The sequence below is a fragment of the Cyprinus carpio genome, chromosome A18 (genome assembly GCF_018340385.1).
Source record: "Cyprinus carpio isolate SPL01 chromosome A18, ASM1834038v1, whole genome shotgun sequence".
In the NCBI taxonomy this organism is placed as follows: domain Eukaryota; kingdom Metazoa; phylum Chordata; class Actinopteri; order Cypriniformes; family Cyprinidae; genus Cyprinus; species Cyprinus carpio.
This window is the reverse complement of record NC_056589.1, coordinates 20,860,581-21,004,759: the sequence shown is the minus strand read 5'-3', so window position 1 is coordinate 21,004,759 and position 144,179 is coordinate 20,860,581. Positions and strand designations below refer to the sequence as shown.

Sequence of the window (144,179 nt, the reverse complement as noted above, 5' to 3'; positions counted from 1 at the left end):
AAATAATACAAAGTGCTGGGCACTGCTGCCATTTATCTGTGTATACCAGGAGCTGATGTTATATCATGATGGCTCAGTGCTAGAGTCTGATGTTATGACCGTCGTAATATGCTCTGGTTGTTTTCATGTGTGACAATCGAGAGGTCAATCTGGCAGCATCTCTCCCCTCCCTGTATAATGTTTATAGTGAGCTTACACTGTGAGCTAACACTCATTAATGTGGAGGCTTCTATGACTTTAAACATAATGTATGCATTTAAAAAAATCTAGTTTGAAAGTAATATGGCATTATGCAAAAATGCTAAATTGCCTGTCACGTTAACCTCCAAAAAAAAAAAAACAAAAAAAAAAACCTCACTTGCTTTCTGAAGATAACTCTCTCCAGCAGTCATGTAAATGCATCGTACTTGTGAGTGGTTGTCATGCCTTGTACGGGGATCATCAGCTCTGTGGTGGGGCCAGTCTCTTGCTGCTTTATACTGATCTTTAATTGCCCTGTAATTAAATTAGGCCCTGTTAAAGAGTCGGCCCAGATTATCTGGGTCATGTGCAATTTTCCCCATCTCTTTTGTGCCGTGTGCAATCGGCTCCTCAAAGCACTCGAGCGTGGATAAATATGATGACAGCTCCTTCCACGTGACCCGAATGTCCTGCATCTACAACACCTGCTTCTTTATGGACTCGACCTGCTTGGGTTAAAGTGGGACAATGAATGAAATAATATAAGGGACATGGATGGAAGGAAACTTTCACAGGTAAGAATGTGTTGGTTTTGTATTAAAAATATGAATTTACTCAATATTACAGGTTTTTAAAAATATAGTACCTTTTAAATGTTGTATCTGCAAAGTGCTTCATCTTGTATAGTGCTAATTTAGTAAATCATCTTCTAAAGTCTGTTGAAGATATAGATATTCATACATTGCATATAACTAGAGTTGCAGACATACAGGGAACTTGCTCTTGTGTGTTCATTCCAGACCTTCTTTGACCATTTCCAATATGGCTTACGTATAGTGGCCCACAGAAAAACAGCTCCTATACAAACCTATGTTGGCAACCACCCAGAATACACTAGAAAATAGCAATGTCCTATTCCAACTCCAAGTGGAGTTCTATTGCTGAAGTGAACATGTGATGTAAGGAAATATGGTAGTGAGTGGTAGGGGACACTTTCATGATAAAGTATCACCAGGTAAAATGAATAGAAGAACAAAAGGAAACATAAGTAGAAGTTTGTAAATAACTAAAAAGCACAACTCATGGTGACAGTGCGGGCATGTGTTTTTTAAGCAGTGTTAAGCAATATGTAGCTAATGACAAACATTTTTGTTGATTTCTTGAACAAAATGCTTTTAATCAGAGGTTGTTTGAAGTTAGAATCCACTGACTGCTTGGAACGCCAGAGGTATTGTCAAATGTGCTGAGTTTTGCAAGCACGAGATTCATCTTATTATAACAAAGTGTAGACATGGAAGTAAATAAGAGATTCAATAAGCAGTATAGACAAGCCTCAAATGATTATAACAGAACTTTGTTGAGATTGCGATGAACTATGAGTGACAGCTTTTTAGTGATTTTAAAGAGAGTGCTCCTTGCATGCTTCCTAGGATATAGTTTAATCCATTGAGAATTTGGCATAAAACTTTTGTTTTTTCACATACATGCTGCAAAAAATTTCGGGAATGACTACGATTTCTCGAAAATAGGAACGATTGATGTAGTGATAACCATAGCAATGGACTGAACAAATACATGTCAAAATAGCCACTGGGTAATAGTAAACCACTATCTTTTTTTAGGACTACACATAGTGCATCATTTTTTGAGGCATCAAAACTGTAAAGACAGAGTTCATGTTAGTTCACGACTGCACTCCTGAGGTTTTCTGAAAAAGCTTTTTGTTGTTCTTGTTGCATCTGTGCTCCTGCCAAGGGAACAGAAATGGCTGTTAAAGTGACCTTTGCCATCAGATTTCTGTTCCAGAAGGGTCACTCTCATCAACCTTTAGAGCAGGACTGACCTCTGACCTCTGTTAATAACCCACAACAACACAAACATTCCCTCTTCTCATGAGACTGTGCCTTCAGAAATCTTGTGTTATGTTTGTATTGCACTGTTGAATTTGTTCATAATGACTTAATGCTTTCCGATCTGTGTGAAATGACAATTGATTTATCTACATTTATGTCCATGCAATATCTTCCATAGTAGTATGATAAAACACTATTCAGAGTTTAAAATTGTGTGTGCCACACTACTACTCTCAAACAAACAGCTCAGACAAGAAAACAGCAATAAGAGCAATAAAAACCGGCCAGTTTTCTGAGTGCTCTATTTTGTGAATTGGACTTCAATTTATGTTCCCTCGCTCTCCACAGAAGATGACTCTCTCGCTCTGTTTTTTCCTTTTTTTGCATCCCATCACTCCCCTTGGCTCCATCAAATGGGTAGGAGAGATGCATGAAAAAAACAAATTCCCAGCATTTGAAAGAATAGAGAGGACATTGATTTGGGATTGAGGCTGCTGTCGTTTTGAAAAGTGGAGAGACAAAGCGTGTGCATTGAACATCTTTTCAGTGGCTGAAAAAGATGGGAGGGAGATCGAGGGGAGATCGAGACAGAGACAGCATGCGATCGATGGATAAGGAGAAAGTGAGAAAAAGAGAGGGAGAGAAAGTGCCTATGATTCGGGGGAGAACAGCAGGTAGAAGGGGTGCCATTCTTTAGTTAGCTGAGAGTCAGGGTCACGGTGGCTTTGGATTATAACTGCACAAACAAGCACATACTGTAGCCCAGAATAGTGAGGTGAAAGAGGTAATATAAACCAAATCATTACTGAAAAATAAGACTCGCTGAGACCTCCAACTCAAAGAACTGTTCACCTTCCATCTTAGAAAAGATACACAAAAATGATCGGCCTATATTACTACTATGACAGAAAACATAGCTGTTAGCACTTGAGAACATGTCTCAATTTCAAAAATGAATGACATGTCTGCCAAAGTTTTGGGATTTATGAACAATTTAAAAAAAAAAAAAACATTGTGATGGAAAGTCACTGAGAAATGTTTAATATTATGCATTTTTAGGTCACTAATCAAATAGCAATTTGAAACAAATGATATTCTAGCCTCAGCCAACGCACAAGATGCACAGATCATTCACGGTTCATGCTGGAGAGCTCGATAATCAGGTTTTTACATGAATTTTCAAGTTCTCTAAAGAGAGAAAAGGTGGAAAAATGTAACTATTTAAAAGTTTGGGGTTGGCAAGATTTTTTGGTTTTTTTATAAAAAAAAGTATTGTATGCTCACCAAGGGTACATTTATTTGAAGGAAATGCAGTAAAACAAAATATTGTAAAACATTACAATTTTAGCTGGTTTTCTATTTTATACATTATAAAATGTAATTTATTACTGTGATAGCACAGATGAATTTTTCAGCAGTCATTACTCCAGTTTTGAGGGTCACATGATCCTTCAGAAATGTGCTGCTTAACATTTTTTCATGATCCTTTGATTAATACAAAGTAAAAAAAAAAAAAAAAAAAAAAAACAGTATTTATTTGTAATTTTTTAAAAACTTTTTTGTGTGTCTTTATTGTCTTTTGATCAGTTTAATGCATTATTGCTGAATAAAAGTATTTATTTCTTTCACAAAAAAAAACATAATGACACTAAACTTTGAAATAGTACTGAATATTAAGACATTCTGAAAGATATATTATATTTTAACACTCTTTTAACGCTTCAATTGTTATGCTGATATTATCATTTGTAATGGAATATAGTGTATTAAATTATAAAAATGCAAACTCTAACCATTTTCACTTGTGCTTTCATAATTTTTGGACCACATATCATGTATGTTACTTTTGCTAATGTAACTGATGATCGTGTTGCAAAAATGTGGTTCTCATTATTAATTTAGTATAATGACAAAAAACAGACCTTTCACATGTTTCTATTATGGAAATAAAGGGATGCGGAAATAAAAAGAAAATGAAGAGGTGTGACTTCCTGTCTATAATGAGAAACAATGTCTGTAGTTTGGGTGGAGTGAGATAAACTGATTATGTTGTGATTGGCAGGGACTTTATATGTTCCTCCCTTGCCATTTCTTGACCATTTGTCAGTCCCCCTCTCCACCAGCAGATTAACAATATTTATATACAACTATAGGAAATGTTTTTTGATATGACTGACTCCAAAAAGAAAAGAAAACTAAGTGAAGGAAAAAAAAAATATAGAAGGTCATGTTTGTATGAAAAGACAGGAATGCGTTGGATTTACCAGTGCAACGACATAGCAGATGTCCACAACACAGAGAAAAAAAGGTCTCATGTTGCAACTAAAAAGGCAATGTTTGCTTTTCATTGCTGTGCTCCCCCAAATTTGAAATACACTATAAAGTTATTTTAAATATTATTAAAATTTGGAAGAACTCTTTTCTGTTTTTTTTTTTCTATTTTTAAAATGCAATTTATTCTTGTAAAGCTGAATTTTCAGCAGCCATTATTCCAGTCTTCAGTGTCCACATGATCCTTCAGAAATCATTGTGGTATGCTGATTTTGTGCTCAAAAAAAAAAACATTTCTTATTATCATCAATAATGAAAACAGTTTAGGATAAATACAAATTTTGTGGAAACTGTGATTTTTTTTTTTTCAGGATATTTTGATAAATACAAATGTCAAAGGAACAGCATTGTAGCTTTTATAACATTGCAAATGTCTTTACTGTCACTTTTGATCAATTCATTGAATCGTAGCTGAATAAGATTAATTTCTTTCTGACTCCAAATTTTTGAATGGTAATTTTGTGAATAAAGCATTACAGTGTTTTAAATCTGCTGTGTTCCCCTTTAGCCTCAGCTAAATCTATATGGGGCTTAAGTAAAGTTTTTAGTTAAACATTTTTGGAAAATTATGAAGAAAATAATTAAAAACCTAAAGGGACAACATTATCCATGCAGATATAAATATTTTTCTGACAGAATAACGGGTCCAAGACTCCCAAAGGATCAGAAGTCAAAGTTAGTGTTTTTGTATTGCAGACCGAAATTGGCTCTATTAACACTTATACACTTAACAAATGTGCCAATGGACCACAAAACCAGTCGTAAGGGTCAGTTTTCTGAAAATCTGGAATCTGAGGGTGCAAAAAAAATCTAAATATTGAGAAAATTGCCTTTATAAGTTTTGGAAAAAAGAAGTTCTTAGCCATGCATATTACTAATCATAAATGTTTTAATATATGTACAGTAGGAAATTTACTAAATATCTTCATGGAACATGATCTTTACTTAATATCCTAATGATTTTTGGCATAAAAGAAAAATCTATAATTTTGACCAATACTATGTATTTTTGGCTATTGCTACAAATACACCCCCAGCGACTTAAGACTGGTTTGTGGTTCAGGGTCACAAATGAAACCAGGGGGTTGTCAAGCTCCCAATAATGGCAAAAAAAAAAAAAAAACATAAGAAAGAGAAAAAGCCCCTGCCCACCATTCACTTTTATCTCTATGCAAAACCTTACATCCAGAAACATCCAGAATTTGACCAAAATTTGAGGCAACATGAAAATAAGTGCTGGAATTTTAATTTTTACTTGCAATATCAATTTAAATGAACATCCATCACCTATCCCTAAGAAAAAAAGTTGCAAATTCATGTTTTATGTGGCTCCACATCATGGACATAACTAGCTGTGACCCCTTTAAAATTTCAAAGCATAAATCCACTCATATACTTTGGAATGACAAAAGGTTGTGTAAATGATGATAGAATTCGCATTTTTGGGTGAACTATTCCTTCAAGCCTTCTATCAGCAAAAAAACACATACATCTGACTGCTTGTCTGAGGATGACAAGATCGGAGAGCCTTTGGTCCCTTTATTCTCATATGCACACTTTTAGACTGACAGTCAGAAAAAAAAGACACTTACAAATGCCTGACTACTTGTATAACAAATAAACTTATAGTGACCTTTAGAGTTATTGTGAGCCGAGGTAGTGGAGTGTGACAAACAAAATGACCAGTCGGCAGCTGCCTGAAGGGCCATGGAGCCATTACCACACACTGAGTCATTGGGAGAATAGTGGATGGTAAACCTAGAGGGGTTGAATATAATAACAAAATCCAGATGACAAATAAACACACAGATCAAGAATACAAAAAAGTCGCAAAGCGGTAGGATGCAAAGGCCCGCTGATAGACAAGCAGGTCCTTTGAGAGACAAGTCATTCTAATAAAAGGAAGTATACACAAATTACACAGACTTCATGTAGTCGAAATTATTTTTTATCAAGAGAAATCAGGAGAATGTTGCAGAGAATCTTTGAGCCTTTGAGGAGCGGGCTTCCGTAATTACAAGCCAGATAATAACCTGTGTGATATTCTCAAATCGTCTTTAATAATGTCTTGTGAGGGAGTGTTGATGGACTGCAAATGGGCAGAAAACTGATGGAGAAATTCCAGAGATGCAAACAGGGATGAAACGAAGCGACTATCAGTGAACTTTTCACACGAGGCCGTTCCCAGATTGCATGTCACTCTGTGCCTAATGAAAATGAGTTTTTATCTGTAAGAGCCTGGTCGTCAAGGCCTCTTTTTTCTCATCTCCTTTATGTTGTTAATTAGATATTCCACCAACAGACTGCGGAGATGTCATTCCTAACGCCCCCGCGTAACATGCTGGCGAGATATTGGTCATGATTGTGACTCAATATATCGCAACTGTAAGGCTGCAGAATTAGACAGAAAAAAAAAAAACATTAATTATGATATGAGTCTTTCAGAGAAAATCACAGCCACTGATAAAATGTATTATCTAAGACCAACCTCCTGAGCTGTCAGTGAGTTTTTAGTAATTTTTTTACATTTTTAAAATAAAGTAATGTGATTAAAAAACCATATTATTTTGCAGAATATATTATGTATTTTTTTGTTACATTATACATAATATTATACCATAATTTAGTTAATGTTAATATGTTAATGTTTTAGAAAGAAGTCTCTTATGCACACACAATGGTACATTTATATGATGAAAAAATAGAGTAAAAAACAATACTTTTGTGAAATATTATTACAATTTAAAAATGACTGTTTTCTATCTGAACATATCTTAAAATGTAGTTTATTCCTGTGATGGCATTAATCATCAGCAGTCATTAATTACTCCAGTCTTCAGTGTCATATGATTTCTCATTATTATCAATGATGAAAACTTTAAGATTTAATAGTAAGATAAAAAAAGAATACTAATTTATTACTAATATTATTATCAATGATGAAAACTTTAAGATTTCAAAAGTAATATTTAAAAAAAAGAAGAAGAAAAAAATACAAATTCAATACTAATATTAAAGGGATAATCCACCCCAAAATGAAAATTTTGTCATTAATCATTTACACCCCCATTTCATTCCAAACCTGTAAAAGCTCCATTCATATTCAGAACACAATTTAAGATATTTTGGATGAAAACCGGGAGGCCTGTGACTGTCCCCATAGACTGCCAAGTAAATAACAGTGTCAAGGTCTATAAAAGGTATGAAAGTCGTCGTCTGAATACTCCATCTCTGCCATCAGATGTGCAATCTGGGTTATATGATTTTTTAATCGGTCACTTTATTTTAAGGTCCAATTCTCACTATAAACAAACCATTTACTACAGTGCCGGCGCTGTCCTTGCCCACCCTAGCGCCCATCCACCCCACAGTGCCGGCGCTGTGGTGGGGCATTCGAGGGCCGTGCCCCCCCTAGCGGTCATTGATGCCCCTCCTCCAACAGGCCATGGCGTGGCCCAAAAAAAAAAAATCCCTTTTAGTTATTATTTTAATATTAATGTTCAAACTGTAACTTAAAGTAAATAAAATAAAAAAGAATGGGGGGGGGGGAAAATGCATAATTTTTGGTTTTTGCTCATGGCACGTTACTAGGCTTCGTCATGGTGAATGCTTATTGGTCGCCGAGTAAACTTGTTACATTTGATTTGCAGCGCGCGCGCAAAATCCATTTCAAGTTGAAGAACAGTTTGTCCGTCTATATTATAGACAGTTGTTAGCAGCTAATTATAAAAAAAAAAAAAACACACAGGTGAATGTTGATGAATGTTTGTGGGTTCTAACTGCATTTGTGTTTTATACTTGGCTGTCTGTAAAAGATATACGGCCTTATGTCATTTCTGCTTGGTGCGTGCATAAACTGTTGGGAGGTGTGTAACCCAGGTTAAAACCAAGTATTAGCATAAAAGTAATAGCAGAAAATACATTTATTTTTGTCCTTTATTTATTTTGTTTAGAAAATGAGTCCTTTAGAGTATTTAAAGTCATTGAAACCCTTAAAAAAAACGGTGTTTAAAGAAAATTATTTTATTTGTTGAAGCACACTTTGTATTTTCTGTATTTTATTTTTTCCCATTTCCTGTATTTTCTTTTCTTTTATCTATTTCTCAAGTTCTACAGAATTTGCATTCTACGCAAATCAAAAACTACAAAATCAGTTAAACCTTATACCCTGTGTGAGTGGCTCATTATTGTTGTGACATCCTTATTCTCTGCAGGCGAATTTTAGTCTTGCTGTTGGTCCATACGCAGACATTTGTGTGATGATGTCCAACTCGTTTTATTAAGAAAAAAAGCCTTAAGTTTTCAGAAACATCTTATACGAAAACACTTTGTCTGATGGGGACATTTTTTTTGCCGGTTTTTCAAAGCTTCAAACTGATTCAGTGTTTTATTTTTGTCGTCGTAATTTTGTAAATTATTTAAGTATAAAAAATATATAGCTATTCATTGTAGGCCAATTTTATGTTTTTTATTTAGCCTATATTATATTTATATTATTATTTTCTGTCCTGTTCTGTTTTTTAGGCTATCTGTTCTGGGCCGGGTTTCCCTCGATGTAGCCTAGCCTATCTTAGCTCTTAAAAGCGCTCTCTACGTGCAAGGTTATAAACGTTAGCCGCAATTCCTCGCGCGTTTCCCAAAAATGTACATTTTCCCCAAAAATGTAACGCGAGAGATGAGTCGCTGTCCATTCGCTGACGTGCTGAACTAGGCTATACTAACCTTATATTGAATCGTATTCTGAACGTTTAAACCTAACAATCGTCCTCTGTTGTGTATTAGGAATCAAGACAGGTATAAAAAAAAAAAAAAAAAAATTATATAATGACATTCTATATAGATAGATCATTGGAGCTAACATTATAGGGTAGAATGTCATTCTATATAGATCATTGGAACCGTATCCGGTCGGCAAAACAACAAATTTCAGCGCTGTCTTCTGTTCCCTCTTTTAGATAAAAACCCAAAGTCTAAAGGCCCGTTCACACCAAGGACGATAACTATAAAGATAACGATAAAGATATAGTTCTAAAAATCGTTTTCAGTATTAAAGAACAGCAGCGTCCACACCACAACTATAACGATAAAGACAAAGAAAAACGATATCGTTGGAATCACTTTCAAAACGATTTTTTCCAGCTGATGAACGATAAAAAAATTGACAGCCAATCAGAATCCATCCTGTTGTAACGCGCTCGAGAATTTAAAGCGCCAGACGAGCGTGCGCTTAGAATAAACAGAAGATATCGTTCGCTGGTGTGGACGCTAATATCGTTATCTTTATAGTCATCGTTCTTTGTGTGAACGGGCCTTAAATCTTTCATTGTCATTCTATATAGATCTTTCAGATTTAGGTCTGGATTTCCATGCTACTATGATGTTGCCAATGCGTCAAAAAAATATTTATCAAAACGACAGTGCCCCCCCCGCCGATGATCCAATGCCCCTCCAGTAGATCTACACTTACGCCGAACCTGTCTCTGTATGCTGCGTATGCTCTTCTGTATCATCCGCGCCACAACCTTTGACACTGTAATTTACTTGGCAGTCTTGGCAGAACAAATAATAATTGATAAAATTCAACTTTACAAGAAAAAATCACATTTTAACATTAAGAAATCATAACTTTTGACCGGTAGCATATATAAATATACTATTCATTTATAAGTAAAGAAGAAAATAGCTAGCAAAGACAGCTTGGTTCGTTTCTGCTTTTATTCAACAGTTCAATAAACAGTAAGTTAATACTAAGTAACTAACATATACTGCTAAACAAAGCCACAGCAGAACCACTGCAACACCAAACAACACTCAATAGTGGTGTTTCATTCCTTAAAGGATTAGTGTTTTGAAGCAATCAGGTTGAATAATTGATTCAAGGACTCACTCATAAAGTCACTTGTTGCCACTAGAGCAACAATCTAATGCACAGTCCGGATTCAGGTTGGAGGACTGGAACTAGCTGCTGTGTAATAAAACTGTATAACTGTATAATAAGAAATAGTGACTGTATACAGTATTAAGCAGGATGGTTGCAGAATTACATTGATTCGCCATGACTGCATTATAGTAATCTTGTTACTGTGTATCTTGTATCCCTGATCTTCTGCATAGCTACCACAACTGATTTGTTCTCTGTCATACAAAAAGAGCCAAAAACGAACCGCATGGTGAAATCATGCCTGCTAGCATACAGCTGTATGTGACCTCAGGTCTCTTAACAAATATAACTTGGAGGGGGCGAGAGAGAGAGAGAGAAAGAGAGAGAGAGAGAGAAAGAGAGAGAGAGAAAGAGAGGACCAGAAAATGGAGGATGCAGGTTGCATCTGTCACATTTTCAGCCAAGAATTTCTTTTTTATTCAAAACTGAGTTCTCAGGATTCCTGTTGAATTTCTCACTCGCCCAGAAGTGACAGCGCATAGTTTAAGAGTGTCATCATCCTTGAAGGCCAAAGCAGTTTACCATCAGCTAAATCTACACTCGAGGTACTGATGATTCTCAGCTTTGTGGTTCATGGCTGACTCATCTCCCCTCAATCAATCTTCACACATCTACTCTCATCCCACTTTCTCTTTAAACCAATTCCAGACTGTAAGGGCTCTTATTGTACAATTTAGTAGTGATTTATGTCAAATTCACATAGCATTCAGCATTTTTCAACTGGTGCACATAATTTAGATCCAGAATAAAGCGGGCAAAATTGAGTCAGCAAGTGGTTGAGAGTTTTATGGTGTGTCGAAGCCCACAAAGAGCAATGGCCATTTAACAATTAAAAAAAAAAAACTCGTTTATAGGTAGCCTCCTTTATGCCTGAACATAAAAACATAAGTAGACAGACTAAAAATAATTTCACCTAAAACAAAGTTCAGTGATTTAATATGTTGGATTTGCTTGGTATTGTAATGTCAACAGCGTAAAAAAAAAAACCCAATTGCATAATTTAGATTTGTGAATTGTTATATCTATCGCCATACACAGCGTTAAAAAACAGGTTAAAAACAGGTAAAACTCTCAGGTACTGAGTAACTGATTACAGCTACTATGCAACATGTGAAAGCACAAATGAGCTTAGTGACAAGATACACCTTGGTGTGCCTCACTGCCATGGCAACCGCAGAGGAGCGAGAACAGATTTGATGGCTGGTTCTGCATTTTTCTATAGGAGAAAAGGGCAACTTACTGACATTAGCGCTGATGATTTCATCAATTTCAGCACTGATGGGATTAAAACAGGTACTGGTTAATGAAAGCAGACAAACCAGGTAATAATTGCAGGTGCCCTGTGTAGGAGTGAGGGTACCACTGTACAAACAATAATGAGACATGCCATGACTATGAGTCACAGCTGTCTGAGAACGTACCATGAGAGCTGGATTCACGTTGAGATTAATCAATCTCTTATAAAACTCTAGTAATACGTCTAAAGCACTTTTTGAAAGTTCTTACAGTAAATGTGTGTTTTTTAGAAAAGCTGGCATGTTTACCTTATAATGCTTCACATTTTTAACACTTACATGTTTTCATTTATAGCTGTCACTTTTATCTATACATGTTTATTCTTATTATACAGGAATATTTTTATGATATTACAAGAGAATCCTGAAAAAAGGACCAAATTTCCCCAAAAAATCAAGCAACACAACTGTTAACACTGATAATAATAAAAAGGTTTTTTTTTTTTTTTTTTTTTCGTCCATGCTCGTCTACCAAATCAGCATATTGGAATGATTTAATCTGCAGTAATGACTGGTGAAAAGTCAGCTTTGCATTACATTTTAAAATATATTTAAATATTCATTACAACAAAGGTTACTTTAAATTATAGTAACATGTCACAAAATATCTGTTTTTATTGTGTTTTGTATCAAATAAATGCAGCCTTGGGTGAGATAGATATGCATATAAAGAGACAAATCATTCTTATTCATTATATAAGTGTCTTAATACTTTTTGAGGCCATTGTAAAAATTTTTAAATGCAGTAATTTTAATTTGGAAAGTGAGGTGAGCAGTATTTAAGAGTGGTACAGATATATGATATAGTGAGGATCAAAATACAGCATTAAAATATGCATTTATAAGTGAAGACTGAAAAAAGAATTCAAAGACTGTAATCATAATCATCCTTTTAACTAATCTATTACTGAATAAAGCGTCACCAAATATAATATCAAGCAAGAATATAAGATAAAAAAAAGAGTTAATTGCATTGTTCATGTTAACTGTATCATTCATTTTTAATCACAACCAGAAGTATTTAAGTGCTAGAGTCTCCCCAGCCTGTGAGTTCACATCTGACCCTGACTACTCGCTCTGAAGAGATTTCCTCGCTAGAAGACGCTCTCATGTAATGTGTAGACCCCGGGGTTTTCAGAGCCCAGGGAGCTCAGCAGGCCTTGCTTAAGGCTGATAATTTTCCAATCAAGCAGTTCAAAGTAAAGCATCTACTGTAGCTCACAACTCGATTTGGCTCAGGCTATAACAATAGTTCAGAGGTTTTTTTCTATCGCCCCCTCATTTTCCCACGTTTCTATGAAGGCATTTAACAACCAACAGTATGTGATTGCTTTAAACATGTCTTCCTTCCTTCTACAACATTATAAACTAGACACATTTTGTTTAACAATATCTTTTAGAGAATACAGTGAAAGCCTTCATATGCATCTGTCAATGACAGTCACTCTACTAGCTCTCACTGGAGCGGCTGGCATTACATCATTTATGTGCAATTATAAGTCACTAATGATAATCATGAAGAAAAAGAATAAGAAGTGTGCATAATTAGTTAACCTTTCAAAATCATCCAGCCATCCATCCTAGGTTTTGGAAGGAACAGGCAAATCTGCATACATTAGACAGCAAATTAGCAGTGCAGAACCCTGCATCATTTACCCCAAAAGCCTTTCTGATCATAATCATAATTCATAATCATAATTATTTATTTACTTTTTTCCTACTACATTTGATCATTCTTAAAGGGACAGTTCACCTTCAGTTGCTGGTCCCCATTGACTTCCATTATATGGGGGGAAAAAAGTAAATGGGGACCAGCAACTGAAGGTGAACTGTGCTTTTAAGAATGATCAAACATAGCAGGGAAAAGTAAATAAATAATTATAAAATATAGATATATAATTAATAATATATAAATATACAGTGTATATATATATATATATATATATATATATATATATATATATATATATATATATATATACACACATATATATATCAAGTAACGAAGTACAAATACTTCGTTACCTTACTTAAGTAGAAATTTTGAGTATCTATACTTTACTGGAGTAATTATTTTTCAGCCGACTTTTTACTTCTACTCCTTACATTTTCACGCAATTATCTGTACTTTCTACTCCTTACATTTTAAAAATAGCCTCGTTACTCCTATTTCATTTCGCTTTGTTTTCATTCAAAAAAAATAAATAAATAAAAAATAAAAACCTATCCAGATAAATCGCGCCATCCGGATGAAGTGAATTTGATTGTGGTTGGATGAGAAGCATACCATTCCGACACCTTATTGGTTTGTACGTGATCCATCGCACCTGCACATGACACAAATCACATCACACTCCAGCAAGGACATAGCCAGTGTTGGGTTCGTTTATCAAAAAATATATTTCTTAAAAGATATTATTTCTTACTACTGGCTGATTTATCAAATGGGTGCTTTCTCTTCTTCCTCCGATAATTAAGCTACTGTAGGTAGTTCGGTAGCGAGACGTTTGAATAAATTGGCGTTTGCAATTGACAACGCAATTGACAATGTTGTGATAAGTAGGCTATACCAACTTTGTAACTCGTTATCCCCTCATTCAACTTTTTAAAAACATATCTCGAGAATTTATGGTGGGTTTTTCCCCCATTCCACTGCCTCTCATGTTTTTAAATGAAAAATGTAATTTGTGTGATTGGCTTTCCACTCTTTGTATTAAAGTATGTATGCATACATGATGCTGTTTTGTTTATAGTTGTTTAAGCAACTTAATCATAATTGGTTTATAAACATTATTTTAAATATTATTCACTTAACAGTCATGTATTCTAATGCTTGATTAAACGTACATTAGTAATATTTTGCTCGATGGCCCTCTTGTGACCTCAGGAGAAAAGCCAAAAGCTTCTCTTCACCCTAACTGAAATTATGCATTTTAAATTTGAATATAATTCGAATTTTGATAATACATAAGTAAAAAACTCGAATTTAGTTTTTCAGCCATTTTGACATCCCTATAGCAGACGTATGTAGCGAATACAGGAAGGTATCAATTAAGAAGGTATCAGGATTATGAGTTATTTTTCATTTTTATTTTTTGATTAATCACTTGGATTAATCATTCATTTTGACAGCACTAATGTTTATTTTATATATACAACCATACAAGGGTAATTGTTTTACTAAGCCTGCCCTGGGTACACCAATTTTTTCTTGTCCATTGCCCTCGCAGATTCCTGCAGCTAAGCTTGGATGTACATTTACATTCCATTAAAGTTTATGGATGACATGCCTCTGAAGTTTGACTTTTTGCACCATTACAATACTTATAGGCAACTAGTCATCATATCTCTAGTTCTTTAATGTATTTGCATTGTACTAAAGTGCGTTCATTTTCAATGGGCATATATGCGGCTGAAAACAGGTAGCCTAGTGCATCCCAAATTTTTAGAAAAATGTTTTTTTGGGGAGGTGGGGTAGTGGCGCGACCTAAGCTTTTGTTATTTATGGCATTTCCCCTTCCCTTACATTACTTTTACTTTTATACTTTAAGTAGTTTTGAAACCAGTACTTTTACACTTTTACTTGAGTAAAAAGCTTGAGTTGATACTTCAACTTCTACAAAAGTCTTTTTAAACCCCTAGTATCTATACTTTTACTTGAGTAATTAATGTGAATACTTTTGACACCTTTGCACATATATATACACACACACACACACACACACACACCACACACACACACACATATATGTATATATATATATATATATATATATATATATACACACACACACACTATAAATATATATATACATATAAAATTAAAATAATTATTTTAAAGTATAAATTGGGTTTTTATACAACTGCCTTTTATATTTGAGGAAGGTTATCATCAAATTTGGGGGTCTGTGGCATAAAAAAAGTTTGAAAACCACTGGAATATATTATATGATAGATAAACATAAAATGTGACTGATAAAATTTGAGAAGCATTGAGCAAAATAGCAAATGATATACAATTTTCAAGGACGCTGAGGTCATTTATGAGGTAATAGTTTGTGTTTTTCCTAATTTCTATGTAAGCATCCACCAAATGAATACATGTAAAAATCTCACAGTTTGAAAGAGTTGTGCATTTTAAGCAGAAAAGGGCAGCACTGTCAAAGCCTCACACCTATTCACATGCTTATTGGCTGTAGGACCATTCAACCCAAATTTAACTTATTAAATTATAAACTTATTCTGTTTATCTTATTAGTTGGTATTACTTTGGACTCTGATGGTAAATGATCTGATCTGACAAATATAGCAACTCTGTTCCTCTAATTACTCCATCATTTGAGATTGTATAAAATTCTTGACTAACAAGGTTTTTTCTTCAGTGGCAGAAAGGCAGATTTTGTCTAGTGGGTTGTCCGATCCAGGTTAATGCATCAAGCACAAGAACACATAATGTCAAAGCACATTACTCTAGTAAACAAGGCACAGCACCAAGCACTCACCCTACTATTTTTGTACCTTTTGTAGCTAAACATCACCACTCATGATCAGTTAATGTCCACTTAAGTGCAATATAGAGTGCACGCAACATAGCATCTCCAGTCACTGGGGTCTGGCTGGTCTAATTTAGCATAATTTTTGTCAAGTGTTTTCATCCTTATAAACCTTTTCTTTTCATTAACCAATTAGGATAATACCTTTGATACTCTGTAAAATTCTACATTAGCAGCATGAAATAGGAAGTCTAGCATAAAGCATATAAAAATGATCAGAAAACCAGCTGAAGTCAATTGCCTCCCGGGCTTAGCAGATTTTGAGCAGATTTAGGCCTTTCATAAAATAAACTTCCTCTTAAGGTCTATAGACCCTGCTGAAATCAACAGCCAAATACAGTTTGCTGGTCTTTGCTGGATAAAGCTGGTTCAGCCAGTCTGTTTTAAGGAGTTCTGGGCAGAATAAAACCGCTAAAACAAACTAAGCCAGATGGGAACCAGTTTAAACCAGAAAAAACAAGCAAACTGTATTTGGCTTTTTTTAGCATTAAAGGAATAATATCAAAAAGTAAATAACTATTTTCACTTACTAATTCTAAAATCAGCCAAACGGAGTTTGACATAACATTTCTGTTTCAAAACATATTTTGTGGAAACCCTTTTACTAATAATTTGAGGTGGAATGTTGCAGGGTTTGAAAGTCACAGGATAAATGCCCGATGACGTCCTTAATATCATTGCACCACTCTTGTGCCACATTCTTGTGCTTTATGCCAAGAAACAATATCTTTTCTGCAAAAAAAATTTAAAAATTAAAAATTAAAAAATTATCACTGATTTTCCCCATAACCGAAAAGTACTGAGAAAAGACCATATGGTCAAAAACAGTTGAACAATTATATCACTCCTTAAAAATATGATTTTAAAAATGTCCTGGGAAGACACATTATTTTTTAATGGAGGAAATATCACAGCATAAAGGGTTGAACAGAAAGTGAGAGCAAGACAAAACAAGTGTTTAAAGCATCACATGGTCTTGGACAAGAATGGGGGGGGGGGGCAATCATTATTTCCAACTGTGAAAAATCTTTTTTTTTCCTTTTTTTTTTCTTCAGTTTGGCATTCTATGATTGCTCTGTGACAAATACCTTGACCTTGCCAGTATCTATTTGATCACAAATTGCACCTAATTTTACCTCTTCTTTCACACTTTGTCAGTTACTTTGAGACTAAGGGGACAAGGTTTGGCCTTTCAAATCATGTACTTCTAGGGGGTCTATATACACTACTGGTTCTACCCTCCTTTTCAGGTAGATGACTCATCTGATCAGGGCGGTGACTCCTGTAGAGCCCATCATTAAAACCAGCAATTTAAGATGAATGAAAGAAAGCACTACTCACCTCTCCTGCAGGCTGTGTTGTCAGTTTTACTGTTTTAATAGTTTTTTCATACCTCTGCATCACTGACTTTTATGTCTGCCTACAGAGAATACATCTAGAACAAAAGAAAGATAAAAAGGAAGAAAGATGAGCAGTCCTAGCATGATGCTCAGTTCATTAGTTTATCAATGTCGAGGGGTAAGACACCTTAGAAGCTGATAGCATCTTTGTAGTATAACATTTTCATCTATAATGCTTGGTATAACAGGTCTTTGAATGCTGCTTGAAATTATTCATGAGAAAGGTTATTGAGTTATGTACCTCTGATAGAGAGCAGCTCATTAGGATTGTTGACGATTGGTTGTTAGGGAGTCTAGTGTTGTGTCTTTAATACCATTAGTCTGTACATCAAGACAAAGCGATTTCATGATTACTCTCTCTCTTGATACCAAATAATCATTTTATCAGCAATGAGAAGCTTTTCAGAGTTCTATAGCGCAATGTAACTCAATGATTCATTGTTACAAATACACCAAAGATCATTGAAAGGGACTTTGTTTTCACTCAATATCATCAACATTAGAAAACACCATAATTTTAGGAGCATTAAATTAAATATTATAATCTTTTGTCAGATACCGTGGAGGCATTACTTTTTTAAATCGCTTCATTCAAATGAATTGTCCTTACAAACTGATTCACTAAAATGAATCGGACTGTCCAGCGCTAAACAAGCGTAGATATTTTAGTACAAACTGTTTAGTTATTACTTCAGTTCGTTCGACAAAGCAGCATGTACAAATTACAGTGTCAACATCATTATACAGTTGCAACTCGCTGGAAAGTACCCTGATAGCACACTTACGTCTGCAAGATGTCTGGTAAAGATCACTTCATCTGGAAAGCATCTGCTGTGTACAAACATCTGACAGACGTCTTTAAGATGCCAGTTTTACATACATTCTAAATCATAAACATCTTAAAGATATTTTCTAAACATCTATTTGACATCTGATTGGAATCCTCCTATAGATGCATTGCAGATGAGCAAACACTAAATATACGTCCTGCAGATGTCAAATAGACATCTCTGTGATGTACGTCTGCTATCAGGGTAGCTTGTTGCTGGAATCGCTAAGCTACTGTGTTTTAAGTACAGCTGACCCCCCGGAAGGGTTAGAGAATAACCATGCTGTAACAAAAGTTGAAGAGCATTTCCATGGGCAAGTATATGTCTGTTCATCTCTACTATTGATGTCAGCCCTAGAATCATTACAAAAATGAAAAACACACTGATGGGGCCAAAGCATATTCACATATAAGCTCAGCAAAAGCCAGGGGAGGTTGCAGAAGATCTGATACTTGATGTGTATTGAGGATGCCAAAGTGGGCAGCTATCTGCTTTGGGTACTTCAGAATAATAGACCACCTGACTTGGATCGCTCTTACCAAGGCCACTCAAAACACCACCTCCATTTTAATGTCTTTTTTTTTTTTTAAAGGTTCAACCCATACAGACAGACAGGCACAGCAACATCATGACACATGATTGAAAAGCCATTCAGAAAATTTGAAACCTGCTCGAGAATATACAGCATCTGAAATTGCATTCATTGACTTTATCTGCATTGCCAGCAGTCACGCTAAAGGCTGTGCCATTTTACAGCATTCAGATGACTAAAAGGAAAAAGCCCAAATAAGCGCCGCCAGATACTAAAAGCATGAATTATCTGACCTTCATGAACATACACTTGATTACATGTGCCACTTGATTATAATCATCACTGTCTGTTACATGCTGTGCTAAATTGCATTCTTGCACTACAGGTGAGGTTTTTTTTTATTTGATTGGTTTTCTTTATTGATTGGTGTATTTTGCACAGACTCTATTTGTAGACTCTTTGTCTCTGTTCCAAGGGAGATCTATATGGGTCAAAACTACGATAAATGGGGAATATGTTAACTCAATCTTAAATTAGCTTTTAAAACTGGTTCAAGGAAAAACATGTCAGGTTGTTGTAATTGTCCCTAAAGAGCAGACCTCTGGGTCAGGATTCTCTAACCCCTTTTATTCCATTTTATAGACATGCTTGAATGAATCAAGTTCAGTATGTTTTGAGTCGGTAAATGCAGTTGAAAATGGTTGAATTAATAATTTCAGAGTGCAATGTACATTTCAAACACGTACACTCTTTAAAAAAAAAAAAAAAAAGAGGCATCTGTGGTTCCATGATGAGCTTTTAACATCCATGGAACCTTTCCATTACACAAAAGATTCTTTATAGTGGAAAATGGTTCCTTTAATTTTTAAGATGTTCTTCACGGTAAAGAAAAAAATTGTTCTTTTATGAACTGTTTACTAAAAGTTTCTCTAAGAACCCAAAAATGGTTCCTCTATGGCATTGCTGCAAAACCCCTTTTGGAACCTATATGTATTTTTAGGAAGTGTACATGCATCACTTTATGGACTGACATTAGCAAACAAGGGCTACCCTTGACTTCTGGTAGACTGGTGGGAATAAAACATTTTAACCCTTGAGAATGAGTGTTTATAGACTTGATTGTATTCTACATTTGGATTATCAACAATAAAGCTTCCTTGTACAAAGCCAAGGAGAAAGGTTTTACCATGAATGAAGAGTAGTCAAGGACGGCTCCTCTTTGAACCCTATTGTTAGCTCCATTAATGCTGCAGCATGGTAGAGCTTTTGTCTTATGACTTCTCTACCTCTGCAGAAATAAAAAATTAAACAATCTACCTCTACAATATGTGATGTATTATGCCCATTAGAACCCGTAATGGATTTTAAATACTATTCAACAAAACCTTTTCATTAAATATAATTCATTCTGACCATTAAAACTGAACGGTAAAATTGCCCTCGGCAGCCTTAGGACACAAGTTATTTATTATTCAAATCTTAAAAAAGAAATGATTTATTTCCTAAAGCTCATTTTGTGAAACATCATGCCGGTCTTTCTTTCTCCACACAGTTTCACCAACAACTTCATATCATAAAAATACCTCAGAGAGCTTTCCCTAGGCTCAGCTGATAACATACTGTAATAAAAGCACAGCACCTTGAATTAATATGAGATGTCAGCTGGAGATTTAAAAGTTATTCTCAGTTTCTTTGGCTAAAGAGTGGGTAACGAAGTCACAATGACGAATAATCCACAGACACAGGCATCCAACATTCTTTTCAAACAGCGGGGCGTAATAGCCTTGATACTTAAGTCAAGAAAGCTTTGCTTTATCCAGATAATTGCAGCTCGGGTATGCCAAGTATTACTAAACAAGTTACTAAATGGCCCAATTTTCATTTTTTTTGTGTGAACGATCCCTTTGAATATTGTTCTCATATACATAAAAGCAAAATACACCACCAAAACAAACATTGTGTGTCAAATGGTTGAGTCAAAGAGAAAAAATAAACAAATCACATCATAAAAAAACAATGGTATGCAAAGTTCCCAGAACGCAGAATGTGTGTCGCATCACAGTCTACAAACTACTTAAGAGAGAAGACTACGACAAGTTCTCTTGCACTTTGAATGTCCTTCTGGACTCTTTATTTCCCATGCATAGTTTGGACAAGTGTGTAGTGGAACTTTTTGTAGCTGAAAAAAAAAAGAAGAAAAAAAAAAAAACAAGGAAAAGGTTGACATTCATTATTTTTCCATCAACATTTTTAATTATTCACATTTAAATTATCTTTCATTTGTTTTAGAATGTTCTAAATTCACGAATAAGTCCTTCGGGGATAGGTTTGGACAAGGAAAAGTGCTGTAAAAACATAAATACATACAAAAAAGCTTCTAAAACTAAAACATTCAGCATGTTTGTACAACACAGTGCAATAGAAAAAGGGTCGGGAAAGGTCAGGTTTTCAGCACTGGTCTTTTGGACTTGCGACACTCGCTTAATGATAAAACCATGGAATTGTAAACGCCTCCGTGTGAGTTCATGATGGGTGCAGCACCGTTTCAAACCCACAACAGCATAGAGAAATTGAAACTGTTCTCGTTTGCACGTGGTTCTGCGTGTTCCTGTTCTTACCGCAGAGACAACTGAGGTTGCTTTTTTTGTAACACAGGAAATGGAAAACACCACTGGTAACATACACAAAGTCCACTTAGTGGGGGAGAGTGACGAGCTTTGTGACCCGTTGTTTCAGTCATATTGACGAGAGTCTTTGTTAAGGCTTTGCCAAGGTAGCCTGCACAGGAGAATAGATTGCATGACGCTGTTCTTTTTCAACATTCACGCACATGTAAAGGAGCATAAAACATCACTGAGTCATCATTGAGAATGCAAAATTGAAAGGGAGTGAGAAACTGAGCGAACGAGAGAAGGACAAGAGCGACACTGGGTTGGCCAGTTTAAGAAAGAAGCAATACGAGCAATGAGTTCAAATTTCAAATTCTCTTGCTTTCAGTGGCCTTCATCATCATTCAACTGTGTGCAAGACAGTGATATGATTCTATTCTATGCTATACTTCATTTCAAGGTTAAAAAGAAAAAGAAGAAAAAAAAAACAAGACCAAACACAATCATGCCTTTCTCTGGATGTCCAAGATTGTTTCAGCAGGTCAAAAGGGTTATGGATTTGAATCAGTGAAAGTTTTGTGTTCGGGAAGAGACAAGGTGAGCTGGTGACTAGACACAACAAACATTTTACACTGTTAGAAATCCATACCCTAAAACCCCAAGACAGTCCTTAGATCCGTAACACACATCCATCTGATGGAAAATGTCTGTCTGGGAGCCATGAGCCATGTGTGCCATCTTCTCCCTTACTAGACCAGCACTTACAGAATTTCCTCTCAAGTCCCAATGATCAATGCAAAAATTCAAATATGACACATTTTCATATGCAAGAACCGAGAAAAACACCACACGGAAGATTAAAATGGTTCCTTTTGACAGTATGAAAACCAAAACAAAGTATTTCTTTCAAAAGAAACAAGGTACTATATTTAACTCGCATGAAATGCATGAGGATGACAGATGATAAAGTTTCTTCACATTTTTTTTTTTTTTATCATTCAAAAACTTTCATCTTGAACTGGTAACCAGGTGACACAAATTTTGGGTTACTCAGTTTGTACTCCATTTTTTTTTCTCTTCTCTCCTATCCAGTCAATTTACAAAAAAAAACATAAACAAAATAAATACACCAACTATCAGAAATAACCAAAAACAAACAATCAAAAAAAAAACAAAAAAAAACAAAAATGGCTCAGTCAAACAATCTTTTACAAATATACAATGCCATCATTGATTCAAATAAACATAAAAACATAGGAGTGATTAAAACAGCATTTTCAAAGCAAATTATAGGGCAAGATGTCACTTTCCATCAGCAGATTTATAAACTCACAGATGAAAGAAGTCTGCATGGATGAGGGAATAGGTCAGTGGGGCACAATCTGTGTGCAGGTAGTCTCATCTCTTAGTGTAATACAAACTTGACCCATAACGTGTAATAAGTTACCATAGTAACAACACCAGATAACATGGTCGGTATGGAGACGTCCATATCTGGCTAGTAACAGTCCCACTATCATGCTCTGTCCGGATCAGGTCGGCAGTGCCATGATTGGCACTTCTATGCATAAGAGGAATGGCAGAATTGACTAGGTAGAGGGCTCACTTGACATGTTCGGCACTGTGAGAGGAACAGTAGTATTTTTTGTGTGCAATGAATGTGGAGAGGCTGCTGAATTTGATGTTGCACAGCCGGCAGTAGCGGGTGTTCCCGTTCTGCAGAGGAGAGGCGAGGGGTGTTTTAGGCGTGGACAGAGTTGTGTGGACATGGCTTACAGCAAGGCCTGCCTTTTCAGGGAGGAGTGTAGGTAATGGGGTGTGGCCTAGCTGCCTCACCTCTCTTAACATTTCAGGCACAGGTGACACAGTTACTCCTGTAGGGGAGTGGGCAGGGGGTGTGGTTTTTGGAGAACCAGACCCCACGGACTGGGTTTCTAGCGGACTTCCATTAAGCACAGGTGAGGAAGGAGATGTTGCTTCCACCTTGATGCTCCGGCCATTCACACTGTCCTTACGGTGCAGAGGGCTTGGTTTTTTAGGTGGGGTGAGAGGAGCTCCTTCCCGTGGGCTAAGGCTGGGACTAGGACTGACTCCAGAGGACTGCATCTCCGAATGTTGTTGTAGTGTGAGCACCAGACCATGAGTCATTTTAAAATGCTCCATCAGATTACAGGTCAGCGGTCTGTTGGGAGGGCAGTAAGGACACACTACTGGGGAAGTGCTGGGTGTCTTTGGTCCCTGCACATGTGGAGGAGTGGATTCAGAGCCAGGTAGGGCGGATGAATGCAGAACCGCTGCGGTTTTACCTGTCTGAAGCCCTTTGGCATCAGGGGGCAAGTCGACAGCACGGTTCTTTGGTGAGGTGGAAGCAGGTCTCTTCAACCGGTTAAGCTGTTCCATAGTGTGCGGTTGCTGGGTAGTTGCAGGGCAGTAGTAGGTCTTGTGGGCTAGGTAGTTCTCGATGCTATTGAAGCTAATGCTGCAGGCGGTGCACTTGTGGTAGTCAGTAAGGGGCAGAGCGGGAACACTGCCCCCTCTCTGGCTTTCTCTTAGTCTGGGTCTTTTACTCAAGTCGATGGGTCCGTCAACTTCAGGACTTGAGCTGCGTGTTGGAGTGGATACTTGGGGCAATGGAGGAAGGGAAGAGCCCTCTTGTTTCACCGCCAGACTTGTTGCTGACGGCAAAGCAGTGGCATTGGCCAAAGCCTCAGTTTGAGCCATGTGGATCTCGTACATCTTCTTGCGCTTGCGTGTGCGGATAGGTTGGGGAAGGAAGGCGGTCTTACCAGAATTGGGCCTCTGGATGGAGGGATCATGTCTCGAGGCGCAGTAGAATCGCTTGTGGACAGTGTAGTTCTCGTGGCGGCTGAATCGGATGTTGCAGGCCTGGCAGAAGGTGCGAGTGGGATCATCGTCTGGGTCTTCAGTGGAGCCACTAGGACTTTGACTACCCTCACTGGCCTGCCCTCCTCCAGGTCCCTCTCCCTCTGAGGATGACGAGCAGGTGGCCTCTTTCTGCCCTGGATCCTCAGTTTTCACCTCCACTAACTTGGGCTCTAAGGCTGTGCCTCTTGGGGCAGGGTCAGGGTAGCTAGGAGAGGCCGAAGCTGCGCGGCTGACTGGTCTGGCCTGGGGTGAAGCAGCGTGAATGGCAGCCGGAGCAGCTGCTGTGACCGCCCCTTCCTTCATCGGGCCTGCTGCCTCACCTTGCTGATGCCTGCCGGAGCAGTAAAGCCTCTTGTGGACATAGAAGTTGTTGATGTTGTTGAAGGTGATGTCACATTCAAAGCACGTGGCTCCTTTGTGAACGCTAGCAGGAGAGCCTGGTGGGTAGAAGCTCTGCTGTCCAGCTGCCAGTCCCTGTCCCTGTTTAAGCCTACTGTGTACCATCTCAGACATCTTAGCCAGGATCTCAGATGCTTGTGGCATTATGGCAGCCTCGGAATTGAACATGTACTGTGGTAGAAACATTGCACCTCCAGGGAGAACAGAACCGCCCATTCCAGGGTGTACGGGACTGGAACCTGGAGTTGGACTGGCTGGCTCCGTCTTAACCGCCACCACCGTGGGGCTCTTAGGTGAAGTAGACTGAGATGAGCTTGCCTCCACAGCATTTCCTTCAGGACTACCCGCCTGTTCTTCTTCCTTTGAGTCATTTTCATAGTCTGAACGTGGCTCCTCTTTGATATTGAGCTGGTTGAGGGGACTGCAGCCTTGAGAGGCTGAGCTCCCATTGGCTCCTGGGCTGGAGGAGTCTGGTCGCGGCACGCAGGCAGCAGGCTCCGTCTCTTGCAGCTCTGGAAGCTCAGAGGAAGGAGGACTGCTCTTGCGAGGTGCAGGGCTCCTCTCTGCCGGAACCCTCACTTCCAGGTGTGTGTGTACATGCTGTTGTAGTAGGGCAGGTGTGTCGGCGGAGTAGCCGCACACTTGACATTTCAGAACAATGCCAGAGTCTCCTGGACTCAAGCCTGTCACAAAGAAATAAATGACAGACACTCAAATACAGGACGACTTCTTTAAATCTCGTGATTAATAATACTTATGTCTATAATGTTATTTAAAAGGTCAACAGACCTGATGAATAGTTCGGACATAGTTTTAGAGACAGGATGTAGCCTTGAAGTAATGTCTAAACATGTTTTTGAGTTATTGACATGATTTAAACAAACTGTTGTATTAATAAAATATATTCACTTATTTTGAAATATATCTTTCTAAATCCATTTTTCTAAACTAACATGCTTGAGAAATTTCATTAAAAAAAATTAATTTAAAGAATTGCTAAAAAGTATGAGGAACTAATATGCAGCATCGAGACTAAGTATGTACTGGATTTGTTTGTGATCTGATATTAGAGCTGTTACCTGCAGCCAGAGGCAGTTTGGGTGAGTACACCTCACTGTGAGAACCAGGCTGGCAAACCATGTGACTGGTGACCAGGTGGCTATACAGTATGTCTCGTGTTGTGGAGATGAAACCACAGCCGTGACACACACCATTCAGCGAGTCTGTGTGAACCTTCAAGTGCCGCTCACAGTTCGCCTTAGTGGTGAAAGATGACAGGCAAATCAAACACACAAACGGACGCTCTACTGGAGACACATTAAGAGACAAAGACATACTTACAAATCTGACAAAACAGATAATTCACTATAACACAGTTATTAATGCAAGTGTGCCCATTTCAAAAAAAAAAAAAAAAAAAAAGAAACGGTGAGAAAAGTGTCTCACCACTGTGTGTTCTCATGTGGATCTCCAAAGAGCTTGCACTGGGGCAGCTTTTGTTACACTGTGGGAATGGACACAGCCTCTCGTTAGGGTATGAATCCTTAGGCTTGTCCTGTGGAGGAGAGGCCGAGGTCTGCTGCTTCTGTCGGCTTGCGCAGTAGTACATAAGATGGGCCTGGAGATTTCTCTCACTTCTGTACCATATCCCACAGTCTTTGCAAGGGAAAATGTCTTCTGCACACACAAACACACAAAATACAACAAGTTAAAATAATGCTAAAAAACTATTTATATCTTGAAAGGATAATGAGTTATCACAGGGGATGTTTAGAGAAGGATATCCACTCATTACATGGTGTTGCATATTTTTGTGCTTGGTGTGTACTGGCAATTCATGGATTATACAAATCCAAAAAAAACTTTAATTAGTTAGAGAACTATTACTTAACAGACAATAATAAAAGTTTTTTTCTGATATTATTTATTCCATTGTAACTGATACACTTTTAATTATATGTGGGATGTTCAATGTTTAGTAATGCACCCACTGTATATATAACCACACACAAACATAATACACACACAATAATAAATCAGAAGGCCATCAGAATTGTTCCATCATCTCCACGGCAACAGGCACAGCAAGTTTGTGAAGTGTGTTAATTGTGTGTGCACACAATCAGGGTACATGCTGAACAGGCTATATTTGACACCGACCGTCATATCTCAATTATCTGTCTACTTGCAGCCCAGCTAATGCAGTGTGAAGCACAAAGTTGGGCTGATCATGTCTTACGCTTTAGCCTTATTTACAGTGATTATTCATGTCTTCATCATGGCATGTCCGTGTCCACTCCCACTCTTCATGCAGTTTAGCAGATATAGTGGAGAGGGCTGTACCAGTCAATTAACTCTACAGCAGTTGGAACTGACACAACACTGCCACCTACTGACGATGGCCATGAATGACAAGCAACTTAAAGGTTAAAGGTGTCTCCATGTTAAAATACTATGGAATTGCAAACTTGAAAAAAATCTTTTGTTTGTTGGCTGAAATAAGGTCTTTTTCATTCTAAATGCTTTTTGCAACATCTAGCAACTTTAAAAAATGCAAACAAATATGTATCCTACACGCATGTTCAAATTTTGTCTTTCAAAGAATTAAAAGTTCTTTTAATTAACATTTAAGCAACATACAAAACTATATTAGTCAATGATTATGTAAGAATGTATAACATGTAGGCTGCATTAAAAATACAGTAAAAATATAATTACAATTTAAAATAACTGCTGTTATAATATATATATATATATATAACAAAAAACTTTAAACCAGTTATGCTGCTTGATACTTTTGTGGACAATCATTATTTGATGAATAGAAAATTCAAAATGATTAGCATTTAAAATGGTAAAGCCTTTTTACAATTACATACTTTTACAAAAGATTTGTCACTTCTGAACAATTTAATGCATCCTTGCTGAATAAAAGTATTAACTTCTAACTTACAAAGAAGAAAATAATCTAACTGACACCCAAACTTATAAATAACAAGGTATTTTACATATGTACACATTGCTACTGAAAGATTACTATATTCATACTCCATGGTATATAAATGGTTCCATATGTTATGATCATGGGGAACATCTCCATTATAACAGTATTAAAAAAATATTGGCATGTTCGAGTGTCTAAAAAATTTTGTAATCATGGTACGTTTTGTGGACGCAGAACTGTGATAAGAACTTTTTGTCACAACATTCTTTCGGGAGTTTTTTTTTTAACTATTAAGTATTATGCGTCATGATTTATGCCCATATGCACAAACAAGGCCCAACATCAATAATCACAGATGTAAACCCACTCAAAAAATCCATGAAACTGTGTAGACATGATGCGTTTATCAGTAAGCAGTGACTCACTATTTACGACAGCAGTTGCTAAGATGGCAGCCATGCCAGCCTGCTGAGGGAGGAGCTGGATCTCAGAGTGCAGAGCAGCGGGGTACGCAGGCTCCTCCTTCACCCGCACACTCTGGGTCTGAGTCACCGCTGACTGATCTGTGGTGGAGCAGGACAGCGTTGCCAGAAGTGCATCACCACTGGACAGCTCCTGCGTCAGCTTGCAGAATAACACTCCTCCTGTAAAACAAACAGTCACTGTTAGACTCTCCATCTGACACTGAAGTGAATGTGAGAGGTACAGTACATGTGGGAGTGTTTTGGTGTTGTACCCTGACTGTAGATGATGCAGTTTGACTCGGTGGGGCTTGAGGTCACAGGAATCCTTTTGAGCCAGCAGTCTGCCTCCTCACACTCCACAGACAATACAGGCCTCTAAAAACACACAAGTGGAAAGAGAAACAAAGGTCAGCCGTGCAATTTAAAAAAAACACATCCAGCAGATCTAACACAGAGGTTATACAAAAGACACTATTATATTAAAAGTTTTGTTATAAAATGCAATTTCACATTCACAGAATGTGGTAAAGAAACAAAAACTTTCAAAATAAAAACCACAAAAAAAAATGTAATCTAAAATATCTTCTGTAATAATTTTTTTTGTTATAAAATTTTCACTTTGAGATGAAAACTTAAAGCCTTTAAAGCAGATATTAGTAACACTTTAACCACTTGAAAACCCTTATTGGTTGACCACTACTAATCTTTCGGCTTGAGGTCCTCTGTTCCCATTCAATTTATGCTGTCTATTCACTACAAAACTGCTTTTGAATTGCACTTTCCGAGAGACAAACCCCTGTTTATCTGTGAGAGACACTGTGAAATTTTTTTCCAGCTTAAATGGCTTTATGTTATGTTCAAAGAAACACAAAAAGCACATTCACATTTAATCCCTTCTTCCTGATACTGTGCCATTAAAATTCAGCATCCACCATGCCTCTTTTAACTTTCAATATCATATAACCAGAACTAGACTTCCTGACCAACGTTCTTAATAATTTCGCTTCTAACCACAGACATTAAAAGGGTAAAGATAAAGACAAAGACATCCTACTATAGGGGACTGGGCAGAAGGATGCAAGGAGTAAGAAAAGATTAAAAAGAGAAAAAAAAACCCCCCAAAAAAACAGGAAAACCCCCAAGAAAACCTGAAGGTTGGAAAGGGGATATCACACGGTACAGCAAAGTATGCAAAGGTGGAAGTGTGTATTGCAAGCTGGCAAATATCTGAATAAACACACCTGGACTTTTCCACACAATCGTTTCAATGTTTAGCTGAAGCATACGTTAACAGGTTTAATGGGAAACGCACCCGTTTCAACGTCAGATTTAACAGAAATTCTCACAATGAACTGCAGAATGACTGACAATAAAATCATAATAAAGGCATTGTATGGTTCTGATAACAGGCTATATATATATAAACTGAAAGGTTGATTTTCAGGCTGAAATTCACAAAATTGAGTGACTGATCCATTCCACTAGGTGGCAGCATTTCAAAAATAACCCTCATATTTAAGAAAAGCTTCCCCACTCTCCTTCATTCACTCAGCTATACTAAGTTAAAGACTTGCCCTTGGGGAGACTAGTCCTTCTATCCCTGACATGCTACCAAATCAACTTTAAAGACAGGAGAAAATGAAAAGACATTAGTTCAACTGTGTAAAAGAGGATAAAAAGCCACCAGTCGAGAGGGACGAGGGGAAGTGATGGGGCCGCAGAGGAGGACAGCTGAAGGGTTTCTTTCTAATTCTGTCTGTTCTTGCCTGAAGATACAGCCGTATTGTATTTCATGGGGAACTAGTGCTGATAAGGAGATAGTGCTCCTTTTGTTTTAATTTGAAACCCAATGCTGGAGCCGTCTGTGGCATAAGTGCTGCGTGCTTCTGCTAATTTGTTTCAGACTCATTTAACACGACTCGACTTTAAGCTTCACAAAAGGAGAGGGCAGCCTGGTCAGCCCTCGCCTTTGACAAAACACTTCCAGACAAACGCGCTCTCTAATTAAACACACACACATATTGACACACAGACAGATCCGCATGTGCAGATGCGCACGAGGTGTAAGTGAAGATGTAGATGGTCAATAGCGAACAAGAACCGGTTCAAAACAATCAAGACAATCAGAGCGGGGTAATTATTTTTTTATGTATAAATAAAAGACAGGTGACTAGATGCATCACTTGTGCAAAAAAGAACCACAAGATCTAGCAGAAAAAGACCAATATTTCATGAGGCCCAAAGTTTTGGTCATATCACAGCACAGGATTTTCTTCCAAATCATTGTTTTTTTCCAATGATAATTTTTGTAGGAATTGCAAGAATGATCATCTGAATTAAGTGGCATGAGTGATTCCAGACTACAAAAGGTAACTTCAGTTGTGACTTGAATATCTTCAAACTTCCCTTACATTGGGGGAAATTTCATCATCAGTGTTTATCTTGGAAAGCAAACATTTTTCCTTGTGTGGTGACAGATGTGGAAAATTGCACGTTCCTTGTGTACAATCCAGACCCGTTCAGTCTTGTGCAATATCATGAAGTCGTTCTTTAGTGTTAGTGATTGGTGGTTTGTGTTTATTTCATGATTTTTTTTGACAATATGAAGTACTTTTTATTGAATAACAACAAAGAAAACAACATAAATGTATCATCCAAAATGAACTTTTACCTCTGCACTTCAAAAAAAATCTATTCATAGCAAGTATTTTAGTTTAATTTAACAGTTAAATCATCTAAAACAAGGAGAAACAATGAATAAAATATTAAGACTTACTTTTTAAGATTTTATTTTTATGAAACAATTCTGTTGAAAAAAATCTAGTATAGCTAGACAATAGACTTACATCTAACACATTTAAAAAAAAAAAGTGTTGCGTTAAGTAAATTGATCTTGTTTCATGCATTTTAAGACATTGATCTGCAACACAGATTAATTAAAAACTTAATAAGACACCATTTTTGCATTGCACCGGGCAAAGGCAAGTAAATTGAGAAAATCTCAAGCTATCTAACAACATTTTTCAGTATTTTAAAAAAAAAAAAAAAAAAAAAGAAAGAAAAAAGTTAATTGTGTATCTTAATGCAAAAAAAAAAAAAAAGGCATTTTCTGGAGGAAAAAAAAAAACCTTTGGTATCCAATATTTTTTTACATTTCCAATGAGGAAAACCCATTACAACAATTTGGCACTTTTTGTCAATTTTGCATCCTGCTTAAATGTATCTGAACATCATATAACAATGCTATTTGTAAATCATACCTGAATTGAAACCAAGTGTTAAAGATGCTAAATGACTGACAGTTTGAAAACAAGATGCATTCTTATTGTAACAAGCCTGAAAATGCAGGCAACATGTAGTCATGCCACCTCTGTGTGGATAGCTGAAAGACAGCGTGAAGAATAGAAAGAAGACTATCATAAAGGAAGAACGCCACATGTTTTAGAGTGTAACCCTGGTGCTGGTGAATATACCCCCCACCCCCTGATGCACAAGGAACTAGGTTACTTTGAGAGTGGTGCTTTAAGCCCCACCGAGTATGGAGCTTTGAGGAACAGTCTAAGCCCCCTCGTCCGAGCCCTGCTCCCTCATGAATATTAATGACGACGACCGTGCTTTAATCTGCCTGATACCCGCACTGCTGCCGCCGCCCTGATAGCGAATCTAATTATTTGGTCTGATATTAACCAGCTCCTTCCCTCCCTCCCTCCCTCCTCCTTACAAACACACGCCATCAGGAAAAGAGGTAGATGCACCTTTCCATGCACACAAACACGCACTTGTGCACCACCATCATACCACAACACCTTAAACCACACCCCCACAGTCAAGCCTGGTGTGTGCAAGCTCACAGTGTTATCATTCTTAAAAACACTCTCCTCTCGTTCTGATAAAAGTTGAATTTGCAATGATTCTTGGACTATTTTCGTTTCTCATTTTGCACATCTCCTTTCTGCATGGAGAAAAAAAATCTTTCGCCGTCTCCTTTAAAGAGAGAAACAGGACCGTATCTCTCAGTGACCCAACAGTATGACCCCTCGAGTCAAATCCATCCAGGTTTACAGAGCCAATTAAAACCTATCAAATTGACTGAACTCATCTGCCGGCAGTCAGAGGACGGGCCGGTCTTTCTGACACTCTTAGAAATCATTTATACATCTCTGGAATGCACACTTCATATGCTTCACATGTTAATGTTTAACGAATTAAACTGTACAAATACACTAAAGCTGATGCTCATTATGATAGCATGGAACAAGGTTTTAAAAGGTGTTTGCTCAAGATATGACAGTATGTGTCTTACAATGTGTAATCCTGTGATGCAACACTTGCAAGAAGTGAAAAAAAAGTTTTGTGATGCTTATTATTTTTGTCCAGAGACATAGTTTTAGGATACTTTGGTGAACAGAAAGTTCATAAGATCTTTTTATCAGTCACAGCCCTGATCGACCTAACATGTTATTTTTGTGGATTAAAATTACACACCACTTCAATCGGAGTACAATGGACTAAAACGGACACAAAACAATTAAATATTGACTACATTTAACACGTTTGTCATAAGAAGAACTATGACTAAAACGAAAACTAACACTGCGCTCACTGTACATTACGTTTCTTCAGAACCTGTGTACTCTCTCCCTTTCTTTCTCATTTTTCTGTTTTTTACTCCAGCGTTATCTTCCTCCGTTCCTGTTTCTCCACTATCTCCACCTTTATCCCTCTCCTCATCTGTCCATATCCCTCTTTTCATGCTCCGCCACGCTCTTTGTCTCCATCTCCTTCTTGCTATCTATTCCTCTCCATATCTCTCCACACATCCCTTTTTCACTTTTCCATCCCCTCTACTTTCTCCTTCTCCCAATCCTATCCCTCTGTCTACCCCTCTCTCTATCTCCTTTCCACAGGAAATGGTTTCTTTCCCAAAAGGGGGGTAGAAAAGGGGTTCATACTGTCCCAAACAAAGAGGTCAGTGTGTGAATCTCCAAAAATACAGAGAAGAAAAAGGAAGGGCGATAACAATCAGAAACCTTCTCTCATCCCGCCTCTCTCACACACATATCCTTTTTTCCCATCTTTCTCTTTTTTCAGGCCTCCGTTTGCACAACATCCAACCAATCGCACTTACGCAACATGTACTCCTACATATGAACCCAAACCAAATAGCAGCACACATCTCCACATACACATCCCTCCAAGAAAAACAGCATCCAGGTGTTTATGAGCAGCATGCAAATGACATGTAAAAATAGGAAACTGTGATACTTTAAAAAGGTGCGATAAGAGATTTGAAAATGAGGGGCACTCTTGGAAAGCGGGCTCCTGATCTGCCAGTGATCAGGCTCTCGGAGATAGAGGAAGGTTTCCTCTCTCCACTCCCCACCCATCATATCTCTCTCTGTCGTTTTTTTCCACCGTAAAGCATGCAAATCCAAGTACATCACAATCAAACGTTAACCATACGTTCTTTTAAACATATCTCAAGGGATGTGTACTGTTGCTTCCCAATAAATAAAAAATAAATAAAATAAAATTATTAATCAGTACTTTACAGTATATAAATAAATACTTTTATTTAGCAAGGGGCACTTTTTTTTCCATTCATCAAAAAATCCTGGTAAAAATATTACCACAAAACATTAAGCAGCACAACTGTTTTCAACATTTGATAATATAAGAAATGCTTCTTGAGAACTATTTCTGCATATTACAATGATCATGAAGGATCATGTGACACTGAAGACTGAAGTAACAACTACTAAAATTCCCCTTTACCATCACAGTAAGAAATTAATTTAAAAAAATTTAAAACAGAAAACTGTTATTTTAAATTGTAAAAATATTTTACCAGTATTACCGTTTTTAACTGGTATTTTTGAGCAAATAAATTCAGTCTGCATAATGAGACTTCTTTCAAAAACATTTAAAAATCTTACCAACCCCAAACAAGAAAGAAGAAAAAATTACTTAAGTTAACATCTTGTTCTAAGAGAATATATTTGGAATTAATCTAACAAAATAAAATGAGGTATGTGCTTAAAATAAGGGGAAGAAAAAAAACTTTTTTGCCATTGAGGTAAGAAAAAAATTAATTAATTTCAATTTAATCTAACTTTTAATTTGTTAATTTATTCTAAAAAAATGTATCTTACAAAATATTCTTTGATTAATTGTTATTTAAAATTATTAATCAAATAATGAATCTTTTGACATTTTAACTGAAAACAAGAAAACCACCCTATTTGTCTCTTTACACTTCCTCCCTGTTTTGTTTAATTCTTATTTTCTGCACAATTTTTATGTCAGTCTTTTTACATTAGCCATAGCCTTTGATGTTCCAACCTAGTTCGCAACATTTCTGAACTTCTACGAGTGGAGAGCAGGGAAAAGGTCCCTCAGAAAGATCCACAGGTGCCAATGTGTGGATGCTCTCGATTGGACTCCCAAATGAAGCCTGACTTGCTTCCCAGATAATTGAGAGGGGCAATAATTAAGGGTATTGAAGCATTCCTTTCAGGGAAAAGCATGTGTAGCGAGGGGTGACTCTCTGAGATCACTCTACTGACAGATGTAGTAGATAAACCAGAGATTGGGATGAGGGGTAAACAAACCCCGTTGGTGTGAAAAAGAAGAGTGAGTGAGAGAGGAAAAAAGAGAGAAGATGAAGAGCGCTCACCTTCACGTGTCCTTTGTGGGGTGGCAGAGAGGAGGGGAGCAGGGCTCTCCCAAAAAAGTGGGCTGGAGAGCAGTGGGTGGCGGGGCTTATCGGAGCAGTTCTCCTGGAGAGATTATTGGGGGATTTTAGTTGGGACGCTTGTTTCTAAAACATGATAAAAAGTCGCTCGGTGCATGATAACGCTTGAACTCCCCACCCGCTACCATCGTGTCTTCGGCCGACGTTCCACAAAAATAACAGGAGATGCGAAGTGGAAAGAACAATGGCATCGTGGAAGTGAGAGTCATTCTGCACTCACTTAGAAACTGAATGTTTTTTGTTTTTTTTTTTTAAGTCAAAAAGTCTGACTTCACAGTTCTGCTTGTGTCAACAGGAAAACTAGGCTAATCACAGCATTAGTGGCATGTACAGTTAATGTAAATTGTAATAATATTTTATAATATTACTGTTTTTACTTTATTTCTACATTTACAAAAAATATTTACCAGATTTAAGATTACCAACCCCAAACAGGTAGTGTCTTTTATAACACTATATAATAAGCATAATAATCATTAACCTAATTATATTTAGTTAAGATATTTAAAAATTTTAGACTCTTCAGTCACACTTAAAAAGGTCTAATTCTCATTGCATAAGGAAACAAGAATAACAAATCATGTGGCATCTGCAAACAGCTAGAGGTAAATTCACTTTTCCTGATCATTCTTGCAATTACATGGTTTTGAGGTGATTTTAATGGATGTTAGAAATGGATATAAGTATACATATTTCCCTCAAATTCACACAGCCTCTTGGTTTGTTCTATAATCCAAAGAATTTCATATATTTTTAAACGCGTCTTATTTGTCCCAATACGCTTTGTGCACACTGTAGTTCATGTACTGTAAGTCATTTAGAAGTCTAATAAAAAAAAATTGAAAAAAGGGTGTGTGCATAATTATTTCACAACGTCTTTAAACATGGCTCATTCAATCAGATTTTGGAGCTAAAACCTTTGTAAAAGTTGATTAATTGATCTGTTTTAGAAAAAATCTTTCATCCAAAAAAAAAAAAATTCTGGAAACAGCGATATGACTGTTCATATAACCTTCTCAGTCTTTCGGTTATCAAAGACACATTCAAATAGATAAAAGATGGTATGGTGGTTTCAGTAAATATGCAAATAATAAGATTTACATAAAACAGCCAGGTGAAAGTGATAATCAATACAAAAGGATCTGTTAGAACAGTACAGTTTCATGTGGATGACATATTCAGTTTCTCTTCCCAAATTCCCAAAAACTCCTCCACACACAGTGTGATCAAAACAAACGCGTTTCATTTCTCACAGTGTCTCAGATTAAACTCAAAGAAAGTGAGACTGAGAAATAAACAAGCACAGCCATGACAGGACGGACCCGGACGCCTAGTGACCCCAGCAGCTCCAGACTCAGGAGGATGTGGAGGGACGGCGAGAGATGCCGTAGGAATGTGAGATTCGACACACTATCTCTGCCAGATATACACTCCTTCAACGAAGAGATAGCGGGCGCGAGAGCAAATGCGATAGAATGCGAATGTGAAAGTTCTGAGCCGAAAATCATCAACAAAGCCCTGCCTCGATAGCAAGATTTAAAAAAAAAATAAAAAAGAAACAGGGGGAGAAAGAGGAAGGGAGAGAGAGATTAGGAGGAGGTGAAGGAAAGGTGCAGGGAGGGGAGGGAGAGCTGGGTGCACGGCCTTAGAAATTCTCATAATAAATGAAATCTTAGAAATGAGAGCCTATCAAGTAGAAATCAATCACTGGGGTTTGTTGTCCGAGAGGATGGCGCCACGCTGAGATAAAAGAGAAGCGTCCGTCTGGTGGATGGGGGTGGGGGTCTAGCCAATCTCGTGCAGGAACGGCCGAAAGCAGTACAGGGGGAAAAAGATGACACTCGCTCAAGACATGCATTGCCATTTGCATACACCCATACTCCCATGGATTACACCTCACTTTGAATCAGTGGAACGCAGACGTCCGCCCATTCATCCTCAATTTGATGGGTTGCCGTTTTTCTTAACACTATCCACGATCCTTGCATTTCACTGCCTAAAGTTACTTGAATCAAACAAGTTTGGAAAACGTGCATCATTTTGTAACGAATACATCTTATCTGGAAATCAGCCAAGCAAGGAACTTCACCGTGTGTGTAAGAGTGTGTACAGGTCTGTGTTATCTCTGAAAAATGTTTGAGAACATGGTCTGAGCCAGGAGAACCCTCTCCTTAAGTTGACATCACATGATCAGATGGGACCTACAAACACATGAATGATTCTCTAATACAACACAAAGCTACGGTATATGGTAACGTGTCCAGAAATACCCATCCCAATATGGTAATATCATGTTAATTAACCAGGGATATTATTAACTGTAATGTTATGACACAACAGAGCTGAGATAGGAATCTTAAACCAAATATCCAAATTGATCGCTGATCCCTTCACATCCACCTACCTCATTGGCAGGTCCATCTGTGGTCTCGCCTGATTGGATGCTGCCAGAAAACGGGCCCCACACGGTGTCATCTGACAGGTCCCTGAGGGCCAGGACCTTGAAGTCATCAGCACTGCCACTTAGCATAAGATCATCTGTATACACACAGAGCACAAAAGAGTGTAAATACATCAGAACAACAATTAAAAACAGGTAGAACAAGAGTGTTAGTTTTGTTTTAAGTGGAGTTTGCTAAGGTGACAGCTATTGCTCATACTTAAGTAGGGAACCACCAATATTACAATTCTAGCCGATACGCCAATAAGTTGACAATTATTAATGTTATGGGCCGATAAACACGATAAATGTACACTATTAATAATTATATACAATTTTGTCTAAATAAATAAAATAAAACAGCACAAACCAATCATTTTCAATGTTAGAGGTGAAATTAGGCAATCACAACAGTGATGTGTTCTGTGATGCGTAATTTCATTTCTAACATATTTTCTAACATATTACAATATTATTACTGATAATGGTAAATGAAACATTTTAAATAATTTAAAATAAAAAAGTAATTCTTGATGAATTGCTTGTGTTCTTAAATTTGAACGTAAATATAATTTAAACAAAAAAAATTAAATGGGGAATAAGATAATGCCAAAAGATAATCAAATATAAGAAATGAAAAAAAAAAATAATAATATATATTTTTTTCCAATATGATAAAAAATATATATATATATATATTATATATATATATATATATATATATATATATATTAGACTGATTAAATAGTTAAAAGAAATAATACATAAATTAATAAAATATAAAATAATGAAATAAATATATGAAAAAAAAAAAAAATAGTACACAGGGCTCAACAATAAGGACTGCCCGATGAGCGAAAGACACTATGGACAGTTGATGGATTTGTCACTGGCCCGATTGGGCCACTACTGCGTCATCATGAAAGTTAATCATTTGCATGTGTTTTTTTAAGTCTTGTGATTTTGCAGCAGGCAAGACGTGTGAAAGACAACTCCATTTAGTACTCACACGTATACTGTACGCACTCTGAGATGCACGTGTCTCTAATAAAAGCTCTAAGTTTTTTCAGAGTCTTCTTGTGCTTGAACAGACAACCACATTTTTGATGGGTATGCCAAAAATACCTATCTCGACAAGTAATTTTTTGTAGCTTAAACAATAATTATTAATGAATAATATATATATATATATATATATATATATATATTTTTTTTTTTTTACTATCAGTTGAAGTTCTTGGCTTGCACACAAAACTGCACAGCAATAATTTTCCAAACTGTCATATATGTGGAAATATTACGAAGTGTGTAAACAGTTGAGACGCGCTGAAGATGGATGGAGAAAATACTGTTGCAGGCAGAGCAAGATCACGGTTTACGATGCGTGAAATATTTTGGAAGAAAATCCTAAAAATATTGAACTGGGGGTTCATAATGAAACCCCCTGTATCTCTGAGGTTTTTTTGTCTGTTTTCAGAAGAGTTTACATGTTTCTTTTCCTCTTAAAATGCCAATTAAAAGTAGTGTGTTAGCGCAGCACTGCTATGTGTACAGTGGTAAACAAGGAAACGCTGTGCTGATGTTTCATAAGTGCCACCTGCTGTCAGAGACAGTGAATCTGCATCTCATTCAGCCTGTCTGCTTTTTCCTAAAAATCATTTAGCCTAATTTATGACTATTCTATTTATTTATTGTGCTATTGCTTGTAATTTGTTCATTTGTTCTTATTAACTGACTGTTCACTTGTCTTTAATAAGTTTGAACTTTACATTTATTAGGCTATAGGAGTTTGTATTGTATGTGTAAAATTTAATTGGTATCTAAAATTTGTCATTTAAGCTTATTTATTGGAAGATAACGAGTCAAAAACAATGATAACAGCAACTATTTTATTATATTATTATTATTATTATTATTATTATTATTATTATTATTTTTGGTTGGGCCAGTAAGCAACAACCTATTGTAGCAAGTAGCAACCACACAGGAATGTGCTAAAACCACTCAAAACACCATAGCAAACCATATCTATTTCAGTCTTTAGCATTAATGAGCATCAATTCTATAGTCAAACTACTAAGTCTAGTACCCACTAGGGGGAGTTTGGCACTCACCCGAGCAGTGACACTGGACCAAAACAGAAAGAACTTATGTACTTTTCCTATGAGAGATAACTGCAGTGTGATGGGAGTCAAGGCTTTGGTGAGTCACAAGAGCAGGCCTGACACAGGAACAAACACAGGCTCCACAAATAGTGATATGGACAGCTGACACAAAAAGTCTGCTGCTCTCTCAACCTAGTATTTTACATATTCATGCTTTAGATATGTTTATTAAAAAGGTTCCTCTATTAATTAGGTCCCCCCTACAGTTGGTATCTTCTTCAGAGGGAGCTTCGCTGAGGAGGTCGACCAGTGCTCCAGTCCATTCCAGCATTCTTTGTCCCAGTGCAGCTCTGTTTAAACTGCCTAACCCCCTTTAGCCCCCCCACCAGTCTCGCTTTTGGGGGTCGGGCTAAAGTGCTGGGTCCGATAAGAGTGTTTGTCTAACACTCTCCATGTCAAAACAACTCATCTATCTTCTCTGTATCTATCCCCACCAGAGAACAACAGACAGACGCTGATAAAATGGCTTTCCCACAGCCAAGAGACGTGGAGTGGGGGAGGACGTGAGGAAGAGAGAGAGGGCAATGGGAGCAAGAGAGAAGGATACATAGGTGGAATGGGACAGATGCTGGACAGAAACATGACACAGAGCGAGACTTACCAGAATTGTCTAAAAGGTAGTATTAAATGATTAGTTATAAATCAGTCAGTGGTGGGTTGGGTTCGAGTGTTATTAATGAGAGGCGAGGCTGGGCCTCTATCAGCAGTCTAAAGTCCAGTGTCCTACATCCACAGCCCAGAGCTCCTATCTACTGTATGGCTTCTAATCTAAGCCCAACATCAGTACCCACCCTGACATCTCACATGACCCAATCTTATCACTACAGTAGCCATTATTACCAATAGACTACTCTAAAATAGCGCTGGGATAATTCCTACTTAAGTAATTCCTACGCCATCTGTTTTTATTATAGCTCAGCAGATGGTGACTGCAAACAGGTAAAAGTAAGAGTAAAATCTCAGTTGTTTTTTAAAAACAAAGTCTGAATAGGAGAATCCAATGAAAAAAAAAGTCAAAGTTAACAAAAAAAAACCCACCTTTTTGCATTTTAATGACAATTTAGCACATATTACCCAAAATGCTCATTATAAGATGTTACTTTCCTTTGATTTTTGCAATTAATTTTTCCCTCAAAGGTGATCAAAATTACATTACACAAAAATACAAAGTTTTATAAAATTACATTTAGAAAAATGTAAAAATTAAGCAAGGTATCTATTAAAATAAATTTATTTATTAATAGTAAATAATAAAACTAGAATATTTAATTATTATTATTAACTGTACATTAATAAGTTTTAAGACTAATAATAAATAAAAATAATGACTATATATTACATTACATGTTTTAGAAACATACATTACAGTTTATATATAATATATCTATATTATATATATATATATATATATATATATTGTATTATTATATGTATATTATACGATATATATGCATTTAATATAGAAAGGGAGAGAGAGAGCCTATAATAGCTCATCTTTATCTTCACATTACAGTCTAAAAAATTAATCAATTTTGTACAAAATAAATATACAAATAATTAATATTAATATTAAATACATTTAAAGTGTTAAAAAAAAAATGAATAAAAAATAATCGTTTTTTTTTTTTAAATACTGACACGGAAGAGAAGTAATTTTTGAATAAAGTCATTATTTTGGTTTTCTTTGCGCACAAAAAGTATTCTCATAGCGTTATAAAATTATGGTTAAACCACTGATGTCACATGGACTATTTTAACGATGTCCTTGCTACGTTTCTGGGCCTGGGAATTTTCAGTTCCCTTGCTGTCTATGGAGGGTCAGAAAGCTCTCGGATTTCACCAAAAAAAATCTTAATTTGTGTTCTAAAGATGAACGATGGTCTTACAGGTTAGGAACAACATGAGGTTGAGTAATTAATGACAGAATTTTCTTTTTTGGATGAACTATCATTTTAAATACAACACAAACATGTTCTCGACAGGTTTCACGAAATTCACCCAAATGTGGACATTCTTAACCATCAGGGAAGTGTTTAAAATACACAGTATTGACACATCTTTCCATCAAGCTAAAATGTTTTCAGGGCTTCTGCTGGACAATTCACCATCATAACCCTCGTGAACAACCTCAAACGAATCCTCTCTAAAGACCAAGAAGTCTTATCTTTAAATCCCTACCATTTTGCCACACAACAGACTAACACACTCGTGACGCTGCCCTTGTGTTGGGCCATAGCAACTCCCCTACAATAACCCCATCAACCTTATAGATAGTTTTTGCGTGAACGGTTCCCAAAAATGTATGCCACCCTTATCGATAGCGATGAGTCCACACAGCTCTTATCAATAGCTCTACACACTGGCAGTGTCCACACAAGCCTTATCAATACGCCTGCTGCCGTAGACACCGAAGCAGCCAGTGTGCTATATAAAAAAAGAAAATCACCCCATCATTAATGCAACACCATCGTACAAAAGACAGAAAGAAATAAAGAAAGAAAGCTGAATTCAGCTATAATAAAATCAATTTATCAATAACACTAGAGGGAAACGGTCTACGAAAGAGTGTAGTAAACACCCCGAAGACAACACAAATCACTCCACAGTGGGCGTTGTGCTACCAGTCATACCACCGTATATCACAGCACCACCCCACAATCCTTTGAAGAAGGATTTCCCTTAACTCAGTTAACTCAGCCAACTGCCCCCCCTCAAAAAAAAAAAAAATCAGTGGGACCAAAATTTTCCCTTCGCCCACTCCATGACTCATTTACTGTTTCTGTAGTCTCAAGTGGTTTAGAGCATTGTGTTAACAAGCGCAAGGTGGGGGGTCGATCCCCGGAAACACATGATAGGTAAAAATTGATAGTCTGAAAGCACTGTAAGTTGCTTGTGGATATTTAAAACGCTTCCCTGCTAAATGCATAAATTTAATTTAATTTAATTTAATTTAATGACCATTAATATATTGGTGCTTCATTATATGTGTAGTACTTGTATGCATGACAGGGTTGTTGTTATGGTGAGTCAGCCTGTTGGCCATAAAAGCCAACGCTCCACAATAAACCTGCCAAAACTGAAAACAGTAATTATTCATGTATAATAATAATTATACATGATGAAAGGATGGCCTGTGGCCTTAAAGCTTTTCTCTGGAAATAGACACATAGAGAGGAATTCAGTAAACATTTGCAGAATTGCATCACGCAAACAAGATTTGCAATTATGCCTGTGTAATGATCTGTTGTTATCATTACTTGTAGTGAATGGAGACTAAAACCGATACATTGGTACCATCTCAGTATTTTTGGTCATTATTCAATAAGAGTTATTATGGGCTGGTATTTGGCCAGAGAGCACGGTTTAAAAAGTTTTAAAAACCCTAATAATGGATCATTAGTTTCTAAAAAGCACAGCTTTTTACTTTGCTTAGATGTTACTTAACAATGGACTGGAGTGTGGAAGTTCTTGTGGAATGTGGGATCGTTGTGATGTTTTTATCAGCTCTTTGGTCTCTAATTCTGAGCACCCATTCACTGCTTAGGATCCATTGCTGAGCAAGTAATGCTACAGTACATTTCTCCAAATCTGTTCTGATGAAAATTAGAAAATGTGTTAATTTTCAGCAAATTTTCATTTTTGGGTGAACTATTCCTTTAAAGTTAATCTTAAATAAACACTAATAATTTTAATAATGGTCATTTTTAAATGTATGTTTAGTAAAGCTCAATGAATATCCATTTTTCAAACTGTACATTATAATGTTGTGACACCTAAATTCATAGGCTTGTAGCATTTAAACTGATTGATTTTAATTGAATTATTTTAATTTTAATACAGTGCTTTAGATAATATATATTCAAAGGCGCTTCACAAAAAATGTATGTTTTAATGGTTACAATCAGGAAGTAAAACCATATCTGTTAACGTCAGTATATCAGAAATTCATATTCATAAAAATAACTACTGGCTATACTTAACGTTTTACAGTCAGAATTTGCATATCAACGAAAACGCATATACAACAATGCGTGTCAGTTAATTCAAGAATTTCACTCATACGTCAGTTCTCACTCTCAATGATATTTTTTATATTTCCACAGTTAACGGCCTTTATACCTAATGCCCTTTTAAGCTTTAAACCTTTTCAGAGATGTTCCTTAATAACAACTCTTATATCAGTCCAAACACAAAAACAAAGATTCTCATATTCTCATAACAACAACATTGAGTGAGTACATCTTTTTAAAGGCTCCAGTGACTCCTGTTTATTGGCTAAAAAGAGCATGTAGTTGTCCACGTTAGTCCCTCCCATTCAGGTTTCTGTGGCTCCTTGGGCTTCTCTATCAAGGACTAATTGATTTTTAAAAGACTATTGTTGATATCAAATGAGGCAGATCGCTCCGCGGCCATTGATTTTTTGACAAAGTTGTACAACAGAAATCTTTATGTGGAGACACACTCCGACCCTACGCTAATAGGTGGGGTTTAACCTCCACATGAATGACAAAATCCCACACTTTCCTTAACCCATACAGAGTGGAAATAGAGTGTGCAAGTGTGTTCGCTAGAAAGTATGTTTCTAACACCAGTAAAAGAGAGTTATTCTGTAGTTTAACAGGAGTGATCAACAAACCCCCCCACCCCCACCCACTCAAACAAAAAGTCCCTGATAACTCACCCAAGCGTCCGTGGGTCAAAGAGTTCAGTTAAGAAGATACAAATATCTAGGATAGGTATCATATATTCAGCACAACATCATTTCCATTTTACTCTTCTTTTGCTGGGTGGAGATAAGACACCTGCACTGCCACTCTCATCAGATGAGCTTCAACAGAACTTTATCATTGACATTTACTACTGCTTACACAACTAATTTTCTCTTAACTGTACTTCTGAACTTTTATCTGACCAACACAGATGCCAAACAAAATATGCAAAGGGGTAGGGAAGATGAACTATGCTCACACAGAAACCCTCCTCTCCCCCTGTGTTTCACACTGCTTTGCAAAGGATGTGGCTGTTGACGACACATGCCTGGAGAAACAAATAAAGACTTTGAGGCTTATATGCTAAATTCCACCATGGGTGGAAAACAAATTGAACTGCTCAAGCGAGTTTATAGCAGAAAATTATAGCAGAAAAGTGCAGGTCTGATAAGCACAATGATACCCCTTTTTGCCCGCATGTACCAGGGGCTAGTCCAGTGCCCATGCTATTGCCAGTTTGGAGTTGGTTCTACTGTCGAGCCTTCTAAGAACCAATTTGCCTTTCCACTGGCTAGAGAGCCACCACATAACCAGGTCTTACATCATTAGAATAAGTCTCATTTCCCCTAGCAACAGTGGCGCCACAGCACGGCAGCGCCAAACACAATGGGCTTGTTCAGGATGCATCGGCGCCAGGCAGACTGATCGGCACACGACACCGAAGCACCCAACAATGTTTTGGTGCTACTTACGAACCACTTTTCCTGGTTCGGAGCTGGTGCTTTGGGTGTCGAAAGACAAAGAAAAGAAGAACGATTTGAAAGTAGGCTTCGTAGCTTTGAACCAGCACCCAAAACTGCATTGGTGGAAAAGGGGTAGTGAGTGTGATATATCACAATTTAAAACATAAATAATGCTTGACCAGGATAATAGAACAAGAAGCAAGGAACCAAGAAGATAACTACTGTAAGAAACAGCAAAACAAAAACGTTGCATAATGAAATCATAATAGATACTTTAACTTTAGCCTTCTCTAAAGTGTCAAAACTCACCAAAAACCAACCAGGGGGCGACAAGTAAGAAAGGTGCAAATCTAGTCTTAACACAGGGTGACCTCAAACAAACGAAAAGCAACAACATTATGTTTTATTATTTTAGGGGGCAGTAGGCTTTTAGCTAAATCACGGCCATAAACTATGTTCTGCTACGGGGGACATTAGCTTGCAGACAGCGTTTGACTGAACAAAAAAAACTGGGTAATGCCAGGATGAGTCATATTAAAATGAGAAACAATGTACATTTTAAAATCCAAATATATATGCTAAAAGATTTTTGACTACACAAGTATACAGATTAGATTTAAAGCAACGCGCACCTGAACTAAATGCCACAAAAATTCTGATTTCATGGGGTTTTAATATTGATTTTTAACAGGTAATATATTTGCTTTTGGATAATAATGTTGGGTTTAATTCTCACCCTTAATGCTGTGATTTTAATTAATTTGAATGTCTTCTGGTTAGGGGACCATATAGAGTTGCTCTATAATGCTTCTGTATGACTGCAGGCCTGATTTTATGTGTGTGTGCGCCCGTTTTTTCCCCTTGTCTTCCACCACCGTTACCCTTCACAAATGAAAGTAAGGACCTTCCAGAAACTCGTCCTGATAATCCCACATAAATTAATTAGAAAAGTGTTTCTTGACATTCTCGCTGCATAGACAGGGGAAAAGACTCGGGGAAAGCCAGCAAACTTAATTGTACGGTATGTGGACTTTGATAATTAATTCAATAATTATTTCATGTCTACTTTAGCAACCTCCTTCTGGCTAGAAAAAAAAAAAAAGAATATTTTGATGATAGCAGTGTTAAGGATTTTAGGTTTTCTGAAAAGAAAATATGGGAATTACACTGAAATACAGTCAGTGAGAAAATTTCAGTGGTGAGCAAAACACACATTTGAATATTTAAAATGTGAACTATCAATGCAGTAAATAAACAAAATATAAGTGAAATTTGCAAACAAATAATTCTAGACCTTTTCTCTAACCATTTTACCAAATTGCTTTAAAACCAACACAGTCCCAGATGTGATAAAAAGTCATGCGTTTAAAAAAAAACAATAAATACCTTTTTCCAATAAATTGCTATTTGGTTTTGTACTCTATTACCATCACAAAGAAAGTCACAAATTTTAAAGTGTGGTTAAACTGTCCAAATATATTTTAAGGCCACTGCACATATTAAAAAATGTGTTTGTTGTACTCTATAAAACAAAACTGAAATAGGACAAGCGGTCTATGACTAAAAGTTTCTGAATGGCAAACAAACTTTTAAACTAAACAAATATTTCAGTTAATTGGATTTAATCCAACCATTAATATAATATCAATGGCAAACAAACCAGGCAGATTTGGCAAAAAAAACGCCCTTATTCGCTGACCCGTTTGTCATACATCCTATTTCTACAATTATAAATGTCTCCAGATAACTTCTCACATTTTAAACATGTTCAACTGTTTTCTAGCTACAAATGACAGATGTAAGTGGCACACAGAGAATGCCAGGGCCATGGCGGAGGAGAAGATATCGGGCATGAGGGAGGAGTAAGACTAACTGAATCTGGGGGCACAGAGAGAGAGGACAGAAAACGGCAGGCAAGAGCACAGGCATCTGATAGGGCCGGCTAATCGCGTGGCAGTGTCCCGGCTGCAGCCGCCAGTTCGTGAGAGCCACCATGGAGCAGCTGGGAGATAGAAGCGGGGTTTCGGCAGTGAGAAATGTTCCTTACAGATATTAAGCCCACCACCTCTCATCATCAGCAGGGAAGAGAGGTGACAGACAGAGGGAAGGACTATGTTCTTAATTACAGATAAATGCCCCATTCCTTCACAGTCAATCAATCATTGTGGCGAGCAGTATGCTACAGTGGAAGGTACACTGTATTCACACACAAACTTCTAAATATAAATTGTTCCAGCCAGAAAGTTTTCGTGTGTGAAGTTTATTAGATTGCCGTTGAGCTCGCGTTTAAACCACAAGGGTGGGGACGATTGTCCCGCAGCCATGTGCACAATTAAGTTCCAGCATTTGCAGGTGTCGTAGGAAGCATGCCAAGAGCAAATTTAAAAAACAAAAAAAAATTAGATTTAAAGACACTCTCATCAGCGAAAAAAATACAGCCCATGAAAACACGTTTTTTTACTGTTAATTATTATACCAGCCTTAACTGAACAGAGAATAACCCATCAGATAATTTGATTCTTGGAAAACCAACAGAGTTAAAACTTGTTTTTTTTTTTCTTTTTTGTTCATTTTATGTTAAAAAAATAAACAAAAGCACGCACCAGTGGCTATGCTGCTGGCCCACCATAACCAAAGTGGGGAAAGAAATACTTCTTAATGGTTAGTTTAGTGGTAGGGATGCTAATATTACATTTGAAAAAAAAAAATGTAAAAACAATTTTCACTCAGGCTAGCGCGGTAGTAAATTTCACTATTGATGACAAAGAAACAGCAAGTAACGTACTGACTTAAAAAGTGAAATTTTAAAGTAGAAAAACTAAAATGTTATTTTTCTGTAAATATAGTCCAATAATCTTTCATTTATTCACAACTTAAAAAAAAAACTTTTTTTACAGCATACCAATAGGCAGTTAATTATTTTCATGTTATAGCTATTAACTGATAAATTGCAAATATTAAAAGTTTCTATACTATTGTCCAAAAAATACATCCACCAAATTCACTTTACATTTCAAATGGATTGACTTTACTTTTTAGTGTTGTGACAACATTATAATGTTGTTATTTGCTAAGATTAGATTTAGAATGTTTTTTTAATTATTAGTGTTGTTAAAGATAAACTTTAAGTGAGCGTAAGATGGCAGCAAAGCTTATCTATGAAGTAAAAACAAAAAAATATCCAATATATAACGATCCAAACAGATACAGATAAATTACAATTCCCACAATGTCAGGTCAGGAATCTGGAGAACGACGCTGTGCTGGAATAAGAGGGGTAACGTGGGGAAAGTGGAGAGCGACTGAGCAATGGAGGTTAAACGGTCTGACGCTGGTCCCGCTCTGCTCAGCCTCAGATAACAAGCTTCGCCCGAGTCCCTCATAGTGCAGCACAACCACAGCCAGATCTCAGGAAGAAAATAATTGAAAGATTGCAGAAGAAGGCAAGATAATCAGAATAAACTGAAAACCATTGAGCTTCACAGGGCTGTCATTCTGACATATCTGTGCTGCCAAAACATTCTCGCCGACACAGGAATGAAAAAAAAAAAAACACATTAAGTTTAGTAGCCTGGTAAAATACCAGGTGCTATTATACAGTGTAATGGCACTTTATGTAGTTCTCTGTAAATATCACGCTCTGTTTTTCCATGAACCTGTTACAGCATTAAAACTTTCCACAGTTCTCTCTCTAAATGTATTTTCTAAACAACCACAAAAAAGCTCCTACAGCAGATTGTAGAAGATTAATGGTCAGTACACAATTACGATCTGGGTGTATCTGATATCACAATCTTGCTTTAAGTTTACTGCTGTCTTTTTTTATGGTGTAGTATTTATTTTAATATTGTTATGTGTAACCCAAATCAGCTAAACCACACTACCCACATAAAAATTGATGGACTGACAGAATGTCAAGATTATTGCATGTTAGAGTTGAATTTGTCCGAACGATACCAACATAGTGGTATCAGGTCTCACTAAATTACGCCCCAAAAGACATACAAGAAAAACAAAAATTATGAGAAAAAAAAGGAACCAAAAAGAAAGAAATCAGCTTTGTTCAGCAGGATATAGATCATCAAAGGTCTAGCAAAGCATCAGTGCCACCAATGCCGTTCCATTGAGAGTGACAGCAGATCAAAATAAACTTGTGAAGTGAATCTTTTGAATTAACTTTGAAAATGTGGAGCACAAATTGGATATTATATCCATACACGTCTGGCACTCTGTGATCTAAGCTTCCTCATTCAGCAGCGAAACAATGGGTACAAGGGATGAGATTGAATGACTCGCCAGTGAATTTTCACTCCTGCAGTCGGGTGTTGTAGGTACACGTCTGATAAAACCTCAGACTGCAGGCGCTTTTGTCTCCCTGAGAACAATATAAATATGTTTAACAAGGACTACCACTTGCTACTCTGTTTAATAATTAAATTCAACTCCGTAATATTCAGGATTTAAAATTCACACTATATAAAAAACAGATGTGTTTTTTAAAAGAAAAAAGAAAAAACAGTGTCACACCAAAAAACACATACACTCTTTATATTAAATTTTCCTTCAAAACTTGTTCCCCTGCGCCTGGTCCAAACTAGAGTTCACAATTCCAGTCCTCGCGACCCCCTGCTCTGCACAGTTTGGTATGTCTCTCTTATCGCTTCAGACGTTTGTTCTATTCGAACGTGAGTGCCCTGCAAAGTGGACATCACAGGATATTCCGTCATGATTCCAGTTCGAAGCGAAACGTATATGTTCCATTCAAAAGTGCATTGAGAGAGTGTGCAAGACGTGAATTTAAATTGTATTTATTTACCGAGGTGGATAGATGTCACACTGTCCATGTGTGAAGACGTTGTGCACAAAAATCCATGAATGAATGTTCCGAAGTGAGGTAAACTTCAACAGATTTCCCCCTGCTCAGGGAGTAGGGAGCAATGAAGACTGTGTAGAGACCATGTCAATCGGAAACACAGTTCATGACACGGAGCTCACTTCTAACGAGCTGATTATCCGAATCAGGTGTGTTAACAAAGAGAGACATACAAAATGTGCAGAGCTGGGGGTCGTGAGGACTGGAATTGAAAACCGCTGCTCTAAAGACATTAATAGTGGTTCACTTCCACGATTTTGTTACGACTGCGTTCACATCAGCAGCAAACCGTACCGGACTTCACATGAACCATAGGCCTACTCCAGACCACCCTTTTTAAGTGGACTCGGGTACGGTTTGCGGGTGTGCACCCGAGTTCAGATCATCCAAACAAACCTCAGACCCGAGTTCACATCATCCATCCAAACAAACCGAACCCTGACATCAATCGAACCCGGATGTGCACCAAAAGGTAGTGTAAAAGCACCACCCTAAGAATCGCAACCAACCAGCCTGACACAGAGACACTGACTTGGGACAGGGCTTCTTTGTACAACCAGTGGAAAGTAAGGGAGAAGTGTTCGGGAAACCTGTTTAATAACAATCACTATTTTGCTATTTTATGCAAGAATTTAAAAACATACTTCATCTTTAAAATGCCATAAAATTATCATACAATATTTACAAAAAAAATACAAAGAAAAAAAAACTCAAATTCTTAAATAAGAAAAAAACATTCAAAGTTGACATCTAAAATCTATTTAGACAACTTCACTAAAAAACATATTAATGAAAATATTAGTAAGTTATAATAATCTTAATAATAAATAAAAGTAATACATCATTGGTTAAATTAAAGCATTTTAAAATGTTTTTATTTATTCTTAAATTAAAATAAGAAATATATAATATAAAATAATATGTAAAATATAATACATAATAAAATATGAAATATAATAATTTATATATTTATATTTTAATATTCATTTTTATTAATTTAAATAAATATTTGCAGCAACATACCAATAGGCGTAAGCATGCATTTGCAAAAACATTTCATGACATTGGACTGACATCCGCAAATACATTTCTTTTTAAATTTAGTTCCCCTCTCCCCCTCTTTCTGAGCTATGCTGATATGTTTTTAATTTTCCAGCGCTCAGGACTCTTCAGGAGGTCTATGCAGATTTTCCTGCTTCTCTGCTGATGCTGTAAAACCTGGCCAACACCTCCGCACCTATCAGCGTCCCTGCAGCCCTCTCATCAATGCCAGTTCCAGCACCCGCAAATAATTTATCAGCATTAAATGCCACTGATGATATGCACACGCAGCTCCCTCCGATTCTTATAATTAAATATGATAAAATCCCACCACGCCGGGTAAATAACAATAATCATTATTATCATTGCCATTATAATGTTTTATTGGAGTAATTTGAATAACTTATGTAGATAAGGAATGCTGGTGGGGAGGGAATGCTGGGCAAGCAGGAACATTATATGCAGAGCTAGTTTAGTCAAGGTCTAATTCCATCCTGTAAAACTCTAAATGTTAGAGAAAGTGAGGATGGAGAGAGAGAGAGAAAAGAAAGGGAGAGAAGGAGGAAAGGAAAAAAGGAGCAACGGTCCGCCAGCTAGAAGGGGATTAAAAAAAACTGTGACGGCCATTTGCATATCAAGAATTTTAAGCAGAGAGGAAAATATCAAAACCCTCCAGCCAGCAAGGTCATTTTTGAAGATAATTTTTTTTATTCATAATTTATTTTGCAGATCATGCAGCAGGACACGTTTATAGATTAAAAAGCTGCTTTGCCATATCAACCCATTCCTGACACTTCTGCCTCACCACTGCCTATCAATTCATTCAACAGGACCACACCCTGAAAAATATTCTATAAAGATACAAAAGCAATTAATAAACAACAAGCATGAATTTTCCAGGGATGCTACGTATGGATGCTTTAAAGCAAGGATAGACCGCCCGTGCAAATTAAATTGCATAAGGTGTCGAATTGTGATTCCGGCTATCCTTTGATAATATAGTGAATAAAAAAAAAATTGAATTTAAAAAAATAATAATACCCATATTTTTGTGTGACTCTTTGAAATGGTTGTATAATACGCTAAAAGACTCAAACACATTTCAAAGTCTGTTCCTTTTTACACAGAATTCAAACTAAATTTTACCGCAGGCCATACTGGCATTTCTTAAAGATGTGCATTTTACAACTTCAAAAACTGATAAGGAACATATAAATAAGCCATACTTGTTTATTTATGGGCCTACGTTCTGTCTCTATCTCTTTTATCTATGTGTTTGTGTATGCGTATACAATAAAGCTTTATACAAACTGATAAGAACGACACTGGATGAGAACCTTCCAGCTGAGAACTTTAAGGAAACATAAGGCCAAGATACGAAAGGTTAAACAGAAATAGGAAAACAATTTCAGAGACATATTCAGTACAGAATGACAAAATCACTGCATAAAGACAGCAAAATATGCAGAAATTATGGGTAGTTTCGCTACCACTACACCTTAAAGAAAGAGGTAAAACAGGATGTGACATCATCAAACAAGGCCCAGTCCTCCCTGAATGAAGTCAATATGTTCGTTAACACCAGAACTCTGCTGATTACAGTAAAAAATGAGAGGAATGCAAACAGCCCCCAATGAAATGGTTTTTGTTCAGTTCCGAGAGGATTATATATATAATATATATATATATATATAATATATATATATATATATATATATATATATATATATATAGTATATATATATATATATATATATAAATAAAAGAGGTGACATACACCAAACGAATGCAAGAACATACACTGCGACCCAAAACAACAAGAAACAAAGAAGAAGTGCATGTGTGCATTCATCAGGGGGTGTTAGTGGTGATGGAGAAACCAGTGGTGGGATGTGGGGCAGTGTTGGGGGGAGGGGGGGGTTCAGACTGGTCAAAGTTTCCCTTTTGCCAATCGTGCTCGTGATAAAAGCAGCGTCTGCTCCAGTACTGATAGAAAGCCTATCTCTCTCCTGCTCCCCCTCTTTCTTTCTTTCACTCTCTCTCCCTCTCTCTCTCTCCCCTTCTTCCTCATTCTCCTGGCAGTTAGTGTACGAGGGGGGGGAGCCTATCGTGCTCACATCGCCAGTGCTGTCATCAAGCGGCAACCGCACAGCAATTAATATCACTCCAATTACTGTTAAAAGGACAGGCTGGAACAGGGCGATAATAAAAACACATCCTTCACGTGAAAATTAAAACCACACACATACACACACACACAATATTTAGACGATTTCAAAAATATTCGAGATAAAGAAAATGCCTTGCATATTGAATCATGTCATACTCTACTAGATCCCCACTATCGCTATAAGCTGTTTACTGCTCAGCCGCATGGTCTGAGAGAAAAAGATGGAGACAAATGATGTAGAAAAAGCGTTTTACGTTATCCAGGCTGATATTAAAGATTCGAAGTACAGTAAAGTCTTAAAGTTCTAAGTGTATCTTAAAATTTTATACAACGGTTTGAGGGCAAGAATACAACACACAAAACAACCTAGAGGTTATTGCATACTTGTTATCATATTTTTGCAATTTTAACAGGGTGATTGGCGTCGAGGAACAACTAGAAACATTGTTGTGAAGAATGAGGCCCCCTAAGGTCCTCAGTTTGTGTTGAAAACCTGTTTAAACTAGCCTAAGCCATTCTGTGCTCAATTAAGTTGCTCTAATCTAAACTGGTCTCAGCGGTTTACTGGTTTGCCTGACTAAAGTGGCCAAAACACATCTAAAACCAGCAACAGATCAGGTAAGACTAGCAGGTCACCTTAGGCTGGTCTAAGATGTTTGTTTTTTTTCCAGTAGGAATGGCCATGGTTATAATTATATTATATTATATTAAAGGAGACATATTATGCCCCTTTTTACAATACGTAATATAATAGCCTCTGGTGTCCCCGGATGTGTTTCAGCTCAAAATACTCCACAGAGCATTTATTATATCATTTTGAAAATGCCTATTTTTGAGGGGAAGCAGAAACACCCTGTTTTTTGGGCCTTTGTCTTTAAATGCAAATGAGCTGCTGCTCCACCGCCCCCTTTTCCAGAATAGAGCTGGCTGGCTGACTGAGAGAGAAAACAACTCTAACAGAGACTATTACTACATTTCTGAGACTTTGTGTGGTCAATAAACAATGGAGTTTTTTTTTTCTACGCTAACATGTGAAGTATTTAGATGATAACTTTGTGATCTAACCCTGCAGTTAAACCATTGTTCAATGAGGCTTCACTGGATACATATTGAAAGTTTATCTGAACTGGTTGAATTCTCAGATGTGCCAAGAGTGTGATGTCACAGGATTGTGGTAAACCATTGCATCACCGAGAAAAACTCACTAAAGGGCCCGATATACTCACAGAAAAGTTCTTTTTCTTTCTTCATTTAGGGGTAAAACCAAGTTCGAAATATGTAAGCAGTGATATACTGTTAGCGAACATCCCGACGCCGCCCACACTGCTGAAAGCATTGTTTAGATTAATATGTAAATATGTGCTGCACGCTTTCCTCTCGGTAACAAAACAGCATGCATTTTTTAAAATAAAAAGCATAAGAAAAAAGCATCTGATCATAACAAACGTGGGTATGTTAGTACGAGCACTGCAAAGTATCACTCCAGTAAAGTCATGTCTGTTTATTTATGCCATTTATTCAATAGATTGCTTAAAACTAAGGAGTATCTCAGTTACAGTGTCTCATTTCATCAGAAGCACAACTTCTTTCCAGTGTATTTCGTGTTTTCACCCATGGAGATCTTAACTCGAACTGACTCAACAGATGAAACGAGCCAGAAAAGAGTTCCACATGAAAGAAGGCGGGGCCTCAGCGCACACCTCCTATTACGTTATCATAGACCAATTGTAGTATGAAGGTGTTTTGCAGCTGGAGCGAACTTTGGCAAGCCATTTTGAACTCCTAAAACAAACTTCATTTTGGGCATGATTTTGTTTGAAATGTCACATGAGTTTGTTCTTCGATTTCATTTGAAGTAGTTCACAAAAGAGATAGGAGAATGACAGTACTTACTCCGACATTTACAGGCAGTTCAGACCGAATAATTTCTGTTTTGAATGTGAAGCTTGATAAAGTCATGGCCTATATTGTTTTATGGCCGCCAAGCTGACAGTATGAGTACGGCTGGCCCTTTCTGAGGGACAGATAGAGACTGACCTGGGCCGTTCCACTGGGGTTCCCCTTCCCCATCTGCCATTTCCTCCTCCTCATCTTCTGCACAGTGTTTTGGTCCTTTCTCATCCTCCCCACCCTCATCCGGCACCGAACTGGACTCGTGCATTCTTGGCTCTGTGGAAAGCCAATGAAAATAATACATCAAAAATCACACGTTTCTAAGTCCTTTTCTGAAATGTTTATGTTTGTGCAATTTAATTCTGCGCTATATTATCTGGAGAACTTGTTCTTATCTGTTAATCACAGCTTTCTGCAGACAAAAGTTTTTGTAAAAAGACCACTAAAATAAAATATTTAGTTATTTGGCAAGTCGACATGAAATAAATGGAATAATTAATCATTGCAAATTAACCTACTTCAGAGTGATCAGAGTGATTATATTTGTTATAATCATTATGTTATTATATACCATTATCACATAATACCACAACACTGTTCAAAATTAATCCAGTCTTCATTATTCCTCAAGAAACTTTTCTTATTATTATCAATGTTAAAATATAGTTTGATCAATGCATCCTTGCTTCGAATTTATTTCAATAATTTAAGTATTAATTTCTTCCACAACAAAACTGTTATTTTCTCAAAACTTTTGAACGGTAGTGTACATTTTTATGTCATATAATATCAAATAGTATTTTAAACATCAATATTTAATTTGTTATTTCTAAAATTAACTTCAGCACATTAAGCGCTTAAAGATGAATCATTTTTGGATCCTGAGTGTGATCTTTCATGTTTTATGTTGTACAGTTCTCTAAATACTCAACAAATGAGTGTGGTGGTCTTGCTCTGATGATCAAAGGTGGCTGAAAGAGAGGCTCATTCACCAATACACCCGAGCCCTTTTGATTTACCAAGCGAAAATTGGAACCCACTGCCAACAGACGGCCAGCGAATTCCTTTTATTAAGGCCAATCTTTTTCATCAGTGTGAAAGACAGTTCAGATCTCCCACACACTGATGCCAATGATCAGTTATTCTCTTTGATCAAAGCGATCACCTTGCTGATAGCAGTCTCTCTCTCTTTCATTTGGTTGAGTGCCACTGTTGCATGTATACGAGTAAACTGACATGACTTCTTGTCCTCTTCTCTCCCACACTTTTTTCCTTCTCCCCTTCACCCCACCTCGATTACAGCTCATCTGTGGTGCACAAAGGGCATGTTTACCCTTGCATTCCCGTGGCGATAAACAGTGATAGCTGCCGATCGATACCAGCCATAAATGTCCGTCTGTGTGACACAGGTCAGAGCTGCTGTTATTAATGCAACAGGTTGAAGATTAGATCTTCATCATCAAATACATCTCACATGTGCACGCCCTTCTCGTCAACCCCGACAATTCCACCCAGGCCCGACCGCCATTCTCAGCCCGTCCCAGTTCATGCCGGCCCGTGACGCGCCTCCCTCCCTGCCTAAGAAGCCCTATTATTTTCAGCTATAAATCACATTGAATGGCACATTGATTTTATCCTGCAGCGCTCAGCGTGGGGAGAGGAGATGGAGCCACAGTTATTGCATTTAATATTATCAATATAATCTCCCATATCATCTGAGCAGAGACGGCAGGTATCAGGAAAAGAGGGTGGGGTGGATGGGTGCTGCCACCATCCTGGCTCCTCGACAGTCTCTTTAGTCTACCAGCACATGCAAACACACACACACACACACCACATCCCCAACCCAACAACCTCCGTTCATCTGATAACAGCGACTTCTCTTGTCACACCTGGAGGGCAAAGTCACACAACTTGCTCCATTCTTTCTAGCTGGCCTCATTTTTTAGAGTCAATTTTCTGTAAGTTCTTTCTCCCAAACAGATCATCGTGGCAGGGTCAAGTTCTTTTCTTGTACGTTACGAAGGGCTCAATTGTATCATCTCTGAGTCCAACATGGCGTCCAAAGTGGTGCTAGCTAAGATGTTTCCATCCAGTTAACTATTTCAGCCTCTGCAAAGCCGGATCAGGCCAGCGATCAAACCTCCTCACTGGGTTTGAGATAACAAAAGGTGTTCTGGAACACAGAGCCATCTTTACTTAAGGTTTATCAGCTTCTCTGCTGATTTGGACGAGAAGGAGTTCATCAGATCTTTATTTGGATCGCTTCAGACTGACCCTTTCACATGGAAACCAGCAGCCGCTCTGCCATTAATGATTATTAAAAGGTGGTATTTTCGTTTATATTTATGTTTTACAGGTGGTTATCGGCACTGTGTGTCCTGTGACTGGTTGAGTGTTTTTCTGAAGCAGTTATCAGTTGGTTATCGCCTGTCTCTTTCTCTCCCAGATGGTGGATAAGGGAGCTTGCCTTTATTAGCCACTGCTGGCCTGATAAAGACCTGGTATTGATCGCAGGTTGAAAGAGCAGGTTCGTCAAACACGGCTGATTTACAGAGGCTGATAATAGCAGCACCAGGCAACAGTGGAGCCCTGAGGGGTGGGGGCGAGAGATTGATAGAGGGGAAAAAAAAAGAGCTAAAGAAACACGTTAACATAGACCCTCTTTTCACACCGGAAAATAGGAGGATGACAAACAGCAACTCGAATGCGAACTTGCAAATACCACATACTTGTATGTCTAAATGCACACACACATGCGCACAAAACAAAACAGAGCAATCTCGAAACTAGTCACGATTAGCACCTGACAGAATTCCCATGCATTTATCAAAAGCAGCCAACGAACTTATCTCCTCAGTCCCCAGTTTCACAAGAACAGGAAAAAAAAAAAAAAAAAGAAAAAAAAAAAAAACAGAAAAAACAGAATCTTAACTAAAAATGTGACTTAAATATCTTACAACTGGAAAAACAGACAGAAAATGCAACAAGGCAACCATATACATTAATGTCTGAAAAACTTAATTTTACTTCATTACCTAATTTTTTTATGACTTCCTAAACCAGGTATTAAAGCAAATCTAATTTTAAGTTATGATGGACTCTCTTGAGAGGAGAGCTTTCTGCCTCATCCAGTGAGTGTTTCCTTTTCATCAACAGTAATTTCATAAAGGATTAGTTCTGTCATTATTTACACTCTTCTCTCAGTCCAAAACATTTCCATAAAACATAAAAAATATATATATTTTAGAAGAATCTTCAGGCTGCTTTTTCAAACAATGACAATTCATAGTGACCACATCAAGCTCCAAAAAGGACTTAAAAAAACTATAGTGTAAAACTATAAAAACTTTTTCTTTTTTTCCCCACTTTTTAGAGCTTGATGTATAGAAAAAAGGAGCATGGAGATGCTGAAAAAAATTCCTTTTGTGTTCCACCCAAAAATAAAAATAAAAACACAAGGCAAATAAGTTTAGAACAATATGAGAGTGAGTACATTTTTAACTGTATCCTTTAAACATCCCTTTAAGTCACTTGACAAAACTTTTTACGGAACATCAGACATGAGCGAGATGTATGATACTGTTATCAATAGACATCAGTGATAAAACTGTTTCTTCACAAAACAGTACAGGTTATGTCAGACCATAAACACACTGTTGGGAACATTTGGGCTTCTGATGCTTTTCATACAACAGCCGGTTTAGCATGCGCCATTTTACCTTCGTTATAAAGTGGTGTAAATGAAGGTGGACTTGAACCGTCACACTCTGCAGAGTCCTCTTGGTCTGAAGCTCCGCCTTCCTCTCCTGACATGCTTACATCATCAGATGGATCCTCACCTCCATTAAGATCCCCAATAGAGCCTGCAGAGAAAAACAGTGAGAGACAGAGGGGTCATAAAGAGAAGAGCGATTTAAATAAAAATTGTCTGACATTAAAACGCCTTTTAAAAGATCCCATATCATGCCAAAGGCTCAAATGAAAGGCTTCAGATAATACGAATATATCCTGTTAATGTCTTACAGGAAGTAGGGTGATCTGTAAATAAAAAGTAATAAAGTACATGATTAAGATAGAAAATTGTGATTCATTTCAAACCTTCTTGCTACAACCCTTTTACAGCTTTAATTGGTTGGAAATCCCAGAGCTTCAGATCACAAGGAAGTAAATGAACACTGTGTGTGTGTGTGTGTGTGTTGTATCACTGGACAGGATGATTAACTCATTTGTATAACTCAATACATTCCCAGTTGGCAGCAGTTGAACAAAACCTTACATTTTCCAACCATGATGAGATAACCAACCGCTGGTGTTTAAAAACACCTATTTAATTAGCTGATCTTAAAAAAAAAATAAACCTCTCCAGGAGGTTAAGTTTGGTGATAAAACGACTTGTGTAAAACATTTTTTTTAACATAAAATCTGTTTTAAATTAATTTAGTTTAGAGAGAATAAGCTATACAATGAAAAGAGCACTCTAAGAATATTATAATGCAATATGTAGACAAGGGTGGGCACCACAGTGCTTTCCATGCTAATTCAACCGTCGCCGGCCATATTGTTATTCTAATAAGGTTTAAGATGAGCAAAATTACCGTGTTGAGAAGACGCACATAAATTCAACAAAAAGCGCATTCTCAGTGCGCTTAATTCAACCAGGACACCCACTATTTTACACATCTGCATCTAAAGCAAAATTACCAGGGGTTGGAAAATCTGATTTTACCACAGTTTTGGGTAAATTAATTTTCATTAAGTTGTGATGAACAGAGAGGGGATTGTTCAAAGTTAAAGCTGTGACTGGAGGCGTATATATTTACACTTCCTAGAACAAAGAGGCCTATAATCTATACAAAGCACACAACAATACCCGTGAATAAAGAGCCTTGTAGAAAAAGGCAAAGGCAATTTTTCTAATTCTGTTAATTTCACTTCCAAAGCAATTAAAACGAGGCGGAGATAATGCTTAGAAACAATCGCTCCCTGACAAAGTGTTTCTGTCTTTGTAAATGAAACATCTTTAGGCTAATTTAGACTTCCACGCCTGCATGGTTCACTGTAATTTCAGATAAAATTAACACACTTAGATTTGGACCTCAGTAATAAAAGACGTGAGAGAGAAAAATAAAAAAGATCGATCCCATACGCAATATTTTTAGAATGTAGTGCAGGCCTTGCTAGATGTAATTTTCTATATCTGTGGCGACATTTTCATACAATTAATTTTCCTTTAATCATAATTGTACAAAGGGGCTCCTCTGTTTAAAATTCCAATTACATTTCATGTTTAAATCTAAGTCTGAATTATGATTTTCTTTCCTATTTCTGCTCTGGTTTAATGAATAAATCGCCGCATCACTGCTTTCTGACATCAAATGGCGCGGAAAAAGTTTCTGCTCACCCTCTTCATCTTACACGACGAATAATATGTATCTTTCACAGAACTGAACACAGAAAAAGAATCGTCTACATTGACAAAACGTCAGCAGACAAGTTTATTTGCCATAAATTTAATGAAAAAAAAAAAAAAGAGGAAAAAAATCTGGCACTCAAGAACATTTAGAACTGGGAGTGCTTTTTGATATATACAGCAGGTTAAATATCTGAGATCGCACTGAAATATAATTTAAACATGTAAAAATGATAATTAAATGTAATGATGTTAACACAAATTATAAAACTGTTTAATTAAAAAAAATGCTAACTTTTGTCCATTTTTAAGGACTAAACCTTAAATTGTAAAAGCCCCTATTTTGTCTATTATGATGAACTGAAAGAAATACACTTTTGAGTACTAACTGGCACTCGAACAGACAGAACAAAGTGAGAAAGCTGATGAAGGCGGAGGAGATAGGGCTTTATTAAGCGGCCCCGTCCACATCAAACCAGTGTGCTTAGCGGAAGTGATTAAACTAGGAGACAACACATCAAACCTGAGCCCTGATTAAACGAACAAACTTCCTCACCCTCACGTTAATCACCACATTACCAAACAGCCCAAACACAGTGAAAAAAAAGAACACCACTTGTATCGGGAATCAGGGACTTGTGAAGAAAGATACTCATAGCAAAACCTGCAACCTTAGATTATATTCTTTTTTTTTGTGTGTGTGTGTGTGTTTTTTCCTGACTGTGAGTGTGTGTGTGTGTGTGTGTGTGTGTGTGTGTGTGTGTTCAGGACAGTATTGCGGTACCTGACTTAGAATTTCAAGCACAAGTGGCTACACACATTGATCAGAGCCAAGGGCATTAAAACACTCTTAGTAATATTAATTGGATCCAGGGTTTAGACCAGATAAATTGGATAATTCAAAAGGAGACTTCACAAATGCATCATTTCAAACTGATCTCAGAAGTGAAACAGCTGATGAGAAGACCGATCAGTTTATATACAGACAGGGGAAAAGGAGCTATTGATCTGCCAGCTGAAAATGTGCTGAAATGACTGATGAGCCAGTCGAGTGCTGAGACAGAGACCTGGCTGGATGGGACTCGTGTCACCAGCATCACTGGAGCCGTAGATAAGCTGGGAGCCTCAGGGCTTGCGCAGCACTGGCGGGACCTCTGCGGACACGCTGACGTACAGGAGTGGACTTTCACTTGCTTTGCCAAGATTCGCGCCATCTGTTTCTGCCAACACAGCATGCGGTGTGAAATGTAATGAATAGCACTCTTGTGTTCTTTCAGTAAAACTTCAGACACAGGGCATAAGTGTCTCGTCATCACTGACAAGACACCATTTACAATTAGAAGCAGGCACTTAGACAACAGATTCAAGTGAGGCAGCAATGCAATATTATTAATCATTGTACTAAATTAACAGCTTCCACTGCGGAGTCTCTAGGACCCACAGTATCAGCTGTTAGATTAACTAATTTTAAAGGAATATTTGTGCTTTTATACATGTTGTGTTGTTATTTACACATTCATACATTTACAGTTGAAGGCTACACAGCAAGCTTTTTTGTACATGGGTGGTATCGATTAAATATTAAAAAATGTCCAGTAGTGTGACATGCTAGGTTCCATTTAAAATACATTTTGTTGATTTGTTATACATGCAAGTTTTTTCTCTTTATTAATCATACATGGAATATTTGTTGTCACAATGCAGGACAATAAAAAAAAGGATAAAAGACAGAGTCACAGTTCTTATTCTGTGCAATCCAAAAAGGAGACATTTGGATGAACGTTCATGCTGCTCTTATCCATATAATGAAAGTGGATAAAAGCATCATAAAAGAATTTCAACGCCCTATCTGCTATATTCTACGTTTTTTGAGATTTAAGTCATACCCAAAAAAATTGTCTAACAGTACTGTACACTATTCACTTTTGTGAGGCTTGGATATTCTTCTGTAAATAACTCCCTTAACAATAAACGGATGAAAGTCATGAAAGACATGAAGGTAAGTAAACAATATCTGTAACATTTTTTTTTTTAAATCTGAACTTAAATTTTAAAAGAGAGAGAGAGACATAAAAATAAAACACTGCCAGAACCACAGTATATTTACACAATATCTTTTGTATTTGCCAAAGCATGAACATAAAGAGTAAGAACAAAGAAAAATAATTAATCAAAAACTCTTAAGAAAGAGCACGAACGCAGAACAAATAATATAGTTATACTTGATGAGGCCCGTTAATAACGAAATAAAAAGAGTAAACAGCGCAGGAAGATACTGTTCTCATTTCCATCAGTCAAATCACACGAATGAGTGATTATAATACTTATGATAATGACTGATTATTGTAAGGTGATAATGTGTGGGGATGATATTCATGTGCGCTGGGCACCGGAGCACTTCAAACAGGCCTGACTGATCCTCGCCGTGGATTTGTCAGCAGGTTGTCAAACATCAAACAGCCGTGGGCCCAGGACACTGCAAAGAGGCAGGTTTTAAAGACATCCCTCGATTTCCTTATCATCTTCTCTCACTCGACACTTCCTTCTCTGCTTTTTACATCCCTCCATCATGTTACTGTCTCTACCTTTTCTCTGCCTCTCTCTCGCCTGTGCAAGCTCTTTCCTTTCCCCATTGCTCTCTCCTTTCTTTCACTCTTCATCTCTCTCTCTCTCTCTCTCTCTGACTGGGAGCGTCACTCTGTGTGGATAGCTGCGAGCCGTTCCCGGTTATCGCCTCCTGCAGACTCTACCGGTCTGATCTGTCTCCTCTTCATTAAGCAAATATGCCGACGTGGAAATGAAAACATAATAGCTATTTGATTTCCAGCGAGATATTTTGCATATTGGTTCAGAGCTGATAGTGGAATTTCATCAAGTCGTTTTTTTTTTTTCTCCATGCTTTAAAAACTGAATTACTGAGCTGGGCGGCTTCGGCAGGATTTCTTTACATTGCTGGGAAGAGGGAAGAAAAAAAAAAACTGAAACGGCAGCAGCAGCTCCCTAGGAAGACTACTTAAACGATTAAATATCCCCCCATTCCCCTTTTTCTCTTTTTGATAACAGTGAGGGAAAATGTAAAGAATTCGCAGTGCTTTAGGTTCAACTATACTAATCAGAGATAGAGGGAAGAAAATTAACTCCTTAATGAGCAGGAGCTGTCTGCTAGATAATGGTCAATGAGAGGTGATAGGGCTGGAGACTGAAAGAGAGAGGAGAGAAAGAATGGAGGAATAAAAACAGAGAGATGGATTCACTGAACAAGGGAGAAATCAGATTTTACCCCTCCTCTGGAAATTGTTCTTTGTGTCCACAGAGGGCAGGTGCGATTGTCGGCAACGATATCTCTAAGGTTACAAGCCAGTCGGGTCGCCATAGAGATGAATGGTGCATCTGAGGGTATTTCTCATGCCTCTTTGAGAGAAAAACTACCCCTGCAAGTACAGATCAACAAACCTGCTCTCACAAATTTTTCAGAGCCTTCCTGTAGAGGAAAAAAAGCCCAGGCAAAATACTACTGACATCTATTTTCATTTGCGCTGATACAGTCTTACTATTTCTATCATAACACATTTAAACTTTATTTTCGGGGAAAAAGAACATTTCAAGTTATTACATAAGATTGTGGTTCTCACATTCAAAATTTCACAATTACATAGATGAAAGGAGTTAAAAGTCAATTTGCATGATTTAAATCCTTTAATAGAGATTTTGCTCACAAAGAGGAATTTTCACCAAATTTTAGAGCGGAGTATGAATATATTCACTATAGAAATTAACATGACTTCATATGATTGTATTAAATTTATATGGCCTGTTGGGTTTTCTTAACTATGTGAACCTGGTATGACAAAAAAAGTCTGTGTTTTTTTTTTTTTTACACTTTCATTCATATGCAGAAATTTGGAATTCGGAATCAGGAAAAACCTCTATTGTTGGCATGAAGACCAAAGATCAATTTGTCAGAACATGACACACAATACCACTGAAAGGCCTGGGGTCAGCGAGAATTTGATTTTTTTGTATTTTTTTTTTATTTTTTTTTGGAATAAATTGTTTTTTTTCAGCAAGAATGCATTAAATTGGTTAAAGAATATCTTACCAACCCCCAAACCTTTGAACAGAAATGTATGCTTACTATATAATTGCAGATAATCTAGAAATATGACAAGAAACAACCACAACACTCGCTGAGGAATATACATACAGTAAGTGCTTATTGGTCCCATTTCCTGGAAGAGGTGAGAAGGCACATGTTCCCTCTTTAGAGATGACGCTAAACACTCAATGCAGGGCTCCAAACAAAAAAATTGAGTAAGGAGCCATTGGCTCCTATAAGAAAAAAACTTAGGAGCCAAATAATTTTTTTAGGTGCCACAGAATAAACGTGTTTTATTTATTTTACGATTATTATTTATTTATTTATTTACATTTTAACATTTCAATCATACGGTCATGTGTTTATGTCTCATCTTTTCTTGACTTTATCAGCATTTTAATCCATCTTGTAGATGACCTGGGAACTAAGGTTCACTTAAAGTGGGAACTAAATGTCTTTTCCAGCTTGAAATCTACAGTCACAAAGAATTGTTCATTACACAGAATCTGTACCAGTATCATGGAGCATAAGCATCACTTGGCCACTGAGTGTAGCTTGCGGGCTCCTCCTACATGAGACATTTCAGTAAGTTGTACTGTAGGCTCTCTTATAAAATAGCCTACCTTTTGATGTTAATTCATGTTCATTATGTACTATATTAGTAAAGAGAAAGATTAAATGGGTTCACTTGCCCTTGAACTGAGGCACTAAAGCGACCGCGCCTGCCCCATTAAGGAAAGCCAAAACTGTATTGTTTGAATTTCATTATGAATCCGGAATAATTTTAAAGCTGGTACTTTTTATTAAAAAGTGACATAGCACACAGCTTTTTGCGATTACTCGACGGCAGTTGCACTTCAAATAATGAAGTTCACACATTAAAAGAACACAGACCAAGATCTTGTTTAGAAGCCATATTAGTAATTATTATAAACGAGAATTTTTAACTATATTGCCAATATTCACACAGCTGACAGCTTTACCTGTTCTAGTTTGTTCAAGTTGTGCACGAAATAGACGCTGTATTTTCTGCGCTTTCCCTTCTTACGTCTCCGTCATTTCTCTCTCGCTGCACAGCGGAGCTGCGTTTATCAGACTGTGTGCGGCAGCTCTGATGTGCGGCAGAGATGAGGACTGTCTGAAACTCTCTTTTTCCACTAAAACTTTAATGCGCATCGTCTCAGTTTAATACGTGAACATAACAAAAGATTTGATCGCAAAACAATTAGGAAAAAAGGCATTACATTCAAATTTTTAAGTTATAACATGTAAATATATACCCAGATAGCAATAACACTTGGGCTGATTCTGGCTGAAATGTGTCTCTGTCGGTTCAGTCTGGCATCGGTGAGAAGATAATGGGCCAGAGCCACGCCGACTCTACAAAACACTTCTGGCTGACAGACGGCTTTTTCTCTACGGGCCGATCTCGGCTGAAAGCTGTTGTACACACGGCAGGTCAACACTCGGTGTAGTTGTGTATATTAACCTTTGGCCCGAGTTCGTTTTATCACAGACGGGGTGCTGCTAGAATGAAGCAAATCATCCGCCTGAGAAAAGTTTTTTAGCGGTTAAATCCTGAGGAGCTTTCGGCGGGTAGTCGCCAGTGGCGACCTCAGCAAAAACGTCACTCGCAAATTAATATTTATGGTCGCAAATGCGACTGTTTTAGTCGCAGTTTGGAGCCCTGCAATGATGGGCACTTCACCACACACACACACGTCTTGCACCAAGCCACATCTATACTTTACTCCTCCAACAGCAGAAATAGACTAAACAGATCATACGTGCAAGTAAACAAACTCATATCTGAGCATGTGTGCCTGTGTTTGTTTGCCGACTGAGAAAGATAGGAAAAAGAGTGCTTATGTGAGAGAATGACTGAAAAAGAATAGCTAGAAGTGAGTGAGAGAAACAGACGAGTGAAAGGAAAAGCATGTGATGGAGAAGAACCTTTTCTGCTGCAGAGGAAACTTTTCTTCTGAAGGTCAGAATAGATGTTGAAAGGCTGGAAAAGAATTTGTGTGCATTATGTGAAATGCCCATTGCTAAGATTGAATGTGTGTGTGCCTTCTCAATAGCCTTGCAAGTTGTTCATGGGGAAAGACAGATACGGATGGATGAAATAAGTAGTTGAATCAGCCGCCCCTCCTCCCTGTGAATCTTGGATGGTGGGAAAGTTGAAATCTGCTGCTATTTTCTATCTTTTATCAGGCAGCTTATCTCCTGGCTCTTGTCTGCGTGCCTGGCTTCGATAGTCCAGGGTCTCCACTCTGGCTGCCTGGCAACTTCACTCCCCCCAGTTCAATCTCTCCTCCTCTCTCCTTGCACCACGCTCACCCCACCTTACTCAAGTGCAGGAGGAGCGAAGCAGAAAATTTCTGTTTATGATTAAAAGCGGAAATGTTCTTAAAAATTGAAGAACAGACAAAGATTTTACAAAGGCTAGATAGCTGACTGCCAAAACTGGAGGTTTGTGTACTTTTGCGTCCATTCATTTTTTTGTTTTTTAACCCAGAAATTAAATAAATAAAGTGTTATCACTTATTAATTAAATAAATAAAGTGTTATCACTTATTCGCTCAATAACATGCTAACAACAGTTAACAGTAGGCAGCTCACTAGGTTTAGAACAGAGCTAGAGAGATGAAGAGTGTGAAACGGTGATATCAGCATAAAGGAATCTGACAAGAATATGGACACCACATTATCATGCTTATTTATCTGACATACATTTTAACAGTTCTTTTGTATGAAGTACCCCTTCTTCTCTGCCTCCCTACCACCCAAATGGATGTTCAGATCAATACAAAAACGTACGTCTGTATGTTTAGCTAAAGAGTCCCTAAGCTGCATCAAGCGCTCTGTCTATTCAAGAGGTCAGGGCAAAAGCTGCCAGGACGCGTTTAATGGAATAATGAGCATCAGTGCAAACGGAGCTGTGGGGTTACTCAGGGGTCACAACCTGTTAACACACATACAAGCGTAATACAGGCAGGCACACATACTGCCCTGTGTATGTTTGCTTATGTTCATGTTTTAGTTGAAGACTGTTTCCAAATTCTGCAATAAACACAATCTTTATCTTGACTTGTCCGTCAGCCAAAAAAAAAAAAAGGTGCACTTATGCACTTACAATAGAAGTCTACAAGTCAATATAAACATTAAATAAAAATAAATTAAATTAAACTGTCCTATAGACTTTTATTCTTAAGTGCACTTCTTCCAACACATGGAAAATTAAATTCACCTGAAAAAAAAAAGTTTTAGCATCGTATACTAATCCAGATGTGCAATTTACAGTGTATTTTTCAGTATGTTTTTATTATTAATAGTATTATAATTATATTATTTTAGATTAATTGGGGTTGGATTGGTGGAATGTTCTGATTATATATTATTTGCTAAGATACACACATACATACATACACAATTTAAGGGTGTGTGGATGTTCACACACGTGACCATTTTAATTTTGGGTGAACTATCCTTTTTAAGGAGGTCTAAAGACAAAAGATACTGATGTTAATGACATTGACATCATCAAATACAGAACAAGGTAAAAAAGATTCTCGTAGTACTGGCGAACAGCCTCTCAAAGACATTGTTGCATATGTTATCAAACCCTAACTTGATTGATATGAGCTGTCCTTGGATAAGCCTGAGGCAATATTCAGACACATTCTTTTCCCATGAAAACTTCTTTAATTCAAGCAGCATTGCCAATAAAAGAAACAAGCTCAGATTAAACTAATATCAAAAGTATACATTAATATCAGGCGCTATACTCCAAGACACTTTGCATGTTTGCACATACTCAACTCTTGTGTGTGTGTGTGTGTTTTATACTAAGTGTGAATGCTGAAAGAGTAGAGAGAGGATGAAAGCGATCCCTCTTAAGTCTCATCTTCACCCAGAACGCTTCTGAGACTCTTCAGAGGAAAAGGGAGAGGCAGCCATCGCGACGGTATGTGTGGGAGACACCACTCATCCTCCTCTCCCTCCCTCTTTTCACCATTCCATCATGCCTTTCACTTTCTGCTCTGACAGAACACAGCAGATCCATCGCCATCCCCCTACTAGAGATGATTCTCACTCTCCACACAGATTCACACACTCAGACATGCACACGGCCTTCACCGTTTATCCAGACTCTGACCCTGAGATCTGAGCTTCAAGAAGACAAAGGGTTGTGCAGATCTTCCAGCTCCCCCGTACAGACACATCCCAAGCTGTTCCAGTCCAGATTAAAGACTAAACATGGTAGATCACAAAAACACTCTGTGGATGTGCCGACTGAGGCACAAGACAACAAGATGCCCCAAGGAAGAGCAGCAGAGGGTGGTGACTAAGGCAGCAAGAAAGAAAGTATGCTACAGAGTTTAAGTGTTGTCAATACAAAAGGAAAGGTGTTTCACCTTTACTCAATTTTGATCAAATATTTGAAGATTTGGGACAGTGTGCACAGAATAAGAATGTGAATGTGAAGAATATGAATAAGAAATACTCATTAAGAAAGTCAACAGAATTTTCTGTTATAATATAATATAATACACAGCCATTTTTGGTGGGCACAGCAGTTAGGGGCCTATTATTGGAAAAGAGGGAACAGAAAAATGCATTGCGAAAATATTCACATTAAAAAAAATACACTACCATTCAAAAGTTTGTTGTCAGTAAAATTATTTTTAAATAAGTTAATACTTTTATTTGGCAAGGATGCATTAAATTGATCAAAGGTGACAGTAAAAACCTTTATAATGTATAATGCCACAAAAGTATGCTGTTCATCAAAAAAATTATCATCAAAGAACCTGGATATTATGCAGCACAACTGTTTTCAACACTGATAATAATAAGAAATGTTTCTTTAAGAGCAAATCAGCATATTAGAATGATTTCTGAAGGATCATGTGACACTGAAGACTGGAGTAATGATGCTGAACATTAGCTATTCACATAATCACATTTTAAAATATATTAAAACAGTTATTTTAAATTGTAATAATATTTTACTTTTTTATTATAGTTTGGGAGCATGAGAGATGTCTTTCAAAAACTTTTTTTTTTAATCTTACATCCAAACTTTTGAATGGAAGTGCACATTTAAACTTATGTTATGTGTTCTCTATAGGAATATTTTGGTAGTGTGAGTGGGTGTGTGTACATTTCTTTTGTACTCCTGGTTAGGAGGCAGAGAAAAGCCCTTTATGGCTCTTATATGATTGTTACGACTTAATCACCATAAAAGCACATAAAAACAGACAACACCGTGAGCTACTGAGTGAGCTGATGCAGACGGACAGAGGTTATACACACACATACTAAAACACTTCACGGGCCAGAACTGCTTCTAAACCATTCGGTCCTCTCACTTGCGTCATAAAATCCATTAATAATTATTTGCTGGTTTAAACATTTTCTTAATATGAGATGTACATGAGGGACATCAAATGAAATGGTACCACCATTGCAAGCTCGCAGAAAAAAATATATACATTCTGAGAAAAGTTTTTTTTTTTTTTTTTTTGGTGTTTGGTTACCAACAGCCAACACAGAGTAAATTATAAAATAATTTTAATAAATTATTAAATAATATTCAATTTTACGTGAATGATCCTTTTAAAATAAAGCACCACCTACGTCCATTCAAACCCACCAAACCCATTGCAAAGGAACCTCATCTGAAGGTATTCACAAGCCAGACAAAAGACATCAGTTCACATGCATTCGCATTATTCAGCTGTGGTCAGATGTACATGTACCTATGTGCCACATCTGAGGTACAAGCTTACCAAAACGTATCTGCAGGATAGTGGAGAGGGAAAGAGGCAGGATTTGCTGTTGAAATGTTATCTTTCACCATTGTCGCACAGGCACAAAATTTAAAGAAATAAATAAAAATACAACGATGTGTGAGGGTGCCAGAGATAAGTATGGAGAACGTAGGGTGGGGGTAGATGAAGTAGGTATGTTAAATATAAACCAGCTCACAGCTGGCAGCAGGATTGAAAGGGGGTATTTTCAAGAGGAAGGGCATCACTACAGCCCCTCAGTGCCTCTGATAACATCCATGTTGAGAGAGAGAGAGCAGTACAGAAGAGGGAAGAAGAGATGGGGGGAGACGAGGGAACGCAGCCCGGGAAAGATACGTACAGAGATGCCGTTTGCGAAAGGAAGTATCACCACCCCTCGAACGCAAAAGTCACAATGGGATTTCTGATGGGAAAAATGTGTTCTTTTCAGATGAGAGGAAGATAGTGAGAGCACAGCCAAATGTCAAAGATGATAAATGAAGGAGTGCACGGAAACACCAGCATACTCTGATGTCTAAGTCGCGAACAAACAGAACATGTCTGTTTGCTCTCTTCAACAAAACCATTCAACGATAGAAGTTATACAAAAAGAACAGCAAAGAGATTCACAGATTTAAAGGGAAAGTCTGCCCAAAAATGAACTTGTTGTCATGATTTCTAACACAGAAATAAGTTGTTAAGGATCTAAATGAATTTACTTGAGATTAAAAAAAGCACAAAAACTTTCCAAGCAATTATAATTATATATATATAAAATTGCCTGGAAAGTTTCTGTGCTTTTTTTAATCTCAAGGAAATATATATATGGGAACTAGAGCTTTCAAGATTCCAAGAGGACACAAAATCATTTAAATATTAAATAAAAGTAGTTCATACCATTATATATCAAGTATTTTGAAGTCTATAAAAGTCTGTGAAAAGCTCCTGACGTCTATTGAAAGCTGCATGACAGGTTTGCATGACAAACAGACAATTCTAAAGTCTGTCAAGTCTATATTCACAAATCAATGACAACTGTTTCACTGAGGCAGTGATTTGTGGACAAATGGGCTTAAATGTACTTGTGGACTAAAACAAACAATTAATTCACCAATCATTGTAATTAACTAATGAGATTTAATTTTTTAACTAAAAATAACTAATTTACTTCCTGTTTAGTAAAAAGAGTGCTCACAATGTTTCATAAACCACTTTTACTAACAAAAAAAAAAAAAAATACAACACTTCCTAACAAAAAAAACAACCAAACAACAACAACAAAACAACATACAAATCATGACAATCACAATAACAATCTCAGGCACTGATTATGTGTTTTATTCAAATGTTAAAAGTGTCTAATGTAAGCTTAAAATGTATTTTTGTGACATTTTTAGCCATACTGAAAGCAACAATAGATAGTTTACCTGAGATCTTGAAAATAAATTAAAGCAAACAAGTATGTTAAGACTGTGAACTCATGCGAACCAACAAGGGTATTCCATAACAAAGATGGTATCAGTCACTCAGTATTTACTTTTAATAATGTTAAAAAGGTTCAATATTAGATGATTAGATGATAAACTTGTTCATTTCATTGGGAGTGCAGTGCGCTTCTACGTTTCTGAATGGCTGTGATATTTGAGTGATTCTGTCGTGTCGTGTCTAGTGTGGACAGCCAAATTGCTTGTCGCTGTAACCTAATCGCATTGCGTCTTCTTAGGATGTGGTGATACAGTTTTGACACGTTGAGTACGTAAAGAGAGAACCTTCTCCTCTAGTGAGCTGTTAACAGTTACAACTGGACTGAATCAAAGATTCATGAACAAATCATTCAGAATAGTTTTGTGATCTGGATCAATAGATTCATCAAAAAGATCTGACAAAAACAACCAACTTATTAACCAATCAGCCCTAATGTACTTTTCATTATATTAAAATGAACGTCCACAGTGTTCACTTTAAGTACTCATTGGAAAAAAAAGACACAAGCAAAGAGTAAATAATGACAGAATCCTCATTTTTTGGGTGAACTACTGCTAAAACATTATGTTTGCGGATGCACGTACACAAACACCTACCATTAATTAGCGTCGTTATCTCCACAGCCTCACTAAATCTAATTATAACTGGTTTGTCATTAACCGCAAATGATGGTAAGGAAACATTAATGAGAGTGACTCGCTTCAGAAGAACACTGGTGAACCAACTAAATGAAACAGCCACTTTAGCTGGGGTCAGTAGTTCAGTGGTTACAAAACCAGTTCAGTGGCTCTCAGCAGGGGAACAGAACGTCTTGTCACCAGCAAACAGGATTCTGTTGTCAGGATGTTAGGTATTGGTTTCATGACAATAATACTAATACAGCAAATATTTGATGATGACTTACTCAAACTGATAAAGGTTGCATCATTAGTGTGAAACATTAATGGTATCTACACTAGGTCTTGTCATAAATCAAAGCTAGCGTGTACAGCTCTCAACAACTGTCTAGCTAGCACAGCTGCTATTTATTAGTAGTATTAAGCACAATTTGTGAATTAGTTGGGTTAACGGACATTTCAGAAAGCCCAGGGCCGTCTCATCCGATGTGTGCCAGGATGAGGTGTGTCTGCATGTGTATGTGGATGACTGTAGATAATTTTAATATCAGACTGGTGTGGATTGCTGATAGTGTTTTAAGGCAGGGCCCTGTGGACTGAGCACTGGTAGTACCTATCTGTAATTAGTAACCATTCTCTATCGCTGATAAGATAAACTCACCCTGACCTTTTCCATTTGGTCGCCATGGTAACAGGCCCTATACCCCCCTCTTGATATTATTTTAGTGATTAAACAGCAAATAGCAGAGAGATGGAAGTAACCGATAGCGATGATTAATAATGGTGTTTGGTTGAAGTGAACGTATGCGAGCGTGTGCGTGAGGGGGGGCGCCGGTGTCAGAGAGGAGTGTGAATAGACTTGGCTTGGCTTTTTTGTGGTGAATAATGGAAATTTAAGATGAGGCAATAGGAAATAAAAGCATGGGGTGAGAGCGATAGATGTCTCATTTCTTCCTTTTCCCTTTTTTCTCGACGAAACACTTTCACAGGGAAGAGAATATTAATGCATCTGTCTCTTTCCTCCCTACCCAGCCAAGCCCTTTACCCACAATCCCCTCATTCAATTCTTAAGACTTATCGCTCTTCTGATTAATAAGAACTCCTGCACTTCAGTACCACACTGACTGTATAAGTATGTAAGAACATGCCACAATCCACAACAGTGTTTCAGTACATGTACATAATTCGTTCAACATGATAACTAGGTTTTGGAAACATTTGCATGACGACAGTAGGATGAGGGCATTGAATTCCTTTCCAAAGACTTCAAAAACATTAAATATAAATGCGAAGGATGCAACAAGATAAACATTCTGGCCGATACTGATAAGCCAGTAGTTATTTTCTTGTTATGACCTATAACCGATAAATAGCTATTAAAATGCAATTAGAATAAATTTATATAATTTTTTTTAAATCAACTATTATATATATATATATATTCTATTTTTTAGACTTTAACATAAGGTCTCCTTAATTAAAGCATTTATAAAAATATATATAAAAAATAATTTAGTTTGTTTTGTGGTATAGGATTATGCAAATAATAAAAGACAAATATCAGATTGAATTGTCATTTATTTTCTGGTCAGTTAAAAGATACTGATCAACAATGAACTTTATGAAACGAAAAAAAAAAAAAGATTTGCTTAAATATCATCAAATCAAAAATCCAAATATATAGGCCTAATTTATATTTGTGTTTCTAAATAGAACAAACATATTACTTCATTTTTTGTCCACACTGAAACCAATATATACACTTCAGTTTCCAGGCAGGGCCGAGGCTTCTCTCAGCAACCTCTGACAGTGTATTTGCATAAAAAGGAAAGAGCAACCGTGCATGCAAACCGGGGCCAGTTGACTGAAAGGTCACAGGGTGAACAAGAGCAGGGCTTGACAGCTTGTATCAGGCTGATCTCTGTTCTGATAGGCACTAAGGGACACCTTCCCAAACTACAGCCAGGGGAAAGCTCATAGACCTCACACGAACTCTGACGACACTGCCGTAGATTCATACAATAACATACATTCTGTCGGACACAAGCCTGTGAGACTACACTGACATCTCTTCAACCACTGACCTGAGCAGCTCTCTGGAATGTGGCTGTCATCAAGGATTCAAGGGCAATCTGATGAAGGTTTGCCATTTCCGAGATATTTCAGAGATAGACTTCCCACCATATCTGCAGAAAGGAATGCCTGGCCTCTCCGAACGGATAATGGATCCCATACTTTTTCAAGAGATTTGAGGTCTGACAGAAGAACTGAAGAACATCCATGTTCAAATGAAGATCCCCAATAAATCCAACACTTTACAAAAATGACAGAAACAGACACCTGTACTGAACACTTTTAAATTCGGATTTCTTACTGCAGTGCTAGAGTAAGCGTTCTTAAAACAGGGCCACAGGACACACACACACACATCTGCACTGTACGTCTGCTCTATTGCTTGAGTAAGCGAATTAGCCTCAGCGACAGAAAAAAAGGGAGAATCTTTTATCTCACATCCCTCCCCACTGATTTTTATAGTCCATATCGCTTCCCTGACAGTTGATGTTCCACTTTTCTTTTTCACTATTTATCTATTTTTGCTTTGTGTGAATTCAGCTAAAATACTTCTAAAGCCCTTAATGGTGCTATCGGGAGCCGGGATCTGCTGCCATGCGCTGCTTTTCATTGGAGATATTTGCCAGGCCGACCCTAAAGAAACGGGACATTATCAAATGTCTAACGAGACTGACACGGCCAATTATTGACAAATTATTCCTTCAGAGAGCGCCTGACTCCCTTGATGAGCAAAGACTTCCTTGATGAGCGCGTAGTCCCCCCTCTGTCCTCTGGGCCCTGGGACTGACGCCTATCAGATTCTATTAAACGCTCTGCACTTCTGCGAACAAAGATTCCCGTGCCCTGCGTCACATTAGCTTCCATTATACGCTCATGAACTTAGTCATGATCACAATGGTATACCCGTCTTTTAAGACTAAGAACTACGTTCTATTTATCGGGAGACTCAAAGATGACTTCTCACGAGGAGGGAATGAGAGGCGTGCTCTTAAGAAGGTCCGTTATGGTCCAATTCAGACGAGAGTGAGAGAATTGACCAAGAATTAATTGTATCCACTTTAGTGGATGCATTGTTTATTCGCATCCCTTTTTGATATTTTTAATGCATGATACACTAAAGAGATTAGGATGCAAACACAGTCCCAAAAAAATAAGATAAATAAAATCTCCACTGCAATCCAGGCCCCTAGTTTTTATAAAAATGAGGCCTATTTGCAATAAAAACAATGTTGATTAATTCATTTAAATACCAATTTTGTAACTAGGGATGCACTAATACTAAAACCGTGACCAAACGTAAATTATTTTTGTTATGGCAGATAATAACCAAAAATGTCCAATATTAAAATTCAAAATAAATCTAAAGAAAAATACAACACTAAAAACTAAAACCAATTTTAGTGGATATAGGCAGATATAACAACATTATAATGTACAGTATGAAAATAGATAATCACCTACATCAATTACATTTAAGTGTTTTTACATTTTTAAGGATTAAATTTAAGTAAGCATTAGATTACAGCAAAGGTCATCTAAATGTGAAAACCGGGGAAATGCATATGGACATTTAAATAATAGTTATCGTTTTAAAAAAAAGAAAATCCAATGTAGGCCAACAATCAATACATTTTGTACCTATATATTTTTAAAGATTAACTAAAAAAAAAAATCTACTAAAATGTAAAAACAGGGGAAATGAGCATAACATTTGCAATATCGATAAATAAATAACAAAACCATTATGCAACTATTATCACCTAGTTAAACTTGAAAGATTGAAGGTGATTGGTGAATTACACGAAGGTTTTCGCATTGACGAAACATCTCACATCTCTACCAAGACTGAGCTGAGCTATTATTGTTACACCACAACAAATCTTGAGTTAAGACTCAGAAAAGCTATTAGCCTGAAATTTTAACTCTAAGCACTTAATATCTGTCAGGAAAATAATGCTTTATCGGCTATTTGCACTGTGCACTTCTAAGTACTGCGCGCTTATCAAATGCATCGTCATCAGGGGACTTTGAGGCATGACACGGACTGAGAGATGGGAGCAGCTGATGTGCTGGCTTTAGGCAGAGAGGTCACTGGAATGATGGGCCAGAAGACAGTGCTGGAGCAGGACACACTGTGTGCTTGGTCTGGGTCCAGTTTTGCAGTTGTTCGTGGGATTGGGGTCTGGATACGAGAAGCTGGTTCTTCACAAGCACAAAATAATTAGTTAGTTAATGACAGAGGACAACAAAGCAGTCACTCCAGATGACATCCAGCTGTCCTCTGTAAACTTTCTCATGAGGGAAGCGACTGTACTAGTTTATCAGAGGCAGAGATAAGCACTTTCAATCTCCAGCAAGACAGACATGCTAAGACAGCAACTTTATCATCAAGATATAGTGATATATGTGGAATCAAAATTAGGGCTGGATGATATAGCTAAAACAATTCATTCAATATTTTTTTCAGCCTTCATCTGACATTGAAAAAAAAATTCTCTCTATATATTTTTATCTATGCTCTAAAAAAATAATTTTAAAAATGCTTTTTATAATCAATCAAATTAACCATCATTTCAAATAAATCACTATTTTTCCAAAGTTGAATAAGATTACAACATTCATAAAGTAAACATATTTATTTACCTATATATATTTTTACATTTTCTCGCACATACAATAAGTGCATTAAATATGGCAAAACCGTATGATCACATATTTCAACTTCAATAAAAAAAATAAAAGTAAGGTAGGAATCGCACATACAATAAGTGCATTAAATATGGCAAAACCGTATGATCACATATTTGAGCTTCTATGTTTATTCATTATTATTAAAGAATGTAAAATAAAATACATTTTTAACAGCATACAATATTTACACTTTTTAAATGTATTTAGTCAGGGACAGAGTGCAGGCATGTGTGTCTAACATAATTCTGTATTTTTACATAAGCAGAATCACAAATATTTCTATCCTGCTTAAATGAACACATTTTTGTTAACTGTTCATCATATGTCCATTTTAACTCTGTTTTGGCTTAGTTTAAAGTATTGTGAGAGTTTCAGTGTATTGTTACACCCCAGATTTTTTAAACAAAGGATCTAAAAAGATGGAGGAGAAGAAATAAAGACAAAAGCATGTCTGTGCAATAACAGGGTCTTGACCTCTAACCTGCCGACTGGTCCAGGGTGCCAACATTTTCCTTTCTCTCCCTCCTTTCATGTGCGGCCCCCTTCATGGTCCTTGCCAAGTCCACATCCTCTCTAACGAGGGTGTAGTTTCTTAACATTCATCATCGCTGAACTCTGAAACTTTATCAGCTCCGGAGCACGGCGCCATGGCCCCGGCCCGGCTCGCTCCAGCTCTCAGATAGGGCCGATAACACCCTGATAGATTACAGCAGATTGTTTTACTTCAGGGGACACTGCTGCCTCTAATACTAATACTTAGACAAGACTCACTGCTTACGGAGGGAGAACAGAGAGAGGGAGGGATAGACATCACAAAGAGGAGAGGGCAAAGGAGCCAAGTGTGCGTGTGTGTGTGCGTGCAAGTAAGGGATATTCACGAGGAGATTGTGATCAAAATGGGCTCTAACAGTAGCACAGGTTTAAAATGACAGTTTTCGTAGAGATTATACATTCCTTTCACTCCACAATCTGATTTAATAATGCTCAGTATCACAGAAACTCAAATGCTGCATATTGCCTTTGTGTGACTTCTCAACATTAAAAAGTGCTGATATATGTTTCAGACTTAGAAGCGTAATATAGAATGTACATACAATAAGTAAGGCATCAAGCAAAGACGTTGACTGAAATTATACAGTTGGACACAGTTTAATGTCTTCAGCTAAGCATCATGATGAATATGAGAAATAAACCTATGAACAAGTCTTAATTGTGTACAGGCCAGCCATAGTGCATCTGACATGTATCACACTTAGAAATGTCTGAAATGGCCAGATACAATCGAATCTTGGATGACAAAATTTTTGAAAGTAGAGGCACATTTTTCACCAATGTTTCCACCATCGTCTGAAACACCATTATTTGAATGTGTTTGTCCCTACATTGTTTTCCTCATTTGTAAAACCAAAACTGTGATTGGTCACTTAACACGTCATTTAGAAGGTCTCTTACTGTTAAAGTGGGCGGTTCTCAGAACCAACTAAAAAAGTAAAAAAACAAAACAAAAAAAACAGACTTGTTTAAGAGCCAACGAAAATGCACATTTGTGGGGAAAAAAGTACATATCAAACGTCCTCACATTTTATCATATATGTACATGCATAAACACAAAGACTATATACTCTTGAATCTTCTCACACACATGCAGCCCTCCCAAACAACAGCCTGAGGCACAAAGACAAGAGGAAATCTGAAGCGTCCGGGCGGGCGCAGGACTGGAGTACCACCTGACCTTCAGCTAAAAAAAACAGGGTCAAGTGTAAATCACAAGGACTCCACAGAAAGACTCCTGACTGGACCATACTCAGATGTGAGAGAACATTACTGAACCCAAAGCATAAATGTAGAAGTTAATAAATAAATAAATTGAAGGTTTTGAATATCAATTGAATATGACAGCAAACAGGCAAATAGAATAACAGAAATAACCCATAACAGGGACAGTTCACCCAAAAAGTTTAGTTCTGTCCTTTACCACCCTTCATTTCAAACACACACCCACCGTTCAAAAGTTTGGGGTCAAAAAAATTCAGCTTTGCCATCACAGGAATAAATCTTTAAAATACATTAAAATAGAAAACAGTTATTTTGAATTGTAAAATATTGCCAACCATAAACTTTTGAGACAAACATGAAGAAAAAAAAACTATGGTTGTCAAAAGACCCCAATCTTTTTGATGATAGTGCATGCAGTTATTTATGTGAAACACAATGCTAGAACTATTTCTTTAGGCAACAACATTTTTTTTTTTTTTTTTTTGAGCTTCTTTAAAACCTTCTGTTCTTTATGATGCTATAGCTGTATGGCAGGGGCTGCATAACAATTAGTCTAGTCTATCATTTTTTCCGTTTCATTTTTGGATTAACTATCGCTTTAAGACACACACGTTTAGTCATAATACAACTGTCAAAGTGATTTTTTTTTTTACTATGATAATTAGCCGTTGAACTGAGCCTGCCAAAATAGTTTTATAAAGGTCAATTACATGTAACATCCCCTTCCTTCTCTTTTTGCTGAAAGTGAACTGCGCCCAAATGATTATCCACTCAGCTGTCCTCAACAACAACAGATGCCTGTCGCCCACTGCTACATGCCTGTGCACTGTGTTTGGCCTCTTTATTTGGGTCAGACTGAGGATAGCCTTATCAGAGACCAGCAGCTCTAAAAACGCTGAGGTGTGTGTGTGAAAGTGAAAGTGACGTGACATACAGCCAAGTATGGTGACCCATACTCAGAATTCGTGAATTCAGAATTTAACACATCCAAAGTGCACACACACACAGAAGTCAACACACACACACCGTGAACACACACCCGGAGCAGTGGGCAGCCATTTATGCTGCGGCGCCCGGGGAGCAGTTGGGGGGGGTCGGTGCCTTGCTCAAGGGCACCTCAGTCATGGTATTGCCAGCCCGAGACTCGAACTCACAACCTTAGGGTTAGGAGTCAAACTCTCTAACCATTAGGCCACGACTTCCCACCATTAGGCCATGACTTCACTTGTGTGTGTGTGTGTGAGCGCACACATGTATGTGTTAGAAGGAATGCATGTCTGCTGAGAAACAGCCCAGAAAGGGTTAACCAGGCCCAATCACTCACTCTTTGGCAGATATTAGGGCTGCACGATTATGACAAAAATCATAATTGTTGATTATTCCCTTGAAATTGTAATTGCGATTATTAATTACGATTATCACAATTTACACTGAACAATGTTTTTATCATTGTTTGATGCAACTGCATGCCGTATTTTTATATGAAAATAAACAAGATGAAAACACTCTAACTGAAAAACTTTGAGTGCTTTTATATAGTACTAAGCCTCAAATGTCAAATATACATCGGACTGGTTTCTTTTTTAAATTATAAAAAATATGAATGGTATTACAGTGTTATACTAAAACTAAAATTAAAACAATGGAAAAACCCTTAAGATAACATATAGAAAGAAAAAATAGCATCTTAAGCACACAGAATAACATAAGTTTTTAAGACCTTGAACAATTAATTGCCACTTTGAACGATTACGTAATCGTGGCTTCCATAATTGTAAACGCAATTAGAAATTTGATTAATTGTGCAGCCCTAGCAGATATAGAGAGAAACAGTCACACAAACTGATGTTTTTTATGCTTCCCTCTTTAAAAAAAATAATCCTGCAAAACAACTGCCATCAGAAAAAGCCTAATAACCCCGTATATTCTTAATTTTTGCATCAGCCGCTTTATCAGCAGGCCCCATGAATAATCCATGCGGTAATTTCTTTTCTTTCTCCCTTTTTGTTCCTGGCATTTTGGTAGAGAGAGATAAGGCATAAAAAACAACAGAAGGGCTAAGAGAGTGAAAAAGACAGATAGATAACATTGATATCAACTCCTACACAACACAGTCATTCCCTTATCAGGGCTTTTTATCATGCTTTCTTTATTTTTTTTCTTCTTCGTCTCCACTCCCTGTTCTTTGTAGCCAGACTGAAAAAAGGTCTACTGCCCTTAACAATGTACGCAAGGTTTGGTATCAAATTAACCCTATGCAGGCTTTTTACAGGCTTGCTAATGTGAAGAATTCAGCACACAGGTACACACAGATTGTGCAAGCGCAGCCGTATCAGAGCGAGCGTCAAGATTTTCGGAGCAAATGCAAACTCTCAAATATTTCTTTTTAATTCCCGTTTAAATAAAACTCTGATTTCTAGACCGAATGCTGGGAAAAAAAAACAGACACATTCAGACGTTTACTAATAATTTCAAAAGCTCATACTCCCACAGAAAGTAAAAAGCCTTTCTAATCTATCAAGGTCAGTTACAGTGCCCTGAACAAATACTGCGTTGTTTAAGAGAGCTCTCTATGTAAGTAGAGAACGGACGCTTAGACAGAAAGACAGGAAGATAGAAGGACAGATAGTCAGTTAGACGGTACAACAGACAGAGTTTCAACGCCAATCGGTCCAAATTTCCGGTATTAAGTGATTGAAAAGCGACTGTAAATCACCAAAAACAACATCACTCATCTCCATCAAGAAAAATATTACATCTGTTATATTACACATTCATGACAATACCACTTATGGACAGAGCAGAAGGACCCCCTAGATATGAGTTATGCCACTACTAGATTGCATCATTAATGGTACATGAGTCCCTCTGACATCAGCAATGTGATCCAGGAAGTGTGAGAGGAAAATCCACAGTTGGATGAGTGGAAAACACAGGTGAGAGGCAAGAAGGGAGAGACAGTGCGGATATGGTTAACTGTACACAAAAGGATGTAATCGGTTATATCAGCATGGTATCTCGAAGCAATCGGTGATAAAGAAAAAAAAAGCACCCTGGAAGAGCGTGTTATTGCAGATGGGAGGTCATCAGCAGTGATAGGGTTGCCCACGCGCTGCCAGGCTACTTCCTCCGGCCGCTGTGGGAAATCAACGGTCAGCCAGCTACAAGCTGCTTCCAGCATCGCCAAACCTGTGTGATTATTCAAAGTGGTCCGTTGACCCAGTGTTTCCGAGCGAGAAAGAGGAGCGCGAGCATTTAGGCAGCACTTGTTTATGCAGATGGCGATGTGATTGCGCGTCGTAGAGTGTCAGTCGACAAGATTCTAAATGTAATAGTCCCCAAGAGGCACTTGAATGGAGTCATTCCCCCATCACACTCCCCCGCCCTCCAAAACTTTTTTATTAACCACACCATCACGCCATTTCTCCCACATACCCCTCCTTTCCCCCATTCCTCCTCATTCCTTCTCAAATAAACCTACAAAGAAAGAGAAATTAACAGAGGAGACGTTTTTCTCCCTGCTGCCCCTCTCCTTTCTAGATAGCGTGGGAAGGAGTGAGAGAAACAGAAGGAGAGGGGGAGAGAGAAAGCGATAGACAGAGGAAAGGAGCAAAAGAGAAAGAGGGAGAGAAAAAAAAACATAATTTATCTGTGTATTATCAAGAAAGGCAGACACTTTAATCAGTCAGCTATGAAGTCAGTATTTCCATTCTTATCTGTTGCAGGAGTGGAAATGGAGAGCAGATAGTGCGCTGGGAGCCCATCGGTGGGCAGGAATGATAATGGGAGAGAGAGGGCTGGCTATTGGACCGCTGTGTCAGCTCTATCTGCACCCATTATCAAGGGCTTTATCGGCGCTGCCATCAGCCAAGCTGTAATGGGGCCAGTTCAACTTTCCACATTATCATACCGCTAAGACCTGGTTCAGTGAGGCTAGGGGTCTGACTGGAGACAGGAGGAGAAGGGGGGGCTACAGAGAGACAGTTGGGGGGTGGGGTCGGGGGAGAAAGAGTGATATAGCGGTAGATATTGGGGATGAGAGAGAGCTGGAGTAATGGAAAGAGGGCCAGAAATGAAGGGAGAGAGATGAAGGAGGGGCTTACGTGAAAGGGTTGGGAAGTCAGGACTTTGACTGACAGAATGAAACTCTGGGTAAAAAGAAAGGTGAGGTCAGGAAGGCCTAGACTAAAGTCCACGCTGATTGATGATTCAAAGGGATAGTCCACCCAAAAAAGAAAATTCTGTTATATGCTGGAAACCAAACAATTTTGGTTCCCAATGTCTTCATTAAATGGACAAAAAAAAAAGAAAATCAATGTAAATCAATGGGAGCCAAAACTGTTGGGTCACCAACATTCCTCAGAATATCTTTCAATGTGTTGAACAGAAAAAAAACAAAGACATTTATAATTTTCATTTCTGGGTGGACTATTGCGTTAATACCACCAGTCTTATCATATAATCATCTCTGTATCATATCATTGTGATCGTCTACAGTGGTAACACGCTGAGGGGGAGGAGCGTATATGCTGGATAAGACTTTGATTGACAGGCCAAGAACTACATATAACTTTTAGAGTACATTCTTCTGGATACTTAACAGAACAAGTGATGTCCAAAATCATGAAATCATGATGATCCCTGCCTGCAATTTACCACCAAGTCTTATCATTTAATCATCATGATAATGATAATATTTTCTTTGTGATTGTCTAAAAAGATAAGACCCTGTGGATGATGACCTTTGACAAGTAAGATTTCATTTTAGATAATGTTAAGGTACTGTTCATTGGAATTAGAGCAGGATTATACAATAAATGATTTCAAGTCACAGACTAAACAATAAAACAATACATTCCTAAATGGCACAGTGGAGTATTAACTGACCCTGCAGGTTTATAAAACACAATCCTCCTAACATTCATGTTACTATGCCAATGCTCACCTACTTATTGGAAGCAATGCTATTTGTAAATAGCCAATATTAAAATTGTATATGAATTTAAAATAAAATATAAAATCTTAATTTTAGATTAGATTAATTTTGTTTGAATGTTCAATAATTGCAAAGATTATCTCAATTTAAAAACTGATCAAATGAGCATCAACTGATACGATAAATAATAATAATAAAAAAAACTCTAATATCTATAAATAACCATACAATATCGTACAAATATATTGTGCATCCCTAGCTACTTGACTGCCTCCAACTCACACTGGCGAGTAAAATCTAAGAATTTCTTAGCCAATGGCTAATCTTAAACATAATTTAGTCACCCAGGCTGAAGATTTATTTTAATATGCAAGTGATTTACTCGCATTTTAAAGGGTTGTCTTCCATGACACTGTTTTAGGCTAGATTTGCCAATTAAAAAGGACACAAAAGGCAAAAACACACAGTATAAATGATCAAAATTCCTGTTTACTGTTGGGAGCTGGGCTATGAAATTGTTGTGCCTGAAATGTATGAATGTTGGAAACTCTACAACATTTCATGTGGCTTTACACACAAACTGATCAGATTCACCCCTCACATTCACATGTACCTCTCAAACAGAAGCTGGAAGAGGTTTGAGGCTGATCTCTGGTGGTCTTCCTTCTCTTTCTAGAGCTGGCCAAGTGGAGTGTGTGAGAGCGGAAAGAGAAGCCACCCTGGTCTAGACCACCTCTGTTCAGGGGTGGCTCCCTGGAGGCGGTCTAAGCTCTCCTCTTTCTAAGGCCTTTGTCCCAGCTGCCCTTCTGTGCTTATCTCTTCTCTTTCCACCTCTCCTTATGAAACTTGCCCGGTGTTCCTTTCCCACAAGAGCCTCCTGCCTGGCACATAACACCCAAGCCTGAGCTCTCCACACCGTGAGCAATAGGGATACTCAAGAAAGCATTATCTTTCACACTGTACAACAGGCCAGTGGTAGTTTATATTAGAGATGTGCAAACTACATGTTTTCAAAACCGACCACTCAATCAATTGTTGACCATAATCAATATAATCGACCATTCTGTCTTAAGAAAGAGACAAGTAAATGATTAGATGTGTTTCAGGGATGAATATATATATATACATATATATATATATATATATATATATATATATATATATATATATATATATATATACACACATACACACACACACTTTTCATTCTATATTATTTTATATTTAATATTACATTTTAATATTTAATTCATTTATTCAAAGGAATAAATTATATTTTTTAAATATTAAACATAATAAAATAGAAAACAATTACAATAAAATTATAAATTACAATATACAATAATGACCCTCGTAAAAACACACATACAAAAACACACAGACACACAAAAAAAAAAACACACAAATAAAGACTACATTTTATACAATTATTATAATAACATTTTTACATAATAAGATATACAATATAATTTTTGTCTGTATTTACATTTTATTTATATTTGTATAACTCACAAAAAGACTATCGGCAAGCTAAACTCTTCTTGGAGAAGTTGCCCACTTAATTTCCTTAAATTGATTAAGAGCTATGGCATCAACAAAATTATGCTAAAAATAAGAAAAAAATAAGAACTTGAGGTGTGTAAAACTACATTATCTATTCAGTATGTTGCGGAACAACAGATTTTTGGTTCACTTGATCTCAACAGACAAGTTTCTTAGAGGGCATTCACACAGAACGCATTATAGTGTTCAAAAAGCTAGATAAAAATAAAAAAGAAATGACTGGAAGAAAATCTAAAACCAGCAGTTTCCCACAGAATTACACTCTATGTGTGGCAACACTTTCCCTCGGGGTTAATATATATGTAACGGTTTACATTTACAACTCTGCTGTTAAACTGCTCTGCTTATTCGCTGCGTAAAAACATTAGTCGATTTCCGTGTTGGTCTGAATGAAAACAGCAGACGGGCTGATTGAAAGTGCAAATTCATTCTCTGCCAGCAGGAGGCGCTATTGGAGGTGCAGAAATAGCAGTTTCATAACTTTATCAGGCATTATAGAAAGGATGAAATGAAAATCACATCAAAACTTTTCTGTAGAAAGTAGTTTCCTTTCAAAGATATCAAATCTTAGTTTCTATCAAAACTATCCCAGAGCGTTATATTTTACACTCCGGGACAGAAACTCACCTGAATGCCACTGGGATGTGGCCCACAGATTTAATCTACGGCCTTATGGTTCAGACAAATAGACCCAGCTGAACTGTTTGCATAAAGCCCCCCTTGAGATATCTGTACTGATCCTTTTAAATGAGGAAACAGAATATGGTGTCACTCTTGAACTTTACATCCTTAGTACTACATCAAATTAATGTCCCACACCCCTAACCATGCCAATTAAGCACATCAAATAAAGAACATGACATCAAACCTCAGCGTGGAAATCAGCCAATCTAATCAACCCTGTTAGCCGTGATCCACATCAAATATGGCTCCTCCACATCGGGCAAATTATCATATCTCCATTCTCCTTAAGACGCAAATTATTAACTCCAACCAAAAAGCACAGAAAACTCTATTAAACCAGCTTTCTGAAAAAAAGAAAAAAAAATCTCCCTCCTACGATGGCAAATCTCACCTCCACCGTTCTTATCATAACTTCACATAAAAATAAGTCCTCTCCATAAGATGCTATGTGATAACAGTACATTAAAAGATTACTGCCCTATTCCCATCTTGTTTTTAATTGCATTGGGGCCAGAGGCTACGGGATCCTTAATCACACACTAATATTTTATTCTCATCCACCGCTCCACAATCACATGCAACTGCAGCTATGATAAAGCTTTATGCTATGTCTGCATTTGGTGGGGTGTCTCAACTTTTATGGCACTTGTCTGAGTTACTGTATGCTGCAGAGAAAGATCTCCCACAGCACTGTATAAGCTGACATCATCTAGTGTAATTTACATACATTTACATAAAATATCCTAAACAAACACAATAAAAATATTAGACTGAAAAAATACAAAAAAAAGATAAAATCTGTTTATAACAGTTTAAATACACTTAGTTTAGCTAGTTTTTAGCTCAAGCTTTTTACGAGTCTACATAACAGAGGAAGAAGTGAGGATTTAGGAGTGCTTATAGGTCAGTGAGGGTTTAGTTATCATAACTCACTCGACTTCCCCTTGTGTAAACATTAGGAAAGAGCAATAATTCATCAAAACACCTAAAAGCTTTTCCTTTCACCGTAGCAACCAACAGACACTTCCTTTAAACAGTAAATTCTAATCCACAGTTACTGTTTTTTTACATTATTTTCAGTCCACACAGTTTAAACCAATCACTACATCACCAGCTGTACTGACCAATTAACACATTACACAAAATTCTAATAAATAAGTAGTAAAATTATAGCTATATTGGTTATTTGGAACAAATAAACCATTTTAGAAAAAATGTTATAGTTAAAGATTTGGGTTTTAGATAAAAAAAAAAAAAGTTGAAGATTAAGTGACAGAGATTTGTCAGCAGAAAGCAACAAAGAGATACATAAAAATCCTTACATCAATATATTATGAGATGTTTTTGGCTCACTAGAAACATTTGTAAACCTGTAATAGACAAGTAATATTCATCATTGATGCTGTTATTTTAATTCAAATAATCCTCAAATGGCATGTTTTTATAAAAAAAAACATTAAAAAGCAGCACAACTGTTTTCAACATTGATAATAATAAGAAATGTTTCATGAGCACCAAATCAGCATATTAGAATGATTTCTAAGGGATAAAGTGACACTGAATGACTGGTGACAAATCAGCTTTACTATAACAGGAATACATAATTACTGGTTTCAGTGTAGGTTTAGTGAGCATAAAAGACGTCTTTCGAAAACATTAAAAATCTTACAGAACCCAAAGTTTTGAATGGTAGTGTAAATATAAAGAATTTGTTTTGTCTTCATTTTACCATAATATTAGTATCTATAAGCACAGTTCAAAAGCGAGATGCATTATTAAGTAATAATCATTAAAAGCAGGACTTTGTAGACCTTGACAACCTTCTTTAAAAATTAACAGATACCAGAAATCATTGATGATCATGTTTTATCAAAATCATGAAACCGTCCTTGGTTTTGCAACACATTATAAAGACTTTATAACTTTCTCACAGTGTTCATTGCACCCACTATCACTCAGTATCTAATATCTCACTGCAAATCAACATTTCAGCCATACTGCTGACGCCACATTCTTGTTTCCTTTTGCAAGGCGCACAGCTGAATACTTTTTTTTTTGCTGTTTTTCACCAAAATGCACACTGCAGATTAACATCGATGAACAAAAAAAAAACCATGCATCTCAATGCTATCTAACACAAGATCTACAGTGAGTAATATGTGGAATTAGTTTTAATTAAATTAATCAACCACAACGGTTGTTAGGAGAAAAACACAAGGGTGGGAACTGAGAGGGTGGGGGAGTAACTAAGGGCGGGGGGGAATGCATTCACACCTATCATCTAATTATACAACAACATTAATCACATTAGGGCTGGAACTGATTGCCAGGGTCCAGGGCCCTGCTGTTCTTACGTGGAGCTTTGTTATTGCAGCAAAGCCTCAGCTCCTGCCTGCTCTGCGCTGATAACAACTCTTATCGCACTTGGCGATCTTTATCTATACCGGTGATCAGGCCCCAAGCTTTATCAAAAGTTCACATCGAGCTAAAAGCAGAACAAAGAAGGAAAACACACGAGCAAAACCAACAGGACGCAACAGCTTGTGTGGGTATGTGTGAAAATATGTGTGCGAAAGCCTGTGATCTCTCATTCTTTTCAGTATTTTTGGCGGAATATCAATTGACGCTGAACCTGACAGCAGCGAAAGCTCTGAGAATGCTTTCAACAAAAACAGGAAGAGATCCCATCAGTTGTCCACTCTTTCAAAAGTGCAAGCCCAAGGTACAGGAGGTGGTAACTCAAACAAGTGCATTGTCTGGCCCGGGCTTCTCAAACATCCTCCAGCTGCTGACGCCAAATTCTGGGAGCTCATGAATAATTCATGCCGACCTCTGAACCGTTTGAATGATGTCACTCGGCTGTTATCTGTGAGAATCTCCTCTCTGTTATCTCCCAATCATCTCAACGGCTCGCTTATCAGCCTCTGTGATCTCACTGAGGCAGCTGCTTTTAAAACGCAGCATACATCCATCTACCATTTCTGTATTCCTGCCTCTCTCCCCCAGCCCTTATCAGCCCTGCCATCCTACTCTACCCTTATCTGCTTTTCTCTCTCTCTCTTTTTTAACTTATCTAGAGATACACCCAGCCAGTCCCAAACAACAACAACACAAACATGACAAAGATGAGAATGCTTCAGCCAAATGTAATTATAATCCCAATGTCCCCACCCCCCTCAACGTTGGGCTATCTCCACAGAGATCACCGCCTCACCTATCTTGTCTCCCATCTCAACCGCCAAAATATAAGCCCTGGGATGTGGCCCCACTAAGGCCGTGAGCTAATCTCGCCATCAGGGAGGGATGGATAATCTATCAGCACAATCTTCACCAATGGGAGAGTGACGCACAAAAAGACACACAAAAATATTTCCTCTCAACACAGTCTTCCATGATACCGGATACCTCTTTTGGAGGGGCCAGGATTGTAATCCTTCCAGCAAGAGTGTAACAAACAATGCAATCGCACACTTATTATACAGTGTCGCCTTTACGTTTACATATGCAAAAAGGTAAGATAAGAGGAGCAATGTGACATCCATATGAGTTCCTATGTTTGGTAATGGGAGCGACTCACCTTTGGGGTGATATAGGGCCAGATACTTTTCCTTTCCATTACTCCTAATGGGATGTCATTGGGGGACTCGTGGAGCTTGCGATGTGTACTTCAAAAGCCAACAGATATGAAATCTTCACGGGTTCAACATTTCAGGAAAGATAAGGAATGTTTATTCGGAATTGTTCAAAACATCAGCTATGACTGGCCTGAAGTAGTAACGCTGGTTCTACTGTTTGCAGCTGCCTCTAGGTAAGAAAAAGAGTTCTGCAGAAACCAACCAGAGATAGCTTTATATCAAATAAGACATCTAAATTAAGAGAACGGCTTCATGGGTCAGCAGGTCATTAGCATTACTGGCCAACGTGCTCATATAACTCTCCAGTCACTTAAATAAACCTTGATACCGTCCATTTACACTCAGCGGCATATGCTAATGCTGCCTTATCAGACCATTTTTCTTTCCTATTCAAGAGTCGCTTTCTGCCTTTGAATTGCATTAATATTTTTATTTTTTTAGCAGCCCTTTCAAACTCAACCTCCAAGATATTGCTACTGTGCTTATCGCCCGAAAGCATCTCTTCTGGATGAAGAACTGAAACAGCGCCTGGCACCAGAGCAAAACGACTTTTCAGCACTGCTGGTTCTTTTCACAGAAAGAGAGGGACAGGCAAGGGTCAATGAATTTGATTTTTACTTTATGAATTTATCTACAAAATGTATGTTTTAGATTAGATTAGATTAGATTCAACTTTATTGTCACTGCACATGTAAGGTACAAGGCAACGAAATGCAGTTAGCATCTAACCAGAAGTGCAATAAGCAGTAAGTACAGAATATACAAGGTCTACAATATGTACAATAACTATACAGATAAGTATTATGGACAAAATTTACAGATTTAAAAATACAATCAGCATGATATACAGATAGGTGTACTATGAACATATTATACAGATTAAATATGTGAAGTGTATGTACACTATAGGCAGAACTATGAACATATGAACAATTTACACTATTGCACTGGAAAAGTAAAGTGCATAGAAAATATTTAAGTGTGCAAATGGGTTATTCAGTGTTCCTGGATGAACAGACAGTAGTGCAAGTAATAGCAGGTTTGCTGTTTTTGCTTGTTGTAAATAAATAAATAAATAAATCAGTCAGATGTAGTGATGAAGTGGGGGAGGAGTCTGTGTGTATGGTGTGGGGGGTGTCAGAGGGCAGAGTTCAGCAAGGAGACAGCTGTAGGGAAAAAGCTGTTCCTGAATCTACTGGTCCTTGTCCGGAGGCTCCTGAAGCGTCTCCCGGAGGGCAGGAGGTTAAACAGTCCATGGTCAGGGTGAGAGGAGTCCTTAAGAATGCTGCGAGCTCGACGTACACAGCGTTTCCTCTGGATGTTAAGGGCTACTTCAATCAAAAATGAATTTCTGTCACCCTCATGTTGTTCCAAACCTGTATGACATTCTTTCATCAGCGGAAGTCAAAAGACGGTTACTTTTTTCCAAACACAATTAACGATGAACGAAGATGTCAAGTCTCAAAAAGGATGGTATGATCATCTCAAAAGTATAATTAAAGTGATTGATAACTTAAGACTAGAGCACTATAGCCTTATGATTGCTTTGTGAGAGAAACAGAGTTGTTTTTCACTAACAATCTTACACTCCAGTGAGCTGTTAACGGTTGCGACCAGTTCATGGAGTCATGAACCAAGAACCAAATCAGTCCAAAAACTGATTGGTTTTCTGAATTGTGTCAACTATTTACAAACAAATAAGGATAGTGTCGCTTATTGCTTGAAATAGTGCACGAGTCTCATAGACCACTTTTATATTTTGTGTTGTTTTAAGGGCTTTACATCTTCAGTCCCCATTCATTGTCATTAAATGGAAACGAGCAACCATCATATTCTTCAAAATTTCTCCTTTTGCGTGCCACAGAAGTAGAAGTCATACAGATTTGCAGCAATAAGATGGTGTGAAAATAATGACTGAGCTTCATATCTTGCATGCAAGCATTAAAATATCATTTTAAGACCAACTAATGGTGCGTGAACATTATAGGGTTAAAATGGATGGATGGAAAAAAAAGATCCAATTGTAATCCACTATCATGTGGAGAGATCAGCTGGGCGTGCTATCTGACGTCTGATCTCTGGAAAGAGAACTGAAAAGCCGGAGGAAAATGCAACAGCAGCCTCGGTGCAGCCACAGACAGAAAACAAATAAAAGATCCAATTTTAATCCTTATCTCGACTCAGATCGGATCGCTGTTTATCTGAGCTTATATCGTCTTTTTCAGAGAACAGTGACGTTTCCACAACAGTATTAAACAGGAAGCCAGGGTTACACTTCGGTTGGAGCACACGAAAACACTTCTACGAAATTAAAAACTAAAATACTATTACGGGTTTATTTCACACAATTATCGCCGCTGGATTTGAAAAATAAAGCGCGAGTTTCAGCAGTGTTGACATGTGCTGCGCGCTTCTACCAAACGAGCCGCGCGTGCTAAAAGATGTTGGTTACTATGGCAATTGTAAGTAAATATAGCCATTTCTAATTTTTCTACTGTCTTAAAACCATTACAACACAAGGACTGTTTGAAGAGACCGCTCGCACATCTAACGTTAGAGCGTGCCTCGTGTTAATAGAAAGATCTTGTCAGTTTCCACGAAATTGTTTAAAAGCGTGACAACGGTGCGCTCAAAAACCAACGACATCCAGTCATGAATAATGTCACACTTTATCAAACTGAGAGACACTCTTCAAAACAACAGCACCGGTAACGTTACTAGTGAAACTTTAGACGCTTACGTTTGATTTGCCGGGGTTTGCTCTGCTTTCTTCGGGACATGCTTAATTCCGTCGTTCCTGCTCAGCTTGCGGCAAAAGCGATCAGTCCACCGGAGTCACTAGCAGTAACAGCAGCACTGGATCACAGCTCTCTGTCCGTCCGAAGACACCCGCATGACCTGTACTTTGATATTCAGAGCCGAAACAGCTACCTGTGGCCGAGTGAGTGAGGCTTAGTTACTTTTCGACGTCTTCCCAGAAGAGCGATCTATCCTCTCTGTTAGCCACAGAAAAATCTGCCGATGTAGCCCTGACAGCGCGTATGCTACTGCAGAAAACTAAACCTTTAGCTTTTAATCACTTGTTTATGTCTACTCCGGTGAAGCACAGAGAGAGCGCAGTTCTCAACAGAGCTCGATCGACACATGAAACAGTAGCGCTGATATGTTATGACACGCCTCCGCCACGCCCCTTGCGTATGATGCCATGCCGCACGCCGCACGCCGCTCCCTGCGCCCGCGCTCCCAGCAAGCTCTCGATCCCACAAACATCACATTTCCATCCAAGCAAGGCATGCAATTTGTGCCTCGTTTGCATGCTAAACAGTTTTCTTAAGGATGAGCGTATACGGAAAATCTGGAAGGGGCTATTAAAAAATAATAAAGTTATTTACCTCTGCTCGTTTTATAATTATATTATAAGTATTATAATTTTGTATCGCATAAATTATATATAAACTATTATATATACACATAACAATAATACTTTATTATAATATATTTATAATTATTAATAATTATTATTATTATAAAATGTAAAATTCTAATCAATTAAATAATATTTAATTATTATTGAACTAATATAGACAGACAGACAGACAAATAGATAAATAGATAGATAATTAATATTATTAAATAAAATAATAATTGTATTATTATACATAATTATAATAAAAATAAATAATTTAAAAAGTTAAAAATATATATGTAAATATATTTAAATAATACAAACAACACAATTCTATATAATATCAATAACAGATCTAATTGATATTAAATATTATTATTAATCTGTCATCGTTGTACTTTTTATGTAAAAATAATTTATATGCTAAATATTTAGTGTTAAAAAAATCTTTTACTTTGGTTTGTATTATTTTTCCTTGTCTATTTTATATAATTCTGCATTCTAATTCTGCATTTTTATTGTTCTACTCTGCTTTGCTGCTGCAACATTGCGGTTCCCCTCACAGAGGAATCAGTAAATATTATTCCATTCTATTTATCTACTGTAAATGGGGTCATGATGACCAATATCTCCAAGTAAATGTTGGGTGGTGATTACTGAAATACAACATTTTTATAATTGTAGATGTCAATCATGGTATAATTACCAAAAAAGCAAGAATGCTGGTACCATTTTCTTAGCACAGATGCTGGCACTGTGACTTACTCAAAAACTCACTGCTTCCATCTAGTGACCAGCGAAAAAGCTTATCTCATGCCCCACAGAAGAGGCCACCGTGGTTGCAATGAGCTTCCTTAGTAAATACATTCCTCTCAGGCCACAACATTTGAATATGTGTCAAATACATCAACCATGTCATGTTAACAACCCGGAACTTGTGATGCAACCACAAATAATAGCAACTCTGTTTTAGTTCTGTTTTGTGTCATGATTTTTTAGAAGGTTCAGAGCAAACTATTTGGGCAGACTATTTAATACTATTTACAAGATCAATGTCTAACCTGGTTAATCTTGATGTTGGAGGAACATTGTTCATCATGTCTTTCATGATTAAACATGATGAAATCAGCATTTAAAATAAAAAGGATTATGCATTTATAATGACAATAAATGATGACATAATACAAAAAAACTAAAGTAGGATGCACGGAAAATAAACTATAGTCTATATTTTGAACACCCCATTTCAAATGCATTTATCACAAACTTGTTTACAGTGTGGAAAGCACTCTGCCTTTTTAGAAGTTTAGCCAATGTTTAAAAAAAAAGTTAGTAATAAAATTGTCTTTTGGATGCTGGTCATAGTCCAATCTATCCATACCCTAAATTATATTTATTAGGTGTGTAAAAACTTTTTACACACACACAAGCCTACATAGTGCAAAAACTATAAACAATTTAAAGAATGTAAAAAAGATATTTAGAATATCAAAATAAAAGCAATTAAAATAAAAAATAAAAAATAATTTGACCAAATGAGCAGTGCGCATAGATTTGAAGAAACATGAGTCTAAGCTTTTAATTATAAATACTATAAAATAATAAAAAATAATAAAAGTTATAAATTACTATTTTACAAGTTTATGGTTTATGTACAGTATGATAAGGTACTTTACATAATCTAGAATGTGTCATATGAAAAAATTAACTAATCTCAACTAAAGTAGAAAGGTATTTTTATTCAATGGAAATTAAGGGGAATTTCAAGGACAAACACAGCAGCCACATTTTGTTCTTTGTTATTTTGAAATCACTTTTCAGTACCTCCCCTATTTCTAGACCAATGCTTCTCGAGGTTGAGGGTTGATGACCGTTATGCCACCAGTTATTCAAACAACTGCTTATTTAAAAAAATAAAAATAAAAAACGAGGCAATCGAGTGAGTGTCAATGGATACAGCGTTTTAACTTCTCACTCAGCTTCATAAGACATGAATTATTAATCTACCTTTGAAGAATCTGAGCCTCTGTGACACTCTTTTACCATCTGCATTAGCACTCACTTTATCACTGGGTACAGCATCAACCATTTGACTGAAGAATTTACTGTGTTGGCAAATAAAATGATTCATATGAGAATGGCTGAGAATACAAAATGTATGACTTTTTTTTCGAATTTTGATTTATGTGTTTGGTTCACTTCACCAATAAATGTAACAACTCTAATCTAACAAACATGTCGGTACAGAACACAGAGATGCAGACATGTTTGTTAGATTAGAGTTCTAAAATACTCAATACAGGAATCTGTACACATGTATCAGGTGATTTTTTTTTTTTTTTTTTTTTTTATAGGATCAGGTTAAAGGCCAGTATTTTGTAACAGAGCCTGTGTGAGTGATTGATTTTGTAAGCTCTTCATTACATGAGAGGTTGTGTCCATCTTTAAGAACAGCTATGATAAAAGAAGTTTTGCTCTGCCTGTGCTTGACCCTGGCACCTGTTTGGACAGCCTCTGTACAGACAGGTAAGAATTGGATTATATTATATTGCTTTTTAAATAATATTGAACATTATACAGTGAAATAAAATTTGACTTAATTATCTATTTTATGAATTTTTGAAAGAGTATTGTTACTGGACAGGAATATATAATATAATATGATTAATCATTTGTATAAAAGAATGGGTGTTAATGTCAGATTTGTTTGTTTTTGTACAGACTCTGGGCCGGTGGTTGTTCTAAAGCATGGCAGTATCCGTGGCCAATATATGAAAGTTAAAGGCTCTGAAAAAGTGGTGGAGCAGTATTTGGGCATTCCTTTTGCCCAGCCACCTGTTGGCCCTCTCCGCCTGTCTGCACCTAGTCCTGTACAGGGATGGGAAGGCATAAGAAACTCCACCCAGCACCCATTCCTGTGAGCAAGGCTATATTCATTAAATTAACTGTTACATATGTAATACATGTACTAAATTCCTTATTCACCACTATATAACTATATATCTACTTGACATACAATATACATACATCGTAAAAAATAGACCTGTGAAATTTATGGTCAAAACTATTTTATACAAAATAAATACGGTAGCAGAATTTGAGGTTATATGAGACTGAACTGAGCTGTTATTTATTAACAAATAAAATAATAATAATACAACAAAAAAAATAAAAAAATCTGTTTTGTACCAGTATAATGTACTAATAACCACCATAACAATACAGGTGGTAAAAGAGACAAAATTAGCCTTTCCATTAGCTGAGGTACTAATATAGAAGGTGCACACAGTGTCATGCACAAATACAGGGTAACATGAAAAAAACTACACATTAAAACACACATACACAAAAAAAAACAAAAAAACCTACACAAAAAAAATAAAAAATAAAAAAATGAAGCCCAAATGTACATAACTGATAACAAAATGAGATGCCAAGCGCCAAGTGTGTCAAAAGTGTGATGCAAATGTGGGAACAGTTTACGTTTTTTCACTGTAAATTACATAACTTTTCATATTTACTTCCAAAATCTGTACATTTAACAGCATTTTAATTGTTTACTGTAATGTCCCGCTAGATCTATTACAGTTTTTCACTGTTCATGATAAAGGAACTTGCCATAGCTGTAGCAGAGTCTAAAAGAGTCTTTTACCATTAAAATGACAAACATTTCTTACAGTGTACCTTCTCTTGCTGTATTCTAGATGCGTTCAAAACTTAGATTGGCTGTCTATGATGTTAAAATCAATGATGTTGGATTTCACACCACCAGAAGTCTCAGAAGACTGTTTGTATCTGAACGTTTACACTCCTTCTCAAAGATCAGAATCAGATAAACTTCCAGTGAGTACTGAATATTGGCTTCTCTCATCTAAACTAGAGGACAGCGCTTTAACTTACAAATTATTCTATTATGCTTTATTGATAATTTCCCCAGCCCTTCTAACAAAAGCAATTTATGCAAACCAACAGGTAATGGTCTGGATTCATGGGGGAAGTCTGCTCATGAGTGGTGCTTGCGCATTTGACGGATCCCCATTAGTGGCCTATGAGAACATAGTTGTTGTTGTTATTCAGTACAGACTTGGAATATTAGGATACTTCAGGTATTCCTTTATGATGGAGAAAGTGGGCACTACTTGTGCAGGCTGTCCCTTAAGAAAGACATCAGTCTTCTTATTTCATACTGAAGCTGTTTCTGCAGTGGGTTATAATAACACATGCTTCTGGTTTTAGCACTGGAGATAGGAATGCTCAAGGAAACTGGGGTTTCCTAGACCAGATTGCTGCGTTACAGTGGGTGCAGCAAAACATTGAGAGTTTTGGAGGAGACCCCCAGTCTGTCACCATAGCTGGGGAGTCTGCAGGAGGAATCAGTGCATCTTTTCTGGTCAGCAAATGTTTTTAAAAGCAGCATTATCTTCATTATCTTTCTCTATTGTTGCATATTAATTATTAATGTGCCTGGTATAATCAATAATAATTAATCTTATGATTTTTGACGAGTCTTTACAAAACAAGATAAGTTCCAAGTAGGTTTATTATGGTCTCATTGGGCTTCCCCTGGAAATATGATAATAAGAGAATAGCTGAAAGACAAGTTGTTAAAACAACATAAGATCTTATCCATTAATAGATTTTCTGTACAGTTCAGTGCAAGGATCAAGTGCATTCTAAAGATGTATTCTTATGTTCTTCTAGACATTGTCACCAATGACCATGGGTCTGTTTCAGCGGGCCATCTTTCAGAGTGGGGTAGCAAATACACCCAGCCACTCCATCAAAGACCCTCTGATGTTTGCCAAGGTATTTAGTCCAAATGCAACAATAAATGTGTACTGCTCAGTGGTTCCTTATAGGGAATCTGTAGAATTATGTCAGATGTCAAGGATTTTAGAGCCTCGTTAAGTTTAGCTCAGTTCGCTTCATTTTGTCTTTATTTCTTTTCACGAAGGCATTATGGTTTCAGCATTTAGACATATAAACAATACATTAAAAAAGTACAAAAACATCCTTCCCAAAAGTTAAATCAATACAAAAAAGCTTCAGCTCAGCCTCATTTGAAAATGCACATTGAAAATACCTACTGTAAGATAATTATTGCAATGTTTAGAAAAAAGCTGATTATGTTTGATGTGTTTGACCAGATGGTAGCAAATGTTACTGAATGTGACTTCAGCTCTAATGAAGTGCTGACCAAATGCATAAAAGAACTGACTGAGGAACAACTCATCAATGCAACTAAAAAGGTAGGAGCAGAGAATTTGAAAGGAGATGCTTTCCAATAGTTAATGAAAAGTTAAGTTAATGAAAAGCTAAGATCTACTGGTGATATTCTCAGCAAATATTCAGCTTGAAAAGGGAATAAAATAATTTTTTAGACCAAATTACTTTCTTAGCAACACTTTCTCCCTGGAGCAACACTGGATGGGGAATTTATTAAAGCTCAGCCAGAAGATTTACTAAAGAGCAAAGCTTTTCGGAAAGTTCCAGTTCTTGTCGGAACAACAAACCATGAATTTGGATGGATCCTCCCTCAGGCAAGTATCGGACATTTTTGTATGGAATGGAAAAATGAAACAAAAGGTCTATGAACCTTTATGACTATTTTTAAATAGTAATGCACATGCTCTTTTTTTTCAGGCTTTATTTTCAAAAGACTGGGTAAAGGGGATGGACAAAAAAGTAGTGAAACAAATGTTGGACATTTTTAACAAAGATGGAGTAAAACCCAACTTCTTTTCTTCTTTCTTTCCAGATCATTTGTAGTGATTAAGAAACTAAAATGCAAATGAGTTTACTTGGTTTAATTCTTTGTTAGTGTTTGTCTCCCTCTAGTGAACAAAGTACAAAATATCATTTAGGAGACTAGGTGGAATACGTGTAATCAATCCTTCATTCTGTCTCCGTAGACGTCAGGAGTCAATGAAATCATAGCAGAAGAATACCTAAAAACTGCTAAAACTCCAGAGGACGTTCGCAACGCATTTACTGAGATGCTGGGGGATTTATTTATGGTGATTCCCTCCATTAGGGCTGCATCTTACTACAGAGGTTAGCTTTCACTGGTAATATTTCACAATCAGTGATGTTTTACTGTTGGTTTGCTTTATTTTCCCCATCCTTCTACGTTCTAACTTCACAGATGCTGGACTCCCTGTGTATATGTATGAGTTCCAGCACCGGCCAAGTATATACAAAGATCTCAGACCCAGCTTTGTGAAAGCTGACCATGGTGATGAGCTTGTATTTGTGTTTGGGGCCTGCTTTTGGGATGGCCATATCAAAGTGGGTATGCAGATCTAAGAACTTATTCATCCAGGCAAATTATAAATATACTGCACATTTGTACTGGACAATTTGCTATGCCAGGGGTTTGAAGCGGCAAATGATTGAAACAAAAGTGAAAATGCTAATGACGAAGTGGTTATGGATATCAACTCTTAATCATCTACAGAAATGTTCACTGAGGAAGAAAACCAGCTATGCAGAACTATCATGGGATACTGGGCTAACTTTATTCGTACTGGGTAAGTGGTACATCAGTTGCAGGACAAAGCATTAGTTAATGATTATCTTTTATTCCGTAAATAATTATTTCAATTCTACAGCTCACCAAATGGTCCCAATCTGGTGAACTGGCCTGTGTACGACAAGTCTAATAAATACATGAACCTGGGATTGCAGCAAACTGAGGGACAGGGTCTGAAGATGGACAAGCTGCGCTTTTTCACTGAAGAATGACCTGAAAAGCTTTCAGCAATCCGCAAAGCCTAATTAGTTATTTCACCAATAAGCACAATGCTTCTACTATAAACAAAAGCATATTTATACATCTGTGCGTAAATAATTCTTTGTCTCAGTGAAACTGTTCCCAGAGAAACCTTTTGCGGCTTGATTTGCAACAAGATTTCTGCACACTTTTCTATATTACATAAATCCAAATAAATAAATATTTTATCTTGACTATATAATAAAATAAAATAACGTTAAATATAAAATAAATAATACATATTTGTTTGTAAATAAATAATAAATCTTGCCAATCAAATTATTTTGTATTTCAGTATTTCTAATATACTTATACTAGGCTATATTATTTACAATTTATTAATTCTTTATTGTTAATGTAAATATTTATAAATATAAATACATACAAGACATAAAGAAAATTAATACACACACACATATTGAAATAAACAAATATATATATTGAAATATGAAAACATTTAGTATATAATATAGGCAGCTATATATATATATATATATATATATATATATATATATATATATATATATATATATATATATAGATATATATATATATATATAAACCAATGAAATTTGTTTATTCATTATGGCTATATTTATTTCTGGAAATTGTGTTACCGTTTATCAAAATTTTCATATTTCCATTTGTGTTACTTAATAATTTGATGCAATAATACTAATAAAGAACGTGAAGGTGTGTTTACTACTGACAACATCAAACGTGAACAGTAAAAAATACGCAGTGTGCAGTCACGTGTCATCTAGGCTACGTCACTGGATTCCCCCGTCCGCTTCTGATAATGTTGCGCATGCGCACACTCAGCCTAGTTCAGCGCAGCCTGTGCATCTTACGCGCTGGGAAGACGAAGCTCCAGCTGGAACATCCAGGGTAAGTATCATCTTACGAGACTTTATTAGGAGACTTGACGTTAACAGTTCGAACACCGGTGTTGTTATGTCCATCATGAAATTGTCATGTACGTAGCGCGAATGAACATGGCGTGCTAATAAAAAAAAGTATCACTATTGATATTCATTACGCTGCAGGCAGATGCCTGTATAAATATATGCGCGAGCTGTTATATAAATGCAATTAGCGACGGAATGAACGAGACGCGCGTACTTCCAGCATTTTCCTCATGAAAGTGTGCCATATGATTGCACAGTGTTGTTTACAATAAGAAGGTGGAGGGGGAGGTTTCATTTTGCAAGAGTAAACTGATCCATAGAGTGCTGGCGTGAAGAAAGTATGAATGATCAGAGCTTTGAGAACATGGCTCCTATGTCTCGAAACCTATAGTGTGTTCCTATAATGCCTAATTTCCAAATAATGCTCACATCCACTGTTGGCAAAAATGAAAAAAAATTGTGTGTGTGTGTGTGACTGCGCTTATTTTATTTCATCAGTGTTAAAAGCAGCCAGAGATGCTGATGCATTTTGGGTTATGCAATTTGTGCTAATGAAAATATGCATTTGTAATGGTGGCTAAAAATAGGGCCAGTATAACTGTAGGAAAGGTTTCTGATGGACCCAGTGATTCGTCTTTTGATAAGCTGGTATTTTGACAGGCCCTGTTTCAAGACAAGTAAAATAAAAGGTCTAAAGCACTGGAGCAGAAGTGAGATGGTTTTCAATAGAGAAATCCATGGCATTACCTGCAGCTACATTGAGTCTAGTTCCTTCTCAGTTTCTTTCTATTTCCGCTTACTGTCTGGGACTGCATTAGCCCTCTGACTTACACAGTATTTCAATGTCTTGTGAAAAATTGCTTTGTGTGTTGTGAAAAAAAAGACTCAGGCTGGATCAGTGGTTGATTTACTGTATATTTAGAGGTCAAGCCATTGTGAAATAATATACAGTGTTTGGTATTATTTACATACCATTATTTATTATTTTTAAACAGTATTTTTAGTTGGCTTTAGTTGCTATGTTGTCATTTTTAAACATTACTAATTAGGTTTTTTTTTTTTTTTTTCTGTTTTCGTTTAAGATTAGTGTATTAGTTTTTATTTATTACTAGTTAGTCATTTTAGTTCTTCAACTTAAACCTTTTATTTAATTTTATACCAAGGCAAAATGTATCATTTTCTTTAAAGTTTTTATCTAATATTTATATTTTATTTTATCTCAGCTTTATTTTAATTCAATGTTTTTAATAGTGGTTTTAGTTTTAGTTCACCACAATAACCCTGTAATTTAACCTGTCATCTGTAGCCTAAATCATGAAATGCTTAAATATTATATGCTATGATAATTATTGTTAATTAGTTGCAAGCATTTGTTAGGGGTTTCCTTATTTTTTACAGTAACAACCCATCAATTTATTATGACAAGACATTGTGCTTTGCATTTTGGTCACTGAGTCATATTAAACAGCATTAGTCAGATAAACCTGGCATCCAGGCTTGACTGCAGGCCTCATGAACATGGCTACATATTTTTAAACTCCAGTGGCTTGAGATAAGAGTGCTCTTGTTTCCAGCCAAGCCGAGGATAATTTTTCATGTCCTATTCAAGTGCAGGCCATTGATGAAAAGCACAGTGTTAGAAGCAATTCTCAGTCTGTGTGTTCTGTGCAGTGTCTCAGGAAAGAGTAATTATATGTGACTTTTATTGAATCTGATGCTCTCTGGTTAGAAGCATTGATCCTTTTAGGATTTGTTTATGTGTCTGGTTGTGCGGGATCACTCAGCGGCTAGCGGCTAGCTGATCAAGCCCTGTACAGGATGGCATTCTTAAGTTCACAGTGTCTGATACCATGAGGTTTCCCTTGAGGAAATAGAAGGAAATGTTGCATAATGATATAAATGAAACAGCCTCAAATTAACCTCTCTGTGGCCTTCTTTTCACATCAGAGACACACTTTCTCACACCATTAATACATAGAAACCTTTCGGATTTCCCGATTAAGATTTCTGCAAGCTTTTGCATGATTGTTGAATCCAGACGAAATCTGATCTGTTTGTAATGTATCACTATCATGCATGGTTAGTAATTATTTTGTTTCCTACCACAGATTCTCAATTTTACTTTTACTACAGCATGTAATCTGAATCAGTCTATATTTGCATTTTGCTCGTAATGCATAAACTAGTGATCACTGAACTAGTTCAGTGGTTCTCAAAGGGTTGGTTACAGGTCAGTTCTGATAATAATAATTTTATTTATCTAATTGTGCATAGATATGATGGCAAAATAAATTAATAAAGGGAGGAGAAAATGCTTTGGTTGTCGAAGGTTGTGTGCCTAATCAAACTTGACTGTATTTTGGCACAAATTCATCTGTTGCTTGCTACCTAAATTAGGCAAATGACAGGGCAAATGGGTTGCCTGACTTGAATTTTTTTTTTTTAATTATTTAATTATTAATATCTAATAATATTTTTAGACATATAATTATAATTGATTGTTTTTTTTAGATTATTAATATTAATTTAATTTTAGTGTTTGCTTTTATGAACATTTTTGTGTGGTTTTGTGTGATAAAAGTTGGGTCACCACTTGACATCCAATGTAACATCTGGGCCTTGACGCAAAACTAATTCAAAAGCCACTGTTCTAGCTTACCAGTTTTCTAGTTTTTTGACCGACTTGACCTTGCACACAAGCCAACCCAATATCTCCAACCTCGAGACATTCATCACACATGTAATTATCTTTCTCTCTGCACTGCTGACTCTGATATCACTGCACTGCTTTTGTGACCCTAACCCATTCAGCCCCTCAAATCTGTGGACCAGCTCATCTGTGTCCCGTCACTCTGACACTGGGCCCCGAGCCTCAGTATGAAGGGGCATTTTGAAGGATGGATGGAGTAAAAAGGGGACAGTGCTCCAGTGCAGGGAGGCAGGAATATTGCAGCATGTGCATTTACCCTCTTGAATGCTGAAATTTATGAAACGCAAGAGAACATGCTCTCCCAGAGAAGCAGCCATGTGTAGGAGTCTGGTATTTGTGTTAACGCTCACCCCAACATGCAGCTGTTTTTTTCTGCCTTGTGCTTCTCAAAGATAAGTGTGAAAATAGGCGGTGGCAAATTGACACTTTCTCAGACTCTGGTCACAGTGTGTGGTGTTGTGTGTGTGTGTGTGTGTGTGTGTGTGTGTGTGTGTGTATGCACTTGTGGGTGCGTTAGCCAGCCAAGTCACGCTCCTCCAGCTCTGCATTATGTAACCGTCCCTCTCAGTCCTAATGTATTTCTCAGGATTTTGTCAAAAGCCTAAAGGGATGTAGGTTTGGGTGTTGTTTTTGAGTCTTGTAAAAATTATTCAAGTATAGCATGAATGATTGTTCTTCTTCATGCAGAATTCATATATTGTTTTCATTCGGTTTGACTTACAGAAGCTGCTGCTCTGGTAGCCTTGTAAGGTCCACTGCATCTTTAGGTTGGTTATCACTTATGGATAATTTTAACTGATAGCCAAAAAACAACTTTCATGATCCAACTAGTTCATAAACTGTGCAATGGATTTCATAATGTAACATCGTATTGACAGGCTCTGAGGGACTCTGTGTTGCTTAATGCTGTGGTCAGTCTGTATAAACACAGCTGCAGGGAAGTTTACCACAAAAGAGGACATTAAAGTACTCTCCCATAATGTTACACTTCATGAAAATATTTTGAATGCTTGATGTTATATATTTATTACAGTTATTAACATTTATTATAATTAATAAAATATCTGTATGTGACATAATATAATTATATATAATAAACAAAATAATGTTACAAATATATTATACACTACCATTCAAGAGTTTGGGGTCAGTAAGTTTTTTTTTTTTTTTTTTAAGGATTAGTACCTACTTTTATTTTCCTTTTTTTTTTTTTTTTTTTGTGCAGGGTGCATTTAGGTTATAAAAGATTTCTATTTCAGTGCTGAAATAGAAATGAGTACTGTTCTTTTGAACTTTCTAGTCATCAAAGAATCACAATTTCCACAGAAAATCTTAACGAGAACTGTTTTCAACCGTGATAACAATAAGAAATGTGTCTTGAGCAACCAAATCAGCATATTAGAATGAATTCTGAATATTAATGGCCGCTTATATTCAGCTTTGCATCCCAGATATAAATTATAAATATTAAAATATTTTCATAATTTTAAATTTTAATATTACAGTATTACTGTTTTTATTGTATCTTTGATTTAATAAAGTAAGAAGTTTAACCACAAACTATAATAAATATAGGTTTAGTAATGTAATATTCATTTATCAAATTAAAGCTGCTTTTTTTTCCTTGGGTCCAGCTGCTGTGACAAAACGGTGGAGCTACAAACAGCGGTTGCCTCTGTGAGTTTTTTGAGCTGACATCATCAAATTTCACCTAGTGACTGAATTACCCCCATAACAAAGAATGGAGGGGGCCGTGGTGAACAACCTCATAGACTTTGACTCACCCCCAGAAGGGACAGCTCCCTCTGTTCTTGGACCTCCCAGTCAGACAGGCTTTTTCTCATCCGAGCCTCTCTTCCCTGAGCCTGCGAGCCACGCCACCATAGAGCCTCTTCTACCAGAACCAATGGCCCCCACACACACTTCCCACAGAGAAGAAGATAGTGATGCCACCGAATCGGCCGACAGCGACAACGAGGACACAGGATCCCCATCGCACCCATCGAGCACACGACGGTCCTCATCCTGCTCCAGTCACAGCACTGAGGACGCAGAAGAGACGGAGATAAGAGCGTTCATGAAAACCTACGTGGCAAAGCTCTTCCATGGAAGGTGATTTGCTCCACAAACTACGGCCATGAACACAGAAGAAGATCTATAGCAAAATTCTCATTCTTATCCATATCTAATAATGAGAGTTACAGTCTCCCCATCAGTTCCTTAGACAGAGCTATTGTATTGCTTCAGAAGGCTTAGAGCAGGGGTCTCCAACCCTGCTCCTGGAGAGCTACTGTCCTGCAGATTTCAGCTCCAACCCCAATCAAACACACCTGAAGCAGCTAATCAAGTGTTTCAGGGCTACTTGATAATTACAGACAGATTGTGTTGGAGCAGGGTTGAACTGATAGTCTGTACTTGACAACCCTTTGTGACTGTGTACTTTTTTGTAATTGAAAAAACACTACAACCCTCGCCTTTAATGGGGTTTTTTGTATTTGTTGGAGCTTGACAACCCTTTGTGACTGTGTACTTTTGTGGTATTGAAAATATACTTTTGTTCTCCATGGCAGTAAGAAAGTCATACGGGTTTAGAACAAGTAAACAATGACAGAATCTTCATTTTTTTAGGTGAACTGTTCTCTTGAATGAGTTAGAAATTTCAAACAGAATTATAGTCAGATGTCAACTTATGTGTATGTTTGCATTTGTTCCTGTTGTTTGAAGTACTCTCTCCCTGTCCCTTTCTCTTCCTGCTGCTACTCCTGGTTCTTTTAATTCTCTTTTCCTCTCTCAGGGAGGACTTTGATCAGGAGGAGAAAGCTCACTTTGGAGAGTTGTGCACTGGAGAGAACGGCAAAGGGAGGGAGTGGTTTGCCAAATATGTCAGTGCGCAGGTATGAAAGCAGCAACACTGAGCAATTTTAAAAACCCCATCACTGCATCTTTCTATTCCAATTTCAAAACATTTTATTTTTTTTTAGTTATTATGGTGATGGTCATAAATCTGCATCGTTTATTCCTTTTGATCTTTCATTCAAAAAATTCACAAAATTCTAACCTATCAAAATCTCATTATGAAATACATGTTTTTCTCTAGCTCACGTTGGCCACAACTTTTGGCACCCAATTATTGCAACGTCCTTTTCCCAAGATAACAGCTCTGAGTTTTCTGCTGTAATGCCGGAAGAGTTTGAAGAACACATGACAAGAGATCAGAGACCATTCCTTCATCCAGAATCTCTCCAGATCCTTCAGATTACCAGCTCCATGTTGGTGCTTCTTGTGAGGATTTTTCTTAAAACCCTCCTAAAAAACATGTTTGTTTGTTTTTTTTAGTCTTTCTGACCCCAAGACTCAATTAATCTCTGTGATTCTCCAACTTTGATCCCTGGAGTCTTTGGCCACTCAAACTCTCCTCCTCACCGTGCATTAGGACGATATAGACATACAGTCCTCTTCCAGGCAGATTTGTAACATCTTTAGTTGATTGGAGCTTCTTAATTATCGCCTTGATGGTGGAAAATGGGGCTTTTTCAATGCTTTAACTCTTTTTCTTACACTTTATGAGAAATATGATTAAGGGAATTTGGCCTTTGTGTTCCTCATATTTATACTCCTGTGGAACAGGATGTCCTGGCTGAAGATTAAGGGAATTTGGCCTTTGTGTTCCTCATATTTATAATCCTGTGGAACAGGATGTCATGGCTGGACAATTTCATGCTCCTAGTCACCCTGGTTTGCTAAAAAAAAATGGGAATATATCTTCAGAAATATTTTCTTCATAGAATTTCTAGGGGTGCCAATAATTGTGGCCAACATGCATTGGAGAAAAACATTCATTTCATAATGTGAGTTTCCCCCCACTTTCAATTGTTTTACTTCAATGAAAGATTAGAATTTTGTCAATTTATTAAATGAAAGATCAAAAAGATAAACAATGCAGATTTATTTTCACAGGAGCTTTTGGTCATATTTACCAAGGGTGCCAATATTAGTGGAGGGCACTGTATAAGCTAATTCAAAATATGAATGAATAATGTAATAGCATGTAACACTAAAACCACCACTGTGTGCAAACGATGCATATTTCATTTCTTCACCTCTATTTAAGTTGGAGAGAGTTCACAACACCGTATGTGTGAAAAGCAGCAGTAAGAGCCTGTTTTTTTTTTCGGTCACATACTAAACATAGCAAAATATGTTAAAATTGCCCTGCAAAAACGTATTAAGCAGCACAATGTTTTGCAACATAGAATTTTGTTAAGCAATACCAAATAATGAAGTGAACTATACACCCATTGTTTGAAAAATGTGTTGAAAAAATTCAATAACAAAAAAAAATTTAATCTTAAAAAACAAAAATGTTGGCCAATATTAAAAAAAAATGTAATCTTTAATAACAATAATAATTGAATAACACTGTTAAATGTAATCTTATAATGTTGAGATGCTTTTAAAATCATTGTTTTTTGTGTGTTCTAGTTTTAATTTATTTAGTCTAGATTGTTCTATTATTTTAATAATTGCCATTTATTGGTTATCTACCACATTGTGAAAATAAATTTCGGCCATAGGTATCCTAAAATACACCTTGCTATAAACATCAAGCACAGTCTTGACTCAATGTACCAATCGCTTTCGAAAAGATAAAGAAAACTCATGCAATAAAATGTGCATCAACAAACACAGTTGTGGTGATAACAATGCTTTGTGTTTGCAGCGCTGCCACTCCAAATGTGTAAGTGAACAAACGTTCTACAGGCTGCAGTCCTTCGCTGTTGTTTTATTTGAGTAAGTACATCAGCGATAAATATCTCAGATGTGTGTTTGACATTACATGGAAGCCAAACCAAACTGGTTAAGAGCAAATTTACCAATTGTCTGTAGAACTCTTGGCAAGTCAGTGTGAGACTCACATGTGACCCATATTTTGATTGATTGACAGATGTCACCAGGTGGATGATTATGGCCCAGCCAAACACCTCATGACCATGTGCTTCACATATTACTACATGGGTAAGAGAGTTCACCATTAAATATTAAGCAAGCATACTGTGATGTTGTAAAGCATGTAAGAATCTGATAAAGAAATGTCCAGACCTCCTCTCACTTCCTGTTACAGCCTATGACTCAGATATTACTGGCACTGCCGCTTATTGTTTTGGAAAAATTTTACAATGCCATTTTAATGTGTTTTCAAGGGAGGTTGGTTTATATGACCTGGTATAAAAACTAATGATGTGGGACTAGGTGCATATACAATACCATTCAAAATCAAATACGATTTTATAAAAATTAATAATAATTATTCAGCAAGGATGCATTTAGCTATTTGTTCAAAAGTGACAGTAAAGGGATACAGTATTACATAAGATTTACATTTTAAATAGATTGTTCTAAATAGAATTTTAAAAAAATATACTAAAATAGAAAATACTTTCAATTTTTCAGTTTTTACTTTATTTTTGTTCAAGTAATTGCAGCCTAAATATCTTTTTATATATTTACATATTTTATATATTTTAAAATCTTACTGACTCCAAGTTTTGAATAGTAGTGTGATTCACTAAATAAATTCTTCAAAAAATGCAATTAATTATTTATTTTTCCTAATTATTATGTATCATGTGGTGCAAAACTGCTAATTTGGTTCCCTTGTCATGTTAAGAATTGTTTTGGAATCAAATCAAATTGTGAAGTGCCTAAAGAGAATCCCATTCCTAATATACACAGTGTGTGACTGCATAGAATGCCTTCTGATTAAATTCATTTACTTTTCTAATTAATGTGTGTGTGTGTGTGTGTGTGTGTGTGTGTGTGTGTGTGTGTGTGTGTGTGTGTGTGTGTGTGTGTGTGTGTGTGTGTGTGTGTGTGTGTGTGTGTGTGGTGTGTGTGTGTGTGTGTGACAGGTAAGTCCCAGCTGTCTCCCGCAGAACTGCTGGAGAGGCCCAGCGGGGGGATCGACTCGTATCTGCGCAGTGGAAAGGTGTGGCTCTCTGGAAAGAAGGATATCGCAGAGCGACTGCTAAAGAACACCTCCGCTAAGACTGATGTTAAGGGATTCTTTGGGGGTCTGGAGAGTAAACTGAGAGGGCCTTTGGGCCGAAAGAATGAGTGGGTGATTTTCTGTCATAGCTATTACTCACTCTTTTAATTAGTGATGCTTCTGCTGTTCACAAACCCATCCTGTTCTCATTCTGTCCTCCTCAGAGACACCGACACACCTGCTGAACAGAAAACCAAAACGCCAGGTAGTTTACGATGTACCACCACTGTGTTTTAATCTCTAGTTCTCTCCTCTCACAATCTTTTGTTATGTCTTTACCAGTTTTTAGATGTCTCACTTAGGATTTCCTCTATGTATACTGATTATGTGACTTAGTGGTTAAGAATCTGGGTTGGTTACCCAAACCATTCATTAGCTTCCACCACTATGCTGTTGAGCAAGACCCTTAACACACAGAGAGTGTCTCTGTAGACATGTGTACTGCAGGTGTTTGAATTATTAACTGTGCTTATCTCTGCATACCCTGTAGTTTCTCCCCCTCTCTCCCCGGATAGAAAAGAAGAGGAGAAAATTTACCTGTACACACACCTGAAACAGCAGCCCATTTGGTAGGTTGTCAGTTATAATTATTCAAATTAACAGCTGAAGGTATTTCTGAAAATGTATCCTTTTTACATAATCAGCATTTTTATTAAATATTCATGTTATTTACTTTTTTTTATGGACCGCATTTGTGGCATCCTGTCAGTGTCTTAAGTTGTTTAAAACAGCTGTTACATTGGTTTAAACATATTCAGTCAACGAATACATTATAATCATATTTCATGCAAGAATAAGAAATGAAACTGGATTTTGTATTGTTCCAGTCCGTTTCATTATTATTATTTTTATTAATATGATTTGCTTATTTAAATTTCTTTTTATTATCATTTGATTCCTGTGATGGCAAAGCTTTTGGATTTTAAATTTAGAAGCCAAATATCCAATCTTCAAATATTGTCACATATATCTGTATCAAGATTTGTTGGCAACAATATCATTTACTAAGAATACTGATTTTTGCTGCAAACATGAAGCCTACAAAGAAGGAGGCTTTTGGGTTATCGACAAGGTCCTGCTGAGTGTTGAACACTTTGAGGTTTTGGAACGCAGCGTTTTTCGATGCTGTCCACTGTGAGAGAAAAAGGCACACTTTGAGGTTTTGGAACGCAGCGTTTTTCGATGCTGTTCACTGTGAGAGAAATAAAAGATCCCCCACCACGAGGTGAGAGAGAGTGCAGGGTTTTTCACAGTGTACCCTGTAATTCTTATTGCTTTTTATAGAGTGCTTCTTTTCTCTTTCTCCTGATATATCGTGCTATTAACAAAAACAGACTTTGCAACGGCACCTAATGCACATGTAAGATTGCGTGTTTGTTAGACTGCGTGTTTGTTTGTGTGTCTGTTAAAGCCAGAGGGAGAGATCGAGAGTTTACTTTGTGTTTGATAGATTGTTAGTGATGTTGAAATAAACTACCGAGGTGCGTGACTGTGCGCCCGATGCATATGACAGTCTTACACTGTATTTGTAGTGGAAATACCTGAAGTCTTTCTCTGTGCTCATGTGGTTTACTCTTCCACACTGCTCATCTGCTCATCATCCTCTCTTGCCTTTCTTTCTCTTTGTGGCTCTCTCTCTCTCTCTCTGCATGTGACTTTAACCCTTTATCTCCCTGTGCCTTGCTGCCTCACGCAGGCGGACGGCTGAGGAAGAGAAAGATGAAAGGTCTGTCCTTCATTCCGTCTGCTGCTCTGGACATTGCAAGATAGAGACAGGAAAGCCAAAGAAAGAGGAGGATTAAAAAGGAGAGGAGAGACAGTTTGATCAGTTAGAATGAAATGAGAGTAACAGAGTGAAAGATGAGCAGAGGATAAGTTGAGGGGAAAGTGGAGGGAGTTTAGGAAAAGGATGACACACTGACAGAATTGGGCCAACATTTAATATATTTCCACTCTGCACGGGGTTCTCATAGTTGTAGAAAACAAAGAAATATCAGGGGATTTTTTTGATATTCCAGACCTGTGACGATAAACCGTCATTTTCAGCAGTCTTAATTAAATATATATATATCAACAATTATTTTTTTTTTTTGTTTTTTAATCTATAAAAAAAATCTAGCGTCCAAACTTTGAACTAAAATATTTCAGTAATATATATATATATAGTTATATATCATTTATATATAAAGATATTCAGCTGACTGAAATATTTCTCGGGTCAAAAAAAGTGAGAGACCTCTATATATTTCAGTGCAGGATCCAGTCAGGAAGCTGTGTAACATTCTGATAACATTTTCATCAGTACTCAACGGAAACCAGGTCCTCCAAAAAAGCACTGACTCATATTTGCCTAAGGCGTATTGCATTGTCTTTTTTTATCATGATGTCTACACTGCACAATTTAAGCGGATAAAATATTTATTAATACTAAAATACTAATAGCTGTGCCATAAAAGTGAGTTGTACTGTATATCTATTCTGACAGCAATACAAACAACCATACACTCATGTAGGTAGTATAGTAAATTAAATAGGCTTATTAAGTTTTAAACGGAAAGAGAACACGCTTTTGTTGTTGATTTCAAAAGCCTTGCATCCAATCAAACACAGTATTTTGGCATGGTATTTCAAATTCATCTGGCCAGCATGGACAGGTTGCATGACATGTCCTCGTTATTGAAAACCATAATATTAATACATTGCAATGTTTAACAAGGACACTTTTGATTACTTTTGTACCGTGAACAATTTTGGGACTGTTTTGGAGTTACTGTAAAAATCTGTGTTCTGGAACCAGCTGGGAACCACTGATCTACTTTACGAAAAATGAGAAGTAGTGAGATCACAGTATTCACTCTTTGCCTTTGCATTATTTGCTGTATCATTGCATGTACTCAGAGTCTATTGTATCCAAGTGCCTATTCATTGCTACGTCAACTGCTAACCAAGAACAGCTTTATTAGAGGTGTTTACAAAGCCAAGTATATGTATTACTAGTGGACATACTTGGCGTTAGGGGTTCTGTCAAATCCCCAGCCGTAAGTATTAACCTTTGACCAGTAATTCATCCCACACTGTTTGTGCTACATACATAAATGATTCATCAAGTCATGAAATCTCTAGTTAAAGAGAGATGTCACTTTTATTACTTTTACGTAGTGTTCAGACAGTTTTCATCTAGTAGGTGATAAAACGGGCTAAAAAAATAAAATAAAAAAAATCAATAAAAAATCATTGGAACAGAAGACAGTTATATATTAGTGTAATAAAAAACAATTAGTATATTATTAGGAAAGGAACATTTTGCACATGGAAAAATGCATTGATTTGTTGCCTGAGAATTTTTTCCTGTTTCGAGAGCTGCATTATGCTGTGGTTCCGTGTTGCTCGTATGCTTTTTGTTATTTAAATTTCGTCTTGTTTTTGTTGTTCGAACTCATTGTGAATCATGGCTACAGCTGACTGCTCACTAAACCTTATTCTAAAATGTTTGTTGGATTTTGCATGAGCACCAATGAATGGCTAATACACATTTGTTCTTTTGTATGATTGTTTTTACACCTTTTAACTCTCTAACCTCCCAGTATTTGTCGTGATGTGTTAAAAGTTTCTGAGCGAGCTTTAACATTTAGAAAGATTCTGTGTTGATGGTCTCTCATGCATGATGAGAGAAGTAGCAGTGAGAGAAATATCATTGACCGCCTTGTTTTTGTACATTCAGAGAAAAGTGGTGCCATATGACCCAGGAAGAGAAAGATGATAGCTCCAGATTCAATGAGAACATCACCTTCGGTCAGCTGGGGTGAGTCGCATGGCATTGGTCTGGAATGTCATGAAAAAAATACTGAAAAAAACAAACAAACAATATTCACTGCATGTTTTCGGACATTGTTTTATATGCTCATATACTCATAATATTTGCTTTTGTTTATCCAGAACATTCACCCATAACATGGTGGCTTTTGGATTGAACAAGAAACTCTGCAATGACTTCCTGAAGAAACAGGCAGTCATTTCTGGAATCTGGATGAAGGTAATGTCACTTTACAGCTTTCTGTTCCAAATTTGAAAAAAAATGAAAAATAAAAAGGAATTACATTTATAGGTTTGTGTCATTAATTACAGTACCATTCCAAAAAAAAAGTATTGTGTTTAATAATTTAGCAGCCATTATTACATTATTCTAATATGATAATTTGGTGTTCAAGAAACATTTTATTATTAGCAATCTTTAAAAAAGTTGTGCTACTTAATATTTTTATGGAATGTGATACTTTTTTTCAGGATTTTTGATGAATAAATAAGTTCAAATGAACAGAATTACTTGATACAGAAATCACTTATAAATGTCTTTACTGTTACTTTTGATCAGTTTAATACACTGCTAAATAAAAGTATTATTTTTTGTCAAAAAAAATATTTGAACAATAATGAATGTATAAATATGGTTCACACATTTTATTATGCTTTTTCAGAGCAATACAAGCTGCTGTGTGACCACATTGAGCAGATGGCTGCAGAGTGAATATCCAAAATCATCTAAACTCTGCCATCCACATCAGCACATCCATTCAAGCTCTAATGATCAGTATTCCACAAATGCCAACAGTTTTGTCTCTGGTATCACCCCAAAGTCCTACCACTATCCTTACCAACCAGTGCAGAAATAATGCAACTAAAATAGTTGGCATAGATCAGCCACATCCCATGATCCTTCAGTGTCCAGCTGTAGTATAAAAATGGTTTAATTTGGTTCAAACTGCAACAATGTGGAAAAAAAAAAAAGAAAAAAAAATTCTGCATATACCCTGGAATAGCAATATGGCTCAGAGCCTTCAGGCATCATAAGACACAATATCTGTCATACAATATATACTCTGTATTATATATTATGACGAGAACACGATGCAAATCACCATTTTTAATATTCCACATATCTTTCCTGCTACTTTTATGTACAGAACTATAGTACTAAAAGTGTCATTTGAGCAAATACAATGACAAATGATGAACAAAAAATATTCTAATAATATCAGTATTTCACTAGATCAATATCAACAATATCAATGTATCAACATTATTAGTCAATATTTCCAATAAGTCCATCTGCTCTCCAGAAGTCTCTACTGGTCTGTTCCTGTTATGTTCCCATCTATTGCACTTTTCTGGTTTTGTGTTCTTCCTGTATGGATAAATTGAGTATTAATATTGTTTGTGACTTCCTCATAATATGTGGAGACTGGAACTATGTCTGTTCCCCGGTTTAAAGTGCCTTTAGATTCGTATATATTAAGTGGTGATCTTCCCATTTTAGTGCGAACAAACCTGTGTCAGCATGCTGTTATCCTCCATGATCTCTGGGGTAGCGCTCATAAGTTTGTGCACCCTGCCATGAGATGTGTTTAGTGTTGAATGGATAATGCTCCTGGTTCGTATTAGAGTAAGTTAAAGAAAAGTATCATGTACTGTTTTGATGTCATACAGTGTTGTGTCTTTAGTGCATGATATGCATACAAATTGTTTACCATCTACTTACTCTACTTATTGTTTACCATCTACTTATACTGTTGTTGCAATTACATTTCAAGCCAGTAGAGGGCAAACATAACCCTCCGCTTCGATTGAAGATCTGCGGAAGTGAATGTCAGCCACTGAGTGGGGTCTTCAAGAGCTTGTATTGAATCATATGTCCTCCATCTGAGGAAAAACTGAATTTAATATATTTGGATTGTAAATACAGATTGTTTTGTTCACACAATAATGAGGAATTGGATGCTAGATATGGGCTAGTCAGATTGTTGGGCATTTATTTATTTATGTGTTGTACATGAACGCATGGTTGTAACAGGAATGTGCTGGATCCAGTATGGTCTTTGCATTTCAGATGATGATGTTAATATTGTGCTGTCTATGTAAATTTATGTTCATAGTAAGCTCAGTGGTCTGCATTGTATTTTTCCCAAGTGCCCTGAATTTCCTTTTGGAACGTACCTGGAAACCAACAAGAGAGGTGTTGACCTGTCTCTAATGTGTGAAGTGTTTATAATAAAATAAAACATAATTCTCTTTTCCTGATGCATTTTATCTTTTAAGTCCTCATTGTACTGTAGATTCAGCTATGGAGTATGAAAGCATCCTTAACAAGCAAAACCTATAAGGTCTCTTATGGTCACCAAGGTTGTGTTTATTGATTAAGAATACAGTAAAAGCAGTGATATTGTGAACATATTATTGCAGTTTAAAATAACCATTTTCTATTGTAATTTACTTTAAAATGTAGGCTCATTGATTCCTGTGATGGCAAAGATTAATTTTCAGTGGCGATTACTCCAGTCTTTAGTGTCAGATCCTTTAGAAATCATTCTAATATGGTGATTTGGTGCTCAAGAAACATTTCTTATTGAAAATAATTGAGAAAACAATAAGAGATGATTATAAGATGGTGCTCTCTGCCTGATAATGTGTTGCTGAATATGTCTGTGCAGATTCAGCTCAATGTGGGAGTATTTAAGGCGATCCAGTGAAGAAAACTGAGGCTGGCTGTGTGGATAAATAAACAGCAGTCACACTGGCCTGCACTGATTGGACACACAGTAATGAGCTGTGAAAGGCCAAGCACTGGTGTCTCACAATGAGAGCTCTACTACTGCTAATTAATCCCAGACCCCATCAAACAATGGACAAACTCTCCTTATCTTGAACAGTTAGTGATTGATCACATCCTTCTACACTTTCTTTCTTTCTTTTTTGGTCTTTCTTGGACTCATTTTTTTATCTTCTCTCTTTCATTCTGTCTATGTGTAGTTCTCAGGAAATGGTGAGAATTATTTTTTATTTTATTTTTTTCTTTATTTCTTTCTTTTTTTTGTATATTTATAACACAGCCCCTAAGGGGACATGTTGTGTTAAAAAAAAAAAAAAAAAAAGATGGGAGAATATGAAACTTTATAAATTATATTTTAAAGCTTTGACATTCAGTTACCAAAATATTGTGAAAATCTTTTGCATTTGCTTGCAAAATTATTGAAATAGTTTTTCCTCCAATATCATAATTCTATTACCAGCAAAAGTTTTGTAAATGAAGTTTCTCGGGGAACACAAACCTGTTGCAAAGCAAACAGTTTGGGTTCCCCCCAAAGAAAAAAAAAGTCAAATAGGAGCCCGAAACTGTTTGGTTCAGATGTCTGATTATAACTTCCTATCCTATGTGGTTAGTCTTCCCAAGTTATGTATTGTTATTAACCATGAAGTGCTACATTATTGTTTCGAATTCATAATTTTAATAGACAACTAAGCAGAAAATCTTACTTTTGGTGTGAAATAAATCACATAATGATAGATAATATGATTATATTAATATCAAAATATTAACCACCCATGACATTATCTTTCAACTCAGGTTTTGTGCCTACCACTTCAAACTGAACATGTTTAAGGGTTGAAATTTAAGGGGGACCCAAATGGAACACAAATGGCTCTGTTTCCTGACAGTAAGTCTGATGTTTTTCCATAATATCTCTGTCTACACATTTTCAATCACAGAATCTCATAAACACATATACATCCTCTTGTGCATTCATAAAGAGCGTCTCTGTTTGAACCCCAATGCTAGAACACACTGTTAGTGTGTCTGTGTGATGTTTGGCTGGCCGGGTGCAGACAGTTTGCTGTAGTCGGTCAGTTGGAGTGGACCTCTGAGGCCAGTGCACTTTTCAAGCCCTCCATGGGAGTCTAAACAGGAGTCAGGTTTCTCCCCGTAGGCTAAGTGTGAACCAGACCGCCGGGTGGTCTGTGACAGGGGCCACAAGCACACACTAATGGGTCTTGAGAGCTTTCATAGACACGTACACACAACTGTAAGGTACTGTGTAGACATGCATATTCATTCAGACGACATTTGGCCGGCACATCTGGCTCTTAGAACTTGAAACGATTGTTCTCAGGATGGCTTATGTTGCTCAAAAAGTTCCGATAAATCCTCACTTTAAGAAGCGTTGTGAAAACACATGTCTTCACGATAATCGCACTAGCAGACAGTATGTAGCAGATGTCATGTCTGTTGTCTGCAAGGTCTGCTTTCTTAGAGTTACACAGGGGTCAGTGATAACATGATTACATACAACATAATATCCTTCTTTAATAGTGTGTTTTATACGTGATAAATAATTTATAAAGTAATAAGTTGCTCGCATCACATCTCTTTAGTAGGTTTAATTGTATATAGCATTGAACATCTCATGTGTTATTATCTATGTATTTAAAACATGGCCTATACATTGAAATGTTTTTGTTTTTAATTGTTGTGGGTTTCTGTATTAAATCTGAATAATTATTATGCTATTTATTTTGATTATTATTATTTTTGGTTAGTTTTTAGTTTTCTGGTTTTTATTCAATTTACCAAAATACACAGTAAGAAAATATTTAACAGTAACCATTGCAAATAGCGAGCAGTTAAAAACAAAAAAATATAACAATGTTATAAAAACCAAAATTATGACTTTACAAAAACACATTACAAAAATAAACTTTACGTTTAGTAAAACAAAAAAAGGCCATTACAACATACAAAACAATAGGCCTAGCAACAAAACAACACATCTGCAACAGTGCACACTTGAATTTGAATACTGCTAAGCAAACATCACCTGCGCTCTCCATGAAGCCGCGGAAGTTTCAGCAAAGGATAAATGGATTTGCAGCACTAAAAATCGCTTGCAGTAGCTCTATACTAAAAACTTTATTTAAAATGACTATCCCTGTACTGCTATGATCAGCTGCCTCCTTCATCTTGGCTGAGCGTTTCAAATGTTGTTACGGGAAAGGATGAAAGCTGATTGGTTGGTTCTTGTCACATTGACCCGCGGGTGCGCTTGCGGCAATCTGAAAATGTTAAAGCTTTTATCTAGAAGCGGCGCGGGACGCACCTGCAAAATAATAATAATAAGAATAATTAAGCAATAAATTAATAATTGTTGAAATCAACCAGAAAATCCACTCATTTAATTAAAACTAATGCAGGTGTGCTTAAACAAGGAAACACCTGAAAGATTGTAGTTGAAACTGCTGGTCCTCAATAATGTGTAGGCCTACAGTATGTTTCTGATTTAGTTTAGATTTTAAAGATGGGAATGTGCAAGGACAAGGGTGGGCTATTGCGAAAATCGAGATAAAAAATGTTCATTCAGCCAGCTGTTAGTCCACTCGAGTTAAACTGGAGGAAAAAATGACCATGTCCTAGAAGCCAGCTGGTGCCTAGGCTAATCCACTGAGATGATGGTTATAACTGTCTAATATTTAGTTTTGGCACATAGAACAACAGTTGAAAGTTTATTTCTAAATGGCTCTTTGTTATTCCCTCCAAAATTGTATTTTCACGGTATGATTCACATGAGTAATCAATTACTGTGTGCGGCCATATGTGCGGGTGAGAGTGATATTTATTGTGCTAACCTCCTATTACAGCTTCTCAGTCAGGCATCTGAAAAGATATGTAACACACACAATTCATCAGCGAATACTTCAATGACGTCATTCCAAATCAAAGAGCAAATATTTACATTTGAGTCAAGAGCAGCGGGTGTCCATCTGTGTTTTTTATGACTGCGTCATTTGGTTGATATGAGGATCACTCGTGCATCATCTACAGTATGTCTCACCAGCCTTGCATTTAGTGAACTACTCTACTGAATCACCAGCCTTTAAAGGGCCAAATGAGGGCATGAAAGTCAAATAAACCTCAGATTCCTAAAATAAGGGTCAAACATTGATAGGATTGATGATAAAAAGAGTGTTTGGTTGTAAGGCAGTACATATGGATTCATAGGTAGCCTGGATTAGGTCTACCTCAAGTTAAGCTTACTTGCATGTGGTGCGGATCTTGTTGTTTGGCAGGCAATGGGTGGGAGAAATATTATGTTTAGGCCCTAAACTCGATATAAGGTTTAGGCCAGTAGTTTTTTGTTGTTGTGTGTTGTTGGGGTTGGTTTCCTTTCATTTAACTGTTTTTATCTGCATTATTTATTTATAATAATTTATCTTTATATATTTTCATATTATTATTATTATTATTATGATGAATTGCTTTTAATTTGCTATATAAAATAGAGTTGGACTTGACTTAAACTGTGAAGTGGGTGTGAAGCTTGGTTGTTACTGGGTGAAAGGGTCTGTTTTTCATATTAAAACGGAGATTAATTAAGCATTCTGAAGTGGCTCCTTACATTGCTATCTAAAAGGCAGCACTGACTTGGATGTAATGAGTGTGTTTCATAAGCAGGGGAACCTGATAGCAAACATGCATATTGTGCTCTTTGCATGCAAATAGAGCGCCAGGAAACATAACTTGATTAGCAGCTAATGTTCCTCCCAGATAGACCATCAATCCGAGACACTCATCAGCGCCCCACCGCTCCTATTAGCGGGTGAGAGGGTATTTGGACAACTGAGTTTGTTTGACGCTAGGAGTGAAAATATATTAATAAACACACAAGATTAAACAAGCTTTTTGGATGTCGGTGGTTTGAAATGGTATGATTTAATGCTGCCTGGAGATGTGATGTGCATGAAACAAGGGTGATGATGCTTCTGCAATATGGCTTCTTTTCTCTCTTTCTTGATTTGACCCCTGTCTGATCTATCAGGCCTTGTCAGTTCTGTCTCAGATGAGATCCAAGCTTTGAACCATGGCTCACTGACCTCTTCACAACTGGATTCATGGTTATTGAATGTGTTGGGTTGTTAACCACCATAAATTAACGTGGTAAAATATATAAGTAAAAAATTAGGAACATTGGCTAGATGATAATGTTAAAATCATAAAAATGTTGGTTTACACAAAATATACTTATTACTTTAGTATTCTTGAAAATATTAAACTGGAAATATATATGACTGAAAAGGTACTGATTTTCATCAACATTATCCCTTAAATTATTTTGAAATCATTGCAAGGCAGTCTGTCAGAAGCATTTTACTTTACTTAAGGCTTGGGGTCTGAAAACAAATGTTTGTGGAATCTGAATCAATGTTTGGAGTTGTTATTTTTCAGTAAACAAAAAAAAGAAGGTCAGTAATTACCTTAAGTCAGCCAAAACAATATGGTTGTGTTTGTGGAACAGAAAGATATGGTTTGTGTTTTTTAATTAGGCCACTATGTTTATCAAAAATTCTGCTTTTAGTAGTCGTTGCTTTATTTGGCACCTCTCACAGCAGAGCACTTGGGGTTATGGCCACAGGAAAGTGTTGCTCTATTTGCAGTCAAAATAAATGAAAATGAGGGCAGCGATCGGCTCAGGGGTGTGAATTTTTTACACTTTAACATTTAGGAAAGATAATCTTTCTTGTTTTTTTAACATTTATGATACTTAAGAATGACAGAAACACAAACGGAGAATAAGGGTCATTGAAATTCACATCCAGCTCTGTGGGGGGGGGCCATCAGCTTCAAGCTGCTGAGGTGAACATGTGCCTTCTGCAATAGGATCGTTTCTTGTGGTTACCAAACAATCTAAAAAAAAAAAAGGTCTAGCCAGAAATCCAGCAGTTAGGGACATTTAGCAGTCCATCTATATTACTAACTGGATCTGTGCAGAAATGGAAATGACAATCTATTGATAAACACATAGACTGGTATGTTTGAAAGGAAAAACTTTCCCCAAAATGTAAATTTGCTGAAAATGTTCTCAACTTTAAAATGGCTGTGCTCACCAATGGATCCTCTGCAGTGAATTGGGTTGCCTCAGAGAGGAGAGTCCAAACAGAGCAGATAAAGCAATAATCCACAAGTAATCCACACAACACCAGTTATTATATTATTATGATAATATCCATAATTATTCATATCAATGCTTGCCTCCATGGAAAAAGGTCCATCCCTTGATGTCCACTCACATCAAAACCCACTAGCATATTGTTTAGAACTGTTTTGGTCTGTTTTTGCTTGTAAACTGTACTTGATCAGTGCATATTTCTCTCCTGATTCAAATAAGACAACTTTTTTTTTTTTACTGACTGACTTTTTTTACGCCTTTATGATAGATTGTTTATTACAAAAACACCGCTTGCAGATTACTACATTACTTGTGGATTTTTTGTGATGTTTTTATCAGCTCTCATTCTGACGGCACCCATTCACTGGAGAGGATTGGCAAGTTTTGCAACTACATTTATAACACTAGAGGGCACAATTATCTTTAGCAATATAGATATAGACAATGAGATATTTTTGTATGCATTAACAGTGCTATGTAAGAAAAATAAAATAGCAAAAGAAAACTAAACAATATGCAAGCACTTACATGCAATAAAGCTATATCAGTAAAGGTCGTACTGAAGGTCATACTTAAAGTCATGTAATTCATCCAGTATCCTCTGATGTCATTCAAGAAATTTCCACTGACTATGAAAGAACATTCTTTTATAATCTTAAAGATCACTTTAGAGATAGCAGTATTCATAAGGCCATGGCAAATTCAGGGCTGCGGTCCAGCAGAGTCCTGCCCACACTGCTTCCATCTAAGGAGCCCATCTGTGAAGAGGAGGACAGAATGGAGGCAGCTAGATTGAGAGATGTAGTCTCTTTCTCTCTACAAGCCTTCAGAAGGGATGATGCTCTATTTACACTTCTGACCAAAAGAATCCTATACACAGGAAATGCTTGTGGATGTGAGTTCCTCTGCTTGAATGTGGGAAAGCTATTGATTTCCACAAGCATTCCTGATTTGCACTCAGTGAGGGCTGTAGCACTTTCAGTTCAACAATCTTCACTTATGGCTATATATGGTGGCAAGAAATAACATGTGGTAGATCAGTTTCACAGATGAGGATTAATGTATAGTCCTAGCAGTTATAGTAAACAAATAGTAAGCTATTTGGACTATATAGAAAAATGACACGCTGTTCATTCATTATTATGACTATATAAAATACTTGCCCAAAAAGCTCTTTTATTAAGTAAAACATATTAAAGAAAGCACAATTTGTAAATTCCTCTTACTGATATAAATTTCACCTATATAAAAATGGGATTCTTTAGGGTTTCAGGTTGAGTTGGAGTCAATATTTCATGGATATACAGTACAGTATATCAGGTTCTTTTGGTGGGAAATTGAAGATGTTTATTTCAACAAGGTTTTATCATACTTATTGTTTATTTAAAATAATTTCAATACAAATTGAAAGTACAAGGTACAAACTTGTTCATTTTCTTTTCTTTCCACAAATGAATCATTAAGCAGTAAATCAGGTTTGAGTTTTTGTGTATCTGTATTTGTAAGGATAAGAGGACAAGAAAACAACAGGGGGGGGGGGGCACAGTGCGATTTCGCCAAGAATCTGAGAGGAACCTTGTTCATATAACATTATCATTTATCATTGATCAAAGACAGACAAAGATACGTTCTTGATCATAGTATACACAGATAATTAGAATTAACTGTTAGTATACTGTACATTATACTGTTCTGTTAGAGTGGCCCACCCATGTTGAATTCCACAACGACAACAATAATAGCTAGTAGAAAATAATAATAGTTTTTAGCGCCTGAACGCTGATTGATAGGGAGTTAGTGGTGTTAAATGTGATAGGCTATACGAGGTCTGTTTTTGTTTGCACGTTAATAATTTTTAGCTGGTTGAAACTGCTGGGTTGTGCTACGGTCTGTGGATTCGTCAAGCCATAAAAGTGTCGTCAAAAGAATAATTTCTCATCTGTTTTTCTCCCTGAAGGTTCAGTCTTTTGTTCCGGCCAGGTGAGAGACAGGTAGGAGCAGAGCGGGAGTCCGCGCGGGTACAGCTGTGGGTGCGCGTGCGCGATCAGCGACGACGTGAGTGCGTAACCGCGCTCCTCCAAACACGCGACCTGCGCTCCTCCAGAAACGCCGCGCATTCTTTGGAACTGGTTCTCCTTTTTGGACAGAATACGGTCAATGCTAAACTCCTTCGATTTGTCTGTTTGTTTTCGAGGCTGCGTCTGAGCATTCGTTTCTGCGGCATTTGGCGTCTCCAGTTTTGCGCGCTTCCAAGGTCATTACGTCACGGTACCGGCGTCTCTCGCGCGTTAAAGGCGCCAGCGTTTGTGCCATTTACGATTGTTTAGAGAACACTGTGCTGGCATGTCATGGCGTCGAGCATTTTGGGTTAAGTGTGCCCGCTGTGGTCAAGGGTGCTAAAACCCAGTCTTTGTGGAGTCGGAGGCGCCGTGCTGCGCCACATTAGCCTCGCTATTTTTTTTGTTTGGGTGCAGTTAAATTCCCGTGGATGTTAAGATCTCTTTGAGGAGGTTTTTCTTGTTGCCGCTTGCTTGTTTCTGAGTCCTTAAGCGGTGACTCTTTCTCCAAATGGGCGCTTTGAAGAAGTTTGGAGTTCAGGGTCGGTCGTCGCTCGGGGTTCTCTTATGTCCAGATTTAAATCTCTCCCGTTTCCTGAGTCCTGCACTTTCTCTTCCGTCGCCGGTAGTTTCCGTTCTCGAACATGTCCAGCATTTGGTGTCCAGCGTCCATGGTAGCTGCCCTTCCCCGGCGTGCCCTTTTCTCTGGGCACTTTGATTGAAGCAGTCGTTCGCGAAAGGTTGTGGCGGATCGAGTTCTGCCAGCCCTGCTTGTTGTCATGGTACATAGGGGAAGCGGTGCCATGAGAAACTGATAGATCCCGCTCAAAGTGCTGCGCGCAATGTTGTCCGGCGCGTTCTCTTAATTGCCAATTGCGATGAGCGCGCATGTAGCGTAAGGAGAGGTTTCTGCGGAGGGCTCCTGCCGGCTTGCACGCGAATCCCAAGCGGGAATGATGCCTCCAACTTCGCCGCGCGTAAACATAGATCAGGTGAGTAATATCGATAAAGTGAGAGCCGATGCAGCCACCCCGGCTTTGGCACAGGGCTGTGGTATAAACTCATGACTTCGGAGGACAGTTCCAGTCTGGAGAGATCGACCCCGGGTTTTCCCCTATGTGTCCGCTTCATGAGTCTAAAATCTAAAATAATTGTTCTCCGTTTTGCTGTTTTATGTTGACTTAGCGCTGGAAAATAAATTGTCTATGAATAAACACCCGTTGTGTCCAGCTCAGCCCACCACATTAATTAAATGTTCATTGCAGAAAGGCCTCGAGTCTCTCTATCTCTTCCCGCGCGTGTTACCTGCCTACCAGCCAATGGTGGTATTGTTGCTCGGTTATTCCTTCATTCGTGTTATAGAATTAGTTCTGTTGATAAGTCTGCCCACCCAAGTCGAATCAAGCTGTGTTTATTGGAAAAAATTTCCGGGCAACACAATACATAAAACGCACTGATCTGATGTTTGAAATATCACGTCCCACCCTTAACGCTGAAGTTCCTCGCACAGAGAGAACAAGCAAACATGACAGAGCTCTTTCTGGGAGTTTGCTTGGGTTGCTAGAAAAGAAAACAAAGCAGGGCTACAGGTAAAAGGAAATAACTTCGTTTCTTTGTAACTCAGATTGTGTGGACACCACAGTTTTTGACATTCATTTACTATAATCCATGTAGTTACTAATTTGATTCATGATTGTCGTCAGCTTGATTCTGTGATCACACCGTGGTCTTTTTGTTTGTACCACAATGGATCTGAATTCTACCAATAAAATATCACTATTGGCAATGTCTTATGATAAAAGTATAATGTTTAAAATTTGCATGGTAATATAACTTGATTTACCATAACCGTTTATAATAGGTAAACGTTGTTCGAAAACATATGAATTATCTTATAATTACATACTGTTGTTAAAATTGATTTTATCAATTTGACGGGCGATATGTACATTGACAGCAAAGATTGTTAAATTGTAATGTTTCTGTAAGTAACAATAACAATTGAAGTGAATTTACGTTTATCATTGGTGTTTTTTTTTGAAAAACTATGTTATTCTTAGATTCCCCTGCACAAATCATCCAATTTTAGTTAGATTTGCCTTAAAAGTTTTTACTTCGGGCACTGGAGTTTTTTTATGTTTGTTTTTTATCTTATCAGTAGTGCTTTTAGCATTGTGTACCTTCCCACCATGTTTTTGTGTCTATTTTTCACTCATCAAAAAGTCACAGAGCTCTCATAGATGTGGTGGGGGGTGGAGGTACTCTTTCAAATGGTATTAAATTGAACCTTTTAAGTGCTCAAATATACCTTACGCAGTAATGCGCTAACTTTTTATATCCTTTAGGGATAAATTTGTGGGTTGTGACTTTTTCTGAGAGTTGTTGAACTTTAATACATGGTCTGCCAACCACTTGGCTGTGGTTATAAAGGCATTATTAAAATAACAACTTAAAAAGATTCGGTTTGTATTAATATTATAGAATTTAATTTGCACCACTGTAAAATGCGTCAGACATAAGCTTGTGAATATGACTTGAATACTTTTTTTACGCATTAAGTCCTGGAATCCGCACCTGCTAGTTTAAGACCATTTTTTACAGTGTATATCTTTCTTTATTGGATTATCCGAAATATTTCATCAGTGTGCAAACAAGGATGAAAGAGCCCAGTGAGATCCAAAAAAATAAGGATAAATTGGCATGCAGACGTATAGGATAAAGCTGTATTATTTTAATGTGGATTGCTATGTCATTGATGCTTTAATTTAGGTAATGTATTCTGTATATAGTGTACAGAGAGGGATATCACAACGTTACCAGTGCACACAAGCTGTCCGTGATACATTACGCAGTTGGAGGTTGTCTGTGGATAAACTGAGTTTGCTACTATCCCTCTGATCATCGGCTTTGTATTTCATTTAACAGTTTTCAGTACTAATAATAGCCAGACGCACCGGCAACATCGCCATCTATGACAATCATAGGTTTTCAACCTACAGTTACGATTGTTTAATCTCGCAGATGTTGTCTGCCATCTTATTTGAGTGGTGCTCATTTTCATAACCGGTCACCTCCCATATTGTTTAGTTGGCCATTAACGCTTTTTGTTTGCGGTCACTAGTGCGCTCTAAAAACGCATTGCCGTGTTGTGTTTGATCTAAGGTACATTACAGTATATAAATTCCTGTGGTGTTTTTCACATACGATATGTTTTTCCTTGATTATATAGCTCTTAAAACGGTTAACTTTATTTCAGTTGTCTTTATTTTCATCAGTGAATCTGTCTTCAAGAACACAAAACCCGAGGAGAGAAATGTGGGTTTCAGATTGTTTGTACAAGCAGACACAGATTTTTCTGGGTTTTCATGTCTGAACCTTCTGGACATTGTTCAAATTCCGTACTCCTTGGTTGATTCATCATGTACCATCTGAAGATCAAAACAAAACACAAAATGTGAAAACAGACCCTGGCAAGTTGGTTACCACACACAATAATAAAATCAGAGCCAACAATGTGGCCACAAATGTAATTGGGAGTTTTGTAGTCTGACCTAAGGTTGATGCCGACGAACGTCAAAGTATTCACAAAAGGTGAAGAGCTAAAGGTTGTCAAATCATAAAAGGTCTCAGGGGCAAAAAGGTGTCTTTCATGTCATCATTTGTGGCAAATGTGAATAAATGCAGTCTTTTGTAAAAGTATTTTTTACTGGGGGAAAAATATAATAGGCGTATATTGGACGTGGGGTGCACTGCAGGAAAAGGGCCTTTTTATCCAAAGCGACTTACAAGCACTTAATTGCGGAAAAAGGGCCCATGGGACAAGACAGGGGGACAGGAGTGGCTCGACACACAACAGCATGGGGCATAGAATAAAACAAACAATAGTTTTTGTTATATATACAAGCTCTCAGATAACATGCACTGCACATATAATTGGCATTTGATCAAGAAAAGGGTCTAAGGAGCTATAACTTAATCTGTAAAAAGTATTAGTACTGTATACACAGATATATATTTTTTATTTTCAGTCAAAACAGTTTAGGAGGTAGTTCTCAAATCACTGACTCTTCGGCTTTTGGAACGCGGGAGTCATTCTATTCTATTCTATTCTTCTATTCTTCTGTTTAGGCAACTATTATATACACACAATGTTTCATGCAAACACGAAAAACGTTTTATTTGTACCGAGATAAGCATGTGTCCTAAAATTAAAACTGAACTGTAGGTCCTATACTGCACAGAAGGGACACAAACACAAACAAATGTAAATTAATGGAGAGCAAAATAGTCAGCACCAGAGGAACAAGTCATTTCATTCACATCACATTTTAATGGCAATGTTTTTGAATTAAAATAAACAGACATGGTATTAAATAAGAAAATCATCACCTAGCACTGTAATGAAAGGTACTCGCGGACTCGAGCCTTCAATGAAGGACCCATCGGGTCATTTTTATCAGTATTCTAAGCTATAACTTGCAAATTATTGTGTTCATTGGTGGGCCTTTTCTGTGCGTGCCCACAGCTCATATTTTGATTTTAGCTGCGTCGATCTAGCCTTAGGCTGGAATGAACAAGAAAAAGTAAATAGTTAAAGATCTGTCCCTGCTCATAACAGTTACTGCTTTATCTTTCCTGTTACAAAACACATTAAGGGCCTAATAGACCTTATCAGGGTAGATGCCATACTGAATTTTTTATGCCTGATAAAATGAGCTGTGTGGGATAGACTTTACAACACACAAAGCCATGCACTGTTTATGGAGTGTTTTGTCGACCTGAAGTCTACTGAAGTAATATGTTTTTCAACTGAACAATCTATGTTTGATAAAACACACCACAGTTTCTATCCCTAAAAGCTCGTTTTTGTGCTTGTCAAAATTTAAATATGGCCTGTGACTATAATTACTCTGACTAAGTCATTGCATTTATTGATTGTAATTCAGTTAAAGCAAATGGAAGGGTGGTCGTTTTGTTTTATTTTCGGAGCCTGCTAGTGAGTTGACTAGACTAAAATAAAGTTCACTAAAGTATCAACATCTTGAAACACTTGTTTGGCGGTAATACATCGTGTATTTAGTAAGATAAATGGTGTGAGCAAAGATACGACTGGGCGAGCATAAAGATTTCGGTCCAGAACGCAAGGGATACGCAGAGGGGTGATCATACGTAGCGGAGGGCAAAAATGTCAGGGTGATTCATCAACATAGAAAATATCCACATTGATCGTAACGAATTGAGTCGCTACTGACAAAATTGTTTAAAAAAAAATAAAAAGAAAAATGGAACTATTTGCTCTCGATTGTGTGGAGTTTTTATATAATTTTTAATAGGTCGGCTTTGGGGGGGGGGGTTAATTGGTAGTTTAGTTTATTTTGTGACCATATTTATAGTTTGGCAAAGTATTTAAATCCTTTATTTGATTTTTTTTTTTATTAATTGAATGTTTATTACGTTATTTGGTTGCAGTGAGCTATATTTTGCCTAAGCGTGAACCCGTGGATTTTACCACTTGGCTTTTGTGTGGGGTGCTGCATTTATATGTTTTTGTATCGGAGGCTGTCGCGGACGCTCTTTGGACTTTTTATTTTGGAAATTTGTGCCGCCAGGAAGTGCGTGGTAGCTCGATTCGGGGTCATAGGAAGGTGAACTATCAGCTTGTGGGTGGGATGGAAGTTGCTTTGGGGGCACGGAGGCTTTCTTTCTTTATCATCTTAAGCAAATCCTTAAACTCCAGAGACAACCGGAAAATTAAAGCTGCATATAACAGTGCGCCACATCCAGCAAGCCAAGACTGCAACGGAACCCGGAGAATACGCGTTAGTATGAAACGAGATGATGGGTCGATAAGTGCTGATCTGGCCCCTGCTTGCGGTTGAATCTTCGGAAAGAAAGAAAACAACCGTCATGCGAGGGCTCGTGCAGTCACGGCTAGTCTGATGTGTGCATGTTTTGATTTATTCCGACCTGCGATATTTTGGCCACAAATAGCTTAAATGCCGTGAAGTACTCGGTACACGAAATGGTTTCTTCGTGCGGCGGTGAATATTTACAGTAGCGTAAGTGTTTTATGTGATGTCAGTGTAGGTAAGTCAAAGTCCCGATCAAAGTGTTGGTATTTTTGGCGTGTGGGTTGTAGCAGCAGACAGCAGCTTTGTTAAAAATTACTTAATTTCGCCTTACATATTGGTGTATAGATAAATGAAGGGGCGGTCTTGAATAAATTTGTGCTTATTTGAAGTTGATAAAGAGGGGCAGCAAGCGCTGAGGACCAATTATTCCCTGGGTGGTTGACATCAGGCTCGCGCGTGACTGAAATAGTGGGAGTTTTGGTTTAAGTTATTTAAACGTTGTGTATACTGACCTTTGTATATCCGTGCTTTGTAAGTGTCTATCTGTTGTGCTTTATAGGGTGTTGTATGGTAGTCAGCATGGTGACGCGTGTGATATGCATTGTATAGCTGCTTTTGCAGGCCACATGTGTGTTTTGGACATATCTTGACGGCAGGGTGGTCGTGTGGTCACTCAAACTGTCGGGTAATTGTTAAACGAGTGTGGGAAGACTTTTTAACCAAACATAATTAGCTTCTTATATGATCGGACCTGTATCTGCTGGAAAATCAACGGTGTGTTATCATTCAAGATATTTCGAGAGGGAAAACTTCAATCCTGCTTCGAGTCAAGGGTCCCTCGTTGATATCGCCCAAGTGTCTCCCCCTGGGCCAATGCTGGATCTGGGAGGTCGTTCCTGAGCTATCGTTTTGGGAAAGGCAACAATTGGAATTTCGCATTAGTGGTTGCGGAGATGCAGTGACCGATTGCTTTTTTAGGTAATCATGGCCATTGTCTTGAAATGAGCTTCGCGTGCCGCATTTGAAAAGCGGACGCGCCATTCAATTTTGGTATTAGTATCAGTTGCCATCTGGATTTCATAACTGCAAGCGGCGTGCTCTTTTTACACGTTTTCACAGGTTCACTTGACCTGAAAAAGGTCCTCTGTTACAGTGAATTGATTTTTTGACTTAGGCTGATGCCAGGAATGGTTAAAAGAACACCAACGTTTTATTGTAATTCTTCATGACAGTTTTAAAATGCAATGCAGGCACTTATTGCAAAGCAAAGTTATCCTTGACATCACACTGACATGTATTTGGGATACATGGGAAATAAATAGTATGAGTTTATTATTAGAGTAGATTAGATTAGATTCAACTTTATTGTCAGTGCACATGCGCACATGTGTACAAGGCAATTATCTGGTTATATACATATTGTTTTAATAATCTAAACAATAGTTAACTGTCTTGTAAATTATCTTAAGAAAATCAAATCATCTATTAAAAAGCAGATAACATTACTATTAGGCACGTTTATATCAGGAACCATAACAAGCTAAGAATCTATTAGGTTGTGACTGGCCCCCTTTAGCTTTCAATTCAATGTTACTTTTGGAAGGACTTCGCTATGCGGTGTTAATAATAAATTTATTATAAACATTGCCAAGTTTTATATTCTTACCCTTATGATAATGTGTTTTATGCCCTGTTATTATCATGCTTTTACTAAGCACCACTGTACATTGTTTGACGCCACTTCTTTCGTCATCATGTTAATGTAAACTGAACTGTTTGTCCTGGATTTGTTTTCCAGGGATGGCCATTGGCCCAGGTCCATTTCCATATTACAGAAACACTGCCGAATCATCAAACAAGTCAGACGTAGTGTGGTGGTGCCTCTACAGCGAAACAAGTAGGATCTTGCCTACTCGTTATATTGTCAATGATGTCTGTGTTTGTTTGTTGTTTTTTATCTAAGGCACCTGGCAGTGTATGTATGATGGATTGAGTTTTGTATCCTTATCTGGACCTGTTTCCTACTCATCTAAACAAGATGCCACTCAGCCACGACCTCCATTCTCAACTTGACTCAGGATGGAATTCAACTGCTGTTTGACGCCTGCAATCAGAGACTTGAAGGGTGAGAAATGACATATGTGGTGTGGTTTTAGGGCTACTAAAAAAATGTGTTTATTTCTTATATTATCGTTGCAAATTGAGTCAGTTTTGTGGTTTTTTGCAGTGGAATTCGAAGTGTTACGATTTGAGCAACGTAAAACTGAATATACTGGGTACGACGACATTGTTTAGCCACACTAAGTTTGCAAATTTTTCCCAGAATTAAGCTTTTTCGACATGTTTTTTAGATGCTGATCTACTAACTTGTTCTACTGATAACTTCTTTGTCCCCACTGACATGTAAAATGTGCATGCCTCCGTATCATTACATTGGAGTACATGTTAACTCTCATCATACACCTACTATTTGAGCGATTGATCAGTCTTTTGGTCGATCAGCCAGAGGGTGAAAATTTTATTGTGTGTGTCGAGTGTTATTGGCCGACCCCTATTTGCTGGGTGGTGGAATTTTATGTGGGTTTCTGTTGTCTCTCCCCATCTACTCATGCCCGCACTCTTCCACCTAAATTCCGAGGGCTTTCATTCTCCTTCCAGCTGGACTCCGTGAGTAGAGCTCCTAAATATTGAGGTGTACTATTTTTGCTCTCTGTGTTTCATGCTACTTTTGATCAAACACTGTTGTACCATTAAGTAGATTGTGAATCCCATGGTTCTGGATGAGATACCATACTATACATGACATCAGGGTATTACTTAGATGGAACTTCAAAAGAATACCTTGGCACACAAACTTCAACATATTGCATCTGGCTAAATGTAAAACCATGGGATTTCCAGCTGTTCTTTTGTTAGTGTATGCTCCTTCCTTCTGCCTCATAGTTTTTTTCTCTATTGCACAGACAATGTAGGAAATTGCCAACTCGCCTTAAATAATTGTTTTATCTGGGATTGTTTATATGACAAAAGCCATATAAAGCTAATTACTTATGTCTAATGATTGCAAAAATAAATTAAGTAAATCAAGATAAATACAAATGATTGTATGTAACCAAAGTTGATACTCTGTGTGTGGTTCAAGGGTATTTTTTTTATAGGTCATACTCTTTATAGTTTTCTATTCTGTTCTTTTGCATTTAATTATTATTTTGAATAAGCTGAAATTTTTCTTTTTGTATTGTCAGTTTTCTACTTAAAGTTAGGGGTACTTTTTTTTTTTTTAAGGGATTTTCTATGAGTTTGTAATCGTCTTATTACATTTTTAGTTTATCTTTTTATATGACTATTTTAGCTCTATTTTTTTTTTTAATGGTATTTGGCTCTGTTATTATTCCACTTTTAGTTTTAGTTCAGTTTTAGTTGCTTTCCGTTAGTTGCCACAGGCAACATGTCTAATATTCATTCGTTTTAGTGGGTAATCTAATATGTGTGTTTTTTGAGCTTTATCTTCAATTAACAAAAATGTTTTAATAGCTTTAGTTTTAGATACTGACAATAACCCATGACCCAGGTAATAAATTTATCTAACATACGCACTGTGATGAGTACATCTTTTTCACCAAAGAGCACACCAGGCAGAGACACCAATTCTACTCCTATTTGTTTTGCCTTGAGAAAAACAGCCCTACTTTGAGCCCATGGCTTGGCCTCCCGGCAGAGTCCCCATGGGCCACTGAAACGATGTAACAGGGTACCTGGAAACAACCTTCCAAGAAACCAGTAAGAGCGTGCGTGTGTGTTGGATTATTGGTATTTGTGTATGAATGTAAAAATGCCATAACACCACTAATGAATAATTACAGCTGCATACTATTGAGTATGGATGTGTTTACTTAAAGACCCTGAAGTTCAAAATCAGTCTCTGCATGTCTGTTTGTAATTTTTATGTGGCCCAGGGGTGCATTAATCTGCATAAAGTCTGAGACCTTGGACCTCTAATTCTGAGTTCAGTTTAAGCACTTGTTAAGAACACCATGGGATGCATTGACTCAAGCAGCGATCATTATAAATTATATATTTCTTCACAGGGCTCCGGTGATGCCTCTGGCCTGTTACCTTGGTAATGTGTATGCAGAGAGTGTGGAGGTGTTGAGAGATGGGGCGGGACCGCTGGGTCTCAAACTTCGTCTACTCACCGCAGGTATTACAAGCAACCCAAATCCATAAAACTAATCATTATGTTCTAATAAACATGCATGCATGTGACTAAATTCATTTTAAACACACCTTTTAATAAAATTACCTGTAAAAAGTATTAATATGTTGCAAAGAATATGGTCACCTCACATACTGTACATCTAAGTACAAAGAGTGTCATATTCCTGTGAACTCCTAAAATGAATTAATTTTTAATTAATTAGATTTAACATATTTTTTTAGATACTCGTAAGGAACTTTTTCATCTCTGCCCTCGTCTTCGCTCTCCTCCTGTAATTTGAAACCGATACAAACAAATACTTCTTGTAGAATAACATATTTTGATCAAACCTAATTCCATTCTAATTTCTGTATTTTTAATATGACATTAATAAATATGTCTTGTTTGATGAAAGCAACAGTTTCTTGTTTTCTGGCATGCTTCTGTGTTTAAACGCATATCGTGACATGTTATTCCCAAAGTTAAGCAGTGCTTAACAAATCAGCATAAGTAATTTGTGCTTCTGGGATAAATAAACATTTGTGCTGATTATTGTTTGATTGTTATTCATCACCAACATAAACAAACAGCATAGGTTTATTTCATCACTATAGCATCAACCATAAAGCTGGCATAATCAAAGATGTATTGATCTTAACAAAGATGTTTATAGAGATTCTATTATCCATTCTTTGGAAATGTTCTTGGTAATCAGTATTGTGTGAGTTGAACTATAAAGTTCAGTGGTTCTCAATTGGAGGGCTGTGACCCAAAAATGGATTGCAGGTCTGTTCACAGACAGCAGAGAAAAACAATAACAAATGCAATTCATAAACTGCAACTATGTAATTATGCATTTTAGGATAGCAAAATACATAGGGTTATCAACGTTTTATCAAACATTTTACTGTTAATATATAATATTAATTTGAAAATTAACTCACTATTAAAATCGTTTATCATAAAAGGAACCAAAATGTCTTAAACAAAAAATAAACAGTTTATTTTTAAGACTACAGTACTACTGTTTACACTGCTGTTCAAAAGTTTTGGGTCAGTAGAAAATACTTCTATACGACTGAAGACTGGAGTAATGAACGGCTGAAATTCCTTTGATAGCCCAGGAATACATTTTATTTTAAAAGATTTAAAAAATATATTATTTTTGATTATTGTATTAGTTCCAAATATTACTGTATTTTTTGAGCCTTGGTGAGAATACGAGACTTGCTTTTCAAAAACTAAAATCCTTATGACCCCCAAATAGTTGAACACAAAGTATGTTTAAATACTGTACATGGTGTGCTGTTTTTTTAACATAACTGATGGTTGTTTGTTTGTTTTTCAGGGCATACATAAAAACCCATTTTTGCTGCTTCTGCCGTGATTTCCACAACTAAAACTATCCAATTGATGCCAGTATTAAATAGAAAATGGAATATTTAAACCCTTTGTCTGTTTATACCTGGCAATGCCTGCTGTATTCTCAGTGTCCTAAGTGTTAGGTTGTACTTTCTCAGGATGTGGCCCTTGTATTTGTTTCGGGCTGTAGTACCCTAGAGAGGGCCGATGCTTGTTGAGAAAAGAACACCCACTACTTTGGGGATCTTTGTCAGGAATGTGTTGGTGTGCATCCCTTGACTTGGCTCCCACATAAGGTCTTTCTACTACAGTCAGGAAAGGTATAAGGTAATGACCCACAAGCTATTTAAACAAAACACGGCACAATTATTCTCCGATATGAGCAAGCTACATTCTCAAATAGAAACCTGCACATTCCCTCTCCAATTGTATTTCTGTTTTGAAAACTTTTCCTTTTGTTGTATGTCTCAGAATGACCGAGCATTACCATTCCACCCTCGCCCTCACAAGCAAGTCCCCGTTTCCAAATGTAATGGACTACCGTCTTTTAACTATATATACTGGGAGTGGTGAGTATCCTTTTCTACAATTACTCGCATAACATGCGTGTTAGTGTAGTGTAGTTTTAACTTTGGAGCATTGTTTTTTTTACCTATATCATTTCGCAGGATATACTGTTGTTTGACATCTAGCAACCCACCCTCCAAGGGTCAAAAAATTTGTCACTGCACACCATTACCCTGTGTGGGTCATAAACTTCAACATGTGGACAGACGTCTCATTTCTCTGCTTTGATTTTATTATGTAATCTGATAGCATTGTAAATACTTGGTTGAATTCCTCAGTTGGACCACTGCTGTGGTGGGAAATAGTCAGTCTGGGGGGGTTTTTGCAGTCTAGGCCATTATTAGATTGATAATATGTGCGCATCTCCATTTTCTTAAGGTATTATGTCAGTGTTTAGCCAGCATGTGTGGTCTGAGTATCAGATTCCACTTTAGTTAAGCACGAAGACATGTCAGAATAACTGCCCTTTAATTCCATCCCCTCCCGGGATTCAGATGTCCATCCAGCGTGACCACGAAGGTGTGATTTCAAGATTTCCTCTTATCATTCAAGCTTAAAAAAGGTTCAGTCTTGTCTTCATCACACCTGTCTAGAACTAGACTCTTTATTTCTGTTCTGATCTCTGTGCATTTTGTGTTTTGTCTCATTCTTTAAAATTTGTGTTTCAGAGAGGGCAGATGCGCAAAGGGAGGACTGCATTCTGACCAACTTACACAAGTGAGTCTTGGACCTCATTTATATCATACATAATGTATAGACATGTGCCGGTATTCGGTATGCAATAATATCATTGGTAGTTTGAATAGTCACAGATATAGTTATCTGTGTACTTCTAAAATACCAAGACTAATTCTATATTTAACTAATTATTGCAGAATTTTGAATGCTTGAAGACAAATGTGAGCTCTGAGTAACACACATGAGAGCAACATGGGGGAACTCATTGAATTAACTGCTGAATGAAAGCAAGTTCGCTCTCTAACAGAGATGGCGCTAAACTGCGAAATACACCCATTACCCTGGAACGCCATAAATAACGCAGCTGCCACTTACTTGCTAAAATGTTATTTAAATATAGAGTTAAATAACCATTCAGATTTTTTTGGATTTGCTATCAGATTGTTCATCACAAGCATGAAATACTGAAATATTTAGATTTAACAGGGCTAGTTATTAACATAATGAGGTCGTATTGTAAATTGATCCCGTATTGGATCTTTATAGTTCTTTTTTGCACTTTAATCTGTGTAAAACTTTTAAATTTATATATTTTTCGTTAGTGCTTTATTGTATTTAAATGTTCATTCTGTATTAGCGTATAAGAAAAGTTTATTAAAACCGGTTATACTATTTTGAACCACGGCATATCCCTAATAGTGTTAGATACATGCCTATTATATTGTAATGTTATCACTACTGTAATTGAAAAAAAAACAAATTAATAATTCATAAACTTGTTTCTTGAGTGTTAATTAATTATGTTTTTTGCCTTTTGCAGCTCAGTGGGAATCACATTCAGGAGCTGCTAGGGACACCCCATGGAAAAACAATTGTGCGACACAGTTGGAGCAATATATATAAAACTTGGGCCACAATAATGCAGGTTACTTTTAATACTTTCTTTATATAGTAGTATTGTCTGATATAGTTTTACAATTGAGCTTTTGTATTTGGGTATTTTTATTTTTTCCTATATGTGTTGGGTTTTTTTCACATGGCCTTTTATTAAAGCCCTAACAGCATAAAAGGGACACCCTCTGCAAATGAAAACCTGTTTATAATTGCTCGGATGAATTGATTTAATTTTGCTCTGCATGCCATCGTCCTGCAAACAAACCACACCCTTTCGGTTCAACATTTTTGCTTTGGACTACCACGAGGGATATGGAGTATGTGACTGGGTTAGCCTGTGTTCGGGTACTGTTTTTTTTAATTAGTCAGTCCTGTATAAAAACAGGTTACTTTTTGTTTAAATAAAAAATAAATAATATCTTTCAATGGTAGATTGTTATTCACACAGCTGTTTTGCAGTTGATGCTATGTTCATATTTGATGGGAAATATTATTAATTACTAGGGATTTACTAATTAAAATTGTGGATAGCACTTTTATTTTACATTCCTATTTCCGAATGTACATACAGTGCTATGTACTGTACTTATTAAATTAAATTTAAAATAACTGGCCTAATCACTAGCGTACTTTACCCTGAACTTAAACACTTACCCCAGGTATCACCATGTACTTTCCTTAGGTAGTATCACTATAAGTACACATAAAGTACATATTACTCGTTAAAATAAAGTCAACCAAAATTCTGGCTGATTGCAGTTAATCAGATAATTATTGTGTTCATGTTATGGCCAGTAAACTACTAATGGCCCACTATTAGGAAATATGTTGTTTAAAGACATTTAAAAAAATAAGAAACCAATAAAAATCAAGCACGATTTAAATGCTGTTAGTGAATTTAGGCCAGCACCCAACATTATAATGTACCGTATAAAAAAATTGGATATTGCCATTTAGGGATTTATTCAAAGAGAACAGTCTTTTATAAGAGGAAGCTTAAGATACCTGCAAAGGTATGTTAAATTGTAAAATGGGAAAAACAGGCATGCACTGTCAAGTCACCATGAACTCAAAATGTCCATTTTTATTGCCAGTATTTAGTATAACGTGTCTATCCCTGCACCATCATATTTGTAATCTTTTTATCAAAAATAACTTTGCCCCCATCGTGCAACAATAAGTTGTTGTTCTTTCTTGTTTAAGAAGCTGTTTCACTCAGAGGGTATGCCCACATGGGGGGGTACCATCGCAATGTCATTTTATGCTCGACTTATGACAAAATGCCCTGCTACTGAATTTTTAAATTTAAAAAGCTCTAATACTGGCAGATAACCAATATGTCATGATATCATTATGCACCCCTTACCCTCGCAGACACAACTCAAGAACTTCATTGAACTATTGGATCTCATCTCCCTATAATGTTGCTGTTGGGTACAGGTCAGGCAGGAATAACCACAGAGCTTCTGTGACTCTCTACGGAAGCACCCTTGTCCAAGTAGCCTGGCCCGTGCCCGAGCTTGTGCCCACTGAGGAAGTCGCCGTGGCCCACAGTACAGTATCTAGCCCTGCAGGAGCATCTGAACTGAACCATTAGCGTGTGCCTTCACTCACTGCTGCCATCACCCACGCTAAAGCAAGACATGCTGGGAGTTTATTTACATCCTAATAGAGGCCCCCAAGTCGGTCCGCCTCCTCCTCTAATCAGATCATGGAGGCTGCCCTCAGCCTCATAATATCCCAATAAACATGCAAACACCTGGCTCTGCCCCCAAAGCTTCAACCCAAATCTGCATCAAGTTCAGAATCGTTTTATTCCTTTTGGATGCACAGTGAATTTCATTTTCCACACAAGCATATGTTGTGCATTCTTTTTTTGCCTAACCTTCTAAAAATTTCCATACACAGATGCACCAAGGGCAAATTATTGAACAATATTTCTCCTCTTGCACCCAAAAACACACATGACATTCCACTTCCATTTGCTTTCCGGCATTCATAAGGATGAAAGCAAAGTCAAGGAGGACCAAACTTTTGCAGCAGTGTGTTTTTTTGTATGCAATTTACGTAAGTGTTTCCAGCACAATCTAGCACAGTATGGATTCCAGTGCTGTTCCAAAATATTTCTTGTGGCACATAAGCAAGGCTCACATACCCAACATAACGATTACATCAACTCATTTCATACCAAGTCAACATCACCGATTAACTTCCCATTTTCAATACCGTACAGCCACTTTAATGGTTTGATTCTGTTATTGTTTTGTTGTTTCGTAGAGCGCATTAGTTTTGGAACATTTGCCACTAAAATTGCACCTAATTTAACTTGATAAATTCCTCCTGTCCACTGAGAAACGTTTTAATAGCCAAGTCTTGAGAGAGAAAGGACGGCGGGGGAGAGAACCTCGACGTGGCAATCGGGATTTTCAAAGCTAGTTGCGACCTCTGACTCGAGAGGGAAAATGGCCCTCCACCCATCCTTGTTGTCTCCTTTCCCGCTGGATGCGGTCAATTCTGTTTTGCATCTTTTTTTTTTTTGTTCCCAGTAGAAAAAGGTGAAGTTCGTTTTACCTTATTCAGTCAAAATCTTTAAAGTCTTAACTGCAGAAATTTGTCTTCTGTCACCTGAATTGACCAAAAAACGCGAAGCCAAAGAAGAACAACCAGTTAGCTTTCCTGTCATTTTAAATTCACATCGTAAGAGCATTCCCTTTTTGATTTGATCCATCCAGTTCCCCTGAATTGTTTTATTAACATAGCAACTCAAATGATTGATTGGTTTTGTAACTGCTTTGTAAGCTTTCCTGTCCTTGCTTTGTTACTCACCCCCCCCCGCCCCCCCCCCCCCCCCCCCCCCCCCCCCCCACCCCCCCCCCCCCCCCCCCCCCCTACCGATTTTGTTTCTGTCAGTAAGTAAACGTGATGTTTTCTGTATCCATGGTCTGTTCATGTCCCATGCTGTACAGATCTGTAATTGAACATACACAATTTGTTCATTGTTTTTATCATCTAACAGTAACATATCAGATCAAGCTGAAGGCTAGGGAACTCCTCCCTAGTACTGCTGATATACATACGAGTTTTCTGTGTTTTCTTGACCAGCCCTTGAGGCTTCTAACTATAGCAGTTCCCTCCACTGTTTTCCTGGAGCGAAGTCGTCTACATTTGAACCACTTTCAGGAGGATTTTAACGAGAGTGACGTAACAGTATTGTTCACAAGAGTAGATGGTTTGTCCACCTTTAACCTCTGTTCATTGCTTGTGGCTTCCTTTGCCAGACGTAGCCACGTGTGCTGTCCAAGCTCCAGGTTATCTCTGGTTCATTCCACATCCCAGTTCAGTTTTCTGGATGGTGTGGTGTTTCAGGCTATAAATTCCTGGTAGTTATAGCTTTCTGTTACAGTGACGTCTCAGTCACTGTGTTGGAGAGGCAATCATGGTGTTTTTTTACATATATTTTCCACTTACTTTTTGGTCATTGACAAAGGAAGATGCTGTTGAACATAGTGCCTTCATGTTCCCCACGAAGCCTGGTCTTGGACTGTGTTTCTCGTAACTGAAATTGTTTGTAAAAACTCGTTTGTGTAGTCTGACGCATGTAAAAGCTAAATGATATTTGATAGTCCCTATTGTTTTTTCAAAAAAACTACCCTGAATATTAGAGGAACTAAGCAAAAACACTGAACTTGAGTGGTAAGGACACTCTTGGCCTGAAGGGCTAGTTTATATAGAAGAATCCTAGTTCTGGCAGGGGATAAAATATAAAATTTGCCACTGTTAGCTAACATTTCGTGCCTTGTTTCTTACCAATTCTGTTGGGCAGATAGGAAGTCTTTTTTTTTTCTTTTTTTTCACAGTGAAAATAAGCTTCAAAGTATTACATTGGTTTAATGATGGGGGCCAGATATGGAATCCTTATTTTTTTGCTTCTTGTTTTCACAGTGACAAAGAAGCGTTCAAAGAGTATAAGTTACAAGAAGCATGTGGTGTAATGCCCAGCCATATACAAAGTGTGTACAAATATTTACGAACAATGTAGGGGGCCCCTTCATGGTTTGAGGGTTCACAAAGGAGTGTTGCCAGGGTTTTTAATCTAAATACAACCGGGACTTTTTTGAAAATGGTGTGAAGTTCCAAAACTGAAATGCAATGCTTTTCAAACTTTAAAAACTCTTAGGGCCGCGGATCAGATGTAAAAGGCACAAGTGGAACCGGCCATGTCAATAAGGACATGAACAAACGAGGGTGTGAGGTGGGTGTTAGAGAGTTCAACTACGGAGGGAGGGGTGTGGCCCGGATGGGCTGATTGCCCGGCCCCATCGCAGGTGAGGTGTGTGGTGTGTGAATGCCAGGAGCAGTGAAGGCCGGAATTTGGCATCAAAGTGGTGTTTGGCTGGGGGCCCGCGTGCAACTAAGAGCCGAGGGGGGTTGGCATCGGAATGAGGGAATGATGTTCCTGAGGATCCGGGATTAGAAAGGGACAAACGCCATACAGGGGAATGCCGCAGAGTACTGCTATGGTAGTGGAGTCCTCTATATCGTAATGTGCGCCCCAGCAGCCAAAGGATGGGTAGTGGTGGAAGGCAGGGACATTGAACCACATTTCTGGGAAGGGGTCGTAGCCTCGGTTAAAAAAAGGGGGCTACGAAACAATGATATGGCAATGGTGGGGATTTTGGGAGCGCAATAGTGGGTACTGCTGGGGAAGGTAAGGGAACAGGGACGAGGATGATCACCATGAGCAGGCATGGTGGTTCGGGTGGGAAAGCAAGACCCCGTGGCAGGGAAGGAGATAAAATCAGAAATGGTCTGGGATAATGGTTGGGAACAGAGCGCCAGAAGGTTTGGCAAAAGGCGGGGACCTGGGGATTGGAGGTTTCTCATTGAGTAATCGACGGACATCGGGATCAATGGGGGTAACGTCATAATTGGGGCCAGGGTGTGTCCAGTAAAAACTTGGTGACAAGGGGGTTTCAACAAAAAATAGAGGGGAAAGAATGGATGGAATAAAGATGGGGGAAAAGAAGGGGCGGCGCTTTGTCGGGGGGAAAAACCAGAGTGTGGGGAGGGACGGGGAAACAGGGCAGTAGTAGTGGTGTGCATGTTGACAGCAGGCTACGGGGGCAAATCAGTCGGGAAGGTAGTTGTAGTCTAAGCCGAAAAGGGGACAGCAATCCCATCCAAAACAAGACAGAAACACGAAGCAAAGAAAAAAAAGGGGGGTGCGTTGGATAAATAGGGCAAGTGTAGTATTAAAGACGATAAACAGTGAAGATTGGCCCCATACCGAACGTGGACGCACGATACACTGAATTGTCAACATAACCATGAGTGGGGCAGTTGGGGGGCAGACAAAATCAGGGTCGGAGGTTCCGGGGGAGCCTAGAGACAACAAATGTAGAATGGTGGCGTAAAGGCTAGAAGAGGTTGTGATACAACCATGAACGACGAAAAATCTTGGTGGACAAAGAGTAAGTGTGTGAAAGAACCATTCCCGACAAAAGCGGGGTGCAAAGCGTAGGTGCATATGTGAGTGTTGTGTTGCAAGGTGGGTAACAGATTGGAGAAGGGATAGGTGGCACCCCAAAAATGAAGAGTTTGGTCATCGGTCACTAAGTCCGCCATGGGCCGGCCAAACCGGAAATGTTGACAGACATTTAGATTATTGCAAATGGGTCAAGTGCGGACACGCCCAGGGGGGGATGCCAAAGCCCTGGCGTGAAACGAGAGGTGGCAGGGGAAGAATAACGTAAATTATCGCACAGAAACCTCGACATGGCTTCAAATCACGGAGATAAGACTGAGGGGGGGCACAAACACGTGGGGGGTTTCAGGGAGAGGAATTGACAGCGAAGGTCATTACATGTTTTCTATTGTATGAAAAGAGCAGTTCAACATCCAAAAAAATAAACAATCACGGAAGGAAGGCCAACCCTATATTGTGGCCACAAATTGGCTAGAAATAGTTCCCGCAACTTATTAATTTGTTCCCTCATTTAAGGTAAATTATAGCCATGGTGTAAAGGGGGGGAGCCCGCAGAGGGAAGGGAGTTAAAGTAGGGCCCAGGTGTGTGGGACGAAGAAGTCCCCCAAAGGGGCCGAGGGAGGGAACGAAAATAGAGAAAGGGTAAGAAACAGGGGGCCACAAGGTAAAAAAGCGGGGGAACGACGAAGGGGTGGGAGGAAAGGAGGGGCGCGGGAAGGGGAAAGCGGGCAGGGTGCGAAGGTAGGGGTCCCGCGGAGGAGGTTAAATCGGCAGCCAGTAATTGGGAACGAAATGGCAAAAGAGAAGGGGAAATGTGCGCAGCAGGGTTATCCAATTTGGCGGAGGGACAGGAGGGGGTGAAGGATGGCGGGAGGGGGTCCGGGTGCCCTGGCCGGGCTTGTGGTTAAGGCAATGTCAAAAGGACAGGCAGTGGCGAGGAGTGGGCCCAACACTGTGTCAGCGCAGAGTCGTGGTTCCCAAGCTGCGCCTTTGCCTTGTTCTTAGCCGTTTGCCGCTCTTGTCCGCGCGCAACTGAAAGGAAAACCGTGGGATACCTGACTGCTGTTGCACGGAAGGTTAGGGTCCTGCATAAGGTTCCACATGAGCCAGAATCCTTTGGGAACTGTCCAACTGTGCACCACCATCATCTCTCTGTAGAATCAGGGGTTGAAGCCCTGAAGGTGGGGTGCAGCCGACGGTCGCACGATTCCAAAGGTGGTAGGGAGGCCCTCGTGTGGCCGAGTCGGCTGAAGGCAGATCCTCAGCAAACAAATGTCTCGTAAGGAAAGACATCCATCAATGGGGAAATTTTCCCACCTCTTGGCATCTGAAGGTGGAGCTTCAATGCGGTATGTAACATGACGGCAGAAGCCCTTGTCCGTAAATAGAAATCGTGCACCAATTGCTTACTGTTGCGTCTGCGAATTTGGTTTTTGCCATGGACAATGATATCACCAACAAAAAGATCCTTACTGACCTCTTGGAGGCCCTCAAGCATCTGCCAGCATATTGTCGATGTTCACATAAACCCTGCGTCCACCCATAAAAATTAACTTTACTTTGGGATACGCTCACACTGACCCACTGTGTCAAATTGAAGAAGGTGTCTTCAAAGTCCCACAGGAGATATGTCACTAAAAGGCGTGACTCTCATATACATATCTCATGTACATATGGCAGAAATGTATAGAAAAAATCAATTAA

The 144,179-nt window shown here is 37.4% G+C and overlaps 3 protein-coding genes and 1 pseudogene across 9 annotated transcripts; 2 read left to right on the top strand and 2 right to left on the bottom strand.

The window, feature by feature from the left end:
- Positions 1-22,703: 22,703 nt before the first annotated feature.
- On the bottom strand, positions 22,704-92,970 carry LOC109110023 (zinc finger protein ZFPM1-like). Of its 5 annotated transcripts, none has more exons than XM_042775359.1 (10): positions 92,510-92,969; positions 61,486-61,638; positions 58,728-58,871; positions 55,150-55,281; positions 37,376-37,509; positions 28,490-28,592; positions 28,179-28,397; positions 26,256-26,486; positions 25,889-26,116; positions 22,704-25,492 (listed from the first exon to the last, which is right to left on the bottom strand). In XM_042775359.1, exons 3-10 carry the CDS (start codon positions 58,819-58,821, stop codon positions 23,127-23,129), a joined length of 3,507 nt encoding a protein of 1,168 aa, XP_042631293.1. In that variant the 5' UTR covers positions 58,822-58,871; positions 61,486-61,638; positions 92,510-92,969; the 3' UTR covers positions 22,704-23,126. The 5 variants fall into 5 exon arrangements, with proteins under 5 accessions (XP_042631293.1, XP_042631294.1, XP_042631291.1 ...); XM_042775360.1 differs by lacking the exon at positions 92,510-92,969 and adding an exon at positions 63,699-64,085; XM_042775357.1 differs by lacking the exon at positions 61,486-61,638 and having other exon boundaries at positions 92,510-92,967.
- A 2,569-nt stretch (positions 92,971-95,539) lies between these two features.
- On the top strand, positions 95,540-100,010 carry LOC109063686 (carboxylesterase 5A-like). The gene is made up of 13 exons (XM_042775356.1): positions 95,540-95,701; positions 95,897-96,092; positions 96,880-97,018; positions 97,148-97,281; positions 97,412-97,565; positions 97,877-97,981; positions 98,323-98,424; positions 98,575-98,715; positions 98,819-98,899; positions 99,088-99,229; positions 99,321-99,467; positions 99,633-99,705; positions 99,787-100,010. The coding sequence occupies exons 1-13, from the start codon at positions 95,632-95,634 to the stop codon at positions 99,917-99,919; spliced, it is 1,617 nt and encodes a 538-aa protein (XP_042631290.1). The 5' UTR covers positions 95,540-95,631; the 3' UTR covers positions 99,920-100,010.
- A 695-nt stretch (positions 100,011-100,705) lies between these two features.
- On the top strand, positions 100,706-113,695 carry LOC122148596 (uncharacterized protein KIAA0513-like). 3 transcript variants are annotated; one of them, XM_042775353.1, is made up of 12 exons: positions 100,706-100,835; positions 105,200-105,677; positions 106,360-106,459; positions 108,286-108,356; positions 108,511-108,581; positions 109,475-109,679; positions 109,776-109,816; positions 110,102-110,180; positions 110,759-110,836; positions 111,308-111,337; positions 113,333-113,413; positions 113,548-113,695. In XM_042775353.1, the coding sequence occupies exons 2-12, from the start codon at positions 105,307-105,309 to the stop codon at positions 113,678-113,680; spliced, it is 1,260 nt and encodes a 419-aa protein (XP_042631287.1). In that variant the 5' UTR covers positions 100,706-100,835; positions 105,200-105,306; the 3' UTR covers positions 113,681-113,695. The 3 variants fall into 3 exon arrangements, with proteins under 3 accessions (XP_042631287.1, XP_042631289.1, XP_042631288.1); XM_042775354.1 differs by having other exon boundaries at positions 100,724-100,835; positions 105,194-105,677; XM_042775355.1 differs by lacking the exon at positions 111,308-111,337.
- Positions 113,696-123,816: 10,121 nt separating this feature from the next.
- Positions 123,817-124,504, bottom strand: LOC122148675 (annotated as a pseudogene).
- Between the last annotated feature and the right edge of the window lie 19,675 nt (positions 124,505-144,179).

Coding starts and splice junctions, on each gene's coding strand:
- LOC109110023 (XM_042775357.1), bottom strand. CDS start 92,549: ATGTCCCGAAGAAAGCAGAGCAAACCCCGGCAAATCAAAC. Junction 28,593..37,375: donor CAGATGGACCTGCCAATGAG/GTAGGTGGATGT, acceptor GTGTGTTTTTAG/AGGCCTGTATTGTCTGTGGA. Junction 26,117..26,255: donor CCACATGAGAACACACAGTG/GTGAGACACTTT, acceptor ATGTGTCTCCAG/TAGAGCGTCCGTTTGTGTGT.
- LOC109063686 (XM_042775356.1), top strand. CDS start 95,632: ATGATAAAAGAAGTTTTGCTCTGCCTGTGCTTGACCCTGGCACCTGTT. Junction 96,093..96,879: donor TCCACCCAGCACCCATTCCT/GTGAGCAAGGCT, acceptor GCTGTATTCTAG/ATGCGTTCAAAACTTAGATT. Junction 99,230..99,320: donor GGCTGCATCTTACTACAGAG/GTTAGCTTTCAC, acceptor CTAACTTCACAG/ATGCTGGACTCCCTGTGTAT.
- LOC122148596 (XM_042775353.1), top strand. CDS start 105,307: ATGGAGGGGGCCGTGGTGAACAACCTCATAGACTTTGACTCACCCCCA. Junction 108,357..108,510: donor TTCGCTGTTGTTTTATTTGA/GTAAGTACATCA, acceptor ATTGATTGACAG/ATGTCACCAGGTGGATGATT. Junction 109,680..109,775: donor CCTTTGGGCCGAAAGAATGA/GTGGGTGATTTT, acceptor TGTCCTCCTCAG/AGACACCGACACACCTGCTG.